Source organism: Pygocentrus nattereri, chromosome 3, assembly GCF_015220715.1.
Source record: "Pygocentrus nattereri isolate fPygNat1 chromosome 3, fPygNat1.pri, whole genome shotgun sequence".
Taxonomy (NCBI): Eukaryota; Metazoa; Chordata; class Actinopteri; order Characiformes; family Serrasalmidae; genus Pygocentrus; species Pygocentrus nattereri.
The window spans coordinates 18,596,771-18,740,282 of NC_051213.1; the positions used below are offsets into that span (position 1 = coordinate 18,596,771).

A 143,512-nucleotide genomic window follows, 5' to 3' on the forward strand; every position below is an offset into this window, starting at 1 on the left:
AGTCGCTTGTCTGCAAGACTGAGGCTCATAACTGCGGCTTGAATAAAGGTAACCTTTCATCTCTGGATTGGAGATGGTTCAATTTTCGTTCACAAAGCAAACCTGAGATTACATGTGCACACACAGTTCTAATGTTATCTTCCGTGTTCCACTACAGAGAGCTTCCAACCCTGCGTCTCATCTATATCTTGCTATAGCCTCCTCCCTTTTTTACTATTCCAGTAAAAAGGCCTAAATAATACCACAGAGTTACGGTAATGAATGACACACTGTCCACATCTGAAGAGAACGCATTCATATCGGTAGTCTTTGAAGTTAGCACCTCTGACGATACAGTGATTCAATATGATGCCTATAGTGCATACTACAGTGTGGTATGGCTGTTGTCCGCTCACTGGGCAGTCAGCTTCACCTTCATGTCTCAGCAGCTTTGAGAAGGATCTCAACACATCTCCAAGACTACACATACAGAAAACATGGAAAACACAAATAAAAATGTTCTGTGAAGTCAGTGTTTTATTTTATTCTCTAAACTACACTACATACATGGTTTTAGAGAAAAATTCATGGATAATACGAAAGTTTTTTTTTTCTCGAAATACTGTACAAGTGGCCTTCCCAACCTTAGATAGGTTCCTAATGTGTGGTGCACACTAACTGGAGGGTAGAATTACCCTTTCATCCACCAATTCTCAGGTCAGGTCCTCAAAGACAGCCAAAGCTAGAGGGCAGGGCAAAACATTGTAAGGCAAATGGTACCCAAAAAGAAAACTTTACCACTATTTTGCCACTATTAACATTAATCGGACAACATGATGGCTCACTGGTCATTTTGCTATCCAGACACCATGACCCATGGTTCCAATGACAACCACTGTAAAGAAAGTCCAGATGTGGACGTTACTCCGTAATGCACTTTCACATCAAACTACTCTGAATGACTTAAGTTATTTGGTCTCAAAGACTGACTTGTGCCGAAAAGTTGACAAATTAAGGGTCCCCTTTACGCCTCATCCTACACCACACTGTCCATAGCGAGCAATGTTTATATGCGGTATTTTGTGCGTGATTGTGACCATCAGTCCCGAGAGAAAGACGTGAGCCCGATAACCAGCGCTCCATGTGTCTCCAGCGCTCCATGTGTCTCCAGCGCGCTTCAGCCGCAGCGCTTGATATTCAACGGCCGTACGTCGCGTAATTAAACGCGTAAACTGACAATAACACCAAAACTGACATATTACATTCCAACAAATTGGCCTTTAGATCCATTACATGGTTATATCCTCTTATCCCCGCAGAAAAATGACCATTAGAATTAAAGCCTAATGGTTTACACTAGTTTCCTGTAGAACACCTTTAGATCCCATTAGGAAACCATCAGATACATTTAGAAACAGCCATTGGTCACCTGTTAAACCATTAGGAACTTCTGTGATATATTATTATATCACCCCATCAAAAAAGGCCGAAACACATTACAAAACCATCAGGAACCAACAGGAACACTCTGGCTTGTGTGGGTTTTTTGGCAGGGTCCTTTAATTCGCTCCAGGACTGTTAGGTTTCACGCTCCTACATGAACGAACGAATGACTAAACGTCATTTCAGTTATTTTTTCTTCGACATATTTTACAGTAATATTTTTCCGTAGGACTGTTAGACCAGCTGTATATTCACCGACCCTTCGCCTTCACACAGAGCCGGTCAGTATTTTACACCTGTCAATCAGAAACGCTTCTCATTAAGCTCAGACGAGTTGGCGCCGTTTCAGGATTTTATGTCACCTCGTTGATGAAACCTTTTCTGCACAGTTTTAAAGTATTTGCGGATTTCATCAGAAATTATTTTTAGATCCCTCTCTGTCCCAGCGGGCCCCACATCTCTCTCTATGTAGGGCAGCAGGTTGTGTGTTGGTGTCTGAGGAGTAGCCGAGCTCAGCTCTGGTCCAGGCGGCTTTAGCTGACGGCTTGTGTGGGACTAAAGCGAGTATCCGCGGTGGGGCTTTTTTTCCATACGCGGTATGAACGTTGACCCCCCCCCCCCCCCCTCTCTCTGCCCCACCCCCCTTCTTCCACAGTAAAACGTGCCGACTCGAGCATTTTATCTTTAACGACGCCTGAACTGTTTCTGTAAATAAATATATAAATCGGCCCAAACACGCGGCTGAAAAGTTGCATATTACGTAATTATTCAAATGAAATACAATGTTTTGTAGTGTCATACTGATTTTTAACAAAACAAACAAAAATAATCCCGAACTGACTGTGATTAAAAGTAGGAAAATGAAAAGTAATCCAAACACTCAAATGGAGTCTGTTAAACGCTCAGCTGCTGAATAACGTCTGAAAATGACACTCATCAATGGTCACTTTAAGCGATGAAGCGTCTCCCTCATCTTAGTACATTTAGCTGAAGGACTCGGATGTGTTACAGCTCGTTCTGTTCTTTGGTGAGGTCTCTCACATGGAGGGCAGAACAAAATATGCTATTCATGTTGTTTTATAGCAGAGCAAAACCGTTCAGATGAAGCCTCAAGATAATTCTTTCTTCTATCCTTTCATCTTTCCATTCAAGCTTGTTTACTATTATTTTCAGAGTCGGCATGAAGATCAGCTGTTGATTAAAACACATACCTACATGTTATACTGTTCAGTCTTGCTATTCTTTCTTTTCCCTCCATCCTTCTATAGATACCCATTGAGTCTAATTTGAGCTACAGACACCAAATCTTACACAAACCTTGCAGTGTTGAAAGCAAAGCTGAAAGTACTGATCTAACCACCTTCGCTCCTTCACTCCTCCAATCCAGTTGATTTTACTGCTCCTACAATTGAATACATTTGGTACTAAGATTCCTCTTTTCACTCAGCATTTCATACTGACAGCACGAAACCCCTGCTGTGCTATCCATCCTCTATTGTATCAAACCCTAAATATATTTAAAAGCCTCCATATTAGACTCTGGGCTTGGAAAAAGCTCTGACATACCAACTTTATTCACAAACTTTACATGCAGCTTTCTGTTAGAATTTGTGCCCATTAGGCTACACTTCACTAATGTTTTACATCAGATATTAACTTTATTGAAGCAGGTTGTTTATAATAACAAAAAGTATTAACATGTAGTGGCACTGTATTACATAATCACTTCAGAAACTCTGAGAAACTTATACTTCCCCTAAAAACAAGTGGATTCTTTTTTTCTGTGACATTTCTAATGGAGATTAAATAATAAATATTCCTCTTTATACTCATCTTTTACTTCAATAAAAGCTTATACTTTTTTACCACACTACATCTGCACTAAAATGAGGCTCACCTGCTCATCATTCAAGTAATATCACACAAAATTTAAAAATGGTTCTTCAAGCACTTTTAGTTCCTTTTAGAACCATAAGTTCTATATAGATCCATTTCATATTTAAATGGTTCCTTGCATGGAAATGGTTGTTCAGATTGATGAAGATTGTGTTGTATATGGTTCTACATGGAACCTTTTTGAAAAGGGTTCTGTATAGCACCAAGAAGTGTTGTTCTGTTGTTACAATGTCACGCTTGCATGTAGAACCATTTTCAGAAAGTATTGTCCTTTTCACCCACTGATCCATATTTATACATTTGTTTATTTATGTTAATCAACATACACATTAGCCTATGTTACACCTCTCCTGGGTAACCAGGTTTTCCCACAGCAAACAAACAAGCATCTCATAAGCTTTGTAAAGCAGAGATCCTATTAAAGTATTGATTAGTCAGGAGTGCCTCTGTTGTGCTACAGACCGACGGTAACACTTTTTTTCAGACAAACAAACACAGGCGCTTAGACCCATTCGTGATCCATGTTCTCAATTAGGCTGATAACTTAAGCCCAAAGATGAGGACAGTCTAATAAGAATATATTCTTATTCCCTCAGCTCTCTTCCAACTGGACAGGCTTGACCGTGGGCTCAAGTTATAGTGCGGATCGGATGAATCCTGCGCTGTGAAAGCGGAGAATCATAATAAAATGCTGATTATTTATGAGCAGAGTGTTAGGGTGTTTATTCCCTCAGTGCGCCGTAAAGCTCCTTCAGCTCCGTTGCTGTAAAGCACTCCGGGCTGATTACATAACGGCGGTGACATAACGAAGCTCCGCTAACCCTCCAGCGCGGGACTCTCTCCACAGCGGGTGATCGCCGCTCTCTAACGGCCTGCACACTTCGCTGCTTTCTACAGGAACCGAGGAGCCCAGCCTCTCATCATTAACTATCTATTTAGCAATATACGGGAATCTCGTCAGAATGGCGATGTGCTTGTTAAAACGCTTGCGGCGACCCGGGCGCTAGATAAGCCCTCACTCCTCTTCCTCGAACTTTGTTTATCGCTGTGGGTCTCTTAGTAATCGAGTTCGAAGTTAAATAGCCACCAGGAGTGGACGACCGGACGTGCTGTGAGGTGCCGGTGTTGCTACAGGGTGTTGACTGAAAAGTTATGGAAAATGAAGACCCCGAGTCTCCGGAGCAGAGCCTTAGCCACGCGGACAGTGCACGAGGTAGGAATTAATGCCGCTGTGGACAAGTTACATGCTCTTATTATAGCCTGCATGTTTGTATAATGCGTCATTTTCCTCAGCAAGCGTTACATTCACCTCTCTCTCTCTCTCTCTCTCTCTCTCTCTCTCTCTCTCTCTCTCTCTCTCTCTCCCTCTATGTGTGTCTAAGGCACTCTTAGTTGCAGCTATGAGGGCTGGCACAGTGACACACTATAAATATCCTCTGGAGCACGAGATCCCTCACACACACACACACAGTTAAATCTTCATCTCTGCATCTACTGAAGCACCACGCTTTGGAAGCTCACATGCGTTCACACGATCACAGCCCACTTTTACACTTTTCTGGTGCAGTTCTGCAGCACAGTCAACTCCAGAGTTAGATAAAGTAGCTTAAACCCATTTTCAAGCACAAGTATTGTTACCTCAGTGAAACACTGACTCAAGCTGAAGTAAAAATAGCTTAGCAAAAAAAAAAAAAAACTTCAATAAGAAAAAGAATGAACTGACAGATTAAAAAATACTCTATTGTAGTACTGAAAAGTTAGTGGATAAGTACATCCAGCATCTATCAGCAGGAATAAAGTTCCATAGATATATTCTTCTCTTTCTGGGAGAGTTTTGGTTCAAAAGAAATGTTAAAACTAGAACAAAATGAAATCTAACACAAAAGCAAAATTACTCACTTAATGTGAATAGTTAAAGTAAAACTGAGTGAAACACACATTTCTTTCCTTTCCTCACAACTGGGTACAAGTAAAAGTGTTATAATGAAAAGACTTTAATTAATGGCCTATATAATTAAAACTTAAATTGAAACCTTGTCCACACTTTTTTGAAATAAAACACTTTGATGATCATGTAAACGGTGGTAAAGTTTCGACTCGGACCGAACACTCATCAGCGTACACAATATATCACACATTGAAACTAAGCTGCAAATGATTATTTTTGTGGTGTTATGAAAACCAATGGAATTGCACATATCTGCAACTGTTTACCTTCATCCATTCATGTTTAAGTTATTAGGAGGGACTCATAACATATGAACATATTTTTGATTAATGTTCAATTGGAACAAAGATCACTTATATATGAGTTTTAAAGGCATAGCAACCGAAAAGTCTGTTTAATTCAAAAGAATACAGAGAGGTTGGAAAATTTCTTTAAAGTTTGAACAAGAGTTATGGCTGCCTTCAATACATTAAACCACACAAACAAAAATATAAACACAAGAGAAATGTGGGATATTCATCCTTTAAATACATGTAGCTAATTGCAATGCAACTAGTTACTACTCACCTCTGGTCTATAAAAGTGCTATATTTCTCTGGACTTCATACATAAGAACGCCTGCAGTTTGTGCCAAATCATGCTCCATGTCTTGGTTTAAAGTGCCTATGATGTGTGTGAGAACAGAAAACTCATCAAACCCATGGCTTACTTTTCAGTTACTTATTATAAAATTATTTGGTCACTACTGTGAATTATTTGGTACCTACTATGGTGCTTATGTGTAACTTTGGTGGTCATAACAGTGGAGAACTGAAATGTGGGCCTACATACCAGCCCTTAAAGTATAATGGGTTTATCTTTATAGGCTGAGTGAAAGTCTCACACACACACACAATTAGCAGTATTGGTCCGTCAGTCCGTCTAAGTTTTAAGATCACTAAAGCATTTTCAGGAGCACTGTAGCTGTACAGAGGGTTACCTGTCTCACATAGCTGAAGAAAAAAAGAACAGGAAATGATACTACTAGATGAGGAGGGAGAGAGGGGTAAGAGTAATACACTGATAACTGCAGGAAAAGCCAACCAGAACACCTTTAGAGGACCTTATTCTCAAAAAAGCCCCCTTCATTCTGGCATATTTATTAAATTAACAACTGAGGTTTGATTTAATAAATTACTCTGGCTTACATGCAGTTTATTAGTAATTCTTTGCTGGAGAGGGTGGCCAATGCAAGGAACCTCATTCCAGAAAAATGAAACGTTTGCTCATTAATCGCAGACCACAGTGCTCATGTCATGTGCATATAGGAACTGTGACTTCCTATGATTCGTTTATGATTTGAGTAACTGTATCTGAAATGATTAAGAACTTACCAAATTGCTTGACCCTGAAACTATAAGACACTTTCTAAAATCATTCTGCAGTATAGCAGGTGTCAAGTGATGGCAAGTTAAAATATCAATAATCATAGTGAGCAAATGAGTAAAATGAATGGCTTGATTGTGTTTGAAAAAAGGCCCACAGTCCTTAACAGTCTTTAGGCTAACCAGATTACATAAATATGGTCACGTGAGCTCATGATCTTGTGACATAAAAATTAGACTTATTTCCCTCATTAGGTTGAAGACTCTGCTGTAACTGTAAGAATATATTTCATGATCAAACAGAGTGGTCTAAACTCATATTTAAGTAGTATTGTAAAAAATAATGACTCAAGTAAAAGTTTCTGAAAAAACACCTTGTGAACTACAAAAGTAGCAGACCAAAAACCTCTTCAATACTGAAAGAGCTGCAGCTGAATTTCTTAGTACATCTAGCATCAGCATAGAAAATGAAGTTTGTTGGGAGCTGTTCTTGATCTTTTGAGATGCTTTTAGTCTGCAATGCTAACACTCCAAAGTGAGATGCTGTCACAAATGTAGCACAATGAAATAAACACAAAAAGGAATGAATAACTACATTTAAAAAAATACATTTTATCAGGTGAAAAGTAGATTCTTTTCCTCACAAATATTATTGCATAGAAATAAAATGAGTGAAAATACTTAGGCAAGAACAAATCCATCAAAACTACACTTCAGTAAATGCAACTAGCAGCCCACGTCTGTACACAGTTGGTGCATGTTATTCTTGTTCACCTTTCTGAATGGGACACAGGTGAAATGTTGACAGCACATCTTGTATGTTAGGGTATTTCCTGGGTGAAAGTTTGAATATTTTCAAATCTATATTATGTTCAAGCAGTGTCCCGTCACTTTCCCTTCCTCCCTTTTTGCCTCACTCTTTCCCCTTGAGTCTTCTATTAATCATGTACTCCTACCTTTCCTCTTTTATCTTTTGCACTGTTGCTTTCTTATGCAATCCTATCTGTTTAGTTCTCTCAGTGAACCTTAGTGCCAATAGGCACTCTAATCTCTGCATGCAGAAGTATAATGGTGTAAACATTATGACATGCAGGTCAACACCCATTCCACAGTATGACCCCCATTCACCTGACCTTATTAAAATTAAGAAAAATAACCGCACAATACCGTAAAAAAAAGTCGTTTAGAAATGCTTAACCATCTTACAGTGCAAGCATTTGAGAGATGAGGTGAACGTTTTCAGGTTGTGAATGTGGCTAAAGTAGAAGGCCAGGCTTTCTGCTTTAGTGGACTAAATGTCAGCTAATGTCAAGGCACTTGGTGCACTTAATGGCAAAGAAGAGGGGCTGAGGATCTCTAGCTGTGGTCAGGTCTGAAGGTCTGAAGACTGTTAGCTAATGTGCAGAGGTAGAAAGAGGAGCCATCCATAGGTAGAAGTGCTGTAACTTCAAAGAAACACTCCAGTCAAAATAAAAGCAGCTACCAGCTTGAGCATGAGTAAAAGTATCAGGTCCAAAAAGTCATCAAGTTGCCTAATGGAAGTGCAGTGGAATGTCTTAGTTTTAGGCTACAAGCAAAAGAGCACAAGCACCTGTTTCCCCTGCAGAGTTAATGTCCCATAAAACATTGCAGGGTGAAGAGGGTACAGAGTGCACAGTACAGCTTTTTCAGTGATCCATAGGGGTAACGATTTCTTTGCTGTCTTCCAGAGTGAAACTTATGTTGTTTCATCCAATGACGTGCTATACCCCCATATTACCCTCCCTTCACATGCTTTTACAGCTCTTTGATGCTTGTTGATTACATTTTCTTTGTTTTTTTTTCTTTTTATTTCCATGTGGTTTTGCTTCTGTATTCTTTTTGTTCTTGTTCTCTCGATTTCATAACTCCTACATAGGCTGACTACTGACTCTCTCTTTGTAAAAATACTGCCGTATGTTGTAAGAGTGGAGATAATCTGGATTAGGATTAGCAGTCAGTGAATCTGTTTGAACTCTTGATCTATTTCCAGGAGCCGATTGACTAATTTCAGATGTGCAAACTTACCTCCATTACCCTACTGCACGTATTACCTCATTACACACACATACACATATACTCGCACTGCAGTGGTAAGAATGGCAGTTTATTCTAAACTAATTGGTGTGAATGAAATGGAATGTTTGTTGTTGTTGTTGTTTTTTATTAAATTCTTTCTGGCATCCTTTAAAAACACCAGTTGTCCTTTACACTGTATTTTGTGATGAATGGGCCAACAGAAAGGTTTCAAAATGAGCGGGAATTAAATCTCATTACATTGACATACATTAACAATTAAGAACATTTTTACATCTCATGAAAAAGTACTTTTGGGTGAAAGGAATCTTTACAACATCCACATAGACATTCTAAGCTTTTATAATGCATTTAAGCAGAAATGTTTAGCACATGCCTCCTTATGATCGCCACAGTTAGTCAGAATACTAAACCTGATGTTTGTCAGACAAGCTACTGTACATCAAAACATTAAAACCATAAGGGAATTTTCAAACGTTAGCCAGAAAGGTCAGTTTTACACTAGACAGGCAGTCTGTGTGGACACCTCCTATGGCTACATGGGTCCTTGCAGGCTGGTTATGTAACAGCAGAGGACAACCGCCCCTCTCAGACTTTGTGTATGTCTGTGTACATCTGGGAGTATATGGGCATTTTTTCCTGCAGTTAAAAAATTATTTCTGAAGTAATATTCATAATGAATTAATACCATACTGTGTATACCAACATTCAGTGTCCTATTAAAATATCAAAATTCACTAGTACATGTGATGCGTTTACCATACGGTAGATATCAGTGATATCCATCCATTTATTAAAACCAGACATTAAATTGCATTTAAATTTATATACACATAAAACAAATTTGTTTGTATGTATTTAAGTATTATTTAAGCATTTGACTTTAAGAAACATATACAAACACTATATGTTAATAGTGTGGAGCACTCCTTACACTTTCTGTCTGTGCAGTGACAATCTGCTTACTGTTCTTTGTTTTCCTTGGTCCCTGTACTGCCCTGTGCAGTGTTCTCTCTCTCTCTCTCTCTCTCTCTCTCTCTCTCTCTCTCTCTCTCTCTCTCTCACCCCCCCTCCCCCAAGTACATACTAAGGGTTATGTAATCCAGGCAGCATTTAGATCTGTTTCCACTGGACCTTGTCACCTTGGCAATCCAGGTATAGGGAAGCCCTTAATCAATGGCCAAAAGATGAACCTGCTTGTTCCCACACAGACAGACACACAGACAGACAGACAGACAGGCAGACACACACACACACACACACACACACACACACACACACACACACACACACACACAAGCAAACACTATGTCCATTGTTTAAAACTGAAAGCCTTTCCTCTTGCAAAGGCAAATGCAGGCCTGCCAGATACAACCACTTGAGATTTAATCTTTAACAAAGAGAATGTAAAGAATAAATGATTGAGGAACAGTCTGTTTTCTGGGTCTGTTTCCGAATGCATCTGCAAGCTGTCATAAACCTATTTGTGCGTATTCCGCTACATAGGCAAAATGATTTCTTTCTTTCTTCTTTAAAAAAGCCACACAGTCCTTCAAAGACACTGCGTGAGACGGTGTGAACGAGAAAGAAAGACAGAGAGAGAGACAGACTGTGTTATGCAGCCCACTGCCCAGTGATTGTTATCTTACCTGCGCTGTATGTTCAGACACGCAAACACACATCTAAAAATACACTTAGGAAACAGCCAACCCAGCACCAAATCTCAACTTACTCAAAGTGTGGTCAAACGTCAGACAGTGGAGATCAGAGCTGCTGTGTGTGTGTTTGTGTGTGTGTGTGTGTGTGTGTGTGTGTGTGTGTGTGGGAGGGAGGGGGGTGCTTTTTACCATCACTGCTTAGCTGAGAATATGTGTGTATGTGTGTGAAAAAGACAAAGTATTGGTCTTTGTTTCCAACATGAGTCTATTTTCCCAGGGACAGAAAGCATTTTTTAAACTTAATATATGCATTACAAAATTTTACTGGATTGCAATAAAATGGTATGCTGAGGAATTTGTAACATCACACTTTATTTACTCATTTATTTCATTATTATACCTAATTATTTATTTACTTAAAAAGTAATTTAAAAAATACTGGGAAAAACATGCAGCTCACATCCTGCTCCACTGATGTGACCACCACTAACATTTTTGTCTGTTTATTTGCCTTGGGCACTGTTGACTGTGTGTATGTCTACAGATATTTAAGATGTATCTAATTCTTATTTTATTTATTTCACCCTGTTTAGGAAACCCACTACCCAAAAAGACACATCTGAGTGAGTACCATTACTAAGGTGTACTTAAAAGTGTGCCTCTTTGTCGTACTGGACCTGAAATAGAAGCACATGAATGTGCTTGAATTTGCTTTCTGTCTTTTCTGAATGTAAGAGCCACACCCAATCAAATCCATGGTATCATACTGACCTGGTTTCACACCGGCCTTGCTATTGGTGCCAATAGATTGAGGCATTTGTGCTTCACCCAGTCGTGATGCTGGCACACACCTGTCTCTTCTGGTCGATTACCAGACAGAATAGTTTTGACATATTTCCCTGTACTCAGCAAAAGAACAGTTAACCGCTTGACTTAAAACATACTTAGAATTTGTTACTTCAACATAAGCCCAGTCACATCTAGCATAATTTTGTTTCCAGCAGGTTTTCTATTTTTTTTGTTTGTTTGTTTGTTTTGTTTTCTATCAAGTACAGAAAAACATTTTGAAATGACTGTCCATAGTAACTGAATGTATGCTACAGATGCAGCAGATGGAGATTAGGTCACAAAACACTGGAGTATTCCTTATTGTTATTTAGTAACTACTATGAATTATTTGGTAACGTCTATGAAACTAATATGTAAGTTTTGTAGTTATGACAGTGTAGAATTACAGTCCAGGCCCACATAATAGACTAATGGAACAGATTAATGGATCAAGCATTTCTAAGGGACTGACTAAGGCACTGTGATGTTTGTTCTAGGTTTTATGTCTTTGTAAGGGAATGACAAAGTATGTTCTGATATGGAAATTTTGAGCTGATAGTGATATCCAATATTTTTCATATACATCGATATATTAACTTTTATAAATGGTAGAAACTGGGACAAAATCCTCCTGGGTTAGCATTCAAGACAAATGTAGCATTTGCTTCTGCAGAGTTATTTGTGAAGGGGGTTCGCTGTTTTAAAGTATTCAATGGGCTCTTTTAAATACAACTAGCTGTGGTATTGAGCAGTGGTGTAGGGATACAGTTGGTCCATGATTAGGCATGATTCATGTTACTGAGATTACAATTAGATATTCTTATGACGTTTTGACCAAAGTTTAAATGAAGAAAATTGATGATCCGTGTTACACAACTGCTAAAGAGACTAGAACCGCAACGTAGAAGTGCTGTGGTCCATCACATGAATAAGTGGATCATGGACTGATGTTTTTTTTTTTTTATTTAGTGTTCAAACAATGCAATTGCATTGTAGTTCGCTTAATCTCTTATTCTCCACATTGGTCATTGTCACATTTTTATTTTGCAATATCATGATGTCACAATTTACTATTATGCACTAAAGAGAGTGTGTGAAACATAGATGTGCAAATATGCCCATGAATTGCATGAATATGCCCAGTGATATGTGCATGTTGGGCAGCTGTGCTACCGTGGTTACAGAGGTGGTCTTGTAGCAATGTAGCAGTGCATAACTACATCTGCCAAACATCCACTGCAATCTGCACCTGTCTCCATATATATTTTTACTTCTGGGACTGGAGCTATGTGTTTTAAGTGTTTGTAGAGATGGTTCTGTTTACCACACACACTGTGTTTCTCTCTGTCTAGGGGTGTGTGTGTGCACCACCTGAGTCTAGATAACATCTGAGTGTATTTTTGTGAGGCTGCCGTTCAGAACTTGCACGGGTCTTTATTACACCTGTGCACTGTGAAAGCCACACACACACACACACACACACACACATACAGTTGTGTCTCTCTTTTCACTTTCTCTGTCTCTATTTTACAAACATGGCATATGTTAAATACACCTATTCAGCTATTACTTGTTGACACCATGAAATAGGGAATGAACATACATCTACTGCTTGACCATGTCACAATTAACAATCTACGGCAGTAACCATTAACATGTAGAAATATTTTAAGAAGGCGCTAATATCTTCCATCTCAGTTTTCAGTGGCTTGTGGTTCTTTCCACTGTATTGTGATAATGCATTGTAATTATTTGATAATCATCAGTGCTTGCACTAAAGGTCGTGAGGGCGGAATTGAGAAAAAATTAGAGGTTTGTAAAAGATAGAGGAATAAGTGAAGAGCAGAAGTGGATAGAATAGCTCACACTCAAGAAAAAAAAAAAATCACTCAAGTAAAACATTTAAATTCAGAACGAATGGCTCAAGCCAAAGTACAGTAAAAGTAACCCAGAAAAAAAAAAAAACATTTTTAATTATTAATTATGGAGTTACTAACAGAACCATACTGCAACTTGTTAGTATCTATCAGCACAGCGTGGGAACTATTCTTCTCTTTGTAGGATCTTTTTGATCTACAATGGAATACTAAAACTAAAAACATGCGAGGTGTAAATAACTGCAAAGCAGCACAGATGCTTTTATCAACCTAACAGGAAGAAATTAAACACAATTAATAATGTACTCTAAATGACTAAAGTGGAAAAAGTTAAACGATTTCTTTTCTCACAAATATGTTTGAGTAGAGGTAAAAGTATTAATATTTACATACTCAGAGAAGTACAAATCCATCCAAATTTACTTAGCAAATTGAGGAGAGGTAACCGGGTACTACCCACCTCTGGTGTAGAGTATAACACATGCAGCCTGTTATATGATGTGAAAGTGAGGAATGATGAAGAAAGTGATACGCCATGGTAGAAGAGATATAATGTCTGATGAATGCAACTTGCCAGCCACATTTCTAAACAATTTTGATTGAATTGCACTGTGATGTTTGAGTAGTGCTTGTAGTGTCTTTGTTATATTGAGAGAGGAGATATGGGAGAAAGACAGAAAAGGAAAACTGACTACTGAAGTTGTGCTGTAAAGCAAAGTGAGTAAAAATGAGAGACAGAGAGAGAGAGAGAGAGAGAGAGAGAGAGAGAGACAGAGAGAGCAAGAGACAGAGAGAGAGAGAGAGAGACAGAGAGAGAGAGAGAGAGACAGAGAGAGCAAGAGACAGAGAGAGAGAGAGAGAGACAGAGAGAGAGAGAGAGAGAGAGAGAGAGAGAGACAGACAGACTCAGTACAGTTGGTTTGTGTGAAAGGGACAGGCCCTCTCCCGCTGTGTCACTCTCAAATGCACACCCGCACTCACACACATACGCACACACACTGACAGTAAACCACCTAATCTCTGTCTGATCTCCCACACTTAAACGGTATCATCAAGGAGACAGATAGTGAAACAGACAGTGAGAGATATTCTGAATTTTAGTAAAAAGCTTCGCCAGGGAGAGACTTCACTACTGTGAAGATGATGCGAGGTAGGAACTGCTGTGTTTTGTATATATGAAAAGTGATATACATCTATGTATGAATGATACAGTATGTTTGTGAAAGTGTGTGAGTGATGCTTGTTTACATCACCATACATTTTCTATATGCCTCACCGTGGGCACTGCCTGACCATCGCTATTAGTTTTGTAGCCAGAACAAGAAAGCTGATGTAGCATAGACAGTTGTGAACAGGGCAACTTTTTGTGCACCATAATTTAAGAGCAATCATGGAAAAGATAAATGTCATCTCTAGCTGTTTCCGCACATTAGCAACCTCTGACCCTCCGGCTAACGAAAATCTTTCACTTTTGGATGTGTGCCACCAACGCCGCCATATTATCTGTGATCGAGTGAAACTTGAAAATTAAAAGTCAGACCGCTGTAGTCCAAATCTTTGTCAATGTGCTGCTCTGCATGGGCTGTGTGGCAACGCAGAATGCAACACTTTCTTAAAAATCTACTATTGCTTTGATTTTAAGCTTGAGATTTTGAATAACGTGTGCTTCCGGTCATCGTGTATTTGAACTAAATCAGCACATCTGGGCATACCCGGGGCTCGTGGGAAGCCAACATGACAAAGAAAATTAAATATGTAGTGTTCTTTTGCAGAGACATTTGGGGGCCTTAATGTACGTAAGCAGAAAGTGAGTGTGTGGGGGATGAAACGATTGAAAATCTCGTGTGAACAGTACAAGACGTTGTCACACAGAACACTTTAATGTTTGGAATTCACCAGAATTTATCATCGTGAAAGGCTTCTTTTTTTCCCTTAGCGTGTTCATTGTGTATACTTTTTTATACTGAGGTTCATACAACACTAAGCCTTTAGTGTTTTGAGTCTTTCTGTGGGTGTGGGATAGGAGCATCTGTTAGCAAAGTGAATGAGAGGGGGTTTTCATATCTGTTCTGACACATACCTGAACCTTAAATATGCCACAACATAGTTTGTGTCTGCCTTCATCCTCACTTTAGAAACTAAGGAGTCAGTCTGCACACTCTCTTTGAAATAAATGCAAAAATCTCAGTGGTGACAGTGATGGAAAGTACCCTTGACATGGTAAATAGAGGCTACTGTGATAGCCTATAATATGCAGGGGATGCAGTAATTGTAGTGGTGGACGAAGTACACAAATCATGTACTTGAGTTAAAGTAGAGATACCCAAGGCAAAATATTACTCCAGTAAAAGTAGAAGTTCCTCCCTTTAGCCCACCACTTGAATAAAAGTACAAAAGGATTTGCTTTCAAATGTACTTAAGTATTGAAAGTAAAAGTATTAATTATGGCTCTAATGCCCTATTATCATTTTATAACAAGATATTTGCTTCATTAATTCATGTTAGGTGACTTTAGTGTCACTCTTGGTAAACCAGTCTTTTAAAAGAACGTCATTAATTAGTGATGCTGATATCTAGTAAAATTATCATAAGCACAAAACACTGAAGGTAAACAATTTCCATTAGGTAGAACCGAGTGGCTCTGAAATAAACTTTTACAAACATGCAAAGTTTCAGTTTAAGATTTATTTAAGCTTAGTTATAAGTTTAATAAAAAACTTGCTTTAAACACACAAATTAGTTTTCCTTCATTATACTGCATCGGTAGGTCTCTGTTCATAAACACAAACTAGCAGAAACTAATTTATTATAAAATGAAAGTGTTTGTATAAATAAAAAAAAACAAACATGCTAGACACAACTGCATATGTGTACATATTTCAATATTATGGTCTATTTACACAAAGTTAGGTTAGAGTCAGGAGTTTCTTCCATCATTTATGTTGGATAGACTCTACCAAAATTTTGCGCTGCTGCACTGATGTTGAATCACATGCTTGCACTGGGTCGGTATGTCCAACAGGTCAAAACAAGCTCAAACCAAAGTGCTCGCTGTGCCCTGATTGCTGTTCTTGCTTCGCGCTTCTTTCGATTTGACATGTTACTTTTTATACACACATAAGCCAAAAGGAACAACAGATTTCGCAAAAGGTAGTGGAGTAAAAAGTAAGATATTTGACTTTGAAATGTAGTGGCGTGAAAGTAAAAAGTCACGCAAAATATAAATATTTCAGTAAAGAATAGATACACACACACACACACACACACACACAGAAAAATACAGTAATGAATTACATTTACTTAGTTACTGTCCACCACTGAGTAATTGTGAACAAAAAATATTAAATTTACCAGTGAACAGCGAAAAACTAGGATTCAGTAGTCATACAGTGCAAAAGAAGTTAAACATTTTTCAGACTGGAACTAACCAAACAAACAAATACAAACAAACAGAAACTTTGGTGGTTAATGTGCCACATCTCTGTTTGATTGTTGGAAGACTCTAGAATGTTTGCTTTCTATTCATTCTTCTTTAATTGCCTCATTGGCTCTTTTTCTGGACATCCTACAGACAACTGCAAACATCGGAATTTTTGTTAGTGTTCACTGCAGAGCGCTTTGTCTGAGTGCTCTGGCCTTTATTTGACAGGCTTACTGAGCATAGGCCTCTATCTAAGTACACGCTCTTCAATCACTAGACAAGACCTGGTTTCTCAAACCAGGTTGTAACGCTCAGGACATAAAATGGTAGGATATTACAGGGGAATTCCACCATTTTTTAAAAATTACAGACTTAAAAATTGGAAATGTAAACAAAGTTATGCAGCGCTAATGTGAAATGTGTTGTGAGAAACTGAGCGAGTCAGAATTACTCACAGTGGTGGTGACAGGTACTAGACGTCTGATGCGTTTAAGTCTCTAAAACCTACCTTACAGAAATCTACTTTTTCAGATTTACTACTATTTTACCCTTATGAACATTACACATTAAATCTTAGAAGACGTGCAGGTTCACTGGTCATTTTGGATATATTTGTAGATATTCCAACTCCAGTTCCTGTTACCACCTCTGAAGTCTCTCTATGATGAACCATTTCATATCAAACACTCCGAATGACACTATGAATCATCTCAATAACTGAATTACACAGAAATTTAGAAAAATCAGTGGAATTCCCTTTAAGGTAGTATCACCACTTTGAATCCTTGCTTAAATGGTTAACATTAACCCTGTGACGCTTTTATAATGCATTTCCCAAATATTGTTTTGTGTGTGAATTGTTGTTTCTAAAAATCCTATTTCTTTTTTTTCTGTATTATTTTCTAAAACGCCAGCTAAACATACTATTATTATCCCACATTTAGTCTACAATAATATTAATATGCAGAGAAAGTATTTATCAGACAGTTACAGGATTATCAGAGGAACAACACTGTATCATCAGTGCCTGACATAAATATGCCAAAGCTACATTTTTTTAGGCTTAACTGGCCTCTGGAAAAGCAGCTTGTAAGTTTTTAAGGTTGAAATGAACTTTGTCGTGACTGTGGACATGGTTCAGAGATGACTCCTGTCATTTGGTTCCTTTTGCCAAAAAAACACCTATATTTCCATTCCTGCCCACACCCTTCCCATAGTCAATATCCTTCTGGCAAAATAATGATACATTGAAAGGTCTGAATTACTGAAGAGCTGTGGCAGTTTAAGTGTTAGCATGTTCTATGAGCAGTTTCAGGTTTACAGTTACCTAACAGCAGTTAATCTGCCGTGCAGACCTCCATACTCACTACTTTTACTATCTGCTTTGATTAGTTTATCATCACAAGGCATAACAAGATTAAGCCCAGTCAGGAAATATTTATAAACATGGTTTGTATGAAAATTAAACTCACAATTCTTTTTATACAGCTCAGCTGAAGCTGGTTCTGAGTCCATCCTTTACTTCCACAGATCTATGCTGAAACTTAAAGGCTAACACTGCTAACACAAAAGGTGAAAATTACTTAAGTATTAAATCAAAGCCTATCTTGGTTGACCAGCGCCATTTTAGACAGGTGAAAAAACATTAGCTTTGTGTTTTGCCGGTCTACTGTTTCAGAATTGATAAAACTGACATTGTATGAGAACACAATTAAAATTCGTAATCAAAGTTCTATCAATAATCAAAGATCAATCTGTAATCAGAGATTCTAAGGCTTATTATTATTTAAATATATGGAAGACTGTGTGATCTGGTTGAGTTATTCTTAAGCTATTTCTTAGCCATTTGAGATGTAATAAGCAGTTAAATAATTTTCCAATCAGTTGTCTTCTGAATTCTATAAGCATTTTTGATTGTGTATCTCTCGAGTATGCAACCTTTGCAATTTGTTTGTGTGAGAGAGAAAGCAAGAGGCACAATGAGGAACTATTCAGTAGGATGAAATCTGGAGGAAAAAAGTAGCGCTATGCCTGTGCCTGTGACAGATTAAAAGGGCCACTTCTGGACGGGTCTTTTCCAGCAGCGAGAAGGGAATAAGAAAGGGGGATAGTCAGAAAGACACTGTAGATAAAGCAGTATCCAGTATGTATCCCGTATTTGCAGGATAATACATCCGCACTGCTGCACTAGATTCTCACTTCATAATTACAAGCTGCACAACTGCTTTGTTGCCGGAGCCACTCTTTCAATGCCAAATAAGAGTTTGTGTGAGTGAGTGTGTGTGTGTGTGTGTGTATTTAGCCATAGTTATGTGCACAGGTATGCATACACAGTTTTATGTGATGCTATTTTTCACCACCAACGCAAGTACAAATATTTATTTATGTTTAATGTTTAGATTAAGAATAAAGTGTAATGAGTGATATTGTCAGCGCACACTGCTGCATGCATTCCGTTTTGTCTTTCTGTGTATGTGGGAACGGTAGCATTTATGTGTGTTTACTTATTACTTTATTTTCTGTTCAACTGGTCTTCATATCTTCAAACCAGCTAAACAGACATTAGGCACTACATCCTCTGATTCCTAAAAACAAAAAACACTGTCTCTTCGGAACACTCAAATGTACATTCAATTTTTTTGTGTGTTTTCTATCCTTTACATTTTACTAGTATGTGCTCTGTGGTATGTTCACACATTGGTTATGAAACCTTCACCTTTCTGAAACCTTTACGACCTTCCACCCCTCTGTCACTGTCTCATTTTCATTTGTAACAACAGAAATTCTCGCTATCAAATACCCAGAATATTGTGTTTGCTTGTGTGAGTTTCAGATATGTGTGTATATATATATATATATATATATACACACACACACACAAACACACACACACCACAGCTGTCACAAAAGTCTGATTCCATTGACTTACATTAGAAGTAAAGTATGTTTTTTCCTTCTCCTGTAAAGTTACCATAAAAGGTTTTGTCCCAACAACGTATATATACAAATACAAATTCAGGCAAACTAAATCATCGGCATTTTTTAATCATTAAGGCTGAATATTAGAGCACAGTTGTGGCTTTTACAGTATCACTGATTTGGAATAGATAGTTACTTTATTTTTACTTTATTGTGAGTTAGGAAAGATTAGTCAATTACAAGAGATATTTCCAACATATTTTGTGTATGATGCCAACAGTGTATGCAATCCTTTTAGTTCCTTGGTTGTTTGTTTGCAGTAGTCTGTGTTAAATGCATTTTAACCCCATAAACTCCCAGACTTAGTACATACTAAGGCTTTTTATTTAGCAACTACAGGGACTTTAATGCAAGGTGGCTGAGGTATTCTAATAATAAAACTTGGGCTGGTGGGCCCTGGCTATTAAAGGGGTTAATTCACTTTCTCCCACCAATAGTCTGGTTTTCTCTCTTTGTGTTTTGTCTTGATGAGGCGGTCTTATGCTCATCTTGAGGATTTCCGTTAGTGGAACTTTGAGGTTTTAAAGTGTTTACCATGCAAAATGCTGACGGTGGTTTCAGGGAAAAAAAGGATGAAGGTTACAGTGAGAAGCGTCTACCCATTATTTTCACTCCCCTATCTAGAAGCAACTGGTGAGTGATTTTCCATTTCTGCTTCCAACCACATCATTAAAGATTATCGAATAACACACTGTACAGTCGAAGTGTAATAATTTATCAAAGTGACTCTCAATCATTTCTTCAAACTTGCAACTACTAAAAAGATATATTTGATTAGTAATTTTATAGGAAACAATAAGTTCTTCTCTCTTAACCCTTTCAAGTATACCCATCCCCCTTCAGCTGTCTCCAATGTCAAGGTAAAACATGTCGTCTTGCCAAAAACAAGAGTAAAATCATGAAAATATGTCTAACTAGCCAAAGGTATTTGCTTATGCGTATAATGTCACAGGAGTATGAGGATTATTGAGAATTATTAATATGAGTTATCAGAGTGTATTGTGCATTGACTCAGTCACATCTTAGAGCTCTTAAAAACCCAAATCAGGACCTGGATTTGGCACTGCTGGATTTACTATTGTGACAATGAAGACCTTTCAACAACTGAGGTGGAAAAAAAACAAAAAACTCTGCAAACCTCTTGCAAGCTGAAATGCGAGATCTCAGTCCAAGACGGCTGACGATACCAGGAATGCAACAACTGTTTCTGACATACAGGTGCAAAATTTACACTTAAAAATAAGGCATATATGAAGAAAAAGATTTATACATATATAGTGTTGTGCAAAAGTCAGAGACCACTTTTATTTAAGTTCCAGTCAAAAACACTCTTCCACTGTGAGAAGACAACACAGAATATGTAGCTGTCATGAAGCTGTTGCACAAAAAAGAAGAAAATTGGCAGGAAATCATTGGAATTCTCAGTACATAGGAACAACCACCCTAGAGTTTAGACCTCAACATCACTTAATGAGTTTGGGTTTACTCAAATCAAGAGAATCAGAAAATGCAGCCAAAATCTAAGACTGAACTTTGATGGTGTGATTGTTATGCTTTTCTGAGTAAAGAAAAGTATCTTAAAATGTGATATGTATATCGCTGTTTGGACAAAACCTTATCTCCCGTTTTGTCAAAACTACCTCTGTTTTTGTCGTTTTTCATGTTTTCCTTTTTATTTAGCTTTTTCAGCACACAAAGCAACTATAGCTCTTTGTGGAAATAACTGATATACAAGAGGTTTGTAGCTGTGTTTTTTCCTATGAATTGAACTTCACTGTGGGGTATTTTGTTGTATCATTACTAGATAACATCTCCACTTCAATCTGACTTACGGTTACAGGGTGATCATATCTTTGTTTCTGTAAGTGAGCATAACTTCACAGATATAATCGAATCAAATCGAGGTAAAAGATTTGCATGGTAGAGATAACATTTACTTTATTTAGGTCTGTTAACATCCTTTTTTGGCAGTTGGGTTAGATTCACCAACTTCATGAAAGATAAGCGAGTGATAGTACTGATTAAGCTTGTACATAGAGTCTTTACTTTTTAAAGCATCACTCAATATACATGAGTGAATGAACCCCTAAAAATGGCCAAACCTGTGAATATTCTACTGGGTAAAATGTTTTAGTGCTAGAGCTGTCACAATTATGAAATTTTAACCAACGATTGTCATAACTTAATTGTAATTATCGATTTGTAAATCTTTTCTTGTTCATTTTTTGCAACTTTTGAAGTACAAGCCTAAAGTGTCTGAACTGCCCAATTAGCCCTCTTTTTTCTATCTACATTTACTCAGTAGATAACTTAGAATTTAAAGCAATTTTTTGTTTTTTAATGAGCGCTGTGAAGTTTCATGAATGGGTTTACTTTTATTTGCCTCAACCAATGCACCCAATCTACCATTGCTTGTTCTAAGGACTGTGGAAAATGACTGCCATCAGCTTAAATAACTGTTAATGATGTGGGCCATTAGTAAAACGGATATCAACTTGATTTAATAACCACAAAGTGTTAATATTCATGATAAATTACATGTTTGATTTTGTACAGAGCTCCAATGTGTTGCAATTTTATCTGCTGCTTTTTTATTTTGTTCACCACTCTTGTACGCTGCGGCATTATTTAATCCTATCTGATGAAGCTTGGCCGGCATTAGTTTCATTTGTGTGTTCTTCAGCTGCAACGTCTACATACCTTTACCTTTATGAGTGGTTAGAATGGACAGATAGCATGATAGACATAGAAAAGAGGCGAGATAAGGAATGAGGGCAGAAAAAGAGAAACGTGACAGCTTTTTCTATGTATCAGCATGTGGTTGAGGTGGAGAGAGAGATGGAGGAGAGATGGAAAGCCGAGAGAGAGTATTTACTCTTTATCAGCATGTGGTTTCAGTGGGGTGTTGAGGCAGAATTAGAATGCTAGGTTAACGCTTTGTTTCAAAATGTGGAAGTTGCTGTGTCTGCATTTGTGTGTGTGCATTGATGTGTGTGTGCATTTGTTTGTTTGCTTGTTTACCATTAATTTAGTTATGCCACACAATTTCATTCAATCAAATTAAGTCATACATGAATCATTATACATGGACTTTGTTACTTCAGCATAAAATGCATTTTTGAAGTTTCAGTGTTTAATCTGCAGCTGACCTATCTATGCTTCGCCAATGAATACATTCTAGTTTGGATAAGCTTGAATAAAGGCTGCTAAAAACCTATTCAACCCAGTGAATTTAGACTGGAGTTTATGGGTCACTATTTACTGAATGCTTGCGTGGCGCAAATGTATTACTCACAGCTGATTTATCAATGTGTGTGCAAAACTCTTTTGCACATGCACACAAGGTCTCTGCTAAGCTACACGTTTTTGCGCACCTGACTTCATGAATATGCATGCACTACTGAGGTGACAAACAGCAGAGTACACTACGCATATTAACTTAATAAAGACATGAAATAATTGAATATTATGTAATTGCAAGGAGAAGGATGCATAGTTACTTTGAAAATGCCCTTTTTTTTCGGACTGAAAAGGCCAGTTTATTAAATGCAGGCTTCTCTTTTTGCTTTCTTCATTTTATAAACTTATTTATTTCTTAGCTTTTCTTTTTTACTTGTCCCTCACTTTGCATTCATTGGATCCTTGGAGCAAGGCTACACATTTTAAACAGCACGTCGTTTCAATTATATGTTTTATTCTAAAAAGTGTAAAATAAATAAATAAATAAACATGATTCCATGATCTTTGAAACACTCACTGAAATACTGTTTCTGTTTATGTGGGATATGAGACAAACAGATTTAAGTTTTAACTGTTTTCATTTTACTTGCAGTGATTTCCCGAACTGCTTGTCTTTTAGCAGCTGAGAATTGCTGGAACGTGAAGCCATTTAAATGATAGGCCATAGGAAAATCAGTTTCAAGATAGGGCCAGCTGCATGTGCTAAATTTCAGAATTTTAACACACCCAGCTTAATAAATCTAGCTCTATATTCACTACATAATGCTGACAATCCCATTTCCAAATGCTATGCTACTGAGCTGCTTTATGTTGTTGTTGCTAAACTGATTTAGAATTCTCCATTGTTAACATGAGCTCAATCACGTAACAAAAAGCTACACCTGATATCTCCTACCAGTGTGAACTTTCACACACACACACACACACACACACACACAAAATAAACAAAATCGCTTGAACTTGACTTATGAGCTCATTAAGTTGAATGGATTTTTGTAAACATTTTGTAAACCTTGCAACTATGAAATAACATTAATGGGCAGAGCATGGATATGTTAGTTGTAACCTCTTTGGTTCGTAATTTTGAGCTAGGTGATGGCGTATTCTTCAACGCATGAACAGAAAACACGAGAGTGAGCCTGCGGATTTCGAGGATCAAATGCCGATTCATATTACTCATGAGCCAAAAGAAACAGAGAAAGGAATTTCCACGATGTAAAACCCATATTAAGGTGTTTACATCCTCTCAAAGAAAAAAGACGACAGTCTAACAAATGTGGAGGTGTGAAGGAGAAATGTGGGGGTGTTGGTACAAACATGAGGTATTTCCTTTTAACTAGCCAGCCAGAAGACAGCATGGACAGTCCCAACCAGAAGAGCGAGAGAAAAAAAAACTAGACGAGAAAGAGCAGATCAGCTCTTCGTGGTTCACTTAGTTGTTATTGTCAGCATCAAACAACAGGAAATTCACCTGGCCCGCAACTGTGCTCTCGGTGCCCCCAACATACACACAGGCATTTTGTAATGCCTTATGGTCTACAACACTCTACAACCAATGGCATTTAACTTGTTCACATTCTTAAGAATGTACCTATAACATTATACCACAAACAATGATCTATGTGACGTTTTTACACATTCTTTAATAAACACACACCCCCCGCTCGTTCTATGCATACTGTACATTCTGCGGATATGAAGAGCTTTCTGGAGTTCCTTTCGGTGCCCAAAATCAGGGCACACACAAAAGCTGACACACTGACATAAACACACTGACACAGAAACATACACACTATGTGACACAATAGCAATGCTCTCATGAAAAGGAGCAAATTTAGTTGGCTGTTTGTCCCCAAATGGAATAGTTTTGATCCCCCACCTATGGAAATGCCATAATGAATATGTACGATTCTATGAGTATCTTCACTGGAGAGGAGAATGGGAGCAAGAAAAAAAAGCAAAGGGACAGAAAGAAAGGGGGTAAGAAGTCGTGTTGGAGGAGAGATAGCTGTGGGGTAGAAAAGGAGAGGGGGATGGACATTCCTGGCAGCGAAAAACACAGATAAAAGAGTTTCTTACTGGCAGGCACATCCTTTGTGAGAGAGACAGAGAAAGGGAAGGAAAAAGCAAGAGAACGCATGAAAGAGGGATAGTCAGAGTGAAAGAAAAGCCAGTAAACCACTTAAAAAGCCTCTGAGGTTGACACCTTCAAGTCCACCTCCTCTCTCTGTCAAATATTCCCCCACTCTCTCTCTCTTTCTCTCTCTTCGTCTTTCTTTGTATCTCTCTATTTTTCGTGAGATGTTTTGTAGTTTTTGATGTTTTCACCTTTGAATGAGATGCGCCCCTGTCATACTGAATCCCCTCAGCATAGTAGAGCCTTTGATGGCCCTGGTGGGAAAATGGACGAGAGGAAACTTTAATTCTCTGTTGTAAAAGGTTACGTTAATATGATTTTTTCAGATTCCACTGACTATTTCACTGTTTCCACACAGCAAAAACTCTCTAAGATCAGGCTCAGGGACAGAAGATTTCATTTACTCACATGAGTGTTTGTAGATTTTCAGGGACAGAAAGTAAGGAGTGTTGTTGTTACATAACAAAGAGATAGCTAACATTAGAAAAGTAAAAAGAAAAAAAAAATGAATACACAGTTTTGGGGGGCTCCTGTCAGTATAGTCACAGTGCTCTCCCCCCCTAGTGGACAAAAGCTATAAATCTCTGTATTCTGTTTTCTGTTAAGATTTTAATCAAATGCATTTCCACATGCTCTGTCCTGTCTTTGTATCAAAAGCAACACATTTGTTTTTATTTTTAATTGAATTGAGGAACAGCTTGCAGGTTGATTTGTTCTTGGCTTAGCCACAGTTCCAAACTTAATATCTTTAGATATTATTATTATTTTTAGATTTTAGTTGCTTTTAGTTTGCACCTCAAATAAACACAAATCAAGTAAAAAAAAACATTTTAGGAAAATCTACAGACATTTCGAAGACAATGTTGATTTTAACCCTCTAAACCCCTAATGAACAAGTTTTCACAAATATTTCAGACACTGACAAATGTGTGGAATGAATGTAAACAACAAATAAAAGCTGTGAATGGAGCAACTTTTATTGCATTTCCTTAAATTTTTGTTTCACCCAAATGTGATTAAACCTCACTGGACACATTTATAAAGACCTGCTTTAAAGCAAAGATGGTGTCTAAATCCACATCACTGAAATGTTTGTTTTAATCAAACCATTGTCAGTATAGAAAATTTGATGGATGCTCACTGATTGCAAACAACTGTCAAGGTATCTCTGCTGTTATACCTAAACTAAAAATCTCGTCCACAATTAGAAATCTCTTCCTGAGAGCTTTGATAAAGGTAAGCTGCATAAAAAGCCAGAAAAATAGCTATCATCATTTACCACTTTTCTTTAGACTCAAACTTGGTGTTTTCCTTGATATTTTCTTAATGAATGTTTTTGTTTTCATAAGACAAATGATAAAGGTCTGAGCATGTACACAACCGTGCAAAAGTGTTATAAAAATGATATGTAACCCTCCTATTACCTTTTATTACATTCAAAGTTTCATGTCGCTAAATGAATGACTGATATTATTTTTTGTAAAGAAACAAAGTAAAATTTTAATTATCCTCATTTTCTGGACATTTAAATTGCTTGCGTCCAACTGACCCAAGGATAAATATTTCAGGTACCAAACCTGTGTTCTTCTAACTGTATTCTTCTAACTAAGATATTAATGACTTTTCAAAATCTAAATACATTTCTTACTGTATTCATATTCATTGATTTTTTCCCCTTGTTTTCACTCTAATGTTCTAAAATGTGTTTGTAAGAAAACATACACTTACTGCAAAGATAAATATTTTAAAACAGTTGGTTTAACAGCCTAATACTGTATTTCTTAATCTTAAACTCTGGCCTTTGTAGTTAAAAACCCAACCAGTACCTCATTGAGAGTTTGCTTTTATATGACAATTTGCAGGAATACTTTATTTCCATATTCGCCTTTTTTTTTTTTTTTTTGATAAGAGAGAAAAAACTCATTCCACAATTATTTGAAAAATAAATGATGGTGCATATACAGTTATTTACAACAATATTTTATTGTTTCATTATTTTTACAGATTTAGAAGTTATTTAGTTTTCTTTATTTTAAAATGTAAAAAATGTCACTTCATATCATTATCGGTTCACTGCACTCTTCAAAAAGGTGTATTCAAAAACAATGCATTCCATCTCTAAATAGACACATCAGTGTGTTCAGTTGAAAATTACACATTTTGTGTTGTTTTTTAACAAAAATATGTTGAAATATTTTCATACCCAGTTATGGATAATACATTTTGGATAAGTTTTAACACAGAATGTGTTAAATCAGAAAACAGTATGACACAAATAATGTTAAAATGGGCAACACAAGATAGTGGTGTGTCACTTTTTAGAGTGTGTTGCATACTCCCTATGATCTGTGGACTGTAGTTTCAAAAGCAGTTTGGGTTTCAAAAAATTGATCTTCAAAAAATATGGGAGTCAGTTTCCAGGAGTCAGTTTCAGACTAAACATTTTACAGCTAGTCAAGCGATAAACCATTTTTTTGTGTCCTAGAAAGAAGTAGTTTCATTACTCTCGAAGAATGAACATGAGAAGAGCACATCACTGCATGATAATCTACCCATTTTAGCTGATTACAGGAAAGCAGGGATGTAACTATGCATCACATCTGTGACCGTGTGCATTGTGACAATGCCTTTTTTGAATTCAAGCCAGCAACACATTTAAAAAAAGTTGGGATGAGGCAACAAAAGACCGGTAAAATATAATGCTGAAAAACACCCGGTGGTTAATTGGCAACTGCTCAGTAACATGATTGGGTATAAAAAGAGCATCCCAGACAGGGTAAAGATTAAGTGGGGTTCACCACTCTGCGAAAGACTGCACAGCCAAATTGTGCAATAAATAATAATATTATAATAATAACTAGAAATAATATTTCTCAACATAAATATAATAATATTGTTTCCTGAGAAATATCTGTATGCAAGGGACAATGCTAAAAAACACTTTTGGCTGGCCATGATTTTGAGCCCCTCAGGCAGCACCACACTAAGAACAGACACGATTCTGTAGTGGAAATCACTGCATGGGCTCAGAAACACTTCTGAAAACCACTGTCTGTGAACTCCATTTGCCACTACATCCACAAATGCAAGTCAACACTCTACCATGCAAAGAGGAAACCATATAAACAGGATACAGAAATGCTGCTGCCTTCTCTGGGTCTGAGCTCATTTAAGATTGAGGTAAATTCTTTTTTGACATTTTTAGAAATGATGGACACTGCATCCTCTGTGCTAAAGATCACCCAGCCTCTTATCAGCAAACAGTTCAAAAGTCAGCATCTTTAATGGTGTGGGGGTGCATTCATGCATATGGCATGGGTGACATGCACATTTGTGAAGGCATCATTAATACTTTATGATATACATGTTTTGGGGCAACATATGCTGCCATCCAGACAACATCTTTCTTAGGGAACACTTTGGCAAGGAACTATTTTAGCAAGACAATGCCAAACCACATTCTGCATAAATGACAACAGCATGGCTCTATAGTAAAAGAGTCTGGGTGCTAAACTGGCCTGTCTGCAGTCCAGACCTGTCATCACTGAAAGCATTCGGCGCATTATGAAAAGAAAAATACAACAAAGTGTTGAACAGCTGAAATCCTATATCAAGCAAGAATGGGAAAACATTTCACTTTCAAAACTATAGCAGTTGGTCTCTTCAGTTCCCAAATGCTTAGTGTGTTTGTTACAAGAAGAGGTGAAGTAACACAGTGGTAATCATGCCCCATCCCAACTTTTCTAAAACATGTTGCATCAAATTAAAAATAGTCACATATTTTTCAAAAAACAAATTTTTTCAACATTTGCTATGTTGTCTTTGTATTATTTTCAGGTGAATATAGGGTTTAAATGATTTGCATACCACTGCGTTCTGATTTTATTTACATAAATTTGTCACAACTTATTTTGGAAATGGGGTTGGACAGAATTTAAGTAAAGTTTTCTCTTTGGATGGGGGGTGGGGGATGGGGTGGTGGTGAGTGAGGATGTGAGTGAGAAAGGTAGGTTTTGGTTCTTTGGTTACAGGATAGTGTGTGCACACCAGATAGCCACATAAACACATTTGAGTTCCAAGAAGTCAGCAGGTTACATTTACTGAAATATCGACCACAAATACACACATGCACACCCGCACCCCCTAACACCACAACTCACATGCACACACATCCTTAATTTGTTGCCCTGTTTTGGGTTTTGGGCTGATATCTGATAGTTCTATGATTTTTATGTAAAGCAACAGTGTTGCTTTATTCACACATAAAATTGGGATTAGCTGGGCTTTCAGTGATCACACATCACTGTTTATAAAATAAGACATGAGAGCTCACAACAGTTCACAATGTTATCTCAGGACTTTCAGGGAAGTTGGTCAGATGTGATACTAGATATGATAAAATGACAGATATGCATTAGGAAAAGTTTGGATTTCTATACTGATTTGGGACCAGTTTTGCAGTTTCTCTTATTGCTGGTTAATATCAGGGTTTATCCATTCAAACTGAAGTTCGAAGATCAAACTGGATTTAAATGAATAAAGCTCCTGTAAATACTTCATGCTCTAAAGTAGTAATATTTTCTACGTTGTATGAACAAATTTTACACTTCATGAGAATAATTTCTCCATATAAGTTTTTACCTTGTTTTAGTGGCAGGTAGTGAGGTTTTGGAATTGCTGTCAATCTCATTTAATGTTGAACGTCACTACCAAGTCTACATATTGATATGCCCAACCATGGGTGTTATATTGGTCATGGGAGTAGCTGCCATATACAATAGCTGTCACTGAATTTGTGTGTGTATTTGTGGGTGTGTACAGCTCAGATTGAGGTGATCCCCTGTAAGATCTGTGGAGACAAATCATCAGGCGTTCACTATGGGGTCATCACCTGTGAGGGCTGCAAGGTGAGAACAGGACCTATTAATCATGCTCAGGCATGTAATTTAGCACATAGTGCTGAAGTTAAAATGAACATACTTGATTTATGGTGTTGTGCTCTATTTTTCTCACTCTCTCTCTGACTCATGCCTGCCTTCTTCTTCTCTTTAGGGGTTTTTCCGGAGAAGTCAGTCTTCCAGTGTGCAGTATTCTTGCTCTAGACAGAGTAACTGCCCCATTGACCGTGCCAGCAGGAACCGCTGCCAGAGCTGCCGCCTCAAGAAATGTGTTGCCCAAGGAATGAGTCGGGACGGTGAGTAAGAGAGAGTGAGAAAGAGAATGAGACAGGGATAGACATGTATTAATAGTTTTAGATGAATTCTTGCAACTTATAAACTAGATAAACGTGTTTAAATTCCACTTGCTTTTTTAAAATGCAAATGTTTGACAGATCAGAGACATGAAATATGAATGGTTTTCATAAATAAAATCACAGAATCTGAGGGGGATCTTAGGGAAAAAAATAAAACACAAGAAAAATGGAGGATATGGTGGGATATTTAAAGTCTTTATATAGTCACTGTAGTAAAACCAAAAGTACGAAGAGGTAAAAGTGAAGCAGAATACATTATCCTGCAACATCCATTAGTCTATCAGATTTAAACAGATTGCTTCTACCAGAACACTTATATTAAAGCAGAACACCACAGAACAGAATAGTCTGGGTATACACGTCCTTATCTCAACCACAACATCCTTTACAAGGAACAATTATCCCCCAAGCTCCACAGTGTTCAGAAACAAGACAAAACACACTGTACAGAGTGCATTCACTGTCACTCCCAGCACTACAAAAATTTAGATCTGAGCCCCATGATGAGTAGGCCTAAAGCATTAAATGAGTTGGGATAGAGGGCAAAACCTCTCAGTAATGGGAAAAGGGAAGAAACCTAAAGAAGCAAGCCTGAAAATGGGACATCATGCTCCTTGAGGCAACCCCTACCTAAAAAAATGTAATTCCATAAAAACTCCCCTTATTATTTCAATGAAAAATTATTGATTATACTGTAAGTAAAAAGCAGCTATGACCCAAAAGTCTTAAGACTGATAATGCGTGTTAGATATGGCTATAATAATATAACATAATAATAGTATTTATCAATTTGAAAAATGCATCTGTCAGTATATAATCTACACTTATGTTGAGGAGATGGGCAGCAGGCAATGTGCCTTAACTGCAGTACATTTGATTACTGCATTTTAATTCGCTTTAGAGACAGACACTTTTTTTATGTGGGATTAAATTGGTCTCAACCTAAAGCCTTACTAACTAGTTAACTAGCTTAATGTTGACACCACTAACATATCCGACACCCATATTTTGCCAGATATTTAATGTCCTGCATGGCCTTTCTCCATTACAGACTCAATGCTTGAAACTTCAGTTCCCATCATTATAACTTAAATTAGTATTTTAAAAGCTTTAATGTCCAAACATTTTCCACGCCAGTGGCAGCGCTCTGCGTACCACAGCAGTGAACGGAACTCCATCAAGAGTTCAATTTTACCAACTTGGTGGAACAAACCGGATGTTCATTTTTTGGGAGCAATGGACGCCGTACCAGAGAACTTGCCATACGTCTCCTGGTTGAACTCTTGACAAGCACAGAATTACACATTGTAAAAGAAACAGTACTGTCGATTTAGCACCTTAAATAAACAGTCTACACTGATAAAGCTCTCCTCTGATATACATCCATTTTCGTCTGCAACCCAGTCACCATGCTAACCTCTGCATGGCGCCTGGCGCTTTCAGCTGTTTCTTTTTCTCACCGAGCTGTAGGTAGATAGGTCAGCCGTTAGTACCATGGAGGTGTAACACGTGGTGATGTCACTGCCGCTGTCGGCCGTGTAGCGCAATGAGGTCGGAAAGATATTTTTCCGACGTAACTATGTGAATGGAGCATAATTTCACCTTACTTTACGTTTATTATACAGACTTAGCTTAATAACAGCTTTGTAACTTAAAGCTGTTTAAAATAGCTTTGACAAAATATTTTAGCCTATTAAAACACTTTACATAGCTAGCTAACCTAGCTAAGTTAACTAACTAACTATAGTTTTAATGCTGTCAGCGTTTTCTGAGAAGGTGAATGAGGCATTATCAGAATGTCCTACCTGTAACGTTAGCTTTATATAGATTTAGCTAGCTACTAACTAGCTACTATAAATATACACTAATGTCGCTAACTAAGCTAGGTTAGTTAAGTTAGGATATTTAGACAACACCATTGTTCTAACAGTTTTTCCTACGCATCGAGTGAGATGATGGTTTAGGCTATTAAACAATCCTAACGTTAACTTACCTGTTGTTGTAATGTTGGTAACTAGCATCTTCTGATTCAGTTACTGAAGCTATCAATACATCCGTCTGTGTTTTAAGTAAAGAGTTAGCTAACTAGCTGTAAATTTGCACTATGGTCAGACAGGTTTTGACAAGGTAGCACAATTCGTCAGAACAGATTCATGAATCTTTAACATAAGCACAGCATAGTGCAGCAATAAAGGCTAGATGGTGGTAATGTTATGTAACCTAGCTAGCTAATTTATCTGACCTTCAAGCTCACCTTCTCTCACCTGCAGCGCTTCAAATGGCCTTAAATTTCTGTTAAATTTTGAATTTGAAACAAGCAGCCAGCGCCCTGATTCCACCACCCTGTCCAGCAGCATAAGGATAAAGCCTTACAGGCTCTACTGAAGAAATAAAGACTTAATGTTAATATGATGGAAAACATTTGACACAAATTTAGCAGGAGATTTCTGCCATTTTCCAGATTTTTATTAACCAGTTATACATTTTTGAAATGACCCATTTTGTCCCCATCACTTTTTGAAATGGCCCCTATTGTAAAAGCATGTTGCTTTGTGACTTCCCAAGTAATTTTGATTGTGTTAGAAATGTATAAGACCAATCATGCTAGCTATAAGCTTATTTGTATTAATTCTAATATTACATAATGGTTTTACAAGGAAAAACACACATACTCCACATGTAATTAGTTTTAAACAATTTTCTTTGCTGGCCTGAAACAGTACTGTAGATAGCTTATTACTAGTACTTAGGAAGCATTGGTGTTTGATTGCACTCTCTCTTGCTCAGCTGTGAAGTTTGGCCGCATGTCCAAGCGTCAGAGAGACACTCTGTTTGCGGAGGTGGAGAGGCACCGGCAGCAGCAGCGTCTCCAGGCCAGCCAAGTGGAGCCCCAGCCTCTGCCAGCGTACCGGCCCAGCAAAGAGCCCAGGGGCCGCTCACCCCATCTAATTCAACCACTAGCCCCAACTTACTCTTACACCCTAGACCAGGAGCTCCCCAACTGCCCACCAGAAGCACATCCCTACTTAGGCTGTGCCACAGGTGAGGCCCAGGCTACAGCTCTGGCCTACAGGAATTCTCAGAGAGGTGGAGACAGCAGCAGCTTTTCACCGTCAGGAAGAGGTGACGTGAAAGAGGCTCATTGTTTTCTATCTTATCAAGGTCATAATTGTGTTTCTTTCATGTCTGTGGGTTGTATTTTACAATAGCCAAAACAAAACATATATTTAAGATCATTAAAGTGGAGGACAGTAACAGCTCATCAATTTTATTATTAATCAGTTTTTCTCCTTTTTTCATTTGCTTCTTTCTCAATCATTGTCTCTCTTCCTTATTCCTAGGCTTTGAGTCCAGAAGATCCACTCCCGAGACCATCCTGAGTATGCCTGGGTGTGAAATAGGATTACGACCTTTTGACCTCGAAGGCTCATTCTGCCCCTACCCTACCTCAATGCACATAGGTGAGTCAGAGAGAAAAAGACAGAGAGTGTCTGTTAAATTTTTAATTCAGGTGACTTTATCAGAAGCATCTGGTGTGGCTAGATGTTGCTCACAACAGAGTTTTCTGGTGTGGCTAGATGTTGCTCACAACAAAGCAGTTTTTATATGTACTGTTGATAATGGCAAAATAGTGTTGGGTTAGTTTTGTGGACTATTTTGCCTTGCAGTACACTGCATGTACCTCCCCACAAACAATGGAATTTGAAAATCTTAACCTTATCTCAGACCTTTTGTACAACAATGTCATAGGCATTAGGCAATGTATTTATAAACATTTCATATAATAGCTTTCTTTGAAGTAGCTTTAACAGGCATTAAACTTCAGACATGTAGTTGCCATCACCTCTACTGTGAACGATCCTGACTCTGTAAGTTTCTCTAGAACAGAGCATTTCACATCAAACCACTACGAATGACTGCATTCACACCTCAGTGATTGAATTGTGCAAATATTTTGAAAATTTGAAGAATTTCCTTCTTTGGATTCTCACCAAAGCTCTATATATATGTGTGTGTGTGTGTGTGTGTGTGTGTGTGTGTGTGTGTGTTTATAGAGGAGCTGTGTGCAAGTATAGTACGCTCCTACAGGGAGACAAGTCAGTATCGAGTGGAGGAGATACATGCTCTCAGATGGAAGATTTTCAGCAGGGAGGAGATCCATGCTTACCAGAGCAAGGTACTACACTTTTACTGTGACATTACAATCACCACTGTTTAAATTAGAGGTACCCAAACGATTGTTCTTGGTGGCTACATGCGTGTTTGTGTTGGGCTAAGGCTGCTATACCTATCTCTAGTTACCTTAAACCTATTAGTACCAAGAACTTTGTAAACTACAGCAACCATGTGAATATTTGCCTATGCTGTCTCTTTCTCTGCAGTCTGTAGATGAGATGTGGCAGCACTGTGCAGTGAGACTAACAGATGCTGTGCAGTACGTGGTGGAGTTTGCAAAGCGCATCCCAGGGTTCCGTCAGCTTGGTCAGAATGATCAAATTGCTCTGCTCAAGAGTGGTGAGACACATCTGTTAATCAGACATTTTGCAGTTGTGCTTTGTAGGGTGTTGCAGGGTCAGTACTCATTCCTCCATATGTCCTTGTGTTTTTTTCACTCTTTCTCTTATTGTCTGGGTTTCCTTTATGTCTTCATTTGCTCTTTGCCTGCCTTTATTTTCATTCTGTGTGTTTTTGTTTCTTTTCTTATGTGCTTGTCTGTGTGTCTCTCTTGCTCAGGTTCAATGGAAGTGGTTCTGGTCCGCATGAGTCGAATGTTCAACACTGAAAACAGCACAGTCTTCTTTGATGGAAAGTTTGCTGGAACTGAGCTTTTCAAGTCTCTTGGTAAGCTGAACATATAACAACTTAAATTCAGTTCAATTCAGTTCTATTCACTTAAATTTGTCGCTGCCCTTTTTGGATTTACATTGCAACGTCATACAAAATGCATAGTTTAATCCTTAATAATTACTTTTGCTAATATATTTTCATTTTTCTCCCTTTTAAACTGTTTGTAAGAAAACCATAACATCATATATTTTTACAGATATTAGCTCGAAAAAAAAAACATTGATGCCAAAAGTTGTCATACATGTTTGAATTTGGCATGGTGTGAAATTCACAATAATATATATTGTTTTTGCTACAGATTATGTGGTGCTTCAGTTTAGAGTGTGCACTATGAGGATATGTAATTTTAGAGAAATTTAGTCAGAATTAAGTATAATTAAACTGCTTTAAAGTACTTCATATTTGCAGCAGAGGGTTTCTGAGGGTTAGAACCAGAAAAAAAGTTTCTTCCTTTTCATCTAGGACAAGCAATGTAGACTTTGTGTTTTCTAAATGATATTTTATTCTTTTTATGTACAACTGTGTTGCAGCATGTGGTGATTTTATCGCAGCCGTGTTTGACTTTGCTCACAGTCTCTGTGCTCTGAGGCTTACTGAGCAGCAGGTGGCGCTGTTCAGTGCGCTGGTGCTCATAAATGCAGGTATGTGCCCTTTCCGTTTCTAACACATTGGAATTCATAACTCAGACACTGTTAGTCTCTGTGTGCATCTACCCTACCATTCAAAATTTTGGAATCATATTAATATCCATATAAATGAATAAAATAATATTATTCACTAACTTATGTAGCGTAGACAGAAATGTTATAAACTACAAACTCAAGCATATGGTGATGGTTTATTCACAATTTGAAGATTTTTTTGTGGAACAAGAAAAAATTATGTCAAGGTAAAAATATAGTGATATTTCAATTATTTTAAATGTAAAGTGTAATGTAAATTGACGTCTTGTTGCAAAACTGATATGCAAAGCTATTTGTTTAGCAAGATTTGTTCACCACCTTTCCAGGATGAAGGTTCCAGTTACCATACAGCTTTCTGAATTATTTTAGAATCATGTACAGCTCCATTTATGAGTACACAATTTTCTATTATCTTATTTGAATCATTTTATAAAGTTATCTGCAACAAAATAGATTTATATTACTGAACACTGTTATTCCAAACCTTTGACCATATATGGGTATAAATTTCTGTTTGCATGTGTGCAGATCGTCCATGTCTGGAGGAAAGAGACAGAGTGTTGAGAGTGAGAAAAGACGTGGAACTGGCCCTCAGTCACATCCTACACAGAGACAACCTGGACAGTCTACTGAACAAGGTAAGGAAAATGGGGTTAAGGTATTTCGAAAGCATTTAAAGAATTAAGCAAGCAAGAGTGGTAAAGATAAAGAGGAAGGAAAAGGCAAGGAGAACTGAGAAGACAGAAAATGTTTTGCAAGTTTGGCATGTTTATTTCAGTAGTTTGATATTCTGTTTGTTTGTTTTTTGCAGTTATATCAGAAGGTGTCCATGCTGAAGAGCCTGTGTGCACTGCATATTGAAAAGCTGCGCTGGTTCCGGCAGCTCTACCCTCTCACAGTGCACTCCCTATTCCCTCCTCTCTACAAGGAGCTGTTCGGCTCAGACACCGATATACAAGCAATGGCTACTCTCTAACATAAATAGACACACACACACACACACACAATACATTTACTAATAGATTATGTAATCAGTATGTCTTAAATTTACTATTTACCTTATGAATGAGATGAATATATTTTTGTAATTCTGACAGGAACAGAAGATAATGTCAATAGAAATATAAGTATATCTTAGTCTGTATTTTTTGCAGATGCTATTTTGTAGTGCAAAGCAGAAATATTGCTACAAATATTAAGCTACTCAGCTGTGATAGTAGTTTTGATAGGGTACACCTTTGAGCTGAATTTAAGTTGTGTTTCATAGGTTGTTCACAACTGATAATATTTCTGTATGTAAATGTGATCAGAAGTTTTTTATCGTGCTAACATTCTTAAACAAAGGCTCTGTAAGCCTTAAGCAGTAAGCCGCTTTTAGTATCAGTGAATCTTTCCAGAGAGTGGACAGTTGCATTGAAAATGAATTACTTGAATTCAACACCACAGCAGGTTACAGACTGGGGGGTGGAAAATACTTTGTTACTATACCTAAGTATTATTTTAGAAGATTTGTATTTATTTGTAATTGAGCAATATCAAAATTGAATTCTTGCACTTTTACTCAATTAAATTTTCAACAGAAAAAACATACTTTTTCCTCCTTACATTTTCATTTTGACTTTCAGCATACAAAGCTATTAGATCAGCTGAGTTTCTGTATGTTTAAATTTACAGCTTTCACTAAAACATCCAGGTAAAGTCCTGTCAGTGTACTATAAAACAGCCCACAAATATGTCCCACCAAAGATGTTTAAATATTTGTTTAAACATATACTTGAGTATGTTTAAATGGTGACGCTTGAGTAAGTGCTCTTACCTTCACTTGAGTATAATTTCTCTGTACATTTTCCACCCCTGGTTGCTGAGTTTTTGCACAATTATAATAGTATCAGATCTCCTCTGACACATTGTTGCTTCTGTTAATCCTACGTAGGTAGAATGTGAAGTGAGGGCAATCTATCCTTATTAAATAACCATAGCACTGAAGATTATCCACTGATTACATTGGCACCAAACATATTTTCTGTGCAAGTGGAACCAATGTTCTATATTAGTACATTATACGTTTATTTCAGTTTGATCTTCTTTTTCTCATGCTATGTAAAATTGTGGAGCTACTATTGGAGGCCATTATGTTTTAAGTCATTTAAATGTGAATTTCAATTATGGATACCTGCACAATCTGCATTAATTAAAATATGTTTGACCACAAACAGTTTGACATAGTTCACAATTTCATATTTCATTTCTAAGGCTGGGTCCGGTATCTGTAATCCTTCCCCTAATTTGAATACAACCTGTGCTCCAAGGGACAACTGTTTTTTTCTCCACTAATGTCTTTTGACACAAAACTGTATCCAAAAGGTTCCAGACACCCCTTCTAATTAGTCAATTCTGCTAAGGGTGGGCAATATGACAATACTTTGAGCATGACACATTATTCATGATAAGAATTATTATTATTATTATTATAGTATTTATATAATATAGTATTATATAAATGAGGCTCTACAGGTTCTGCTTTGTCTGTTTCAACTAGTTACATTTTAGAAAAACTAAATATAGTGATGTGATTTAATATTTTTGCCATATTGCCCACATGTAAATTCAGCTTCTTTAAGGTGCACCCATTGCTGTTAAATTGTGTACACAGAGCTTGTATAACCTCCATAGAAAATAATTGCCAGTAGAATGGGACACTCCGGAGCAGCTGTGTCTAATGTCATCATGCCCAATTCCAAGTGTTGGCTAGAGCGGGCATAAAGCCTGGGCTGTGGAGCACTGGAACAATGTTCTCTGAAGTGATGGAGCACATCTTTTGGGATGAGTTGGATTGATGTTTGTGATTCAGAACTAGTCATCCAGCATCATTACCTGGACCTCACTCATGCTCTTGTGGCTGAATGCAATCAAATCTTCATAGCAATATTCCATCTAGCCTTTCCAGAAAAGTAGAGACTGTTACTTCAGCAAAGGTGGGACGAACTCCCTTCTAATACCCTTGATTTCAGGAGAAACAGTGGAAAAGCAGGAGTCTACAAACTTTTGAATGTAAACGTCAACAGTTTCCCCACACTTATTGTTTTGGCTTCAGTTTTGTTGCAGCGCAGTTTAATCATTAGGGTACTGAATAATTTCATACCTGGCTATGTTAACAATCAGTTTCACAGTTCTGAATAAAGTCATTGGGCGTATGTTATGATCTTACTGGTCACATGTCCTGTGTTTAAACACAGGTTTAAAAAGACTGTGTAGTTAAATGCTAGCACTGATCAGTATGATGTATTATGAGATAATACAACCTGTGGTAGCTTTGCCAACATTAGCATTTATGAATGTTTATGTATCGTTTGTAAGAGTCTGATATTTATCTTATGAGTCTTTCATGAAGTTCTGCGCTTTTGCCATTTAACTTAAGTATTGCTGTGGATTCTTTTGCTGTGATTTCCTGGCTGTTGTTTGATGACATTTTTGTTTGTAACTTTGATGCTGGAACATTTATGCATTTTTTTAAACTTTTAATTCCCCCTCAATAATAGCAATGTGCTATAATGAGGAAAAGGCATCAAATAAATATGTGAAAAAGTAAAGATATTTTTTACTTTTTTCTCTGGACCTCAAGACATAAAAAAAAGTATCTTTTTTTAATTGCACTCTTCCGCTTTTCATTTTAATGTTTAGTATGCACTGGTTCCACACTGTATACACTGTCTGTAAGGTTTTCAAGTATAACTACTTATTCAAGCCCTAAATAACCAGCTAACCTGCTAACACTATTACATATAACATGATCTGATGGTACTTACCTTGCAAGTGTTTGAATAATTTGTTCATATTTGGTACATATTTGTTTTGGAGAACAGTCATATACAACAGTTACCCAGCAGCTTGCCAGCGATTTGTCATCACCTCAGTCAGCTAATTTTCAGCAACAGCACATAAGTTTCTTTGATGTGGATTTGGATATGATGGAAGTGACTAAATGTCTGAGCATTACCTTTTCATGCAACTTCACCATTGAGAGGAAAACACTGACATCAGCCCTTAAACTATTCCCCAGTTTTCATTAGGCCTCAAGGACTTGTACTCCATAACTGTTTGTAGAATTGCATCGGATTTCAGGGAATTTTTATTTGTTCACTTAGCTCACATCTGGAATACTTTGGAGAAAAACCTCAAATGGTTTAATTGAAGCATCATGACTAACACTGCGACCTTTTGATTATCATAATTGTGTAAAATAATATGATGCTGCCAAGACTTTTACTGGATATAATAGTTTTGTTTTTTTCAAGGAAGTTTGGGACTTTTTTGATTTGTGAGATTCACTATTAGTGAATGATGTGGGTTTGTATATTTATTCAGAGAGAGAGAGAGAGAGAAGCATTAAAACATCAGTGTAGCTACCTACATGCTGTTAGTGATAACTTGTTAAATTGAACTGCTATTCAGACTTGTACTGCAGTGGTTCCCAACCCTAGTCCTTTTGCATCACTAACTGACAAAAACTTGGCAAATTTAGAAACATTTATTCCTTACATGTTTCTTAAAACAGTGTAATATTTTAGCTCACTGATTAAGAAAATACTAAAGCAAATGCCTTAAAATATTCACCCCACAGAAGCACCCTAAGTAATGTGTTTGACCAAAACTGACCCAAACTTTTGGGTGAAAAATGCATTGATCTGTGAATCACAAGCCACGTAATATACAATGAGTGACCTGAGCTGAAGTGGGTAACACAGTCAAACATTGTCTACTTTAACAGTGACTCAAGTAAGAAGAAAATGGTTCCAAGAAACAATATCCTTTACTTTTATTAGAAGTAGCCTGATGTCTGGTGACCTCACTTCTGATGTCTGAAGTTAGTACCAAAAATAGCTTATTTGCACTCATTACTGAACAGAAAAAGCACATACAAAGCATCTTCTAATATACAATAAAATTTTTTATTTCATACTGAAATGTAATGAATTTGGAATATGTTACAGACTCCAGCCCTCACGGGCCACAGCTCAACAGACTTCAGCAGTCTGCCTCATTAAACATTCATGATTCAACTCACCAGCTAATGAGCAAGGCCTTCATGAACTAGACAAGGGAAAATGTTAATCTCTGCAGAGCTTAGGCTCAGTAGAAACCCCGTTTGACATTCCAGTTTTAGAACATAATACACTTCATGAGCTCAGGCTCACCAAAATTCATATTCTGAACTATTATAGGAAATCAGTGGCTCCTTTATTGTTATCCTACCTTTCACTAACTAAAATTTTACTCCTATAGATGTTGCCCTTTTTACCACTCTGATTTTTTTAAGTAAACAATTTATCTTATATACACAAAATGTGTTGTTGCTAAGTTATTACTGAAGAATTGCCCAAAACAATACATATCAACACCACTGTCAAAATTAAGAAGTAAAAACACGCTGTCAGCAGCTCATTCAACAACAACAGTAATGTCCTTGACAAACGAAAAATCTCTCAGCATTCTTCCATAACAACTAGAAGGCCAACTGGTTCTCGTCTAAAACTGACGACACTGGCAGCAGAATCTGTGTCTTGGAGCTGCTGGATATAGCAATGACGTCCATAGTGCATTCTGACTTCTCTTTTCTTTAATATAGTATGTACAGTAGCTGTACATTTATATGTAAATATTTAGCAAGTCCTGTTACTTGTGTATGTGTGGACATGCAAGGCCTTAGTTAAAGGATATTCTTTTCCACACATATACATTCACCAAGCAAATTATTAGAAGCATCTGTAAACATACTTATTCATACAATCATCTAATCAGCCAATCATGCTGCAGAAGTGCAATAGGCAGATACAGGCCAGCAGATTCCTATAATGTTTATGTCAACCATGATTTAAATGGTTTTATAACTGCTCCAGGATCTTCATGCATAACCGTCTCTAGAGTTTACTCAGAATGGTGCAATAAAGAAAAACATCCATTGAGCAGCAGTTCTGTGGATGAAAATGCCTTGTTGTTGAAAGAGGTCAATGCAGAATGACCACAATGGTTCGAGTTGACAAAAAGGCTACAGTATCTCAGATAAGATCTTTGTATTGTAGTGGGCAGACAAGCATCTCAGAATACACAACATATCACACCTTGAGGTGGATGGACTAAAACAGAAGACCACACTGGGCTCCTGTTCTGTCAGCCAAGAACAGAAAGCAGAGGCTGCAGCGGACACAGGCTCGCCAAAATCGGACAGTTGAAGACTGGAAAAACGTAGCCTGCTCTGATGTATCTGGATATCTGTTCTAGGCACACAAATGGTACTTTCAGCCAACAGAATTGGATTTGGCACCAACAGAAAGAATCTACCCAACTTGTCTTGTGCTAATAATCCAGGCTGGTGGAGGTGGTGTAATGGTGTGGGTTTTCTTGGCACACTTTGTGCCTATTAATATCTATCAATTATCTCTTTAATGTCACAGTCTATTTCAGTATTTCTGACCATGTGCATCCCTAGTGGACACAATTTACACATTCTAATCACTAGTATGATAATGCACCATGTCACAAAGCAAAAGCCATCTCAAACTGGTCTCATGAACATGACAATGAGTTCATTCATTGTTTCTCAGTGGTTTTCCAAGTCACCAGTTCTGAATCCTCCTTTAGGATGTTGTAGAACAGGACATTCACAGCATTAAAGTGCATCTAAAAATCTGTAGGAATTGCATGATGCAATCATGTCAACATGGACTAGAATCTCAAAGGAATGTTTCCAATATGTTGAGGAATCCATGCCACAAAGAATTTTTCTGTTTTGAAGCATTACTTTATAATTACTAATAAAGTGTTTGGTGAAAGTATATTTAAATGTACATAGTAGTATTATTGAGCAAAAGCACTCACAGCTTTTAAAATGATTTTTAATTTAGGTATATGCAGCATAGTAAGTGCAGTTACTTAGTGTCAAGTTCTGGTTGTGATGGAATGAATAATCACGATTACATAGCACACTCTCATCCTCTCGGGCTAGGCTTAAATAGTGTTTGTCATGTCTGTTTGTGAGGGCTTTCGGGTACATAAGTATGGGTTCAAGACAAACACTGACTGGTTCACCTGTACATGAGAAAAACAACAGTTTGAATACTACTTTAATGAGAAGGTTTCAAACAGCCAGATTATGTCCATGTGCGTATATGTGTGTTCATTTACATACATTTTCAGGAGAAAAATGCCTTAACTTTATCCAAAAACGAAAGGAGCAACTAACATATAGCATCAAGGCCAACAAAGTTTGAGTTTGTAAAGTGTTTTTTATTTTTTTTAAATGGGACAATGCAAACCATTTCTTTTTGGTTACTAAGGTTAAAGGTAGGAAAACATTTTGGGGTAGACTTCTTATTACAGATAAGCAGTTACACATATGTAATGCATATGTGACCTGCAGCACTGTGAAAAAGTCAGAGACCACCCTTAATTTATTTCATTCCTAGTCAACAGCCAAGTTATTCATTTTTCAGCATCCAGACAAAAAGCAGAAAACATATATTCAACAGACAATTACAAAGTAGACTCAACAAGTAAAAATATATATTTTCTTCAGTATTTACTATTCAGCCTGAATTCTACTCAGAAGCTTGCTTTCAGGTTTTTTTGAAGAAATCTACAGTAACATTTTTCCACGCCTCCAAAGTTGGTGAGTAACCAGTTCACTGTGCTGAGAACACTAGGACCTTTGTTTGATTTGCAAATGTTCTTTTTTCATCTATTTTCTTTTCTCAGTAACAGCATCTCAGCTTTTAGACTCATAGTGTTGAGTTGCCTTCTCACAGTGAAAGGACGGACAAATCCTTGATTTTCTCCTCTCTCTCAAAGATAGAAGCTTTAACTTTTTATCTGGTGACAGTTTTGTTTGTTAAGAGACCCATTTTCTAATCTCCTCAGACAAATAAACTCAGTGGCTATTCTGACTTTGTTTGCATGACCCTGTGACCTGACCTTATACAAATGTTTGTGTGTGTGTGTGTGTGTGTGTGTGTGTGTGTGTGTGTGTGTGTGTGTTTGTGTTGTGGGGGTCTGATAGAAGTCATGCACAGCTAAGCACTGCAGTTGACCCTCATATTTCATGCGGCCTCATAACATTTTGCAATCACTGAAACACACTACTAGAGTTTAAGTTATATATGTTTTTTATCATTTGGCTGGTGCCTGAAAAACATTCTGTCCAGATATAACTTTTAACAAAGTTTTCTGGATAGCTAGCTCTAAGTGACAGTTCCTAATCGTGTAAAGTTTCTGATGTTGTTGTGTTGATGAACAAAAGCCCTGTACTAAGAGTTCGGCCAGTCAAGGTTTTATGAACACTGATAACACAATGTGGTAATGACACACTTACTGCAGGGTGAATATGCTTTAGACAAAGAAAATATGCTAATAATATGCCACACTGTTAGTGCTGAGAGGCAGTAGTGTTTACTCCTTTCCACCGAGTGATTCATCTCGTAAAATTGACCTTCCTCACACTCTTAATCTCTCCCACGCAAAAGGTTTGTCTAAGGAAGACAGCACTGCTTTTGTAAGCTTGATCTGAGTTGACATGGACACAACCTTTTCCTACCTGTATTCCAATCCCACCTCCTGCTTTTGGACTGGTCAGACATTTTCCACTGCTGTGATAGGACTGGTAAGACACTCCAAGGTCGAGTTATTATATTAAAGGACCCCCAATTCAGCATTATGGAGAAAAAGCAGTGATACCTGAATACGGATTACACTGTCCTAAATGTTTTCATTAACATATTCAATGGCAATACATAAAAAGGTATAGTGTATGTATTCTGAATAAATTTAAAACACAAGAATGTGTAATTAAAATGGTTCCTTTAAAAATCGTTTGAATGAACAAAATTCTCAATATTATTTTGGTTCTCATCTCCTACTTCAGTCCACTGCTGCTTCCATAATCCCACTGCTGTCTCATGAACTAACGAAACAATTTGCCAAATCCCAATAGCAAAGCCAAGCAACTTTGACTGTAAAGTGGGTTGCTGTGTGATTTTAGGTTAATTGCATGTAAATGAAACACATGCATGAGCCCAGTACAACAACAATTCTAAGCTTATCACTCATGAACATGTAAACATGTTCTCTATTGAGGAGACTGTTCAGTTCAATTGTCTCTCAAAAGAATTTACTAATCCTGTGCTTAATAACTGGCTCATTACAGTGATATATCAGTCTACCAAGGCTCCAGCAATGCTTAGTGATGCTGAGATTAATAATTAGCTTATCACAGTGATTTTTCAGTCTACTCAGGCTTTGGCAGAGCTCACTAACACTGAGATTAATAATTAGCTTATCACAGTAATTTTTCAGTCTACACAGGCTTTAGCAGAGCTCAGTAACACTGAGATTAATAACTAGCTTACCACAGTGATTTTTCAGTCTACACAGGCTTTAGCAGAGCTCAGTAACACTGAGATTAATAACTAGCGTACCACAGTGATCATTCTACTCAGGCTTTAATGGAGCTTCATGCTATGATTAATAACTGGCTCATCACAGTGTTTTATCAGTCTATGTAGGCTTTAGCACCAACATCAGTGTTTGCAAAGGAGGTATTTATTGATGTCTTCTTTAGAGTAGGTCTTTTCTGCCATATGTGATTTTAAAATAATGAATTAACAGGTATTGATAGTGTTTCTTTTAAAATGGTGCACATTTTTACATTTAGTATATAGGTATTCTACAAGCATTCTCCAAAAACTGATAAAGGTAACTGTATCCTGAATACTGCCTTTACAAAGTTTAACTTGGACTAAATACAGATACCTCATTTCGGTATTCTGAATACATATTCCAAATACTTGTATTACCCAACTCTGCCCACGTGCTACATTTTTCTTGCATTTTCTTTGCTCCTTTATGGGTAGCACTTACGTCATTTGTGTGATATACATATATACATACATAAAAAAGTTATAATTATTTTTATAGTATATTGTTTGACTATATTCTACAATCTCTTTATTCCTTAAAAATGGACAGGCTGTTTTGTTACTGTGCATTTAAAAGTAAAGTAAACTAAAATTTAAGAGCTGTTCTACTATACCTTTAAGATTGTTTGCATGATATGTAAATGATATTTGCTCTGTTATCTGCCCTCTATTTAAAAAGTAGTCCAGGCTGAAATACTCCATATAAGGTTTCTCCTAACTCCTCATAAACTGTTTTTTGTGATATCAGCCCTTTTTGAAGTACTCTAGCATTATGTGAATTAAAACCAACTTTAAAATCAACCAGACAAATATTGTCATGTTGATTCTCTGATATTTATTGTTGATTTTGAGTTTACTTGCTCTTCAGTATCGACGTTTGCATATACTGCGTAGAAGCATACAATTCTTATTACCAGAATACAAATTAACCACTAATTAACCACTCACTAATCCAAAATGTCATGTTCTTGTTATTACCATAAGTGTGCACACAGACTAAACTCATTAAGGGCCAGTAAATAGGAGACATTTTCATTGACTATATAACACACTCCTCCATATTACGATACAACACACTGTCAGTCTTTTCTATTTCTTTTTCACAGTATACAAACATGCCAGAAATTAGTCTTAATAATCATAACTTGCTGTATCATACGTAACTCCAGCCACGAATCACAAAGGAAAAGTTTGCTATATCCTCAAAAATGCTAACAGCAGTATTACAATAACTGGTGATCCACACATTCATAATGGTGCACTTTTCAGCTTTCATGGTGAGTATATTCATCAGAAGTACTATGTCATTGATACAAAGAATTGTACTGGTCAGTTCCTTTTGAAAGTACCTGGAATATATAAATCTAGAATAAAACTGAAGTTTAAGCATTTTAAATGCTAGCTTCCCTTTTCTTCTATGTGAAGAGCCTCGGATGACTTATAACAGGAAATATAATCACTGGTCAGTGATTGGTCAATCACTGCTGATGGCCAAAGCCCAGCACACTATTACACAAGGGATTATTTGAAGATGCAGCATAAGGTCAGAAATAATACTTAATACTGTTACTACAGAGTTGTGTTCATAAATGTTTAAAGCAAACATGATATTTTGATTATCTTATATTTATTTAGCCAATTTGTTTTTGATTTCATGTAAGCCTTATTTTTAACAACACTCTGTAAGCATCTGGGACCAGAAGAGACCAACTGCTGTTTTGAAAGTATAACTTCAGCTCCCAGTTCCCCAGTTCAGGGTCTAATTTATCATATTTTTTGTTTCATAATGCAGGGTTTTTAGTGGTGACAGGTCTGGATTGCAAGTAGGCCAGTCTTTTAGAAGACTGACCTGCTTGCAATCCAGACATATCACCACTGAAAGCCCTGCATGTTGTAATACATGCAGAATGTGGGCTGACATTGTTTGCTCAAATAATGAGGCCTTCCCTGAAAAAGATATTATGTGAATGGCAACATATGTTGCTCCAAAAGCTGTAAATTTTGTTCTGCATTAATGGGCACTAATGCACCATCATCACTAATGGCACCCCTACCATCATGGATGCTGGCTTTTGAACTGTGAACTGATAACAAACTGGGTGGTCCCTTCCCTTCTTAGCCCGGAGGGTGCAATGTCCTTTTGAAACATGTTGTCTTTGTAGTATTTGTACTATTTTCAATTAAATATAGGACTTAAATGATTTGCATGCCATTGCATTCTGTTTTTATTATGTATGTACAGCCTAAGTGAAATGGGGTTGTAGATTTAATTTCTGATTATTAATCCCCTACACATCATTAGTGGTGAAATGTACATTTTTTAAGCTACACTTCAACTTGAGTTTGATCCAGCATTACAATGCTAAATGACTTTCAGCATTCAATATGAATTTAATGTTGTTTTTCCAACCTTAACAAAGCTTAACAAAGGTCACCATTAACTAACATTTTAATATATGTCTGCTAACTCATATTGTGATCTAGGATTAATGGACTGCTTGTAAATATGAAAATATGAACCCAAAATAGGAAAGTAGTAACTGGAAGGTTTTGTTCTAAATGGTTTATATGGTTTATATTTTAAAAAATCAATAGTTTTTTTTTCCATTTTAGTCTTTCACATTTAGCTTCTTTGCTGTTGCTGATCCCTCACACATCCAAACCCAAACTAGGATTTTATTTTTGATTGAAAAAATCCCAAAAAGAGAAGAACTCCATTCCCTGTACAGGGAACTCCATTCCCTGTATTGATAAGTGAATTTAAGTCTAGTAAGAAGTCCGTTCTTCTAGAACCTTTGTGAACATTTTAGTATTTTCAGATTTTCTATATAACCCTCACCTACACTCAGATCTTCATCTAAGTCATAACAACAGAAAAACAGAACCTCATAAATCACATAACACAAGCAATTGTTCAAGTTTTCATGAGTTTATTGAGCAGACTGATGCAAAATTAAATGTCTTTGGTGGCAAAAAGTATGTGAATCTCTAGAACAGCGGTCACCAACCCTCGTCCTGGAGATCTACCTTTCTGTGGAGTCTAGAGCTGCCACAAGTGCTCCAGCCAATTAACTTCATCAGAAGTTTCTGATTGGCTGTATCACATCGTTAATGAGTTGAAACAAGTGTGCTAGATGTGAATTGGGAACCCCTGCTTTAGATGAAGACCTGGTCACATTTAAGTTCAGGTATACGAAGGGGTTCACAAACTTCCTAGCACCACCGTATAGAGGCCTCAGCGTGTAAATCCAGATGTTTCGGTTTTATACGCTTGTAACCGTTTTAAACACATCACACTGTTTAGTCGAGCTGATCCCCTACTTAAGGAGAAGAGGGAGGCAGTGCTACTACAAAACGTTTATATGTTACCCAAAGGTTGAGAAACAACTGGACATTCGGGAATTACTAAGCTACTTCTGCGTCAGTTATTATCATGGAGACAAAAACCCAAACAAACTGAAACGTGGGTTTGGTTAGAAGAGCCGCGCATGCGCAGAACCGAACGTGACTGTCCGCGCAATCCACAAAAAGACAGATGAGCTGCTGAGCTTCCGATCACTCGACCTTACAGGAGTGGACGACGGGCTAAGACGCAGCAATGGGCTCTGTACAGCGATACGTGCTGCTGCTGGTGGTGTTTGTGGTGAGGGCAGAGGACGGTAAGCGATGCGTCCGAGTTTCATATGTCCGAGGTTTCATGTTGTCTTTTTGACAGAACTGGTCGGATTTAGAGGATTAAATCCAAGACCCCTGAACTCCTGTTCCGCTCTGTGTTTGGGTGGGCTACACGTCTGCTTGCGTAATCTCGTTTGGTTGAAATCTGCGCTGTTAGCCTTCTGTTTTCCTGCAGGGCATTTAAACAACTTTGTCAAAGACGTGACTAAAAGCATTGGAATGCCTCAGCCTCGCTTATTGAGAGCACTTCTCAGAATCATGAACTTGGCAGCTGTTGTGCAGTCAAATCTGCGTGTGCGTTTCTGATAACACGCGTCTGTTCCGCTTTTCCAGAGCTGTTTCTGGGACAAAGAGAAGTTATTTTGGAATTAGACGACCTGGAAAATGGAGGTCTGTTTGACTGCACTTGAACATAAGTCATTTTGTGATTGCTCTTACTTTATTTACTCTGCTTTAAGGCAGCATAAGGTGGATTCATGTATTCTGGGACATCAGGTGAAAACGGGACACTGTTTATTCCAGTTTGAGCTGGTTGTCAGTAGCATTTTCCTTCTAAATGCTGTAAATAGGCCATATTAGAAACATAATTTTAATATGAAATTGAATAAAAATGGCAAATAACATTATCTAGTTTAACCTGGTGTCCCAAAACACTTACAGTGAGCTGGAGCTATAAGAGACTTAAGTTTTAATGTATCTTAAGCTCATTAACCTAATTTGGAGGACATAAATGATCACAAACTGAGCCACATTCTGTGTAATGATTATGACAAAATCTCTCAGATGTTATGTCATTCATTTAGCAATTGGCAGTTTATGTGATGCCACTGTCTGTGTACATGATTGGTCTTCTGTTTTTCTGTACTGTCTTATTTCAGATTTCACTGAACTCGATGAATACAAGCTGATGCAGAAAGAAGTGCTCCCTGACATCTCTCTGATTGAAAGAGATGCGCTGCGACCAGGTGACACAATAAGAGAAACTATGGCACCTGACTCTTTCCTTGGAACCCCCAAATCTCTTTTTACTTTAAAAGCATTTTACTGTTCATGGTATAACGGTCAGTTAATGCACTGCTGCATGCTCAGAGAGTTTCAGAGTGCAGAGTAAACTGTCTGTTGTGTTTTTTCCCTCATCCCACTCCTTTCCATATGTTCCTCTGCCATCATACTTTTTAATAGTTCATTTCTCCCTCTCTGTCTCTCTTTGTGTGCCTCCTGTCCACAGGTCATTCTCTGTTTAGCCCCCGCTCCATGGGGCCCCCACAGATTCCATTTCCTCTTGCCCGACCACAGCCCAACAATGTCCAAGCCATCTGTCGCTATGGTAACCAGCGTCCTCGATATCCTAAGGAGACCCTGCCTCAGAATGGCTATGGTTACCTAGTTCGTCAGGCTAAGGCTGTCAACCAGCTGGAGTCCTGGTTCCCTGTGTGTTGCAGTCATGGGACTGAGAATGAGGAGCTGCTTCTGTGCTGCACAGAGCAAGCGGTGAGAATGTACACTGTCTACTTGTACTAGCTGCATTATCATGAATCACAGTGTTTGGTAATAGCCCATGAGCTATCACACCCTCAGATTAAAAGGGTTGAGTCAGGCATGATTTGTTACCCATGGTTTGAGTCACCTGAGTTTTGAACACTCTCAGAGAATTCAGAAACAATGTTCGGTATTCTAGTCCACAACGTTCATGAATATAGTTAAGTAGCAGGTGAAAGCAATAGGCAGTTGCTGACTTTGCACTTGGCTAATTGTAAAAGGTAATTACATTTGTAAATAATGCAGATGTTACAGGGATACGGACTGGTCAGTGCTTCAATCTGCGTGGTTGCCACAGCATTTTTGTTGAAGGTGCACTAGTGATGCTTTGAGAAAGTGAGTTTAAAAAGCCAGATGCACCGTAGGCCCAGCCTGGGCCTTTTCTGCCTCATATGGCCTATAAGCAATATGAGAGACCTCATGAGAGACTTACAATGCTCAAAATCAGTCATGGGACACTCTCTAAATACAATTTAAGTCTTTCTTTTTTATTACTTTCCAAGATAAAGTTATATTTTATTCATTTGTATCCATACAAAAAAGATAACAGCCTGCAATAATGACCAGGTTTACTAACTGAAAGGCAAAATGATATTGGTAATTAATTGAAAACCTGTGGTGAGGTAGTTAAAATCCTCAGTCATTAACAGGACAAATGTTAATGTCTATTTCATTTATGTAGATCAGTATTTAGTGCATGAGTTTGCATGACTGATTCCCAGCCAGGATTGTTGTATTTTTGGCTTTTGGATGGCATGGGTAGGGCAGGTGCTGAACACTTCCAGTCTCTTTCCACAATTTCAGCGCTGATTTTATAATTTTTTAATTTTTCAACAAAACAGTTTACAACAATAACAAGAATGAAGAAGGAAAGATGAAGTCAGCTTCTCTACCATCTTGATTAGGAACTTTCACAAACATTTAAACTACAAGATAATATTTTTGACAGATTAAATCAACAATGTATTACTACCTATTATATACATTTTCTTTAGAAGTGTTTTAGAAGGCTAGTGACATTTTAAGTCAGGTGTGTTGGATGGTTGCTTTAAGGGATTAGTATTGGAGATCTGTTTTGAACTCATTTTTAGTAAATGAGGGTTAGATGAAAGTTTCTAGTTTACTGATCAACCAGTTTACTGTTCAAGTTCAACCAAACATATTGATTTGTAAGTTATAAATTAGATGAAATTCTGTTTTTCTGAATATGGTAAAGCCAAGTATCCATAATACATTAACAAATAAAATGATTTTTAAAACCCAGATGATGATAGGACTCTCCCAGTGCTTCTTTTGAACACTGTAACATTCACTGGTTACCTGGTATCACCTATATAGTGCATTGATAGGCCACTTTAGCCACATTACTTGTTTTTAGACAAGTTCTGTATTGATTTGACTATTTGCAGTTGTTTATCTCCACCATATCATCAGACTAAATGTGCTATCATCGTACAAACAAAACAAACTTTACCTCATGTAAATCACAATAAACAAGCATTAAGGTTCTGTGGGACAAAACCCTCCATAATTTTGTTTGCCTCTTATTGTTTTGGTTTGGCGCACAGATAGACATAACAGTGTGCAGACTTGAATGATATCAGCTGTACTCAGAATCCACAGGATAAAAGTCTGCTGAAACAGAAGTGTTTGTTCTCTCGCTCTCTCTTTTTTCTTTGTAGGCTATTCTTTCTCCCTATCTCTTTTCTAGCCACCTGCCATCTTTGATTTGCCTCCAAAATCTTATATTTTGTTTTTGTTGCAACATTTCCTTTTATTGTATTGCAGTGGAAAATGTCACTTTCTGCCTTCTGTGATGAGGAGTTCACTATTAAGACCAGCCACTTTCACTGTTGCAAGAAGAAAGGATCACACAGATGGAAATGCTTTGAGAACGACGCTCCAAACAAATCATATGAGCCTTCTGGACAGGGGTTGTATGCTGACATCCCATCCATGACTATGGACTTTAAGTTTAACCCTGATAACTGCCAAAAAACAAGGTAAATTTGACTATTTAAATTCAAAGTGCACACTTAGAACTATGTTGACAAGGAGCAATGAAGTCCACCAGAAGGTAGTGAATAGTAAAAAGCAGTAAAGCAAATCCCACTTCACAGGAAGCTAACTAATACTTCCGTGACAAATGAATGAGTCTGCTTTGTTGGAGAATGAGAGTTAATCAGATTTATGTATTTAGTGGATTCCCTTTTCCAGAGTGACTTAAAAGTAATTAAATGTTTTTATTATTAACTCTGCTCATCCGGTGTTCCAGATTTGTTCCTTCTAAATGCTTTTGATGACGTTGGAGGAAACTGTTTTTTCTGTACTTGCTCATAACAGATCACAGATGGTTCCCAGAGCTGTGAGAGAAAGAATGACTAGTGTCCTGAACAGCTACTTCCCCCCTGGCTGCCCTAAGTCTGGCAATATTGGATCAATTTGTGCTTATCGCAAGCAACGGCGCCAGTACTTCTCCACTTGTCTTCCTCGTAATGGCTACCTCTCGCCGGCCAATGAAGTAAAAGCCATCTATGAGCTGGAAAAAGGCTTTAATCAGTGCTGTAAGCAGAAGAAAGGAAGACAGGCCTGTGCTGAGAGGAAGGTGTGTTTGTCAGTGTGTGTTGCAGTAGTGACGCAAATAGAGCATGTTTAAACAAGACATGAGAACGCTGTGTATTTAATAGATAACCTTACAAAGGCTCAGGTCTAATTAACATTTGCACTGTATCTTTCTCTTTATCTCTCCCGGCCTCTTTCTCTCTGTCTGCTGCAGTGGAAGACGATGGTGGATGACTTCTGTATGAATAAGAATGTTGATGGGAGCCAGCTTGCTTGTTGTGAAAAGGATGAAAGAAAAGAGAAATATGATTGTTTCGCCTATGCTGCCCCAAATCCAGACTACATCCTCAACAATGACAGTCTGTCTGTCTTACAAGCACGTCCCACTCTGGACATGTTCTGTGATATGTACTTAAGTTATCACAGAACACAGAGAATGTAAGATTGTCCTGTTTCACAATACGACTCTTTCTTAATTTTAGCATGTTTTTATGTTCTTCTTTTGAACTTATTTTTTCTTGTTGGTAGATTTTTGGGAGGGTGCAATTGTTTTAAAATCATAGTGAGATATGGAGCAGAAATTATATTATGAGACTTCCACAGGGCAGTGAGCAAGACCCCAAACTTGCCTTAATAAACACCAACATGCTGTTAATGAGGTGACATGTAGTCCACCTGCTCTGCCTGTTTTTGAAAAGACAGACTGCAATTTTTCTTTAACTGTCAGGATATACTAGGTTTATACTGAAATGCTTGGATATACCTTTGCACACTGTAATATATAGTATGTGAATCTCAGTGTAATATGTAATAATATAAATGCAGTATATTTCCATAATGTAATGTGTAATATAAAATCAGTGTAGCCAAATATGTGAATCTCAATATTTTTCCTCTAGGCTAGATCATGGTTTGGAGATGTTTGCAGGCAAATTGGCTCAGCAGTGCTGCCACCTAGTGGAAGAGAGGAATACTGCTTGTTTACACACACAGGTATGTATTGGTGCACATTTCTGCTGGATCCTAATCTGTGCTCCCTCATCTGTGATTTGATAAGATAAACCATGTATTTGTGGACAGCCATGCTCTAAACTTGGTTTCTTAATCAGTAACACTGAAACAGTAAAGTGAATACTGAATCCAAGTTAGGTTATTGATGCTTCAAGCATCTCGCCTGTCAGTTATTGATCAGATACGGCCATGTTGTTTTGTTTCAGCTTGACAATATTGTGGATGATGTATGCGATGATCAATTCATGAGGTCTATGATCTGTTGCATGGGGAATCCGATGAACCGCTCCAAGTGTGTCACCAAGTACATCTTGCGCAGGCTTGCCAATGAGTTGAACTACAAAAGTCAGAAGAAATGCCCAATCCTTTCCTAAGATCCTCTGTCTGGTTGTTGATTCGTTTTGTTGAGCCAGTGATTCACAGGCTGGTATTCCAGATATGAATGTAGTGGAATTAATTGAGTGAACACACTCAGATGGGTTACAATTTGAGTTGAGCCAAAATTGCATTTTATATCAACACCACTTACTATTTTCTGTCTTGTTTACCTTTTTCCTGAAAGATTATATTAGTTATTTTAAATGCTTATTTTTAATACATTTTCAGAGCCACATGGATGGTTCTTGTTAACTGTGTAGACACTTTCCACAAACAAAATGCAAATCACTGTTTTCAAGTAAATGTGGTAAATAAACAAATAGTTTTCTTGTTTATTATCTTCCGTGTGTGTGTGTGTGTGTGTTTTAGATGATTAGACAGGGCATTTTTTACAGCCAGTTCTTCTTATGTTTGTAGCAACTATATGACATGGTAAGTAAATATTGTGAAATAATCCAGTAACTGTTCTGTGGGTTCTGAAGAGATATTCAATGTCAGTGTATAACAATACAGAAATAAGCTCCACTGCTCGATAGATTAAGAGACCTTATTAGTCCCACAATGGGGAAATTTCACCTACGCAATCTAACCCATCCGTGTAGTGAAACACTACGTACACGCTAGTGAAGACACACATTAGGGGGCAGTGAGCACACTTTCCCAGGGCGGTGGGCAGCCCTATCCGCAGTGCTGGGGGAGCAGTTGGGGGGTTGGTGTCTTGCTCGCGGGCATCTCAGTCTCAGCTCAAGGGATCTTGACCAGCGACTTTCCGGTACAAGGCTGGTTCCCTAACCTCCAAGCCTGTTAAAAGTGCAATGAAAAACAGAAAAAGAAAACAGCCATCAAAATCAAGCCCTGAAATGGACAAATCATACATGCTTTCATTACTAGAAACACAAAAGCATCGAATAGAAAACAAAAAACATTTGTTCACAGACAAAATACACTAGCAAGTCCAGACTTTACAGGATACTAAATATTGATACAATGTGTTTTTCCCTTTTTTCAGTCTAAAGCTGAAGTTATTTACTTCCTGCATTAACAGTATTATACATTCCTTAGGGCTACACTAAATTTTGGCCTAGCATCCTTTTGTTGATTTTTTATAAGGGAAGGGCTTCCTTATGCTGATTAAAAGCATGTTGTTTGCCTGATGCATCGACTGATCTCAGGGTAAATTTATCCGTTGCCTAAGAGCGTGTTGTTATTTTTATCTCCTCGATACAAAAAGGCTTGGCGTCAGTGGAGGCTCTGTCTTCTTAAACTTGTCTGAGACATTGGAAAGGCATGCAGACGGTTAGGCCTTATGTGACCACAGTTTCCCCAGTAACAGCTGGTATTAACATCCCTTTTCTATGATGATAACATTGCCTATACAAACAGAACTACATCTATGAGATGAACCATCCCACGTGGTGAAGACTAATACAACTCACCATTTTCTTCAACCAAGTAAAATAACCACAGAAATATTGGCAGAATTTTCCTGGCTTTCTATGCATACAGAGAACAGAACCAACCAAACCTGTTGCAGTTTCATTATGTCATTGCTGAACCTGTGCCCAACTGTGACTTGTTGACATGGGATAGGACTGTCAGTATGGATTTGCTGAACCACAACTTTTAAGTGTCAATCAAGGATTTCAGAACTACAGACAGTCCTGCTATTAAATCACTAAGCACATTGGCTTGCAAGAGACATCCAAGAACATTTTAAAGTGCATTCATTTTTAGGTTGTCAATCATATATTTGATGTCAATAATAAACATACCTAGAAATCCATTGTGTCTATAAAGGTCTCATATTACAGAAAGAGTTTCCTCACTTTGAGTAAAAGCAAACATTGTTAACGTTTCAAAACAAGCCATTCACTCCCCAACCCACCCTACTGAAAGACAACTAGAACCATGAATATTAAAGCCTGATGGTTTTGCTTTGTAATGGGAATTGGCTAAATGGTTGCCATTACAGACCTCTAGGTTCCTGTCGTACACCTTTAGATCCCATTAGGAAACCATGAAATGCATCTGAAATCAGTCCCAGAGACCGTTAGAGTACACTGTAATATCATTGTAATATCCCATTAGGAAAAACCACTTCAATTTCACTACTGGACACAAAGAGAAACTTGCAAATGAATTAATTTGTTTTGTGATCTAACGCAGTTAGATGTATCCAGTTATACAGCCCAGAACAAATTAGCTCTGCTCATTCACATTCGAGTTACGGAGTGTTTTAATGTGGACTGCTTTTTGAATAAACCACAATACAGGACAGTCAGTCAGAACATCTAAGTACATGCGTCATTTCTAAATGATAGAGACATTCTGGAAATTATTAATGAATTTTCGCTACATAAAACGACACAAACATCCGGGTAAGACACAAGAAATATGTGTGATATGGGCCGTTTACACAGACCTGTAGTTTGTCTTATTAAGTTTATGTTGATCCAAACTATTATTGTGCAGTCAAGTTGATCCCGACTCCTGGCGACCATACAGGCAGTGTTTCTCAGAATAAGCAGGCTGCATCCAAAACCTCTCCATACTTCTCTCCTGAACGCACTCCTGGTGGTGCATTTCTTTGCCGTACTGTTTTGAACGTGTTAGCTACGCGGTTTTTGGACAATAACCCTGTTTGGGTCTGTAGACATCTTAATGACAGTAAAGGGTTAATTTTCAGCAGCAAGGCCTTTTCCATAGAAATGTGGGCCTGAGTGAGTGGCGGACGCCCAGAGAGAGACACAGGAGCGTCAGCAGCAGAAACTCCAGCTCAGCCTCGGGCTGCTGGATGAAGTCTGGGCAAAATGGCGACCGCCGGTCCCGCGGACTCGGGCTCGACTGCCCCGCCAGGTAACCAGCGACAGACTATTTAGCCGGTCTTCCGTTATAGTTACGCAGAAAAGCAGTTCTTCGGAGTCGCTTGGTGTTTGTCTATGTCTTGTCAGTTTGCCTCGCTGTCTAACGTTAGTCCGCCTGCTGGGGCGGCAGTTAATTATAGAAGCAGTGCTGATGTTCGGAAGCACGGAGCTGGAGCTTCACCCCGGGCATTCCCGACCCGCTCCGCTAGCTAACTTAGCCTGCGAGCTAATTTCACCACTTTAACACCCGGGGTGTAGGGATTGTTTTCGCCTTTCGGTACCGGCTATATCATCAGTGCTTTGGTAACACTGGGCCTGTGTAATCAGCTATATCGCGGGTTAAAACAGAAGCTTGCAACATTTAACGAACTAGCTGTTAGCCAGTACACTAGGTTAGCTGGCTAATCCACCGTTAGCGGAGCTGCTTTATTGTAAGTTGGCTGGATCATTGCTGGAGTCAGACTGGCTGTAAACGTTGGGATACAGTGTTTCTTAATCCGATTATCACCTCTAACGCTTCTCTGAACGCTTTGGGAGAGAGTGATGCTGGTTGTAGAGTACAACTAGCGACAGGATCAAATATAACAGGCTTAATTACTGTTGTACCCGCTAATTTAGCAAAATAAGTAACGTTAACCTTAGTTATTACGGAGCTAGCTCAGCCATCATGTGTTTCTTTCATGATCTCCAGTTTAGGCTCATGTTTTCTTGCGTTTTACGGATCTGATTAGTTTCTCTCAAGCTTTAGTATGCACTCCTAAATAAAGCGTAGCTATTCATGTGCATGTTATTATAGGACTGGCAGTGTTGTGTGGGGCTGTCTAATTTCAGCCACAACTGAAGGGACAGACATAGCAGAACACACTGACCAGTGCTGGGAAACTGAACCGAGTCAGGTTGCCGTTTAGTCGTATACACGTCTAGTATGTTAAATTGTTTGTCAGCTACGTGATTTTGTGCCATGTTTGTAAAGCAGCTCATATGTAGATAATTACTTCGTTCAGTGTGTAAATTGTCACAGGCTTCTCTTTTTCACGCACGTTTGCTTGTATCCTATGAATCATACGGCTGGCCATTCCTTGGTAATCTGGACTTCATTTGAACTGGAATAGCTGTCTTCCTTCTGTTCCAGTGTGAGGTTTCCACTCATTATTTGTGATTACTTGTTTTGCTCAGATTCTGCGGTGTGAAGCCCTTTAACCTTTAGAGAACCAGAGTAGAAATCTTTGGTTCCACAGTTCCACTTTACGAGAGCAGCGAGTTGGGGCTGGGGAACAAGGCTTAATCTGTATGATCAATGTCAAATAATCTGATCAAGAACTATATAGCCCCTCTTTTCAGTACCACAAGGACACAGGAACTTGGTACAGAAAACTGTTCTTAGCCTGTTTTACCCCAAGTGTGTAGTTAGGGCCGTAGTTCTGACAGCTTTATTGAACATTGCATTTTATGGCAGTATCATATAGCCCTACTTCACATGGTTACGAGCAAGATTTGGGAGGTCTTTCAGATTTATGAAACTGCTAATGAATTGTAGTTTTCTTTTTAGCAACCATGTCAGTCATATAAGCTTTTTTCTGCTATTTCTGCACTAATTAAGTGAAGGAGTTCATGTGGGCTGTGCTGCTACATTTCTCTCGTGGACATTGGAATTTTTCCCTTTCTAAAATATGTGCAACTAAATAAATATATAAACAAACATATATTCAAGAAAATCAGTAAACTGTGTTTATTGACACTAGGTTTGTATTTAATTCATGATCGATTACATTTGTCTTATTTGCTTTAATTTGACCACAGAGCTTTTTTTAAAAAATTTATTTAAAAGCAGTGTGTTTTGCTGTATCTATATTAGTGCTCAAAATTACGTCTTTATTTATTTATCAGAATGTCTTGATAACCTTTATTAATTCAACTTGAACCTAAACATAAAATCACATGAACTCAAGGTGAACATGAAACCTGGTAACTGTTTACTCTGTTTTCATCACCACCATCCAGAGTCTTGCTCTCATACCATTATGTTATGTTATGTGTTGTTTTGAGGGGAAACTGTATCCACTTTGCTGTTGCTTTTGTTGCTTAGCTGGTTGTTGATTTATCTCTAATTTTCCTTGAGCACAGTCCAGTGTAGTCTGCTGAAGGCATACTCTAGTGCTAAAGTTACTGATATTACTCATATTGCTGGCGTAAGTGGTGTATTTTGATTGTAAATTATACTTTAGGCTCTTTGTACTTTGGTGCTAAACAAATTCACAGCATTGCAGAAGCTTCAAATAACCTTAATCAGGAGAGCCTTTAACGGAACATGCTGTGTAAAAGCTGTATTTGAACACGAGGGCTACAGTTGCAGAGTCATAGCAACAGCAAACAAGCAGCTGGGTTTCAGGCTGGAACTACAGATGAGTCGAAGGGCCAAGCTAGAAATATGCATTAATTGTATTAACAGCTTATTGTGTTAGCACTTTTAAATAACATTGAAACCACAAAAAAACACTGTTCTAAACCAAGTCCAATCAACATTTCACATGATCTATTGCACTAAATCCAGTTAAATGGCTTAATTATGCTAAAACATGCAGTTGGTTACTTATTTAAGTACAGGTGAGATCCACGGTCAGAAAAGAATGAAACCGGCCTATGATTTGTTACGTGTTAAGAGAACCATTTTACCCCCGCAGACCTGAGGACTCCTTTCTGGAGGATGCTGGCTATTCAGAGAAGTACATGCATGGTTTTGCTGTGGTGACAGTTGTTCTTGTGTGTGTGGTGAAATTGATAAAGATCCAAATGTCCTCCTTTATCGTCATGAACCTACAAAAAAGTAAACAAAGCATATCTAACTTTATAACCTAATATGTTGTGCAGTGGTTAGTGATTGATAAATGAGGGGTATGTGCTTGGTTTTCTGTTAGACTTGAACATGAAGAAAGTATTTCCGTTTTAGTGGTATGTTGCTGTTTACCACCTGCTTATTTTAATACAGGAGCTGAGTTTTAGAAGTTTTAGATGTTTAGAAGTTTTAGCATGCTTACTGAAGATTTAGTTCTTAGTTTTACTAAGCTTTGTATGTTAATAAAAATGTTGGGTTCCATCTTGAGACTTAAGCAGGAGATGCATGTTGCATTTTTTGGCTTTATCTGTGATTTCAGCCTTCAAAATGTGTTAATGGATGATGATGATGATGATGATGATGATGATAACTGAAGGGGAAAAGATGTCTAGTTGTTTACCTGCTGTGTCTGGAGTGAAAAATAGAATCTGCATGATACTGAGAAAAAAATATTGTTGGTTAAATGATCAAGTTTGTGGTCTAGCTTACCTGTCACCTACACCAACAGCCTGCTCTAGAATTAATTATTACTAATTATAACAATAAAAAATTGCATACATATCTGACTGAGGCAGGTGATTGATGTGCTTCAGCAAATGTTGGTTCACATAACTGATATATTTTGAAATTCATAGCATTTCAAGTGTTTTAATAGTCAGCCAACAAGTTACAGTAATTGGGCGTCAGTTGGGACAGATATTTATGTGCCACGGTTTGGATGTGTAGTGTGAAAGTGTAATTGGCCCCCTGGCAGCCTATAATGAAAGGGTTTTTCCTGCTTGCACTTAGGTGTTGGTATCAGTATCGTGGTATAAGATGAAGCTAAATAGGTCCAACATAAACTGTAATGACCTTTTGCTTGCTAATATGTCCATGTCTCTTTGGCAGTAGGCCTGCATGGTATCTGAAATAATTCTCATAATATGTTCTTGCTAACAAAAATCGGGATTGTTGACTATATCAGGGCCCAGGACCTAACTTTATTTCGGGTGGTTTTCTTAGCCTTAACTGAGTAAATGAAAATCTGAGGTAGCTCCTACATGTTAAGAAACACATGCAAGTGGATGAGTGATTCCCAAAGCTACATGCACATGCTTTACATAATAAAATATTGTGTTTTTTGTCTGTGTTCACTTGTGGATGATTGGGGAAAACCATGAAGTATTAGATTTTCAAATTTTACAACTCCTCTGAGCCATGAGGACAATTAGGCTGAATAGAAATGCTTAGAGTAGAAAATCCAGTCAAAACATACAGAATGAAACAGTTTGAACCACTTTGATGATGAAATTAATTGTAATTTAGACTGCAATTTCTGTGACGTAAGAGACAGTGCTTTTAAGTATTAAACAGAGAAACAAATACCAGTGTGACAGATGAATGTTTGAATATACAGATTGTTCGGGCCAGCCCCAGAAATCTCAATCAGTTTGAAAGTTAAGTTTAAGTACAGCATAGAGTCCCAGGACATATGAATGTTCATAAACAAATTTGTCACGAACCCCAAACCAGCCAGCAAAACAGAACAGGGACACCTTGCACATATAATAAATGTAGGATATGGCTTCTTTTAAGTCTAAAGTATGGAGTCATGCCAGGGAACTTTGTGTAACATATTTAATGAAATTAAGCTTATTTAATGTAGCTTTATATGTAGTAACAAGTTGGAAAATCATAGTCATAGTTTTTGTACTGCTTTCATTATATTAAAAACCACATGTAAAAGATGGGTTTTTAGTCCTGTGGAATTTAAAATGTCCCCTCTTTCTTTTATCTTAACACATTTTCTTTCCTTTCTGAAGGGTCTAGTGGAAGTCGAAAAATGGCCTCACCAGAGGTGAGTGTTGAACACTGTTGTTTTTGTTTGCATATTTGTTGTAATGAACTGCCAGCCAAGTTTATAGCATGTACCAGACATTCAAATGTAGACTTTTTTAAACTCTCTTCTTCCAGTTAATACACGAATATTGTTTTTCATACTACTAAGCTGGGGTGTTGTAAACCTATTTGTGCAACTTATTGTTAAAGTTAAGTAAGTTAAGTGATACTTTTTTTAATCCCACAAATGGGGAAATTCCACCTCTGCGTTTATCCTTTCCGTGAAGTGAAACATCACATACACACTAGTGAATACACACTAGTGAATACACACACACAAGGGGGCAGTGAGCAAACTTGCCTGGAGCGGTGGGCAGCCCTGTCCACGGCACCCGGGGAGCAATTGGGGGTTAGGTGTCTTGCTCAAGGACACCTCAGTCATGGACTGTCGGCACTGGGGATCAAACCGGTAACATTCTGGTCACAGGGCCAGTTCCCTAACCTCCAGCCCATGACTGCCCCTTAAAAACTTATTTGTATGTACTTTTTTCTATAAATCTATAAAACACATATATTTGTCTTTCACAATACTTTTGTAATCCAGTATACTGGGGTATTTTCCTCAAGTCTTTGTGGGAATATGAGGATTTTTATGTCTCAGCAAGGGGTGGGCAATATGATGATGATATTTTATTATTATCATTAATATTTTTTTATATGTGGCACTACATGTTCTGTTTTCTTTGTTTCTTTGTTATTAAATCTCAGGAAAAACTAAATATCATTATGCATATCATGTATATTGAAAATGTGTTTTCACTGTGTCATGCTATTTTTGCCATATTGCCCATTCCTACTTTTAGCCCTTTATATTGTTACCCAAAACTGTATTAGAGGTTTGATTTGGGTTCTCCTCTTATCTGAGCTTTTTGCTCTATTAATCTTGAAGTTGTGCTCCCATTTACTTTTAGACTGTAATAATGCTTCAGATTTTGCAGCCTCAGGATATCTGTATTTGAGCAGTGATTTTTGAAATGGCTTCAGCACATTTTGTGCAATTTAAAACCCATATTAAAAAAAAAAAACTATAGTGGAAGGAAAACAAAGTATGAATAACAAAAGAATAGAAAAGGTATTTGAGGCCAGCTTTTTAAGCTGACTTGGAACAGTGAAATTTACTCTGAAAACCGTACCAATCCTCCATAACCATTCTGATGTGTGAGCTTCAGAATGAGAGCTGTGATTGCTGGCAGAGAAGATTAACAAAAGATCAGACACTTGGAATAAATTCAGAATGAAGATGCTCTGTGGAGCCCTGTTCAGTTCCTTTTTTTAACAAAATTTCTTTGTGCAGCTTTGGTTTGCATTTATGCCTACTGTGAAGCAATCTCTCTGAGCTATTTGGAAAGTTATATTTCATAACTTTAACCCAGAACCATAAGTCAGAAAATTTCTGACCTTTATGGATTCAAGGCTGTACTACTTTACTACTAATACTTTGGCTGAACTTTAATGTGAGAAGTGTTCAGTGTCTTTATTGTCCTACTATCAGTGTATTGAGTGAAGTTAAAGTTTTCATTCTCAGCAGATGTAAAATGCTTTGGATAGGTGGGAGTGCAGAGGGTTTTACTTTATGGGAATCAGTTAAAGCTGGTGGGTGATGAAATTGTTTGTTCCACTAGGTGAAGAAATGGGGCACCACATGCCTGTTTCTGTTCCCTATTAATATTTTTCCTCTTTCACTCTGTCATAATCACTCTCTCTGTCTAGGGTCCGGGGTCATCTCAGAGTATGAAGAAGACTATTGGCCACCGGGGTGTTGACCCTACAGGAGAGACCACCTACAAAAAGGTCAGCATGCAGTTACAGGTCTAAGGTCAGACTAAGGCCCATTCCTCTTTTTTTTTTTTCCTCACCCTTACCCCTTGTTTTCAAGTGTCACCTTTCTCCTTGGAACTGAGGTGCCAAAATGTAACTGCTGCACCATTTAAGATGGAACAAAACATTTAGCTAGCTAGTTACAGAGACATCGGCATACTATTTACATAGCCACATTTGTGCTTGTTGTGAAGAAAAGGTCTAATTTAGGGGTTTCCAATCTTATCTGCAGTGAGCTGGTGTGGCTGTAAGTTTTCATACCAAACAAGCAGAAGCACGCCTGATTCTACTTGTTTAGTCTGTCTTCAAACAACTGATTATGTGAACTCCTGCTTGGTTGGCATGAAAACCTGCAGCCCCGCCGGCCCTTTGTGGATAAGATTGGGCACCCATGGGCTAAGAAGTAGGGGCAAGTGGTGAAATTGGTTTGGGCCTCATCCTGCTGGAAAGTGGTGGGGGTTTAGAGGAAGGAAGGCGCCTGAATGTAAAGGGATATTCTTTAAATATGGCATTATTCTGAAAGCATTACATCTCATAGTCATCTAAATTAAGGGATAAGTGAGTAGCAATTTTGCTCCTGTATGTCATAAGGTCAGTTATTCAAAGCATTTAAAGAACTCTTCTGATCCCTCTTCTTTGTTGAAAATGTCACATTTACACCCTCTTTAGAAAAATGTCATGAACTTCTGCTTCCTCCAGAAGCTATGTCTACCATGTCTGTTGTGAAGTGAACTGTTGGATGTTTTTCCTTGGTGTCGTTTTGAGAAAAGCTAAAAATAAAATGTTGGCACAACAAACCGTCTCAGTGTTGGCTATATAGCTCCATAGCTACCAGCCCGGGAAACTGCTGGCTACTACTTCGTCTGTGACTGCCACTGAAGGGATTCAAATTTGGTTCTATGTGATTGAAAATAGCAGCTGTTGAAGCTACTTGTAAACCATTGCTTATGTCTGTTGAAAGCATCTCATGACAGTTTATCCTTACTGAAGCAGAAGAGAAGATTGTCTTCTTGTCTTAGAATTCACTTTGCATAGTCAATTTTGTCAGTATCCCACACCAAGTGTGGACCACTGACAAAAGCAAAGCATGAGAGAGAGAGAGAGAGAGAGAGATCTATTGATCTATATACAAAATCACAGAGTTCTACATTATGGTGTTCCTTTTAAGTTAAGTAAGATATATTTACAATTCCAGAAGTCTCATCTTTTTTAGGCTTTCAGACAGTAAGCTATGCACATAACTGCATTTAATTTCCTGGTTTATGCACTTTTTCTCCCATCAGACAACCTCATCTGCACTGAAAGGTGCGATCCAATTGGGTATCACTCATACGGTGGGGAGCCTGAGTCAGAAGGCTGAGAGAGATGTCCTAATGCAGGACTTCTATGTGGTGGAGAGCATCTTCTTCCCCAGGTGTGAGCGTGTTCTTTGTTTCTTTCTGTAATTTGTAGTGGGAGTTGAATTGTAGTACCTCCTCTAGTTGTGCACCACAGCTAAGTTTGCTCAGCTTGTGGTTTCCACACTTTGCCACACACTAGAAATTACTCTACTATTTATCCTTCCATCCATCCATTATCGTCCGCTTTTCGGGGGTTCCGGTTGTGGGGGCAGCATCCTAAGCAATGAGGCCCAGACCTCCCTTTCCCCAGCCACTTCCACTAGCTCTCCGGGGGGGATTCCGAGGCACTGGGCAATATAATCACGCCAGCGTGTCCTGGGTTTCCCCCGGGGTCTCCTCCAAAGTGGACTTGCCTGTGACACCTCCCAAGGGAGGCGTCCAGGAGGCATCCTAACCAGATGCCCGAACCACCACAGCTGACTCCTCTCGACGTAGAGAAGCAGCGGCTCTAATCAGAGTCCCTCCCGGATGACCAAACTTCTCACCCTATCTCTAAGGGAGAGTCCAGACACCCTGCGGAGGAAACTTGTTTCGGCCGCTTGTATTCGCAATCTCATTCTTTCGGTCATTACCCAAAGCTCATTACCATAGGTGAGGGTGGGAACATGGACCCGCACTGCTCCTCCTGAATCCAAGGTTGGACTATAAGCCGGACTCTCTTCTCCAGTACCCCTGCATAGACCTTACCAGGGAGGCTGAGGAGTGTGATTCCCCTGTAGTTGGAACACACCCTCCGGTCCCCCTTTTTAAAAAGAGGCACCACCACCCCAGTCTGCCAATCCAGTGGCACCGCCCCTCGCAATGTTGAAAAGGCGTGTCAGCCAAGACAGCCCCACAAGATCCAGAGCCTTGAGGAACTCAGGACGGATCTCATCCACCCCTGTAGCCTTGCCACCAAGCTTTTTAACTACCTTAGCGACTTCGGACTCAGTAATGGACAAGCTTATTCCCGTGTCCCCAGACTCTGCCTCCTCACTGGAGAACGTGTCGGTGGGATTGAGAAGGCACTGCTTCCCCCTTTTGAGTCGTCTGACGGTTTGCCAGAATCTTTTTGGAGCCAGCTTAGTCACTTTCCAAGGCCTCACCAAACTCCTCCCACACCCAGGTTTTTGCCTTGGCAACGACTGAAGCCGCAGATCGCTTGGCCTGTCGATACCTGCCAGCTGCCTCTGGTGTCCCACAGGCCAACCATGCCCGATAGGACTCCTTCTTCAGCTTGACGGCGTCTCTCACCTGGGGTGTTCACCACCAGGTTTGAGGATTACTGCCCCAACAGGCATCAACTACCTTGCGGCCACAACTACTGTCAGCCGCTTCAACAATGGAGAAACGGAACATGGCCCATTCTGAGTCAAGGTCCCTCACCTCCCCTGATATCTGGTCAAAGTTCTGATGGAGGTGTGAGTTGAAGATCAATCTGACAGGTTCTTCTGCCAGACGTTCCCAGCAAACCCTCACTATATGTTTGGATTTGCCTGATCTGACCGGCATCTTCCCTCACCACCAGGTGGTGATCAGTTGACAGCTCAGCTCCTCTCTTTACCCGAGTGTCCAAAACACATGGCCGCAAGTGTGATGACACGACTACAAAGTCAATCATTTAACTGCGGCCTAGGGTGTCCTGGCACCATGTGCACTTATAGACATCCTTGTGTTCAAACATGGTGTTCGTGATGGACAAACTGTGGTTTGCACAGAAGTCCAAAAACTGAACACCACTCGGGTTCAGATCAGAGAGGCCATTCCTCCCAATCACACCCCTTCAGGTCTCACTGTCATTGCCCACGTGAGCGTTGAAGTCCCCCAGTAGGACAATAGAGTCTCCAGGAGGAGCACTTTCAAGCACCCTTCCCAAGGACTCTAAAAAGGCTGGGTACTCTGAACTGCTGTTTGGTGCATAAGACAACAGTCAGGACCCGTTCCCCTATCCGAAGACGTAGGGAAGCTACCCTCTCATCCACCGGAGAAAACCCCAACATACAGGCACCGAGTTGAGGGGCTATGAGAAAGCCCACATCTGCCCGCCGCCTCTCACCATGGGCAACTCCAGAAAAGAATAAAGTCCAGCCCCTCTCAAGGAGATTGGACCCAGAGCCCAAGCTGTGTGTTGAGGTGAGCCCGACTATATCTAGCCGGTATCTCTCAACCTCGCGCACCAACTCGGGCTCCTTCCCCGCCAGTGAAGTAACATTCCAAGTTCCAAAAGCCAGATTCAACAACTGAGGATCAGAACGCCAAGGCCTACGCCTTCGGACATTGCCCGATCCACATAGCACCGAACCCCTACTACTGCCCCTCCCATCTGTGGTGGGTCGATGGGAGGGGGGACTCACGTAATTCCTTCGGGCTGGGCCCGGCCAGGCACCATGAGTAAATGCCTGGCCACCAGACGCTCGCCCCAGTAACCCTGATCGTGCAGGGTACACAAGTCCTGTTGTTTTTTTTGTTTTTTTTTTTTGTGTATTTTCATAGGGGTAATTATTGGTCACACTTTGTCTGACCTGTCACCTAGGACCAGTTTGCCCTGGGAGACCCTACCAGGAGCTTTTGCTCCAGACAACATAGCTCCTAGGATCATTCAAGCATGCAAACCCCTCCACCATGATAAGGTGGTGATCCATGGAGGGGTACTATTTATTCAATTCATAAATTCAGCTTTTATCACTCACTAGCTGTATGAGCTAGTTGTCACTCACTACCTTCTGTTATCTCACATTTCTTGCTTATTCTAAAATGAATATGGGCCCAGCTTGAAAAGACGTGCTGTAGCATGTAGCTGTAGCATGCACTTGGACTTATCTCTGCACTTTGACTTTGTAATTGAAGATACTATCTTGTTGTTTTTTGTCACCAATGAATGTATCTTTTTGTCTTTTTTTTTGTCTCTTTCTCTGTTTGTCACTTTCAGTGAAGGCAGTAATTTGACTCCTGCCCATCACCATGGTGACTTCAGGTTTAAGACTTACGCCCCCATCGCCTTCCGCTACTTCAGAGAACTCTTTGGCATTCGACCTGATGACTATCTGGTCAGCTAAAAACCCTACACAGCTTTGCTCACAAAAGCATTCATAGATTCTTGTCATTACCTGCATGTTTTCATACTTTGTCAATCCTGTATGGGAAGTTAGAACTTTATTGTTAAGCAGTTGGTTCCAAACTGTCTACATAAGTGGTATTTTTCTAATAACAATCATTGTCAGAGGTTCTTGCAGGAAAACAAAAAAAGTTAATCTCCTCCAAAAATATTTTTTGTAAACATTTCTGTGTGTGTGTGTGTCTGCAGTACTCCCTGTGTAATGATCCCCTGATAGAACTGTCTAATCCCGGAGCGAGTGGCTCTATCTTCTACGTTTCCAGTGATGATGAGTTCATCATCAAAACAGTCCAGCACAAAGAGGCTGAGTTCTTACAGAAACTACTGCCAGGATACTTCATGGTACATTTTCATTGTGATTGTGTGAGCATGTGTGTGCATATTCAGGTTCCTGTAGAAATGTAATTTGTTATAGAGAGATTACTGCAGTTATAATATTGTGCAGTACACAGAAGCCAAACTGAGGTGTGCCTTATTAGCTCTTGGTGTCTCACAGTGTTTTCCTGCATCCTCTTTCATGCTAGAATCTGAACCAGAACAAACGAACACTGCTGCCCAAGTTCTATGGGCTGTACTGCGTGCAGGCTGGGGGAAAGAACATCCGCATTGTGGTGATGAACAACCTGCTGCCGCGCTCTGTCCCTATGCATCTCAAATATGACCTGAAAGGCTCCACATATAAACGCCGGGCCTCACCTAAAGAGAGGGAGAAAGATGTACCCACACATAAAGATCTGGACTTTATGCAGGACATGCCTGAGGGCATCCAGCTAGAGCCAGACAACTACAACGCTCTCAGCAAGACAATCCAGCGAGACTGCCTGGTGAGTGTAGTCTGCCTTATGCTAATTATTAGTGAGCAAAGAAAGTTTAAAATCGGAACTTTTGTGACGTGATGATAGGGCTTCACAGTAAAGTACAACATATGTTGTACTTTAGATTCACTTTAGATTATCATCTAAAAGTAGGCTATGAACTCAATGCAGGACACCACACAGTGTGAGTGTGTGCTTTTCCAGGCTTACAGGATCAGATTAGATTCATTCACTTTTCAGCTCTTCAACATTCAGCATTTTTCCCTCTGATGTCTAGTACAGCATTTTCTGCTGATATTGGTCTGAGGCTTGTTTGTGTTGGAATAGACACAATGCACCAGCAGTGCCACATTTTGAAAACTATCCCAAAGTAAAATCTAATTAAACATGAGGGGTGAAGCTCTGTGTACTGAATCATGCAGTCAGGCAGTGTTCTGTTCATATTGATGATCACAATATTCCCAGAGATGTGGATTGTGAGTTTATCACAATAAAATATCATGTTGTCCATGCTTATGATTAACCTGTAATTGAATGTCGGGCTTAATACCATGCAGATTATGAACTCTTTAATTTCTCTGTAGATTGCATGTATCAGTATACTGTCAACAGTATTAATATCTTTAATAATATATTGACATGCCAAAAGTCATGGGATAGCAGTATATAAATTGATTATAAATTGGTGGGTGACTGCTTGGGTACGCCTACATCTGTATACGTTGTGAGGTATTATCTTGTGAATGAGGTTGAATGCGTGCTATCGTGCTCATGGCAAGGGTGACGTGAATTATCAGAGTTTGAATGAGGCATGATGGTGGCTGCCAGACTGATAGGATGTTCCATTTCCGAAGTTGTGTGGGCATTTAACGTTCCTCGATCCACAGTGTCGTGTGTACCGGGAATGTCATAAAAGGCATTAACACCCACAGTGGACAGCTGCTTAGTAATCGAGACTGGTGGCTAGAATTGTCCATGCAAACAGACAAATCACATCCACATTCGATGCAGCAGGCCCCACATGCATATCTCGCAGGTCAGTGCAGCGTTTTTAAGCTTCCATGGGATATGGGCGCAGAAGACCCACCAGAGTGCCTATGTTAACAACTGACACAGTGCCTCACCTGGGCTTGTGAGGTTGCTAACTGGACCCTAGAAAACTGGCAACATGTGGCGTGATCCGATGAGTCATGATACCAGTTGTTTCTGGCTGATGGTAGGGCTTCTTTATGGCACAGACCCCAAGAAGCCATGGACCCTAGTTGTCAACAAAACTGATGGTAATTCCATACTAATGTGGGGTATATTCTCATGGTATGGGTTGGAAACACTGGTCCGCTTAAACATGTCCTTGACCAGTGATGCCTATGTTTCCTTGTTTGGTGACCATTTGCAGTCCTTTGTGGACTTCATGTACCCCCACAGTGATTAGATATTCCAGCAGGATAATGCACTATGCCATTGGATCCAAGCAGTCCAGAATTGTTTCAAGTGCAGGATCTTGAGTATGCATCCAGTATGAGTATGCTCAATTGAGCTTATGTTGGGCGAACGTGCAGTCCATACCATTCGTCAGAATTCTCCAAAATGCTCCTTACAAATACCATGATGTCATGTTGAGTTGCTGCACTTCGCCAGGCTAGAAGGGGCCTCATGACTTTTGGCATATCAGTGTATGTATAAACAATTTTATGTATATGCACTGATCAGGCATACCTTTATGACTACCTCCTTGTTTCTAGACTCATTTTCCATTTTATCTGCTCCACTTATTATATGGGTGCACTTTGTAGTTCTGGTTAGTGTGTGTTGCACTGGTCTGAGTGGATCAGATACAGCAGTGTTCTTGGAGTTTTTAAACACCTCAATGTCACTGTTAGACTGAATAGACCACCAACCAAACATATCCAGCTAACAGCGTCCTGTGGGACGATTGAGCGTTGATCAAACAAGGAGGTGGTCATAATGTTATGCCTATGTATTTATACACAACTTGTCGGGCTGTAGTCATGAACCGTGTTCTGTAGTATCGGTATAGTGTTGATTGTTTGTGTGTATCAGCTGTTGCAGAGCTTTAAGATCATGGACTACAGTTTACTGGTTGGAATCCATAATGTGGATCAGGCATACCGTGTGCGTGTGGGGGCAGGGGACAGCAGAGGGGCAGAGGGCACAGTGACACCTGACCAGCGGAGGCCACAGGCCCAAAAAGCACTCTACAGCACTGCCATGGAGTCCATCCAGGGAGAAGCACGTGGGAGGGGCACATTGGACAGCGAGGACCAGTCAGTCACCTAGTGTTTCTCTATAACTGTCCTGCCCTTTCCTATCCTTTTATGCCCCCCTCATCAAAATTGTCTCCTTACAATGAGTTTATGACATATGTCACTGAGTTGTTTTTTTTTTTTTTTTTTTTTTTTTTTTCTTCTTTAGATGGGGAGGCATCCCAGCCCGGAACAGTAAAGGCGAGAGACTGTTGCTTTACATTGGCATTATCGATATTCTACAGTCATACAGGTAATTCAGCATGTCTGGTTCACTGTGGTTGTTTAGTCAGTTGACCTCTTTTACATTACAGAACAGAACTTTGAGACTTGTCAGTAGCTTTAAACTGTTAGATGATAGCATTTTGATAGTCTTTTGTGATTTTTAGTCAAGCTGGATGATTTAAATATCAGAAAACAAGCCATATATATTTTCTTTTTCATAATACTTGTCTTGATCTGTTTTCTTTGTGTTTAGTCATAAATCAGTCCTGGTTGTCTGTTTCAGAACATTCTGTGGTGGCACTTGTTTTTTATTTATTTATTTATTTATTTATTTTTTAGTAAACGTGGCCATTATAGTTCAACTAGAAGCTGTGTGATCCCCCACCTTTCAATGATAGTATCGTCAGTCAGTCAGAGGCATGATTGTACAATAGTATATTGCGCTTGATCTCACAAGCCTGTTCGTCAGTCAGGTGACTGTAGACTAGTTAAGTTGATTCCCTTGACAAACGTTTCCAACATGAGATTTGTTCTTTCTGTGACCAATTTCCCCAAAGTGTGTTCGAAGTTTGAGTGAGCCTGTCATGAAATTTTAGCTGGTGATTTAATTGCCATGAATAATTGCAATTAGCAGTTTGACTTTTTTTCCATTCATTGTATGCAGTTATTAAAGTATAGACTGAGTAAGGCTGATTAGCTTTCCAGTGCAAACAACTGTTACTCACTGCTGCCCAAATGTTATAGCACAAAATTAGACATATTGTTCTTTTTGTGTAACCTGTTAACATGTCTCAATGATTTCTGCTTTCTGTTACTTGTGTTTGCCTCAACCCAGCTGATGAAAACACATCCAATTCACATTCTCTTTGTTGTGATATGATTGTGAAAGCTAGTAATAGCTAAGGTCTGCTTTTTTTTTTTTTTTTTTCTTTTGCAATTCTTTTATACATATGCTTCAGAAATTTTATATATATATATATATATATATATATATATATATATATATAATGTGTGTGAATGTGTGTGTGTATATGTATTTTGTAAATATATAATGATGTGGTAAGTTTTCATTACCATGGCGACTGCCATGTTGCTGCTTTGCCAGGAAAATGCAAGTCTTTCTTTTAAGCAAATGATTGAAGTCTTTGAGATAGTGATGCTTTAACATTCTGTTGTGGTCCACATGTATCTTGATCACTCACTGTTTTCTTTAAAAATGTGCCTTTGTAGGTTCATCAAGAAGTTAGAGCATTCCTGGAAGGCACTTGTTCACGATGGGGTAAGATATTAATCAGTCTGTTCCTATATTAGTTGAATTCAGCATATTTTAGTAGCATATTCTCTAGAATGGTAGCAGGCTACTGGCTGTTCTTTTCAGGAACTAATATAATAATTTAATTAATGGTTATTTGATTGAGCTTCTCTTTGGTGAATGGTATTTGCTGGTTATTTGATGTTATTTGTCTGTGGCTGTTTCTGCTCTGCAGGATACAGTGTCTGTCCACAGACCAGGCTTCTATGCTGAGAGATTCCAACGCTTCATGTGCAGCACCGTGTTTAGGAAAGCATGTAAGGCTTTTTACTTTCAAATTCCTGCGATCATGTTTTTCTTCCATGTAACTTTCCCGTCAGCCATGTACCTCTTCATTTATTTATTTATTAATCTGTTGGAAATGTGAAGTGTTTTTTTCTTCTTGATCTTAGTTTGTGCTGCTTTTGTCACTAGTGAAGTCGTCCCCATCAAAAAAGAGTCGGGGAGGCTGTGGTCAGAGTGTCGTCAGGAGGCTTGCCATGGGCAACGCTCCTCCAGCAGCCCAATCGAGCAGTCACACGCTGCCGGACTCTCGCCTCGTCTACCGACCGCACCTTATCCAGTCTGATGTAGACACAGAGAGTGGTAAGGAATAAAAAGGAAAATGGGACAGGAGAAATCAAGAGGTGTTAAATCATAGTTGAATGACAAATTTTATTTATTATTATTATTATTATTATTTTTTTTTTTTTAGGCATGCAGTCAGGCAGACCTGATTTGCTTCCTATGACCCCTCCCTTGGCTGGAACCTCCAGTGAATTTGCAACCACTAATTCTTCACTGCCCCCACTCAGGTACCCTCACACCAGGCTCACTCAGTTCAGTACAAGGGCATTTATTATTTAGCCTTTTTAGAGTATATTTATTTATTTGTTTGTTACTGGTAGTGACGCTGCATTAATTTTTTTTGCAGGTCAGTAGGGGTGGAAGTGCACAAATCTGCAAGCACAGAACCTGACAATGGCACCCCCCACTGGTAAAATGAAACACATGCATTTACAAATTTGAATTTCTTTAGTGTTTTGCTGGATGCCTTAAGTCTGCTCTCCCTCTTACAGTTTGGGAGCTGAAGCTGTGGATGAACAGTTCGGTAATGAAGATGCTATTTCTCTCAAAGACATCATTCCAGAGACCAACATTTGTTTTGTAAGTCCCATCCCGGTGTGTGCTTTACTGGCCATTCCCATTGACTACATCAAAACAGAAAAAGAAAGAAAAAAAGCTTATTCTTCTTCTTTTTTTTTTTACAGTAAAAGAAAAGTAAGCCCGAAGACATTATGCATGGAAAGGAGGGTAAAGAAAATGGGGAAGAAGAGCCTCAGATCAGTTGAATGATATGCCCTATCTTCCTGTGGGAGAGTACTGGAAGGAAGCCCAAACCTTTGAAGTGACTCCACAGTGGTTAAGAAGAGAAGTAGAGAAGATACAGTGTGTGAGAGAGGCTCTCTTCTCTCCAACACAGGGTATGCTGCTATAACTCCAGCTGTTAACTACAAACTTCCTTCTTGGAGCTTCAGTCACCTTTCTCAGTCAGATGCTTCACCTAAATCTTAAATGCTCATATTTCATGCCAATCCTGTCTACATAATTTGACATTTCTATAATACTAAAATATGAAATGTTCTGTTTTCTGATATTGTGATTTAAGTTTTTGTTGTACATTTTTATTAATCTTTGACAGTGGTGATGCTAGGTGTTACAAATTCATTCAAATCAGAGACTTTGTTAATTTAGTCCTCTGATGGATTTGTTACTTGATACCTATAACCTAGCAGATGATATGAAAAGCCAGTATCTGTAGGTTGGAGAAGTGTGTTCAGGTGTGCTAGATGAGGAGTACACAATACATAATTTGGTCCTTCTCTAAACTACACTGTTGTGGCTGGGACTGTTGACACTTCATACTGCAGTGTTATGTAATTATCAATAGAACAGCCTAAGAGTGCAGAATTGCTTTATACATCTGCATGTGCAGATGCTACATGGCACTAACAGGATTTCAGTTTTAGACACCCTATCATGTTTAAGACCCATTAAACTTGGTGATGGTATTTCCTCATTTTTATATTTGAGTGAGTTCAAATTTGGATTTGCTTTTCTGGCCTCCCCTCTGTTGAGATCTGTGCCCTGTGAAAATGTTGGTGTGTGATGAGATGAGAAAAATGAACACGCACCCAATCTTCCACTTACCAGTTAATGGTAATTTGACATACTCAATATCTGAATGTTCACAATTTCAGAAGCCTTTGTAATAAGTACCTTTTTCTCCTCTGAAAGAAGCTTTTTTTTGTGTGTGTGAAAGCAGATTTTTTTTTTTTGTCTTTGTTATTCTGTATTCTGCTTGTTTTAATGTGTTTCTGTGCCAGTTGTTTGAGTTCTTTTTGTGTGAAATGTTAAGTGTTATTCTAATCACTGATTTCCTTAACCTGTGTGCATTTGAATGTTGTGTGTGTTACCAACAACCCCCCCCCCCCCAACCCAGTTATTGGCAAACAAATGTTTTAAAAGGGCCAACCAGTAGTCTAGCTTCATACTTGGGTGAGCATGCTCTTCTTTACATCCACTTGTCTGCTTAATGCCAATGTAATGCCAATGGCCTTCAATTAATTGATGTACTGTATCTTTGTAAATAGTTTTGTACATAATTATTAATGTTTTTTATATTTGTGTACTTGTAGGCTAAATGACTAATGTGCTCTTATGAGGCAGTAGGTATTGTCTAAGTTAGGAAATTAACGAATTGCTTGTTTGCTGTTGCATCTACTCAGCATGCCTTGAATACAGCTATATTTACAGTATATCTTTCTGATTTCTGTTGGATACAGAAAATATTTAGACTCTATGGACCAACCGGCATTAATTATGCAATTAGTTACTTCAGCTTCATGCTGATGTGTCGTTGGTGTATTTGCAATCATTTACCTCATCTAAAAGTGTTGAACTCTACATCCAGTGCTTTATTATATTTTGCTTTAGTAAAAAAAGCCTTTTACTAGCACATTTTATTTCCCCTGTTATCTGTGTTCGCTTCTTAATTTAGTATTCTTTTGCACAAAAAGTGTGAAAGGGGTGTGGTGTTTTGTTTTTTGCTTGTTTGTTGTTTTTTTTTTTTTCTTTTTCGAATCATGGACAAAAATCCGTGGTGTGTACTAACTCTGTTGATGTACAGTTTCCATTTTTCATTAGGGGCAGTGTGAAGCTGTTTTATAAACTGCACTATGGAAGTATTTTAATTTGCCCTAATTTTGTGTTTGGTCCTTTGAATAATCGGTGCAATGTGGGACCAAACATTCATGTACTTTCTAGTAGGCTGCTGAGCTTAACCTGCGAATAACTGTTTTTGCAGTGGAGAACTGAGCTCTTTCACTAGGATCCAGGTGTTTGAAGGTGTATGAGAGTACAGCTGTGTGTATGGCAGTACAATGGGAATGGCATGATTTACTGTCTTCACTGGACAGAATGCCAATATGCCGGGTCATTTAGGCAATTAGTGTTCTTTTCTAAGCCAGCAGTGCAGAAAGATGCCTGACATCAGGCTTCATTATATATCTACATGTAACTAAACAGTAAATGGAACAGGACTTTGTCCATGGCCTTTTTGTTAGTTTGAGTTTATACTTTGGTAGAAAACTGACTATTTATGCCATTTATGTATACTTTTTGTAAACATAAACAGTATAAATATTCTGGATTACTGAAACACTTTAGAGGCCTAGATCATAGTCTGCCTAACACTGTAGTGAAATGATCGCTACATTAAGAATGGCTAAACTGTTTACCTTGATGAGTGAAGGAGATAAGGGCACTGAAGTCAACAGAGGAGTAGCTGGAAGAATGAGGTCTACAAGATATGTAGTTAAAATGCAGAGAGAATGTTGTTACAGGTTTTTTCTTTTTTTTAATTATTATTTATTTTTATTAAGAGATTTTCCAACCCTGAACATAAGTGGCATTTGAGACAGTAAGTTATTTTCAAGGTCTTAAATAAGCACTGATTGTATGAAGTGATCATTATTTTTGCACTCTCTACTAAAGAGTATTCCTGGACTTTGTCTACTCAGCCATGGTTTGAAATGTGGCTTAGGTCTGGTCACCATATATTTGGGCATGTAAAATGACTTCAATACAGGAATGGCATTCATTCATACAAAAATGGCAGAGTAACACTACTGCACCAACTGTAGACCTTAAAATGATCCTTGAAAGACAAAAAACTGCAGTGGATGCAAAGGCATGGACTAAACTGCAAGCTAAATAGGAAGTTGAGAAGATTTTAAATGCCGTGGGGGAGAAACTACTGCAGAAGTTGCAAGATTTTGCAGGGATTGATGAAGTGGACCTTGAGGCTTGTGTGATATGGTCCAGAGACTAAGGCCCAATCCCGTTTCACCTCTTGCTCCAAGCACTTAGCCCTACCCCTCCGTTTCGCGCGTTCACGTCTAGGGGTAGGGTTGTCCCGACTGTTGTTGAGATGGAGGGGTAGGGTGAAGTGTTAGGGCTACATGGATCTTCAAACAGAGATTTTTCAGAGGTGCACTGCAAACAGAGGGTTATGAGAAAATTCCCAGAATGCTATACGAATCATCAGCAAGATGGATGCACAAGTGGCCAAAGAGACACATAAATTTAAGTATTTCTCTGTTAAAAAGCCGTTGTATTGTAAGAGAATCATTGTAATAGCGTTTTATGGTCATTTCCTTCATAACACGCATAAAAGTCGCTAGTAATATGCTGATGTCTCTGTCGCTACCTGGCAAAATTTACCTTAAAATTCTACCTTAAATGGTGCAGCAGTTACGTTCTGATACGTGAGGTTGCCTCACCATTTAAGGTGGAATGGGAAAATTCAATCACGAAGCTGGCGATTAATTTTTTTGGGGGGGGGGGGCGGAGAGGGTGGTTCTGGGAAGAGGGTGGTTCTGGGCAAATGGCTTGCACAATTTCTTTCTGTCACATCCTGGTTCATGTCTGGGCCACAAGTAGTCATAATTTGGCACATTGCAACATGACAGCTTCCAGGGGCTACAGACTTGTGCAAAGATTGTTGCGTCCTGGTCAGACTTAGAGCACAAAGTAAAATGTACATTTTAGCTCACTAAACAAACATTTGTGATTGTCTGTGGACTGGTCTCGAATGTTATCGGTTTCAATTTGAGAGATCCAATGTTTTACAAGTGCATTTTAGCTATGAAAAAGAAGTTTTCTGGATTCAGTTGTTTCACATCTCAATATTCTCTCCATGTTTACAGTCTACTTCTCAGTATTCATTTTCTTTTTTAGCTTAGAAATAACATTTAAAATATGTGTATATTTAACATTTTTCATGAACTGCCAGAAATTGTAATTACATGTATTGCCATCATGTCCAGATTATTAACAAATGACACATTTACAAGAGACCATAGTCCTTTCTATTGACAGGCCAGGGGCAAAATATACTGCAGCACTGATTGGTTATTTACGCTACTCTGTGACTTTTGTGCAGCAGATGACCTTTTTTAACCATATGGTGCATTCCTGGTGTCTTTAGACTTGTTGCTTATTTTCATTGAAAGCTTCTGGAGTGACTGAAAAAAATCAGGCCTTTTTGTGTGACCTCACTAATTCAAACTGCAAAACATGACATCTTTGTCTAAAGCCTAGCCTGTGTATAAAGCCTTACTTCTGAGTCTGCATTCAAAATATCATCATAAACTATCTAGCCTCTTTTTTTTAGTGGAATTTATTTGAAGACATCTTATTTGGTTTGCATTTCTCAACAACATACAACATGCTCTGATCAAACTAACACACAGCCTCATGGAAGTGGCTATAGCCTTTGTGTCAGTATGGGTCAATCATTTGAATTTTAATTTGCATAAATGGTGAATGCGCAGTTCTTTGATACAGTACTTTAGAATACTTTACTGTATGTCATGTGGGTCTTTTCAGTGGTTTTGTTTTGTTGAACAAATTCCAGCAAGTAATGAATGAAAACTGACTAATGCACAACAGACACATCAGTCTTGCACAGTTCACCGGGAATTGTATGCTGGCAACAAAGACACTACATTAAGCATATAAACTATTGCAATATGAACATTTCTGCCAACTTGAGTTTTGGTAATCATATTTATTAAGGACTTTTTTGTACCTTTTAGGATTACATGCATTTTCAATATTCTATGTACTCTAGATGATTGTACTTATCGTGAACAGACAGAAAATCATTTCTGAAACTGCATCTCTGACAAAGGGTGGAGTTTGACACACTGTACACTGTGTTTCAGATGTTTTTAGTTGTGTTTAATGTATTCTACATTACAGTTCTGTAAAAGCTCTTCCTATTGTTTTTTAAACATATGAATGTCTGGCAGTTTCAGGATGACTGACTGCCATAAATGCTTTGATGGCTATATTTTTACTTGGCCTGTGTAAAATGTGGATATGTATATAAGCAGTCACAGAAATGCCTTGTTCCCTCTTTGTGTCTGCCGCCTGTCTTTCCATACATCTTTTGTGAAGTGGTGGTGGTGTTTTTTCACATTATCTCTCTGATTGTAAATTGGCTAAAATGCTTTGAAGTAATAAAAAAAAATATTTTCTAAGTCCTGGCTACTTGGTTGTTTTCTGGACTGACTCAAACAAAAATCTATATACAGTAGAAGTCATTTAGGTGAGAATGTGATTAAAATTTGGGTGGCATGGTGGTGCGGTGGGTAGCACTGGCGCTTCACAGCAAGGAGGGCCTGGATTTGATTCCCCAGTAGGGCGACCGGGGTCCTCTCTGTGTGGAGTTTACTTGGTCTCCCTGTCTCTCTCCCACAGTCTAAAGACATGCAGTCAAGCCAATTGGACATGCTACATTACCCCTGGTGTGTGTGATTGTGTGTGTGTGTCTGCCCTGCGATGGACAGGCGACCTGTCCAGGGTGCATCCTGCCTTCCGCCCGATGACGGCTGGGATAGGCTCCAGCACCCCCCGCGACCCTAAATACTAATTTTTCAGCAATACTATTGTAAGTAGTTCTCCTGGGGACTGTATGAATCCAAAATGACTCAAAATGGAGTTATAACTGAAGTCTGGGGGAAGGAGCATGGCTGAAACCCTTCTTTCAGTCTAATGCCCTATAAATAAATATAAATGCCCTATAAGTGTTCGCATCAGTGTTCCTCAGTCCTGCATCAGTTCTACTACAGCTATGAAGGGGATCTGGCTTTCTAGCTACAGGCAGAAGCTGTCCAGAATTCCAGCCCAAGTTCTCAGAGTTCTCCCCTCTCCATCAGTCTTCCCTCATACTGCCATCCCATGTTGAAGGCATGGTCTGAACTCACAAACATTGTATTAAAAGCTTACACCATGTGTGCAGCATGAACAGTTGACGCTATCAGCCTTTGATATGGTACCTCAATATGTACAAGGGGTCCTCTTTGACATTTTAGATTTCAGTAGAACTTGACTAGAAGTTGAACAAACAATAGAGAGGTTTAAATTTCACAGGCTTGTTCAATGTGGTTCACATCTCTGGTCCAGTAGTATCAGTGTCCAACACAGGTTTGTAGCTTTCCTAAGCACACACCCACTAAACCAGGCAATTAACAGATGTCTTGAATCAGGTGCATTTAAGCATATAATCAAATTGCTGGACACTGGCCTGCCAGGATCTAGGAATGGGTAGATTGTTATTTCTGATCTTGACATTTCTTCTTGAGAATCATTTCTCACATGGCAATATTGAATCTAGGTGTTTTCTTTGTGTTTTTCTTTTATATGTGGCAGTGTTTGTAATATCAATACAACAGCTTTCGTATATTTATGTTTTAATTTACACTTTTTTTCTGGTTTTCAGTGTAGAAATCACAAATAATTCCCTTTTAAAAGTATAGAAATCAGTATTGTGCATTTGATATTCAAGATCAGTCATTATAATTGACACAATTTAATGAACTGACAAAGCAAGAAATGTTATGTGTCAAAGCCCAAGTGAGCTAAACATGGATCACTGCTGATTCTCAGCAAGACAGGAAAAAAAAACCCCAAAAAAACAGAAGCCCCAGCCAGCTGTTCTGCAAATAACTGTTTTTTCTGAGTTGTTGCGGTGGAGGTCCAGAGCTTGAAGAGGCCCAGGATGGTAACCTCTTCAGCAGAAACACTTAGAATGGAAAGGTGAAGACAGTGAAAGAGAGAAAAGGGCGAATCCTAGAAATGTTTTTAAGATGGTAAGGCTGTCCTACATGTGTTGTTAATGTGTGATTCAAACGATAATGTAGAATCAAAAATTACTCTAAGATTTCTCACTTGTGTAGAGGTAGAGACAACAAAACCAGGGATACAGACATTTGTGTAACTAAGCCTCCTGACTGTTTCAGGAGAAGCAATTATGAATCACGCTTCAGATTTTTTATTATTCAGGCTCAGGAAGTTCTCCACCAGCAAAGCCCTCACGTCAGTTAAGCAATTAGCAAGGCACTAGGTGGCAAGCTGTGAGAAGGCTTTGTACAAATGTATATCTGGACATCATTGGCAAAACAGTGAAACTGCAGCCCATGATGTCTAATGATGTTACCAAGAGGAAGGATGTACAAAATAAAAAGCAGGGGCCCAAAAACAGAGCCCTGGGGGACACCCTGTGACAAAGAGCATGTGTCAGATTGAAAACTTCCCATTGAAACAAACTGCAGCCTACCAGAAAGATATGATTAAACCAAGCTAATGCAGTACCAGTTATGCCAAATATATTTTTGAGATGAGTTAGTAAAAGGCTATGACACACTGTATCAAATGCTGCAATAAGGTCCAATAGGACAAGCAGACTCAGCAGTCCTTGGTCGGCTGACATCAGCAAATCATGGACAACCCTAACAAGAGCAGTTTCTGTGCTGTGATTCCTCCTAAATCCTGATTGAAAGACCTCAAACAGATCACATGATACAATATATTCTGTTAACTGAGCAGCTACTGTACGCTCCAACAGTTTAGCAAGGAATGGGAGATTAGAGATGGGCCTATAATTTGCAAGATTCTCAGGATCTAAGGCAGGCTTCTTGAGAACTGGAGTAATAGCTGCCAGTTTCAGAGAAGCTGGGCTCATTCCTGAGCTAAGTGAAACATTGATAACCCTGGTAATAAAAGGACAGATAAATGGCGAACAGGCTTTCACCTGCTGGGTTGGCAAGGGGTCTAATTGACATGTAGTTGCCCTTGAGGAATTAATAATCTGTGAAACATACTGCTGGTATACAGTATTGAACATAGAAAAATAACTGCTGCTGAACTGAGAAAATAGTTGTGGAATGTTTGGGGTAGCTGCCGTAGGCTGAAACTGAGAGTAAATTGTGTGTATTTTATGATTGAAAAAGATCATGAACCGAGAGCAGAGTTCAGATGAGGGAACCATGGGGAAACTTTTCACAGGGCTCAATAACTTATTAACCGTTGAAAAGGGAGCTCTAGGGTTACCGTGGGCACCATGAATAACATTAGAATAATATAGTGTTTTAGCTTCCTGTAGTTTTTCCTTATAAAACAAAACATGATCACTGTAAGCAAGGGCATGCACAGTCAGGCCAGTTCTGTTAGCAAGACGTTCAAGCTGACGACCAAGAGCTTTCAGCTTGCGCAGCTCAGCAGTATACCAGGGAGCAGGCTGAGAAAATGTAAAAAGGGTGTTAGAGGTGGCAGATGATTTAAAATATGTGACAGTGTTTCGTCATAATGGGTCACTAGCAGATCAGGATCTAAACAATCAGGTACCGGACTCTGACTGAGCATCTCTATAACAGCAAGAGGACTGATTTTTTATGGCTCCGGAATGTAAACTGGCATAATTGATGCTGCCCTCGCTGTTGACATGATAGCGAAAAATCAAAGAACACTGCTTTATGGTCAGATACGCACAGATCAATGCCTTTCACATTAAAAGGGGTTTTTCCCAGAGAGCAAACTATGTCCAAAGTGTGGCCCTTGTTATGAGTAGGAAAATGAACATGCTGAGATATACCAAAATGTTAATAAAAAAGTAATGTTACATGGACAAGAATTTAATGTAGTGTCAGCACTTTAGCTGATCACTTAATGCTACCTTTAAAAAAGAACTGTTGCCCTGCGATGGACTGGCGACCTGTCCAGGGTGTATCCTGCCTTCCGCCCGAAGACTGCTGGGATAGGCTCCAGCTTCCCCCCGCGACCCTGACGGAGAAGCGGCTTAGAAAATGGATGGATGGATGGATGGATGGATGGATACATGAAATGTACTGTTCCATTACACAACTGTTTAATCAGACTCACATTGGCATCAGATGTATGTGTAAAAGGAGTCAGACATGTGTGTTTGGTCCTAGACCTTAGCATGCAAACATTTAATCCACACCTTGAATAATCTTGACTTTTCAGTTTCACAAATCTGTAAGTTCTGAAATGTCTAAACATTTCTGACAACAGATCTGATTGAGTTTCCATATTTGACACCAACTGCAACCTTTTTCAGGCACACTGTGCAAAAAAATAAAAAAATTAACACAATATCTCTGTACAACAGTTAGTAAAGTAATGCTTGACAGAGATTGCACAGTGAGTATCAGGTATTCAGTAGCAAGCTTCTGTCTTTGGTATTCTTACTGGAGACTAGTCTGCCTCAGGGCGTTTGGTCCTTCCTGGTCTAGCAACCGTAACAATGCCCTCTGAAAAAAATTAAAATATGCTGTTGCATATTTGTAAATCTGAAAATTTGCCCAATTCCCCAAGAGAATTGTTACTCATTTCTCAAACCAAAGACAAAAAAGCAGATGTGTAAGATCTCAGCTGATGTGTGGAAGAGTGCATTACCAAACTAGAGCATTTACAGAACAATGATTAAACCACACATTTTGCTGCCATTGAAGCTACCATCAGCACTGCTATGGCGAGTGATATAGCTGCCCACTAATGCTGGAGTAGCCAGCCAACATGAGACCCCCCCTGAAATACCAGGGGGTATTTTGCACAATGTATAGGCCAATATTCAAGTGTTCAGTATTGTTATTGGAACTGAAAATGAAAAAAGCATTATCTTGTCTTGCTGTGAAATGCTCATTAGAACTTAGCTTGAATATGTTCTGCAGTGCCTGAAAACCGACTATTTACTTTAATAAAAGTATAAGTTCAAATTCGAGATTAACAGCGTTAATCAAAATAGAAAACAGATCCAAAAAGAGAGTTCCCAACCTCCTAACATCGTCTTACGTGTACAGTCAGCATTTCTGCTCTGAGTCCAGTGAGTGGGTGGCTAGTGGCGATCATGTGATCACACAGCTGCTCCCTGATTGGTGGAACTGGTACCGTTGCAGCTAACCTAATGTTAGAACCATCTCCCATCTTCTGTCCCAGTTAGCTCTGTTTCACAGCAACTGTCAGCAAACAGATTAAAGCAAAAGACGGTTTCATCAGAGTCGTCTGTGTGTCTGTACCGTAAAGGAGAGGAGCTGAAGTCAGCAGTGTGGGACAGGACTATTCTTTATGTGCAGCAAACGAGGAATTGTGTCAGGAGTTCAAGGAGCTGCTTGCTGTCTCTCGTCTGGAACCTAAACGTGAAAGATTCAGTGTGAAAGAGTGCACAGTGTGTGTGTGAGTGAGAGAGAGAGAGAGAGAGAGAGAGAGAGAGGCTGAGGAAAACAGCAAAGTCAACATTCTGTGGGTCCTGCTTAGCCGGGTACCGCAGAGAGGGAGAGAGGGAGGGAGAGAGAGAGGAGAGGGAGATGGGGAGAGAGAGAGTGAGTGCAGGGGGGTGGGGGCTTCCAGCAGCACCGCACCATCATTTCAAGTCCAAATGTAGCTGCGACGCATTATTGCAGTATAGGAGAACAGACGTACAGAAACTACTGCGCTACTCCAGAAGCCCCCCCGCCCCCCTCACACTGACACACACATGCGCGCTCACACGTACTGAGCAGCAGCAGGAGAGGACAGTGCTGGACGGTGCTGGCTCTAACGGCGCTGGGACCCGGGCAAACACCGTCAGACGGGACACCTTCAGATTACAGAGAGGACGTCTGGGCTGAACGCGGAGCAGCTGTGTTGTTTTTTTTTCCTTCTGAAAGAAACCGCGGAGAGGGGACCGGTCAGAGCTGTGGCCGGACACCGTGTGTGTACGTGTTTAAGTGAGGGGACATTCTCGCCTTCCTGATGCGCCACTGCTGCTGAACTGCCGCTCACAGCTCCACTGCAGCTGCTGCAGCCTCCGCGCAAAGACGTCTGTCCTGCCAACACGGGCTGCCCTGCCCTGCCCTGCTCCCAACTCTGAGGAGTCTTTTTTCCTCCCTCTTCTTCTCCTCCACTTTTAACTGTATCTTCTTGACTTGAAACCCTTCCCCCTTTCCTCTGTCCCCGTCCTCTCTCTCTCTCTCTGACCCCCCTCATCTTCACTGAGGCAGCCCATCGGAAATTGCTGCGCACACGATGTGAGTACCAATGCGGATTTTCCCCCTAACGCGTTTCCTTCGTGCGTCCCTTAAAAAGATGCTGATAAACGGTTCCTCGTCATCAAACTTCAATTGTCCTCACGCTCTTGTGTGTTGGCTGTAACTTTTGTGGATGTTTTTTCTCGAGAGCTGACTTCATTTTGCGCGCAGTGTGTGTGTTAAGCATTTATTGACTTGCGGGACAGACTTTGGTCCACTGACAATATCGCATTGCTGCGAGGCCTTTTAATGTCAATACCACGAACCATTAATTATTCTAATGTTTTAACAGCTCTGGTAACGCATACCTTAGACCCAGAGAGAGCACAACCACTCCGGATTGATATTTAAAAATGCTATCATTTATCATGTCTGTACTTTCAGTACATTCAGCCAGTGTGATGCTCTGCACTAGATGGAAATAAAGCATGTTCTTTCTGCACTGCATCAGAGCCTGAGCACTACCGCCTGAGTTCAATGCAGTAACACACTTTTGTGTGTGACTAGTGGCAGTTTTGGTGTCCTCTTCAGTCGTAGTCAGCCTGAATGGGTCAGTCCCTTATCACTTTAAAAGAAACTGCAACAAGAAAGCAACACCTCTAGACTGCAGTACATGCCTCTCCTCTCCTTGTTCCCTGTTCAGGTCAGCTCCAGCTCCAGATGCTGCGGCTCCTGCAGGGGCTCCTGGGGCCCCTGGCGCACCTGGAGGAGAGGGGGGCCCAGCTGGCGGCCCCCCTGCCCTACCCCCAAACACCAGCAGCAACCGCCGACTACAGCAGACTCAGGCACAAGTGGAAGAGGTGAGCACGTATAAGCAAAAATGGGGAAATATGACGGGAGAGGCTCAGCGACAGCATAAGTCACGAATCAGAGGCTGCTGTGTCATCGAACGTAAGCCAGGAACTACAGAATTGGTCATAGAAATAAAACTTTTATGGGAAATTTGTGTCTTTCGTGGACAAAAATGTTTTGATTATTTATTTTATTTTATGACGTGCTATAATAAGCACGTTATATATGATATTAGTACTTGCAGATGACATTTCTTTGTTGTTTTGGCTTTGGTAGAACACAGCAGGTTAAAAATGAGAACAGCTATTGGGTTAAAATGTGAACAGTTCACATTTCTTTGAGGACTTTACAGGATGAATCATAAATCAATCATAGTTCTTTTTACTCAAAGTGCCCAGATTTTAGGAGAACAGAATTGGACAAATAAATGTAGTCTTAAATAAAATTGGCATTGGCAGATTAGTCAGTCAGTGACTAGATGAAGTGTGCAATCATTAGACATCACCACATGCTGGCTATATGGGTATGGTCTGCCAGGTCGAATGCAGTGAATTTCAGTTTCTGCTTGTTTGGGAGACTTTTTGCTACAGTAAACAGTCTACAGTAAGTGAAATACATGCATAATGGTCTTTAGTCAGATGACTGACATGGCAAATTGAGAGTATTCATGAGTTTTTGCGCCTGAGAAAGTGCACAGTTGCTTTAGCAGAATGTTTGGGGTCACTGTCCTGCTGCAAATTGAAGTGTGATTTGCTGCATCTTGAGTTAAATGGTTGGATCTGAGCAGTTCAGATGGTTCTGTACTTCATCCTGCTGCTACTGTCTGCAGTCACAGCATCAACAAAGAGGGAGACATACACACCCATACCACTATGTTTCAAATTCACAGCTCTGTACATTTTGGGTCACATGAGCAGTTCCTTTTTCTTTCTCTACATATTCCTCAGTCCATTACTTTGGTACAGAGTGATGGAACAAAAACTTCTGAATTTATAATAGAGCTCTACAATGTGCTATTTAGCAAACCAAACACTGCCTTTCTATTCTTGAGTCATATCATTTTTTTATCTTGTGGTAAACCCTCATTGTAGTCTATGACATACCTATGTCTATATTTTAGGAAGTGTTTTTGATCAACAGTTTCAAAAACAAAATGAACTAATTGATTGTCATTAACTGCAGTAGTCTTACATTGACTGTGTGTTGTTTCACTGCACATTGCACCAATTAATTAATGTTGTAGGTAGTTTTGTTATTTTTTTTTTTAACATAATGGCCTGCTTTACTAGGATTGACACTTCTCTGGTCCTCATATTGAGGGAAAAAAGATTGTAGATCTATCAACTCTAGTCCTTCTGTTCATTCTTTTTTTGCATTAGCTGATAATGCAGTGACAAACAGGCCGAGAAACAACCTAGAAGCCAGCAGTCCAAATACGTATGATCCACTGAGATGGAGGGAGTTTGTGTAAAAAGGGCTGTAAGGCCTATGATTGTTATGTTTCAAACAATATAGATGGAACTTCCTTTGAATTAAAGCTGAGAAACAACACTTTATCTTTTTTTTTTCATTTCAAATCCAAATGTGCTAGAGTACAGAACTATAACTACAAAAATGTGTTACTTACAGGGACTGAACCATATAATAACATGATACGCAAAAGAACTCAAGGCTGCCCAGCTGAGTCACAGCACCTTTTATCATTTTTCCTCTATATAATACACCAAAATAGCAAGTGCTACATTCATCAAGAAAAGTGACTAAGCATCACTTTGGCCTCATCTGCTCTCCTGTGCAGGTTGTGGATATTATGCGTGTGAATGTGGATAAAGTCTTGGAGAGGGACCAGAAACTGTCGGAGCTGGACGACAGGGCCGATGCACTGCAGGCCGGAGCCTCACAATTTGAGAGTTGTGCTGCCAAGCTGAAGAACAAGTACTGGTGGAAAAACTGCAAGGTGAGGGGTTAAAAAGCAGCTTACAAATGACTTAAAGTGAAGCATATTGATTACACTCACAGAAATGTCATAGATAAGTTGAAATAAATGGAGAGGAAAAGAAAGTACGAAAGAAAGCAAGCAAGCAAAGAACAGAAGAGCAGACAGAGAAGGCTGGAGTATGGGAGTGGTTAAGGGAGAATTATATGTATGTAATGGATTGAGAAATAAAAAGAAAAACTGCTGTTGTGTAAGGAAGGGGTTGCAAAAGAAAGAAAAAAGGGATGGAACCTCTCAGGTTTATAGGCCTGCTGCTTATTCAAAACTCACGAGCGCAGTGCTGCATACTGTATGCAGCAGCTTACTGCAAGTCTGTAGCAGGGTGGGGGAGGTTGGGCATGACACAGGAAAGAACTGCTCTTTGGGCACTGGTCCATTTGTCTAGTAGCCTACATTTAGCCATTAGCCTACTGTGAGATCACCAAGAAGCTTAATTGAAATGTAAGTATCAATTAGTGAATGTTTGACAGTGATTCAGCTCAGATGGGGAAGCATATTGATGCCCCATTCAGCGAATCTACAAGACCTTGGAAATAGAAATAGACATAGAACTTGACAGTGGAGTGTTAATTCGTTACTTTGTACATTTAAGCCTTTGGGATTGATTAATGATAGACTATTTGATCCCTGGGATTAAAACACATATCTAGTTATACACCCAGAACAGACAGTATCTAGAAGTATTTAAATAACTACTTTGCTAAAGACTATATTTTGTTTGAAGTTAATTGTATTGGCCCACTGTTCTAAGGTAAGGCCTGATTTTGTACTTTTTGAAAAGAGAGTCTCAACACCCCATCTGTCAAAGTCATGTACAAACAAGGGTTTTATTGTTCCAAAACACTATATTATCATAAACACTTTCAAGAATTTTTGACCTGATATACATTGCAGTGAGTTTACACATGCTTGAAATATCAGTGCTATATTATAATTACACCTTTATTAGAGAAAGAAACATGTTTTCAGTTTATATTTGTATCTAAAATGGGTACAAATGGATATACAGTGTTTTATAATGAAACTTCAAATATTTCACAATTTTTATTGTATATGAAATGTATTTGTCTTCTAAAGTGGTTCAACTGATTACAAGTCTAACAGTGTACAGATTTTCGTTTGTGCTTTAATCCTTTCCCTCTGCCTCTTTGAAAGTGTGACTTAGTCAGCATGAATCAGGGCCATTCTTTTTTGCCATTTCACATCTCTCTATTAATCAGTTCACCTCTTCCGCTAGCTGTGCAGTTCCAGGACATTTCTCTTGATTGAGCAGTTTTGAGTGGGGAGTTTTTTGGCTCAGGCCTTGCTTCGTGATGGATATATGGAATGTCTTGTCTGGATTAAATGCTAAACTGGGTTATATTCCACTGTTGAGACAAGACAAGCGATCCCGCATCAGAAAATCCAGCTCCATGTTTAATAAGCTGCTGACTCTGCAGTGAGTTTGCTTAATGTAGCCTGTCTCTCTCTGCTGCTTTTAGTGCCTCACAGACAAGTAAGACAGTGTGTTACATAGTTTTAAGAGAGAAACACACACACACACACACACACACACACACACACACACACACACACACACACACATACACACACACACACAGAGCAGCTGTGTGAGGTGCTGTCCTTGGCTGTTTTTTGTGTCCTCTGTTTAAAGGTGCTGTGAAACCTAAAGCTGATATTCTCACGATGGAGAAGCTCAGTGTGATGTGTATGTATGACTGCTGACATCGTCATCTTGCTTGTTTGTTTTCTTTATCTTTAGATGATGATCATGATGGGCATTATTGGAGTCATCGTGGTTGGAATAATCTTCTGTGAGTTTCACTGTAACTTTCATAACGTAAAAGTTATGAAAAGTTTCATAACACTGACTTGACTTGTGTGGTTAGGGTTGCATGACAGTGCTTGTTTAAGTATTTAATCAATATTTAAGAGTGATATGATACCTCATTAATAGAACATGAGCGAAGGACATATAAAGTATGTATTTGTACTGTTATCTAGTTGATAAGTAACATAATATTGATGCTGTCATATCAAAACCATGTATCTCCATTTTTTTAATTTGTATATTTCTACGTCATTTGAGCACCGCAGCTGGCCTTTACATTGTGTCCAAATTTCAGAAAATGCACAGACCTACAGAAATGCTGTAGCATTACTTAGAAGAAAATATTGTTACATTAACTTACATGAAAGTTAAGAATATTTTGTCTTCTACTCCATTTTGGAGATACATGTTTTTGCTTATATAAAAACAGTTATAAGTATTTGTAAGAATATTAATCTATGACTCAAAAATACTTAACCACTGCACCTTATTTTATAAGCCATAACTTCATCAAATTTCCTTAATTTCTCTCATTTTTGGAGCATAGAATTACTATTGCCATTTATTCAAAATAAATGAATAACAAAAGACTTTGTATTTTCTAAAAATTATTCAATAACTACTACAAAATATGTCACTTTTGTAGTGAGAAACTGAAGTGTAGGCCCATATACAGGCCCTTTAGAGGCTAAGAGTTGAAACCTTCAAGATAGCAAAGGCTTTTTCACAGATAAAGGAAAACAAACCACAATGGATTATATTCTCATTTGACATTTATCTCTTATCTACTGCTGTGTTTGCTATTAAATGTCGTGATACACCATTTGGTTTTTATCTGTAATTTTAAATATTTAAACATTTACTGCAGTTATTTCACTGGCATGCACTGGTAACTATTCTGAAACGTGTTTGTTTTCATCAGTTTTTAATACAGCAGTTGTTATTAAACTTAAATCTACTACTATAAAACTACAGTTGACTAACAAAAGAATAGTTAGGAGTAACTACACAGTTATTAGGGATAATAAAATGCTTCTCTCTGTGAACTGATATGTTGTTTTTGAGTAGTCTCCTTATTGTGGCTTCAGGCTGGGCATGTTTAAGGCCCAGACTGGACAACCTCAAAACAAGCTAAATAATTCATCACTTTGATTACTGTGAATTATTCATTTAGTGCAGCTATGCCCAGCCTATGGCCACACAGAACGGAACCCACACTGTAACAGAGCATGCTATTAGACTTTGTGAAATTATCTGTGTGGCTAGAACCTCCATTTCTTTTCTGACCATTTTTCTAAATCTTTTTTTCTCTCTCTTTAATTCTGCCCTGCTCTCTCTCTCTCTCTCTCTCTCTCTCTCTCTCTCTCTCTCTCTCTCTCTCTCTCTCTCTCTCTCTCTCTCTCTCTCTCTCTCTCTCTCTCTCTCTCTCTCTCTCTCTCTCTCTCTCTCTCTCTCTCTCTCTCTCTCTCTCTCTCTCTCTCTCGTGCAGTGTATTTCTTCTCATGAGCTGACCCAGCTTACAGGGAGGAGAAAATCAATTAAAGGAGGCGGAAGAAAATGAAACAAATAAGACCACTCATATAAAGTCCATGCCTTTTCCTGTCCCCCTCTTCTCTCTTCACTCTCGAGCCATCTGGTACTCCAGTGTGTCAGCAGATCAGCAGATTCATAAGAAGCTAACCATTCTGCCTAGATGGCAATGCTTTTCACCTGCTCTTTCACTATGACTTTCTCTAACTTCCTCCTGCGGCATTACACGCACACACACACACACGCACACACACACACACACACACACACACACACACACATATACACATACACACACATACACAAACCCCACAGAGGGGAAAGCATACATGGAATATGAGGACAGTGAGTGAGAGGGGAGGACAAAAAAATGTGTGAGTGAGGCTGCATAAATAATAAGTGACATTAGAAAACTGAAAGCAGGGAGCCCTCAATCCTTTGTGTTCCTGCAATGCCAAAACATGTTCATGTAACCTTCCAAAGCCTTCAGGAATCAGTCTGTAAACTGATACCAGCATGTCTAACAACACATCAGAATCTGCTCTTTCCTACTGTCATAATTCTATGAACATCAGCTTCTATTTACTACTGTTTACTGTAAACAAGATAAATGAGAAGAACATTAATCTGCTTTTCTTGTCCATGGGTAATTGTGGTCCATCATTATAGAAAGAAGCTTCTATTCATATGTAGCTAAACATCTTTTACTGCTATCCCTGTTCACTTCTTGCGCTTCAGAATATAGAAATGTCTTTTAAAATAAACAAGAGGGTGATAGTAAAAGACACTGGAATGGAAAACAGAAAGAGAAGCACAGTGATGTGAGAGAGAAAAAAAGGCAGGGGTGATTTTTAACTATTGGTTCAGAAAATAGGGAAAAAAGATAAACACATTTTCATGCATAGACTTGCAAGTACAGTTACATGCATACAGCCACATGCACACAGACATACTCATACAGAGGCTGCTGATACTGTAAGTCACTTTAAGAGTGTAAGATTGTACAATTTCATCTTTAAAAATAATATAAAGTTGGAAGGTAGAAAAAGATGTGGTGTGAAAACATGTATAGACAGGCCACACACACACACACACACACACACACACACACACACACACACACACACACTCATACACACAGACTTATTAGCTGTTAGGAATTAATTTGTGTCTAATGACTTGCATGGAAGACACACTGTTAGAGTCGTATTCTGTAATGTTTTCCTGAACTACTGCCTAATGTACAGCTCTGACAGAGAACCTTCACAGCCTCCATAAAATCTCATCAGTGTACAAAACATGAAACCTGTGAACTTTCCAAAATAAATACCTGCTAAATCACTAATAAAGATGTGATAAGGAAAGGAAAAAGTAATTCTTTGAAATGCCATGTAATATGCTATTTTAAACTAGATTTCTTCACAGATTCAAACTTTATTATTTTTCTATTCAGTACAGCTGTTGGATATTGCAAAGATTTACCATTTTTCATTGCTTTAACTGATTTTAAGAGATTGTATGACACATTGCTAAATGTAAATGCCATTTATGAATGATGTAGCAGTGACAAACTGGTAAACAAATCACTTTAGTGAATCCACAACCATTTAGTGAATCCAGAGAAGAATTCAGAAGCATGCTTATTTGCCCTAACACTTTTGCTGATGCCAATAAAGAAATCTACAAACTATACATGCTATTTTTCTTATGTGAAAAAGAAAAAAAAAACAACAACAGTGGAACAGTAGAAAAGCAACAGTGTAAAAAACAATATACTGTTGCTGTTGGGACAAAACCTGATACATCCATGTTTGCCATTTTGTAAATTTACATAAAAACACAAGTTGCTTTTTACAATGTGTTAACATTTCAGGATGTGTGTAACAATAGAAATGGTCTAGTATCAGTTGGGAAACTGTAGAGCTGGAGAGATGAGTGTTTGTCTGACAGCAATTATTTATATTTACAACAGTCAGATTTCTGCTTAATGTAAGTGCGCTCAAGCGCTTTATGTAAATGTACACCCATTTAGACAAAAAGAAACAAACCTCTGATAAATAAGTACAGCTCTTATCTTTTCATTTCCTCACAGATGTGGTCTTCAGCACCTATTGATACACCAGATACAAATTTACTTGGTAATCTGGCAAACAGTGCATTCACAATGGTGATAGTACAATCTCATTTATATAGCTGGGTCTTATTACACACTTTTAATGATGTTGACAATGTTTCAGTTGAAAAGCATCATTTTAAGGGATTGTATAGCATTACTTTTTAAATATAATATAAAGAAATATAAAGAAATAGTCCATAGAAACATAAAGTACTTACCTATCTTGATGCCTGATACAAAAACAGTACTGACAGAACCAGTGTTGCCAGGACCATCCAGTAGTATTTTCCTGCTGAATTCATTAAGAGAAAACCTTAATCAGACTTAATTCTAACATAAACACATGTATATCACATCATATCATCAGAATTGTTCGTTAAAATAATAAGAATTGAATATTATTTTTGGACAATATTTTATATTGTGTGTAGTTTTAGGTTTAAGTACATTTGTCTGTAATATTTTCCATTTAAAACTGTGTCCAAGGGAGGACTAATTTGTATGTTATATTAATTAATTTTTATGTTATATAATTTGGACAGAAATATCTCTCTCACACAATATTACTCTATAGAAGTCCTCAGGCTTATATGGCACTTTACAGTCTTTTTGCAAAGTCAGTTATTCAGCTGATGAACTGTAAAATTCACTTCATTCATCCTATTTAAGATTTCTCTAACCTTCAGGTTCAGGTGTTTCTACTGTCAAGGTGACATCACTGGGTGTTTGCAGGGCAAAGTGGGAGACCCTGCAGGTAAAAGTGGTTCCAGGTGGGTGTTCAGAGGGGCGGACGAAGAGGAAGGATGAGAGAGAGAAGGTTCCGTCATTGTGCTGGCGATGGCTGGAGAGAGAGGCTTTCTCTGTCAGAGAAATGCTCTCTGTCTCTGAGGGGGGCTGAGATAACCATTCCACCTGCAGCAACACATACACAAAAAACAGTCAGCTGATTCAGAAATGATCGAAACCTGAAACGTAGTGTCCTTTCATAATTTTCTGAGGACTGCTTGACAGTTTATTCAGAAGTGCTCTACTGAAAATTAAACATTAGCTTTATGGCACACTGTGGCATGTTGGCATGTTGAAAACAGTGCTGAATTGGGCAAAAATGAATGAACAATCCTAATCCAACAGGTCAGCTTTATTTTTCCCTTGCTTCCGCACATTCTTGAAGGGTTTGATATTTAGCTGGTGAGTTGGATCACATTTATATAAGCAGTAAAAAGGGCTTAACTGTCTTTTACTGTTTCCCATCACCTCCTTAGAGCACTGACAACTACAGGTACATGTGTATTTATTCCAACCATGTACAAACACCAGATTAATGTGGCTATATGGCTTTATTACAGAGGAGAATTCATTAGCATCATGCAGATTTGAAATTACCTGTAGACAGTGCAGCACCAATGCCCTACACTTAAGAACATAATGCAGTCTTTCTATATATAGATCAGCATGATCTATATATCTATCTATTATATATATATCAGCATAGACTTCAGACCTGAAAAGCCACAGAACTGTAAAGTTTAGTGTGGTCAGTCATGCAAAACATCATATCAGGTGATTATATCTTAATATGATGAATTACAACAAAGAAAAAGACTTTTTCAGACTGCCTTTTAATGAACGGCTATGTATAATGGGTCAGTTATCCTCATACTGAAGGCAGCTCATGCTGAAGAGCAGAATTGAGTGTGCACTGATGCACTGTGACTTGCTTCAGATGTGTATATTATTTTCGTATTAAAATAATTTACAACTCAACACAATTTCTGCTAAAATTACGTAAATTGAATTGTTCTGATTTCATTTATTGTATTCATGTGGATTCAGTCTCAGTCGCTTTTTTCTGTGTGTGTGTGTGTTTGTGTGTATGTGTGTGAGCTGAACTGATCATCGGATTTGAGTGTAAGTTGATGTAAATGACATACATGAACATCCAGGGGGTAGTAGCGCTCACAGTGACAGCTCAGCTTCTGAGGCGACTCGTCCTGAAATACAACTTTCTTTTCTGAGAGAAAAACTCTGGGTGGCTCTAAGAGAGAGAGAGAGAATGAGAGAGAGAGATGAGGGGATGACCGATTAACAGATAATCACCACTGTACAGGTATGAAAGTGCTAGCAGGATAGGGGTACTGTCACAAAACTCAATCTCAAGTTCAGAGACACATTCTCGATTAGATGGCGTGACAGATGTAGAATGATAAGAGACTCACGTGTGATTTGCAGCTGAACGATCTGCTGCGTCTGAAATGCTCCAGAGCTGATAGTGCAGATGTATGTGCCCTCGTCTGAAACCTTTAACGTCTTCATGGTCAGAGATGCGTTTCCATCCCTAATCAGCAGGGTTGAATCTGCACTCACCCCTTCTCGCTCCACTTGCACTGGCAGCAGAAATATTAATGAAATGTTTAAGAAAATAATATACATAGTTTTAAATGATGGTAACTAACAATGTTATATTGTACATAACTGCAAGAATAAGTCATACTCTGACATGATTTATGACATTTTCTGTAAACAAGCTTGGTTAGTACTTGGCATAAATTATGTGATTAAAGGTAGCAATGTTAGTACTTACTGAGCAGAGCTGTTTGAAAAGCATTTCCCATTTAACAAATGCTATGAAAAGCACACTTACTTAACCCTCACATTGTGCAGAAATTAAAAAACGACATTGGAGAATATCTTGTACAAAATGATAAAGGGGATGTTTCACCATCCATCATATGGGATGCTATAAAGGCCGTCATGAGGGGGATAAGTAATAGAAATAACCTCTTTTAATAAAAAACTAAGGTCTCAGAAACTAGAACAGTTGCAGGCACAATTAAAAAGATTACAGACTACAACTTATACAACATTTCAGACAAAACTGAAGCAAGAAATGAATAAATTAAAACACGAAATTAATGAGCTGTATACTTTGGAAACACAACAGAAACTTCTGTATTTGAAACAAAGATATTATGAAGTGGGAGGGAGATCAGCAAAACTTCTAGCTTACAGGCTTCGAAAACAGCAAGCAGATAACACTATATACAGAATTAGAAACCCAAAAACTAAAGTGATGGAATCTAAACTTGAGAAAATACAAGAAAGCTTTAACACTTATTATAAAGACCTATACTCTCAACCACCTATGTCAAATGACCTACAGATTGTTAAGTTTCTATCCACATTGAATTTACCCGTAGTAACAGATTCACAAAACGAAATACGTATTCGGCAGATAACAGCTGAGGAGCTAAATTTAGCCATTTCTAAATTAAAACCAGGAAAATCCCCAGGAACAGACGGCTATACATCCGAATGGTATAAATGTCTCAAAGAACAACTTACTCCAGTGTTGCTGTCAGCTATGAATTGGGTAATAGAAGCCGGTGAAATTCCACCATCGTGGAGGGAAGCAATTATCTCAGTTATACCCAAAGAAGGAAAAGACAAATCAGAACGTGGGAACTACAGGCCAATTAGTGTCCTTAACTTGGATTACAAATTATTTACTTCGATCCTAGCTAGACGAATAGAGCAGTTATTACCTAATCTTATCCATTTGGACCAGACTGGATTCATAAAGCAAAGACAAACACAGGATAACATAAGGAGAACTTTACAAATAATGAGATACATTAATCAAAATAAACTTGAAGTAATGTTGTTAAGTTTGGATGTGGAAAAAGCCTTTGACACCGTTAGATGGGCTTTTCTATATAAAGTTTTTAAAAAATTTGGTTTCCATCACATGTTTATCAAAACAATTCAAACAATATATGATAAACCCAGTGCAAAAATTAAAATAAACGGGGACCTTTCAAGCTCATTTGTGCTGGAACGAGGAACTAGACAAGGGTGTCCGATGTCCCCATTGTTATTTTCTTTATTTATTGAACCTTTAAGCCAAGCAATTAGACAAAAACAAGATATTAAGGGAATTGAGGTCTATGGTGTTGAACAAAAAATTGCACTATTTGCAGATGATGTTTTAATGTACTTAGGGCAACCCACTCACTCATTCATGGCACTGATGAACACACTGGAAGAATTTGGGTTTCTTTCGGGATATAAACTTAATATTCAAAAGACCCAGGTGATTACAATAAATTATAACCCACCAAAAACACTCACAGATGCATATCCATTTAATTGGCAGGCAAAAAATATAAAATACTTAGGAGTGGTTTTACCAAAAGATCTGTCTGAGCTATTTCAAGTAAATTATGGTCCCTTAAATGGTAAAATAAAAGCAGATTTGCAAAGATGGAATCTTATCCCATGCCTCACACTAATTAAGAGAGTAGAGACAATTAAAATGAATGTATTACTACGATTACTATATCTTTTTCAGACCTCACCAATAGAAATATCAGATCAACAATTTGGGGAGTGGGACAAATGGCTTTCGCGATTTATATGGCAGGGAAGGAAACCTAGAATAAGATATACCACATTACAACAGGAAAGGGAGAATGGAGGAATTGCCCTCCCTTGCCTTCGTGTTTATTTTTATGCCTCCCAAATAAGACCTTTAATATGTTGGTGCAATAAAGATTATACAGCAAGATGGAAGGAAATTGATAATGCAATGACAGCAAATGTTCCCTTGGAAGCAATGATAGCTGATAGAACATTAATGAAACACCTTTTGGACATAGAGAATCCATGGATTAACCTAACTATGAAGATTTGGGAAAAGATAATTACATTGAGTGGGATACATGATTCTGTAAAATTGTTGAGATGGTGTGCCTATGATAGTGACTTCTCCCCTAACAAAGAAGATAATACTTTTAAAAGGTGGGCTAAGAGGGGTCTAACAACATATTTGACCTTTTTACAAAAGGGGGTATTTCAATCATTTGAATCTCTAAAAGAAATATACGGATTGGAACAGAAGGATCTTTATAGATATTTTCAAGTACGATCCTATTTTAACGAACTGTCTAGACATGTAAACCCACAAGCCCATGAGACAGGAATTCTTAAATTTATTTGGGCCACTACTAAAACAGGCTCATGTCCTAAACTCATTTCGAGGCTTTCTAAAGAGATTAACATTTTCAAAGACAATAAAACATTATATATTAAAGAAAAATGGGAAAAAGAGGGGAATGTGTCACTATCTGAGGATGATTGGGGGGAAATATGTAAATATCAGTGGGCAACAACAAGTTCTCTACTATGGAAAGAATTTTGTTGGAAAAATATTCTTAGATTTTTTATTACCCCTGTGCAGAAACGGCATCAGGGCTCAGGGTCTAGCTGCTGGAGAATGTGTGGCTCGGATGGCGCAAACCATTTCCATATTTTTTGGGAATGTACTGCGCTGACTGGATATTGGAGGGATATCCATCAGGCTGTCTGTAAGATATTCCAACTAAACATACCTTTTGACTTTACTTTTCTCTATTTGGGAAATCTTTCTTTGGATATGTGTCAAAGTGATAAAAAACTACTGAGTGCCTTGTTAGCCGCAAGTAAAAAGGCAATCACTCGAAAAATGGTTGTCCTCTGAACCTCCCCAAATTCAAGAGTGGTACGATGTCGTTTATGAAATTTTTATTATGGAGAAACTCACCTATTCTCTAAGAATTCAAGCAGACAAATTTTATCGGATCTGGTCTAGATGGCTAGCATATATAAGACCCCAGCGACCAGACTTTTTGTAGAACTCATGACCTCCCGTCCTTCTCTCCTCTTTTTACTAAAGAGTAAGCCTCCCTATCTTTATGTAAATAGTTTTTACCTCAAAATAAATAAATAACAAAGAAATTGTTAAATAAATAATAATAATAAATTATTAAAAGGGGAACTAAATTTAGGGACAAATCAGTGACTTTAATGTTACTTTGTGGAAAAAATGTGATCTCATGGAAGTCTAATTCTTGATAAGATTTGTATTTGTTTTAGTTGTTTATCTATTTTGTTTTGTGTGATCATTATTTAAGATATATGAATGTTTGAATGTCACTGTATTTCCTTTGTCTTGAACAGAATTTCCCAATAAAAAGTAATTTACAAAAAAAAAAAGAAAAGCACACTTACTGTCATTTGTGAATGAACTAAAGTATTACTGATCATATGATTAAGTCAAAGTTGCATTGATCTGAATGATGACATCATGATACCTGTGTAACTTTGAAGAGGGAATCACTTTATGAGTGATGATGTAAGCAGCTGTCACAGAAACAACTATTTCTGCACTGGCCAATGAGGTACATGAACCATCTGATATATACTGTACACTGAGATGGCTGCAGCTATTCAAATTTTGTCAGCGACACTGTGATTGGCTGTTCACAATGCTGTCTGTACATAGTTCCATGCACAATTTTCTAGCCAGTACTTTGGATTAAGCTATAGCTACATTGAAAAAAAAATCCATGCAGCTGTTAAAAGTTAAAAGTTACACAAGAGTTTAGTTTGAAGTCAGTAAGCATGAAAGCATGATATCTTGCATGTTTGCAGATGGGCATAACACATTGTTTCATGTGAGCCTGTTATAGTAGCATTGTTTTTTACAATATGTCATGCAATAACAGGTCTGTATGGTTGTTATCATTTCAGAAAAATTGGCTTTTTTCTGAAATGATAACGACCATACAGACCTGTTATTAAAGGCCAACTTACCTTTAAAACATACCAGACTCATTGGCAATAGTCAGAGGTCTGGCTTGAGAGGCTAACTGTACAGAATGGTTGGATGGGCATTATAGTGCTAGCATTCCAATTCCACTCTGCCCAAGAGATTGCACTGTTTTCAGGCAGTAGCTCAGAACTAACAATGGTCAAAATTAAGTCTACTTCTACAATGTTATAATAACTAATGTACAGTCATTCACCTTCTGTCCCACCATCTGTCTCAACCCCCTGAGTTCTCATATCCAGAATTCTCCGCCCGTTTCCTTTGTGCTGCCACCGCCATTCAAGCCCCACGCTCTGTTCTGGCGACGCGTCCTTCTGCCTGTAACCACAGTCTAAACGCGCATCAACTCCTATAGGAGCCGCAAGGGATGGCGAACGAGAGAACACCACAAACACAGCTATGGAAGAAAGAAAAGAATACAAAAAAGAGAGAAAAAGAAAGTTAGTGGAGAAATCAGCGATGACGTTGAATAACAAACTGTCAGCATGAAGAAAACATATGCAAGATGACAGAAAACTGGGAAGAGGGCTAGGTGACCTAATATTAGGCTTTTCCAATGCATATATATATATATATATATATATATATATATATATATATATATATATATGTGTGTGTGTGTGTGTGTGTGTGTGTGTGTGTGTGTGTGTGTGTGTGTGTGCGCATTGGAAATATATAATGTATATATATTACTGAATGATGCAGTGAGCAATGCACAGCTGTGCAAATGAATGGATGGATAGATAAATAATACTAGGATTAGGTTTACATGAACAGTACCATCTGTGAGCAGAGTTCCCCACTGGCTGAGAGGAAGCTGAAGTTTGCTCTGCATTAGGGGTGGAGTGCTTGATTCTGCTTTTTCATTGGAGATGGTCTGCAGCACTAAAGTGAGTCCAACTCCGCCCCCTTCGATCTGAATAGAGCCGATGAAATGAGCAGGTAAGGCGTCAGGCTCTGTACCTCGGGGTACGTAGCGGCTCAGTTCACAAACCACCTCCTGTTCATTACAGTCAGCATGGAGAAGAGACTCTGCTTCTGGAATCTCTACTGATGATACTGACCAGAGAAAGAGAGAGAGAGGGAGAGAGAGAGAGTGACAGTGTGACAGTGAGAGATAAAGGATGGAAAGCAATAGTAGAAAAGTAGAAACAACAAGTCCTAAAATAGACCACTGCTAACACATGAATACACAGTATTACTATGTAATATACTAAATACTCTATACTATATAGCACTTTTCATACAGTACAATATATATAGTATATAAGCATATAGAAGAACACATAGAACATATATAGTAATAATAACAACAGAATATTGACTGAAAGTGTGTTTAAGATGCTTTTTAACATTGCTAACTGAAAATGCTTGAGGTTTGTTTTAAACAAAAACAACAAAAGCAGCTTCATCTCATTTACCGAATGGACGAATTTTTCGACTTACCTACGACTTCAAAAATGAGGTCATCAGCCTTGGGTTCGTCAGGGGGGTTATAAGGGGTTATGGTTTCTGGTGAGAGGTCAGAGGACATGGGAAGGTCTCTTAGGACCAGAGTGGCCGGAGTGCGAGCGAAGAGAGATCCGCCCATCATGCCCCCTCCCTCCTCAATGAAGGAGCAGGACAGCACAACATCAGCGCCCTGCAGGCCTGACAGTCGGAGAGAAACCGAGACAGAGACCGTCACTCTACTCGTTCTTTCGTGACAGAACAGAAGTATCTGTAATGTCACTATTCTCCAGTAATAACGAGGAGAAAGCAGTCTAGCGAACATCCCCTCTACCATATCCTCCTGAGACCCAGGGAAAAATAAGTTTTAATTTATTTATTTTTTTAATATAAATTAAGTGTCGTGGTGATAAAAAATACATTGCAAAGAAAAAAATATTAAAACTTATTTTTATTAAAATTTTACAACATGTCCACTGTAGTGGACAATGGGATTTCATGGTTCTCAAGTGTTAAACTTTTAAGAGCCGAGTATGTATATGGAAATATCCACTGAAATCATCTAGGAAAATAGAATACCATGTACAAAAACAATAGCAAATGTAATTAACCCAGAATAATGGAACATCTACAACATTTCACCTAAAATTCTTTATAATTTCATTAGATATTTGACTCTAGATGGTATTTCATGAAACAATCTGACTGTTTGGAGACACAGAGGAACATGCTGCATTTTATGCATCTCACAAAGGTTTTTCCAGGTTTTTTTTTGCATCCAGGCATTCTGCATCTGGAAGCATTTGGAATGTTGAGCATTTGGGGCAAATTAATTGCACCATATTTCCTTATTCTTGTATCTGGATGGGGCTTCCTTTTCTTAATTTCCAGAAAGAATTCTTGATCACTTGAGTCAGTGTCATCTCGTTGACCTACTTGGGCCTGGGATATCAGTTCTTCAGCCAAGAGAAGTTTGAACTCCAGGTACTGGGAGGTTTTCTTTGCAGGTCGTTGCAAGGTCTGACTGTCTTGTCTGTATTGAATCCAGGAGTTGGTGATGGCCAAATCAGTGAAGTGCCCAGTACATTTTCATTCTTGGATATCCGAGGCATGCCACGTACACTGAGATCCCTAAAAAGGTCTTGATCTCTTCTGGTGTTGTGTTCAAGCTACAGCCTGAATCCTGTACCATGCGCTGGTTGGTGAAGAAAGACAGATTCCGAATTAACTGATCATCAATGTACTGCTGGAAGTACTGCAGTGGGCTCCAGTCTCTTCGTTATAGGGAATCATCAGCTGATGTAATTCCACATTCCTCCAACATGGGCATGAACCTTAGAAGAAAGACAAAACATGCTTGATAATTTAGCATAATTAACATGCCGTAAAAATGTTAAAGGGATAGTTCACTTGAACACTTTTGTGTTTTCAACACATTCATTCATCCTTCTAATAAATGTCTTAAAATTTTTCATTAGATTCAAATATAAAATATTGGGATATATATCATGACATAACCCTAACCCTGCAGATTATCCTCTCATTTTTGCATTGATTAAAAACCTCAGATCCCTATGTGCTGGTTTTTGCCCATAGAGGACGATGGGACGCTTCATCCAGCTCTGCATCTTGGTCCACCTGATCTGGGTCCTCCTCATCTGTGTCATCTGAGCTTTCACTCTCTCCTGTCTCATGCTCTCTCAATGGACTGTCATGCTCAGAAAGATCTATTTCTGAATCCCCCTCAATGATTCTGTTAAGAATCCTCTCTGCCTCTGTCATTGAGCTGTCTACTAAAAATTGTGAAACAAATATAAGCACGAGGTCCTGGCGTCCACTACAGAGTACATTTATAAATTAGCTGTTTTTCCTATGAAAATACTTAAGCTCAGCTCTGAAAACTCACTCAAATATTCCTGAGATGTTTACATCCTTGAAACAATCAACTTAGTAGAGTAAAAAAACTCGTTAATTATGAAAATCATGCTTACCTTTCTTTTTTCCATAAAATGTGCTTTTTGTGATGGCAGCCATTTTGAAAAGACAGCAACAAGAACCTGGCAAAGTCACACCCCTGAAATGTGATGTCATTTTAAAGCCACAGTGGTCCTCTTTAAGGAACAACAGGACTAAGTAGAGTGAAAAGTATAGTATGGAAGATATGAGAAAAAACATAATGTCCACTACAGTGGACAAAATTGAATTGCTGGGTCTCAGGAGGATATGTTTAATATAGAAGTCTGTTTGAAAGAAGTGAAGTGTAATACTCACTGTGGGCCACCGCGAGCAGACAAGCCAAAACGAGCAATTCAAGCATCGCCGCTCACAACTGTAATTCTAAACCATACAGCATCGGGTCTCCTCGGATTGAACGCGTAAACCGGTGCGATTTTGCAGTTTATTCGAACAAAAAATGACAAAATGGAGAGCTCGTCTCTAAATGGCAGGTGAACTTTGGACATCCCCCAGCCAGTTTACTTTCACTTTTGATTTGGATTTTAAAAATCCTGCTGACGAAGCGCAGCCTGTAAAATATGAATTTCTGGGAGCGCTATGCAGATTCAGTCTTATATGAGCACCAGCGATATATCTGTTACTCTCAGGCTGTCAAGCTCCGCGTTATTTATTCATTTTAGCCATTTAAATAGGTCTGTCACAAAGTGAAAGTTAGCCATGAAGGGGGGTTGGCGGAAGGACGTCACGCACACTGTAATAACAATTATAATAATAACAATAACAATACTACTACTACTAATAATAATAATAACATAGCGTGTTCAAGAGACCTTCAGCACGTTAATGTTGTGTTAAATGTGCTTTAGCACTTATTTTTTGGGTCATATTACAGGACTTTTTTTTTTTAAGCCGTGAGCCTGTTTCTAGCTTCTCGGGGAGAGAGTAGAGTCAGTCTGTTTCCGACAGCCGTTGAGCAGAACATAGTGAAGCCTACAGTGAATTGTTAGTGAAACGGTTCTATGTGTCAGGCAAGGCTGTGGCCAAATACAGCCTTTAATAAAGCCCAACAGGCGATGAAGAAAGCAGGCATACCCGGAGCTTGAAGAGGAGACGTTGTGCCAAGCAGTCCCTGAGCAAGTGGTGGAGGAGCAACAGGTAAGCTGGTGGTACAGGTAGAGGGGATGCTGTACCAATCAATGACTGCGAAGAGAACGACGCTCAGCGTTGATGCCACAGAAAGGGAGATTGGCTACTGCTGTGGACTTTTGGTCAAACGCAGAACAGACAGGAAACAGCTCACTGTCTTTACTGACACCAGCTTTTTGGTGTCACTGCTACATCCAGGTGTGCTCCACCACCCCGAGAGTGGACACCTCACAACTTGGACAATCGTCCAACTGAAATCCAGTCCTAGTTGTGGTGAAGGGCCTGAGCCAAGTGCACGAGATCTGGTTTGTGGCTATAGGCCATTCTTGACCTCAGGAAGGAAGCACTGAGCTTGGAGATGAGACAAGTAAAGTTGTTTGTGGCAGCAAGCAGTGGATCCCAGAGGTCTGTATAAGCGTGTATGAGCAGCGTCCCTTAAAAGAAACAATGACGCAATGGATGACAGGGAAAACAGAAAGCAGCTGAGAGGAGTGTCACTGCTGCCATCGTCACCCCCAGTAGCACTGGACATGATGCTGTGAGCAGGAGTTTTGCCGCACCCATGAAGAGGATGCATTGCCTGTGAAGTGTGTGTGGCAGCTACTAGGCTCATGCTACCTGAGGAAGATGGTGCTGGGTGTGGTGCATGCGACAACTGGCATGGGCCTCATTGCTCAGGACTTTGTCTGTGTTGTGTGGGTTGCTGGGATGGCTGACCATTGAGGAGGAGGCAGTGTGGTGTCCAACATGGTTAGTGCAGCCATGAGGAGCTTCAGGCCTGTGGCCATGCAATGTCTCTAAGGATGCTCCACACTGACTTTTGAGAACCGACTGAATGTTCAGGGTGGAGATCATGTAGAAACTGGTCAGTTGTCAGCCAATTAAATACCTTCCAGAAGTGTCCATAATGTAGATTTACTTCAGATGGAATGACAAGACACTGCTCCTAGTGTCAACTGCTGGGTGAACTGCTATATTCCAAACTATTAGGGAATAGGCAGTGCAAATTAAGTGAGTAGTAGACAGAAGTAGCCGTTCAATGAGAATGTTTAAAAATCTGAATCAGCAGTGTGATGACTTTACTTCATAAGTCTGGAGGACTTTGTAGCTCTGTAGCCTTCTTCTAGATGGGAGTAGAGTAAACAGTCAGTGTGATAGACAAGAGGGATCCTTGCTGATGCTGCACGCTTTCCTTTTACAGTGTCCTGTGTAGGTGTCTTTAATGGCAGGTATGCTTGACCCAGCTGAAGACTGGGTATTTTTACTGCTCATTGCAGTGCATTTCTGTTTGAGGCAGAGCAGTTTCCATATCAGACAGTGATGCTGCAGGTCACAATGCTCTCTATGATGCTTCTGTAGAGGTAGTTAAAGATAGGATTGCGCAGGCCAGCCCACTTCAGTTCCCTTAGAAAGTATAGGAGCTGTTGAGCCTTCTTCACTAAGGAGATGTTCAGAGACAAGAAGAAATTTTCAGTGACGTGGACTCCCAAGAACCTGAAGCTGTCTCCACATCTCTTTTGTCTTCATTACATTCAGAGAGAGATTGTTGTCTGTGCACCAGAACCCCAGCTGCCTCAGTTCCTCTCTGTAGGCTGTCTCATGATTTACTCAGAGATGTCTTGTGAATTGGATTAGATTATTCTAAAAACTATTAGAATTTGATAATTACTGATTTTGAAATTAAAAAGAAGCAGTAGAAATTGCGGTTAAAATTAAGATTAAAATTAAGTGTGCCTCTGAAAATAAAAGAACAAATGGTTTAAGCATTTCTTTATTTGTTTTCAAGCAATAAGAATAGACAGGCCAACATTACGGTTTAAAATAACATTTGTCAGATTTCAAATTTGTTTGATTGTAAAGAAACACTGGCAGTGAATGACAGAAAAGTTTATGTTCCTACATGTATATATTATTAAATGAAATCAAACAAATTAGATCATCTGTTGGAGTCCAGACGCTTTACATTGCATACGTTATGCATACTGTGAGTAAAAAAAAAAAAAAAAAACTATTAGATATATACTGTCTTTAGTTTTCACTCATTGTCTTGTTTATCCAGTCTACATACTGTGCTACCCGGGTATATACCCCATATCTGCCTGGTTTACCACACTCATACCCCCAACTAACAATCCCTGCAGCATAGAATACGCCATTCTGTTTCAAAACAAATGCCCCTCCAGCATCACCACCACATGCATCTTTTCCGCCTTTTGGGACACCAGCACAAAACATGTTGTCTGTTAGGGGCACTGGAATCCTCAAATTATCAATGAATTTTTGGCACATCTCCTTATTCACAAGAGGGAGGGAAGTATACCTGAGATACCTGGATATTTTTGATCTTGCAGTCTGTCCAAAGCCAGAGACCCACCTGAGAATGGAGAAGTAATAAAATAAGTATCTTTTAATGCAGAATATTACACTATATTTCCAAAAGTATTCAGTCATCTGTCTTCACATGCATGTGATCTTGAGTGACATCCCATTTTTAATCCATAGGGTTTAATATGAGGTTAGCCCACCCTTTGCAGCTATAAAAGCTTCAACTCTTCTGGGAAGACTTTCCACAAGGTTTAGGAATGTGTTTATGGGAATTTATGACCATTCTTCCAGAAGTGCATTGTGAGGTCAGACACTGGTGTTGGATGAGAAGGCCTGGTTTGCAGTCTCCGCTCTAATTGTTTTGAGTTGAGGTCAGGACTCTGTGCAGGCCAGTCAAGTTCTTCCACACCAAACTCGCTCATCCATGTCTTTATGGACCTTACTTTATGAACTGGTGCACAGTCTTGTTGGAACAGGACTGTTCCCACAAAGGTGGGAGCATGAAATTGTCCAAAATCTCTTGGTCTGCTGAAACATCGAGTTCCTTTCACTGGAAATAAGGGGCCGAGCCCCCTAATCTGAAGGCCACATGAAGTTTGGAGGTCTGTAGCAATTGACTCTGCAGGAAGTTGGTGACCTCTGTGCACTATGCACCTCAGCATCTGCTGACCCCACTCAGTCATTTTACGTGGCCTACTACTTGGTGGCGGAGTTGCTGTCATCTTTCACTTTGTTACAATATCACTGATAGTTCACTGTGGAATATTTAGTAGCAAGGACATTTCACAATTGGATTTGTTCCTCAGGTGGCATCCTATCACGTTACCATGTTGGAATTCACTGAGCTCCTGAGAGTGACCCATTCTTCCACAAATGTTTGTAGATGCAGCCTGGATGCCTGGGTGCTTGGTTTTATATACCTGTGGCCATGGAAGTGATTGAAACACCTGGATTCAACGATTTGGATGAGAGACTGAATACTTTTGAAAATATAGTGTATGGTATCATGAAAATAAGCCTTCAAGTATAAATGATTTACATAAGCCTTCTTCAATAGGCACACAGGGGCAGTACACTGGTGTGTGGTGACCCTTACCCAGTGAGGCTGGGAGTATATTCAGCTTCCAATGAAGGCAGACAGAGTGGCATAACATCAGCATTATATTGAATGGTATTCTTCAGTTTTATCAGTGCAAGATCATGGTCGAAATTTGTGAAATCTGGATTATTGTACAGGGGATGAATGTGTAAAGACTCGATCTGTAGAGGTGGCATGGAAGATAGTTGTAGGGCATCATTGCCTCCAATGTGTATCTAAAGAAAAATGGATATAAAAGCAGAGGTCAGCAAACATGAATTGCCATTTCTATCACTATTATGCCACTGACGAACAGAGCTCTGCTTGGCGATATTAGACACAAAGAAAAAAAAAAACTTTGTATTTGTCTTTTAATTTTTTCACACCTCAGTAAAGGGCTGTACAAAAATGTATGAGTCATCCATTACAATTCTGCTTATCCAAAAAATGCAAATGAGCAAAGCTGGAGGGGTTCATATTTGAAATCTCTGAATGCTGTATCTGGCAGGAGTGTTTGCTTAATAAAGCTTCAGTTTTACTTCTGCAGAGATGTGGGAAACCTCAGTTGTGCTCTCATCTCCTCAAGCTGGCAGAAGTATTAAAGGTGGTAAAAATGAAGAGCAGAATATTGTCTGCATAGGAAGAATCTTGTATTTGAGGCTAAGTGTTACATGGGGAAAATTCTTTAACCACCATGGACATCTTGCACTTTGGACTGAACTTTGCAAATCCTGTTACTGTGGCCATAACTTTATATTTTCACACTATGTAACACAGTGTGTCATTGGGATACTGCCATTCCTATGCAGTGTAAGTCTTTTTTTTTTAAAAGCGTTAGTCCCAGGTGGACACATCAATTACATGAGATCCTCTGGTCTTCTGTTTTTCAACTTTCAACTTTTATGTAGCACAGCCATGTGATTTTCTGTCAATGAACTGTTTCTCCCTTGGTGTCTTTGGTTTTGATTCAGATCATGTGTTGTGAAAAGGACTTGAAATCCAGAAAGTCACTGAGGCTAAGCTCAGTCATTATGTGTGGCATGCTATGCTTACACCCTTTTGGATCCAACTGGTTCAGTGTGTACAGTGTTTTGATTAATAACTAAATTGATTAAGATATCAATATGTGTCCATTTAGCAGTAGACAGTGCTCATCAGGAGCTTTCATTTGAGATATATGTCACAATTTCACCCAAAATGTCACTTTTGCTCCTTTGTTCTAAGCCCAAGATTTTATAATCATTTATTGTCTTTCTTTATAATAAAATAGCAAATTTGCAAAGACTGCAACCGAGAAACTGAACATTCTTTATTTGTCATGCATGTTTGGTTATATAATGTACCTTTACTTTGTCTGGAGAAACAGGTTGGTTATTGGACATCAAATTGTTCGCTGCTGTCAAGATCCACTGTTCTGATATTATAGCCCCACCTCCTCTAACTGGCTGGTGCATAAAGACATGCCAGGGAAAGGCCCTCTGTGAAGCAAGCTGACCTCCTAACACCCTCTTGTGGCGTGTCAGAGCAGCAGATGGACGTCCACACACTAAGATTGACACCATGCAAAGGATCAGAGAAAGCTAGAATTATAACAGATATAAATACCTTTGTACATATACACATACACTGTTTTTGATTCATGGTTTACCTGGGAGACACTTGTGAAGCACAGGCATCACTCTGTTGTGATCATCTTTCCATTTCTTATCTGCGTAACAGGTGAAGGTTGCTGGGGAATTATATGTTTAAAAAAATACAAATGGAGAAATGGTGATGGGCTGTCCAAATCTTTCTTTGGTTACAAAATAGATAAAATAAAATAAAATCCTATAAAAATAAAGTCTTCCAAATGAAAAAAAGAAAATTAGCAGAAAAAATGTGCAACTGAAAATATTTTCCCAGCTTTAACAAATTTGTACATTCATGTCAACAGCTCTCCAGTCTTGCTGCCATGCATCCAAGGGTGTAGAACTGGGTAGGGATGGTAGGGGCATGTGTACTGAATTGTCCTTAGCAATAATTTTGATCAAAAACTATAAATATTATGGTCTGTCAGTGTCTAGTCAATGTATACACAAGTGAAATAATTGCCAAAAAATAGTTATAGATATTCATGCCTGGACATCGGGTTTGTCCAAATTCCTATAGCTATCACGATGCCAGGAAGTTAGTTTCACTTGAATTTGATTTAACCAGCTAGCTAGCTAGCAAGGTTACATTGGATGGATTGAATTAATGTTAGCTAGCAGTCTCACTTTTTAGATAGGCTATTTGGATAGCCCACCGTAGTCCCCTATAGATTATCTACAGATGTTCAAATTGTTAGAACTAGGACCAGGGTTTAGGTTTTGGGTTAAGGTCAAAGTTAAGATTAGAGCCAGTTTGAGAGTTTTTAAATTTAGTATTTATTTGAATGTAACTTGGAAATAAATTAAGTATTTACAAAGCGTCTAAAGGGGATTATACAAATAAAGTGTAGTTAACAAACATTTATTCCATCCGTCCAGAGACACACAGATGAAACTTCAACAAAAATGTAACTTTGTTTTTTTAATGCAGTGTTTATATAAAGTGCTGAAATGCATGTTAGGTACCCCAGTGTATTCTTATTTTCTTCAGTGTTATCACATCAAAGGCCAGTAACATATTTATATAAATATCAAATAACCCTGTGTTTCCCTTCTTCACTAGCTCAGCTTTTGGAAGGAAAGAGATACGGGACAAAGCGAGATACTGAGACTGAGAGAAAAAGAAAGTGGGAAGGTGGTGGAGATGAGAGAAGAAGAGTAGGTCTTCCAGTAGGTGTGCCCAGTAAAACTAATTGACCTGATCAAATACAAGTAATGTAGGCCTAATTAACACAGAGATAACACAGTGGATTCATTTTTGGTGTTTCATGATCATTTTAGCCTCTTCTGTGTTTCCAGATTGTAGTGTGAATCATTCATCGCAACATGTAACCTGATTCTCATGAGTTACCATTTGAAAGATTGAATGCTACTGTCCACTGACACTGGGGAGCAGGGGGAGGGGGGCAGGGTTGAGGGCATGCCCCCAAATTCTGCCAGAGAAAGCTCAGTTCTTGGACCTGGGTATTTCTAAAATCCTGGGTACTGCCACACCCCCTGCGGAGCACTTTTATGTATGCATCCATGTTTATTTAATTATAAAATGTCTATAGTTGAGTCCTCTAAGTATCAAAACTCAAACTCACCATTTTGTGTGGCAGGCAAAGCATATGGCTCATTACAGTGCAGCTTAATAACAGAGCGATACTGATTATGAGCACCAGAGATGTGTAACACTTTCCCATTCAGTAAAGCTGGCACGGCTCCACAATATGTAACTATCATTAGAAAAGTGAAGAGAAGCAAAGAAGATTTAGAAATAATGTCTACTGAAACTGTGCATGCATACATGACACACCTCTTAAGATTGTTCATATATACAATGTGGACAAAACAGGAGTATTTAATAAACAGAAGGACTTACTGTGGCACCGAAGAAGAGGCATACTCCACTGGCCATTACTCTGACAGGTGAATTGATGCATGCTGACCTCTCCTCCTTCCTGAAAGAAAATAAAAACACTTTAAAATGTGTTATTTGTTATTATCTTTTTAATTTACAAAGGACCAAGTCACATTCATTAGACCTTACTGTATTGATTCTGTAGCCCTCATCACAGTGAACAGTGGTCACATTGTTGTAGTAGTACGTAGAAAGTGTTGGGGTTATTCTGCCATTTATGTTGTTTGGAGACTCACATTGAACCTCTGGAGTACACAGCCCACAACACAACAACAAACAAAACACTGTTACAGTGCTTGAACACACTCTTGACAAAGATAAATAATAGCACTGAATAAACACAGAAAACAACACAGAAAGCTATATGTGACACTCAGATAAGGGAGAAATAATTCAAAGAACAAAGGGGTTTTTCTTTTAAACAGAGACTGTATGACTCCTATGTTCTTTTTCCTTACGTATTTCATATATCACTTCATCATAACCTGATCTCCCTCTCTATTCAGAAAATAGCTTTGCTTAAAACTTACCAACACAGGTGTGCTGGTTAGACTTCAGTCTGAAGCCATGAGGACAGGCACAAAGGTAAGAGCCCATGGTATTGAGACAGATATGAGAGCAGGGAAGGTCTGTTCTGTTCCCTAAGCATTCATCTACATCTGTGTGAGAATGTCATTATTCTCATCCACATCATTAAAGTAAGACAAAAAGGTAAAACAAATACAGAAAAACACAGTTCAAAAAGAGTTTAGGTATGTGAGCCAAAGAAGCATAATTACAAATAACATATACAGAGTAATATAAAGATAGGAGCTTAAACACATTATGATTTAAAAGCAAATAAATACTTGTAAAGCAACTGAAAGAAGCTTTCCTTATACAGAAATGGAAATACCAAATGCTAGCAATAAGACACACATGTACATATATACATAACAACATCTAACATATTTGAGTCACACATCCTGTACAGAGAGCATATTTAAATGTGGCATTTCTTCAGATTTTAGTGCACAATTTCGGGCTTATTTTTTTCTAATACTGGGCATTAAAATGTGGAGCCGTGTACACGATGTGTTCACTTATTTTCATTTAGAACATCAACATGCTATTTGACCAGGGGCGCCCAAACTTTAGCACACCACTGTTTAACTTCCTTTAAAGGTTACTAGGATGTTAGCTTGCTTGCTACAAACTAGCAAGCTTTCAGCTACTGTTGGTTACTAATGTAGTTGTTCAAACTCAGTTGTGGAAAATGCTGGATTAAATGGTTTTTCAGCCATAGAAGGTCATTTAATAAAAAACAGCCAGTCATATTATCACTACATGTGGATAAATACTGACCAAAGGAAATTCCATTTACATTGCTTTTCACAATTTCAGTCATGACTGCTAATGGAACAATAGCATTTTGCTAACATAAACCAATTAACTATGAATTAAAAGCACAAAAAAAAAAAACAATATTTATAGCATGATACACGCTCATTATTACACTGATCTAAAGCACACTCAGGCATGGAAACCCAATTATTAAAAACCAAGCTATTCATCAAAAATGTACATTATTCTAATCCAAATCTGTAAATGTGTGTTCACGTTACAATTCACATGTAAAGATTTTTTTTATTATTTAATTGGTCACCTTCAGCGTGGTAGAATGCAGAGAAGCCCACTGGTGGGTAAGGCCCTTTGTCAACTTCACTGGTCTGAAGGGACAGTCGAACATTGCTGGTAGGTATGGAAATGGATCTGTTCCCTTCACCACAGAATTTCTCCACCGTTCCATTGTGCACTATCTACAGTGTTTCAGAAAAATGTTATATAGGACCAAAGCAAATTGAGAAATAAAGCTATTAGATTCTTTACTCTGTTAAATGTTCATTCATGGTTCTTTCCTCAGACACAACACATGCAACATACACTATGACTGTTTACAGCATATTGTTTTTATCGCTCAGTCCCAGTAGCCTTTGGGACATCAAGCATTTTGTTTAGGACGTGAAAAAGCTTAAGCAGAGTCAACTGTGATCCCATAATTCACTTATTTTGACTGCACAATTACGTTACTCTAAGTTTTTATATAATAACATTTTAGAAGAGTAATAGGAATTACAGACTGAATTACACATCTACCTTGAAAAAGTCATTCCTGCAGCCTGTTGACAGCTTGATATTGAGGTAGCTGAAGTTGAGCTGAATCTGGTAGCCCTTGGGCACCTCCAGGTCCCAGTGCTCATGAAGAGGAGATGGAGAATGTTCAGGATAGTGAGGAGACTGAACTTCACCATACATCACTGGCTGGAATGCAAAACTCTGTATGTTCATATATATTACAAGAAGCCTGTGAGGGAAGAGAGTAGGAGTGTGTACATCTATGTGCTCTTGATTAATGCTTGCTGTTTACACACGCTGGCTGTAGAAAGCTGGTAGTTTAGACAAACCTACAAATGACTTTGTGCTCATGAATACTCAAATAGAATCAAACCAGACCTCTCTATTGACTAAAGGACAATACAATGCACATGTAATGTCATTTAAAGCACATCTTCTAGTCTATGTCTAGTGCTGTGTGCCATTCTTATGTGTGAAAACAAAGCAAACCAAAACAATGATTTATGCAGACACTAAAAGGTTTTCCTTGTAATACATAAATCAAAGATTAATACACAATGATGTTCTAATAAGAGGAGTGAGACTCACCATATGAGATTCAAACTCCAGTCCATTAGTGCAGTATTGAAAAGCAAAGTAAAGCAGGTAAAGGAGAGTTTGAGAGCAGTTTGAGCATGAGGCAACAGAAAGAGTATTAGATAAATAAACAGCAGACTGACTAAGGACCAAATTCCAGTCACCTAAATAAATATGTCATTGAAAAAAACCAACCAACCAAACTAAATCATTAGAAACACTAGGAAACGGCTTAAAAGAAGTGCTAATTGTGAAAATGTCTGCAGCTTTATCATGAAATGACAAAGAAATAATAGAAAAGAAGAATGTGATGTTTCACAGTCCAGTGTCAGAACTACACTTTTGTATTCCGCACTCCCGTCTCAGTGAAGCTAGGCAAGCCTAGTTTTGCCAGATCGCCAGGCCACACGCTCCCTCCCCTGCAACTTTTGGTAAGTAATGCCAAGAGCATTGCGTCCATGTTAAAAGTGAGGGGGTACAGTTGTCAGCACATGAGACCCCTCAAACCCCACACCCTGCACTTGTAGGTTCAGTATTACTATTGCAACCCTGTTTCCAAAAAAGTTGGGATGCTGTGCATAATGTGAATAAAAATGAATTGCAATGATGTGTAATCATTTAAACTCTATATTTAATTACAAATAGTACAAATACTACACATCAGATGTTGAAACTAATACATTTTATGTATTATATTTTATATATTATTTTTATAATTTTTTAAAAAAACATGGTGGAACTGCTAATTAGGTTAACTGGCAACAGGTCAATAACATGATTGGGTATAAACAGAGCATCTCAGAGAGGCCGAGTCTTTCAGAAGTAAATACAGGGAGAGGTTCACTACTCTGTGAAAGACTGTACTGGCAAATGGTGAAACAATTCCAGAATAATGTTTCTTAATGTAAAATAACAAGGAACTTTGAGATTTCGTCATCTCCTGTACATAATGCCATTAAAATATCAACAGAATTTATTAAAAACAGACACAATTTTGTAGTGGACAGTATGGCAGTTTTCATGTTGGTTCATTTTGTGAGCAGCATTTAAAAGCTGAATAATGGAGTGAATAAAAACAACCTGTTACAGAAATAATGTCACTGAATGTAATACTACATGTTAGCTGCAGACCTAATTCTCACTGTTCCACTACTGGCCAGGAGGGAGAGCTTAAATAGCAAAAGTACAGCAGTGTTTATCTTTCACTAGTGTAATTTGGGACTAGTCTATTGCTGCAATAATCCTCACTTTATTTTTTTTAATTCTCCATCTGCAGAATCTGCTGTAAGACTGAATGTGTAGACCCCTACATGCTACAATTTCAGAGGAGGTCCATTAAGTTAGACTCCAAGCCCGGAACTTTGATTTATATTTCCTTGACTGGAAGTGTGCTGAGAAAACTGTGACTGGATTTAAGAGAATCCAGGTATAACAATGTATATGAATGTGCTGATAAAGTCCTCAGAACAGTCATTATATCTCAGTGAGTGTGACCTGGAAGCCTTCTGCCTGAGCGTCAATGTTTAGTATGAAGGCGTCCTCATTGGAGTAGTGCTCAATGATGTTATCCATGTTGACATGAATCCTGATGGCCAAATGAGAGAGAAACTAAGGCTACCCTCTTTAAAAGAGTGATCACAGTCAAAAGTACGTCTTAACCAATAATTTTAATCAATTAACTGACTGATGTCCCTCAACAATAATAAAAGCCCCTATACCAAATGCAATTGGCTACTTAAATATTAAGATACAACTGAAATACTAGATATATCAAGCCATGCCAGTAACATCTACATAAGATTCCATTTTTAATTAAATATGAGGTTGAAATGATTTGCACATCACTGCATTTTGATTTTATTTATGTTCAGGATCGTGAGGAGACTGAACTTCACCGTACATCACTGGCTGGAATGCAAAATTCTGTATGTTCATATATATTACAAGAAGCCTGTGAGGGAAGAGAGTAGGAGTGTGCTCTATGTGCTCTTGTTTTTCATGCTAGCACTTTGTCTTCAAAATTATGACCAAATTCAGATTCAGATTTGTTTTATTTCCATTTTAAATTAAATGTGTCAGTTTTAGCTGACTGAGTATTATGTTGAATTTCAAGAATTTGAAACAGTTTGAAACAGTTAAAATTGGTAAGTTTGCATCTGTTGCATATAATTCCAGATGTTAACTCAAAAAGTAATTATCATTATTAAAACAATACTGAATTATTAAAGCACCAAAGTAATGCACTCTAAATTATTATTGATTTTCTCTTACATACAAAGGCTAGAAGGACCAGAAGGAGGCCTGGAACTGGAAATTGTCAGTATTTTGTTGGTGTGCATACACAAGCCTTGGAACAGCAGACTATCTATAAAAGGCAGTTGATGTTTGTTTCAAATATTTTTTTTTTTTTTTTTGGTTCGATGTGTTGATTTTTTAAAGTAAAGAATAACTATTTGATTATAAATAATAAAATAATGTGAAAAACATGAATTAGACTGTTTAGACTTGTTATATTATACAGTATTTATTTGTATTTTTTTTATTATTATTAATATTTGTGGTAGTCGTAGATCAACTGGGAACAATAACAACAACATTTATGGTAAAATTAATCCAGCATTGTGTAAAAAAAAAAAACCTCCAAAATTAGTTCATTGTAACAACACTACACCATTTTAAAATTATTTAAGCCAAAAAGCATGTGCTCTGTCCAATATTCACCCAGCCCTGGGTTGCCAAATAACCCAGGTTGAGCTGTTTTCACTGTGTCAGATTCCAGTTCATTAGTGCAGTATTGAAAAGTAATGTAAAGCAAGTGAATAAGAGTTTGACAGCAGTTTGAGCACAAGGTTACACATTAGGCAATAGATGAATAAACAGCAGGCTGAGTAACGAGCAAATTCCAGGCACCTAAATAAACATGTCATTGAAAAATTCTAGATCGACTTAACAAACTTGCTAATTATGAAAATATTTGCAGTTTCATGAAGAAATTACAAAGAATATGACTGTGAGATCACATTCTTGTATCATAAATATACTTTTCCATTCTGCTCTCTTTTTTCAAAAACAGCTGTAAGCTCATGGAGTTTCCTAGGGATCAGATCTGGCTTGGAACCATATCATGAAGAAGTTTGTCTACAAGTCATTTTCCAAACTTGCAAACTGAAAATTGTAACCAAAATGTGTTAAACCCGGAACCGTTCTCTGTCAATGTATTTGAAGAATGTTATTGGTTTTAACAGTCGGCTACACTCTTCTCATCACCAAGTCCTCTAAGGAACAGGCAGTGTGTTGTAATTGGCAGGTTTAATGATGAAAAGTGTGAAATTACAAGAGCAATATAGGATTTGAATAAACAGTGAAACTGTAATGTACTGTTTACATTCACATAAAGTAGTCTTAACTAACAAATAACAAAGGACTAAACTAGAAAGTTGTACAGAGATCAATATTTAATAGAATTGATCTAGAAGACATTCTTCTAGTTAAATTCTTATTCTGACAAGACTAGAAGAAGTTACAGAGTGATTATTTGACAATCTTCAACATTTGCTTGAATAATTAGATTAAATAATAGACAACATTTATATATAAAGCATACTGATAATGTCACATTTAAGGAGAAAAACCAGGATAGCAGATGTGAAAGACAAGAGTATCAGTAACTGTATGATTAAATCTAAACAGTGAAGGAATGTTCAGAACTTAGAATCCAATGGATAGACCTGGGGTATCTTAAGAGTTCCATAACATACCCTATTATTAAGAAAAAAGACTTGGTCTGGAAGTAAGTTTTAATGAATGTTTACAAAAGAAAAAACAAAGAAACAGAACCGAGCAAAACTAAATTAAATCTAGTATTATATAAATATATAATATCTAAATACTGCGATGGACTGGCGACCTGTCCAGGGTGTATCCTGCCTTCCGCCCGAAGACTGCTGGGATAGGCTCCAGCATCCCCCCGCGACCCTGATGGAGAAGCGGCTTAGAAAATGGATGGATGGATGGATAATATCTAAATATTATGTATTATATGTTGCAAAAAATATTATACCTCATCTCCTACAAACAATGATAATATGTTTTGATACATTTCGAGCCTAAAACTAGATTAAATAAGCATAACATTAAAGGTGCTTAATTCACTCATTTTCACTCATGACCTTGTTTATCCAGTCAAGATATCTTGATACCCGAGTGTACACTCCATATACACCTGCCCTGCCACAATCTAGACCCCAACTAACGATACCCATTGCCCAGTGTACATCACCCTTTTTTACAACAAAGGCAGATCCACTATCTCCTTTGCAGGAGTCATTACCACCCTCCTTAAAACCAGCACAGAACATGTTGTCTGTAAGATGGGGAATCCAGCTCTCTTTTTCCCTCTTCTTTGCAAAGGAATTTCTACATGTCCCATCAGCCACAATGGGAAGCTGAACGTAGAGTAGCACATCTGATTCCACGTGAAATTCTGTCAGACCAAAACCAGACACCCACCTAGAGGGTACACATAATCAATTTTTACTGCTTTTTATCCACAGTTATGCACAGTTGTTGCATTTTTATCTTTTAACCAAAGACTCTTAAATAAGAGTCTTATTTCATGGCTACAGTGTCAGCATTGGCCTATTTTTTAATTATTATATTCTAATAATTTTGAGTCACAGGATTGCTATACATCATTGAAATGCAAAACTGCTGTCAATTACATATTGAAAATCAACAGTTATGAATAGTAAACTGTAAACTGTATAGTTATCTATAGTAAACTGAGACTCTGGTGCTCTCATCAGGATAGAAATGTTTCATCATAGGACCTCCTCCATCACCTAAACAAAATTTGCTCCTCTCTTGTCCTTAAATATCGAACTGATACATGAGCATCAAGCTCAGTGAATATATGCTTTCATCCACAATTTCCAACCATATTTATGAACATCTTTCTCACAGCTCTACAAATCTCAGTTCCTCAGTTGAGACGGTATGTAAAAAATGAAATAAAGACAAAAAGCAGTGATTCATAAATCAACTTTGATTTGTGTTAAAAAAATTTAAAAAAAAAAACAGTACAAAAGACATTTAATGTTTTACCTTTGGTTCATTCTAAAACTGATGCCTGCAATGAGCTCTAAACAATTGCTGCATGTATTGCCCTCCAATGGACTGGCAACCCGTCCAGGGTGTATCCTACCTTCCACCTGATGACAGCTGGGATAGGCTCCAGTAACCCCCTCAACCCTGAGGGAGAAGCAGCTTAGAAGATGTGTGTGTGTTCCATCAGCATGGCTGTGTAATCAAAGAGTTCAGTCCAGGGCTGTCTCCTTTTGAAAACATGTGCTGCATTGTGAAGCACAAACTATGACAACAATGGTCCCAATAATGACCTTTATCCAGATTCAAAACTAAATGAAGCGTTTCATAACATGTTCACACTTCAGAATGTGTTACAACCATCAAATTTGGAATGAGCATAATTTAGAAACAAAATTCTAATAAAGTTTATAAGGTAAAACATCAAATATTGTTTTTGTACTGTTTTCAAATTAATACACATCAAAAAGAATTTACTGATCACCATTCTCAGTAATGTTCCGGTACAGTTACACTTGATGGGTCATTCACTGGCATAATTAAATGCATAATAACTTTTATCAATGTTTAGTATATGAATAAAACATGCTCACCCAGACCTGACCTCCATTTCAACTCCTTCTGGAGGCAGACAGACTGGACTCACATTGGCATGGAATGTTATTGGTGTGCTGAGCTTTATCAGAGCAATGTCATTGTCAAAATTTGAACCATCAATGTTCTTGTAATGTGGATGAATATGAATTGATGATAAGTTGAGGGCAACAAACTTTTCCTTTTCTTTTACTTTATTATGTCCGACATATGCCTGCAAAGAAAAATAAAGGTGCTTAGTTACCTCAGAGTGTGTTTACATGCGCATTGCTACAATAATTATTGTCTGATTTTAGCAATTATTCATTATGTATACAGCATACTCTGATTTCTTAGACCAGATTAAAGCTATTATCAGATTTCAAGAAATCCAGTGAAGAGATCTGTATTTTAAAGAAAGGAAGAAATAAAGAAGTACTGCACACAATGTGTATCTATAGTATCTACAGCGTGTGTGTGAAATCTGTAAAATGTACAAAAAAAATTGCAACTCTTTTCGATCAAAGAGGTCTTAAATGATCCTCTAGCTGAGGTCTGACTATGAAGTGACCTGTAACAAATTTGATATGAACTGGAGTATCAAACAGCAAACAGGTTAGTAAAAAATGTTCAATAAACACATACAGTGTTTATATTACCTATAGTATGTAAACATTTTTCCAGAAAATTTATAAAACTTTTTTTAATGTGCCCATTAAATAATTTCAATTCTGTTACACATTGTTGTTAAAGCAGATTTCTGAGGCTTTTAAAAATATTCTTGCAGCAATATTAGAGTAGACTTATTATTCTAGAAAGAATCATGTTAAAAAGAGATCAGATAGTGGTAAAGTACTTTGTAAAAGGTACATAGTGTAAAGTTCAATTCTAATTTTAGGGTTCCTCTTTGAATATTTACATCATGCGGAGTTGCTTCTAATTTTAAAAAGGTTCTTCACTCTCCCAAATTTCACTTACAAAAAGGATTTTCTAAAGAATCTTCCACAGAGAAATACAGCATCATGTAAACAAAGATTACTAAGCTAGGAAGAAACATATTTTAGAGGCATGTAGAAGTCTTTTACATAGTAAAAGGGGTCTTGACACAGAGCAAATGGCATCTTAGAGTACCTTAACATTTTCTGGAGAAAGAGGGGAGTCAAATATCAGATTGTGAGCTGCAGTCATTATCCATTTTTCCCCAATGATGAACGCTCCTGCTTTATGTCCTGAGGGAAGGAGAAGGACCTGCCAGGGGAAAGAACCAAGACGTGCAATCTTCCCTCCATATATTCTACCAAAAGGTAGTCTGTGGTGACCACACACTGAAACACATAAACACACAAACACAGTCATAGAAATTCCATAAATTATCTACAAAGTTCAAGTAAAACCTTTGTTTTTACTTTCACTCTACCAGGAAGGCATGACGGAATGAGGCTGGTGTCATTTTCCCTCCATTGTTGGTCAGCGCCACATGTGTAACTGCCTAAAACTGGGATGACTGAAGACAAAACAGATAACTGTGTGCTCTGACACAAGTTGACTGAGACAACAAGTTGAACCCATTGACTAACATTACATAACTAGTGTTCCTTACCTTTCTGAATTTCACTGGAAGTGTAGAACGGTTCATTGCAGCGGTACTTAAAAACTGATAAGTATTCATTATTAGAGCCCTTAATAAATTGCACATGTCCATTCCGCAAAGGCTTAGGTTCCTCACAGACAATAGCTAGAATGAAAAGGAAGAAAATAAGCTGCAATATTTGGCCCTTCATAAAATACTTCATAAAATATTTGAATATGTGTTAATTAAAACTGGTTAAAATCATCTGTGTAGATCTGAAACACTGTTAATTCATTTTACAGAATCAAAATCTATCGGTTTAGTCACTCATCATATGAATATATTCATTATTATTTAACACTGAAAGCTCAGTGACAGTGTTCTTTACCATCACAAGTGTGGTTGTTGGGGTTAAGGAGATATCCATGCGGACAGCTGCAGCGGAACCCTCCAATAAAGTTATAGCAGAAATGACTGCATGGATGATTCAGACTTGCACATTCATCAACATCTAGCAGGAGTAATGGAAATGTGTTCAGAACAGCAGAGGCAGACAAAACACACTAAAACACATCCATTTAATGACTACTGTCACATATGGAGTCACAACAGTTTCTAGTCCAGTGTTTCCAGTGTCCAGTGTCTTTGACTTCCCCTTATATTTTTACAGAATAAAATCTTTCAGTTTGAAAACCAATTAGAAGAAAGCCATAATAAAACCAGATTAACTCTACCAGAAGGGATTGTGTGATGCATTGCTTTGATAAACGGTTGATTGGGAACAGTGATCGCCTTAAGTTTTCATTGGGTTTAACATTAAATTACTCGGGATAAACTGTAAACTTACTCAGCACAATTTCTTAACATAACTGTCTAATCTAGTGTACCAAATTACACTGCTCTGGCTTAAGATAGGAGAAAGTTAAAACTCAAGCACATCTCAAACCACAGAGAAACTTGAGAAAAACAGGGCTTTTACCCCTGCGTGCTGTTTCTTCTCATCAGCTTCTAAAGTCCACTGCACATCAGACACTGCAATGTGTAGGAGACAGGGCAAAGCGCAGGTCTACTACTGAGTGCTTTGCAGTGAGAGTGCTAATGAAACTCATGAAATTCAAGCTCATTTTACAGTGTTTTTGTGTAAATTTAGTAGAATAATAGAAGTTACATATTTTATGAATTAATTTTATTCAGTCTTTGAGATAAAAGATGAGGTGAAAAGACTAGACTGTGAGGTTAGCAGTGGTAAAAGATAATTAGTCAGAGTGGTTTGATATGAAATGGTTCATTGTAGGGAAATGTACTGACTCAGATTTCTTTATAGTGGTATTGATAGGAATCAGGGTTCACCACGTCCGCCGCACAAAGCCATTTTATTTACTACCCAAAACCACCTGTGAACCTATATGTGTGTTTTGTGTCATTTGTGCTTACTGACAACATTTACACACCTAACCAAAACTTGTTAAGCCTGTTTGCATATGACAATACGTCTCTGCGTTGCTGTGGCAATTCATAGGAGGAACTGCCTCAAGTCTGCCACATGTCTATGGTTTACATTGTGGTTACTTAAATAGTTCTACCTGAGAGACTACAAAGAGCTTTTCTGAACTACCAAAGCTGTACGGGGGGGGGGGTAAAATTGACCAAAAGCGCTGGCAAAAATATATGTGGGTGTGCACAGGTGATAGATTTAAAAAGGAACATGCGACACCGCTTACACTTAAATCAGAGTTACCCATTTTTAAACACCATGTCCATTCACTGTCCACTACAGACACTCCTACCTTGCTAGTCCTTGTAGATGTAAAATCAGAGACATAAACTTATCGGTTGATGCAGTTTGTTAGTCATCCTCTAGTCCTTCATCAGTAGTCACAGGATGCTTTTTATTGGATGTTTTGTTTGGTGGACTACTCTCAGTCCAACATCAACATTAAGGTGTTTAAAACTCCAGCAGCACTGCTGGGTCTGATCCACTCAGACCAGCACAACACACAGTAACACACCACCACATCAGTGTCACTGCAGTGGTGAGGATGATCCACCACCCAAATAACACCCTGACTCCTGAAGAAGAGGGTAAAACGGGGCTAACAAAGTATGTAGAGAAACTACAGATGGACTAGAGTCTGTAATTGTAGATCTACAAAATGCTCCTACAAGTCGACTTGCTCTGTATTAACTCTGCAACACTGCAAATGAGAGGCACCCTCAATGTTCTCTGAGATGAATTAATGGTTGATTGATTGATTGATTAAATGGAAAATGAACAAATACAAGGCAGCTGTAAATAATAAAGTTGCCAACAAGTGTGTGTATATGTGTAGAACAAAGTACAGTGGTGTACTGAACATTTCAATTTTGTTTGTATTTGTATTAACACCTGTTTATTGGCATATGGTGTTTATTTGCCTATGTACTGACTATTCCACCATGTAGTCTGTGCTTTAGGCAAGGGCCACATATTTGTGTAAGACAAATAAAGCAATTATTTCCAAATGATTTTTACTGTTGTCATTGAAATTCATGTATGCATACAGGTGAAAACCGGTGAGCCTGAAGAATTGCTGACTTTACAAGGCATGATAAAACAAAATATGAAAACATGAAAACGCACATTAAAACTGTGGCAGACTATTGATTGACCAGCTGTGTTCAACTATGCTGTACTTCATTGGGGTTTGGGTTTTCTTTTTATGGTTGTTTGCTTTCTGTTATGCTGTTTCTAAATAAAGGTGAATGTTAAGCTACATCTGAGCAAATGCTAAATGTACGCAGGAAGTATCTGGAAGTGAATAGTGAGTATTCTGCTGGCTGGGCTGGGGAGTGTTATTATCATGGCATACCATATTTAAGCCGAGCAATTGGGCTAGAATTGGGCCTGGATTCAAACTGAAGACAAGATGTTGAAATAATATCGCAATATCAACATGGCTTCATTTTTAAAAATCAAAACAAAATCCAACGCTCATTCAACCTTCATCCACAATGTTGATTCAACTGTGAATAAATGTTGAAATGCCAGGTAAGTTAGTTTAATGTGTGTTTAGTATTGGTAAAAGCTTATTAATGACTTCTTCGGGTACTTTACAGTCTTTGGCTTTTTCAGTCACTTGACTAACTTTTAAATGTAAATATATATAAAATATAGGAATTGTCATGATGGTCAGTTTAATTGCAAGTATTTGACTGGACTCCGCTACAGGTAATGTCTACTCTGTGGTGAACTAACATCACAGAACCTGGACATAAATTAGGGCCCAGTGAGACTCAGAGAGGCCTTGCGATGCCAACCATAACTTGTGGGATACACTCTACAGCCACTCTAACATATAGCACCAGCACCAATCTACTGAAGTCTTGACCATTTACTAACATACATTGCCACATATTTGGCAATTGTGCATTCAAACATTTATTACCTTTGATATTTCATGATTAACATGTCATATGAAGACATTTAAAGTATACTCACACATGAAATATTTTTTTTTTTACATTTTACTCATTAGTCAACAAATAGTTAATAACCATTTTAAAAAAGACCTTAATAACAGATCATAGAAATACATTAACACATTTTTAAGCTTGCTTACAACATGTTTCCCTTTACTAAGTCATTGTTAATTGCTTGCTAGTAGTTTCATTAACCATTAAGAAGCAGACCTTACAATAAAGTGTTGCCCATTTTCTTTAATAAAGAACCCTTGAAGAACCATATTTAAGTTTGTACACCAGTTTGCTTTATTAAATACCCAAGTGCTCATTGATTCCTTCTTTGTATTACCTCGTTTTTGGTAGAGGGCATTGAAGCCAGTGTGGACCAGTGAGAGAGAACCATCTGAACGGAAATGAATGGACAAACAGCCTCCAGATGTGGAGTGTAAATGGGGATTGACAGAAGATTGCAGCTCCTCAAATGACATACTGCCACAAAGAGACATGTTTAGATGCTGGTCAATGAAGATCTGAGGAAAGATGACAAGTGCTATAAGTCAACAGGCAAGTAAAACTAATATTAACATGTGCTTAACATGATAGAGTAAGTAGCACAAGGAGAAATGTCAATCCAACCCCCGCCCCCTAAACACACACACAAACACTAAGTAACTGACCATGAGAACGTCATGTTCACAGAGTGTGCTGTTCTCCAGGTCCAGATGAATGAAGGTCAGAGACACCGAGAGCCCCGCTGGAGCACACTCTGACCAGTTCATGCTATGGTGGTTTGGGTATGCTAGGGGATAATCAGGGGAGTGTACCCAGCCCATCAGCTCAGAACATACCAGAGGCAGCAACAGCAGCAGACACAGGCCATGGTAACTCATGGGTTAAGAAAAATAAGCAATTAATATTGTCTCATTTATAGACATAAATGAAAAATACAACATCGAGTTAAAAGCTAAAGTACATTATAAAACACTTCAGAGAAGGATAAATAAAACCACACTGCAATGTAACAAATTTACCGCAAAGATATCTGCCCACTCTGAACCCATAATTTGAACGTGTATCCACGCACAGACTGAGCCAACAGCCCAGGATATAAAAACGTCTTCCAACACAAAATGACTATTAATGTTGAAAGTATTCCAGGACTTTGTTTAATCTGTGTTCCTGAAGCCAATGCAAGCTATGTGTGTTAACGATATTGGTATAAATAACTGATACATGAAGTCAAACCAAAACATTTTCTCTGCAAATAAAATACAAACAAAAGATTCTACCTACCGGAGAGCGAACATTATGACATTTGCAGAAATGAAAAAACTGAACCAAACTTTCTTCTTTAGCGCAGATAGAAAGTTTCACTTCGCTAGGAGACTGCACGTCACTAAAATTGATCAGTGCATGTTTACATTACGGCTGTGTGCTCACAAGGCCCAAAAAAAAAAAAATCCATTAAATAACCCATTGATGGAACATTTGAGTATTTGACTGGGATAAAACCAAATATAGTAAAAATACATTCATGGGAAAAATTAATTTGTTGGTCATTATCATGTAAAACATGCCTCAAAGAAGGTATGAGTGTATACTGTATATCTGTTGGTGTATGTGTGACAGAGGAAAATACATTAGAATATGCATAATTGTTTATTAAATTCATAAAAAAGACACATATATACAAACACAAAAAAATCATTAAATATGTACATGAAACAAAAGCTATACACTAATAATGTATAACCTCTAATGTAATATACTGGAAAGGAAAAAAAAATGGAACAGAAAACAGTTTATGTCTTCTCATTTCATATTCTACCACAGTGCATACCTTTCAAAAAAGCTGGACAGTTTTTCCTTTTGGTTCTTTCTGTGACCAGCATTTAAAAGCTGAAGATTGGAGTGAATAAAAACTACTTTTAACATCACTGAATGTAATACCACAGGTTAGCTGCAAACCTTGTTCTCACTGTTCCACTATTGGCCAGGAGGGGGAGCCAAAATACCAAAAGTAGAGCAGTGTTTATCCCACGCTAGTGTACTTAGGGGCTAGCCTTGTTACTGCAATACTTTGTCTGGAGAATCCGCTCCAAGACTGAATGTGTAGATCCCTAGACCCTACAATTTCAAAGGAGGTTCATTTCAATAAAGATGATTGCAAAACCTGAACTCTGAGCTATTCTTCCCTGACTGAAAGTGTGCAAGTGTGCACTGAAACTGGGACTGGATTTAAGAGAATCCAGGTATAACAATGTCTATGAACGTGCTGATGAAGTCCTCAGAAAACAGTCACTATATCTCAGTGAGTGTGACCTGGAAGCCTTCTGCCTGAGCGTCAATGTTTAGTATGAAGGCGTCCTCATTGGAGTAGTGCTCAATGATGTTATCATCCATGTTGACAAGAATCCTGATGGCCAAATGAGAGCAAGAGCCAGTGAGTGAGTGAGTGAGTGAGTGAGTGAGTGAGTGAGTGAGTGAGTGAGTGAGTGAGTGAGTGAGTGAGTGAGAGACAAACAAGACCATCTTTAAATAAAAACAGTTTAAAAATTATCTGTCAAAATTATGCCTTAATGTCTTTTAACAGATTAACTGACTGATGTCCCCTATATAATAAAAACCCCTATACCACATGCAGTATGGCAGCAATAACTATGCACTACTTTATTTGAAAAAACATTTTACTACAATGGCAGTAGACAATCATTTGTATGATTGCCAACTGCCACATGAATCAGTTGGATTGAAAAAAAATAGCTGCATAACATCCAATCACCTCTTCTTATGATGAATAGTTACTCACCCTTTTTTACTTTTCTTGTAGATTTTAGTTATCTTCTCAGCTTGAAGCAAGTATTTGCCTGATATCTAGAAAGAAACAGTGTCACACCAAACACTTCACACCAAATTGTAATGTTTACATGCTGTAAGAAGCACAAGTTTGTACTTACAGCCTCAATCAAGCTTTTCACTTTTGGAGACTTCAGCATTAATGCATCAAAAACCTCATCCGCTTCTTTCCTTACATACAGCAGAACTGTTAAGAAATGGTCGTGGTCACAGGTTTAGAAATTGTAGAGCTCCCTTTCAGGGAATGAAATGCAATGAGAGCAACATTCCAAATCTCTCAAGCACACAATTTCTCGCTGCAGAAAAATTCTATCATCGCAAGTGAAAACATCTTGCATATAAATGACAATCTTGTATAATGACAAATCATTTCCAGTGCAGTCAAAGTTTGCAAAAAGCACCCAATCTCTCTTCCTCCATCCAACACATGCACAGACACACCTCTCCTTGGCATATCTCCTTTGCTCTGCTTGGCTGGTGAAGGGCAGGGGTCGTCTTCTGTCTGTCTAAAGGGCCTCTTCATCATCACGCTGCTGTGACAGTCAAAGCACTGCAGTCAATTTTGATGATCTTAAAATAAAACCCATTTAGCACTTAACTATGAATTTTAATACTAAAACACAATTTTTCAAAAATAAAATGATCTAACATTTAAAATTGAAAAGATCATGTAAACAGCTTATAAATGTTTGAAAATATTACATCAGAACAGCACCATAATTACTGCATAAACCAATGAGAAACTCACTAAACAACACACAGCACACCTTTAAAAGTAATACAACACCACTTACACATCGTTGTCCATTTCTTCAGTACCAAAGCCAAACATCTGTGGGCAGACAGTCAAAGGCAGTAAAGCATACTCTTATTATACTATGGCAGGTCCTGTGTTATGGCTATAGCTCAGTATATACACACAGTGTAACTGCCTAATGATTATGAACATGTACAGCAATGATGTATAGCAACCAGACTACATTTCTCTCTCCCCAGTGAAAGGAACCAACAACAGAGAAACCAACAATAGCAGAGACATTAAGCAGCACTTACCTGTGCAGCTCTCTGCAGGTTACTAAAATGGACATCGGGGATGAAAAGCACAGGCTGAGACTCCAGATCCATCATGGATTTGAAAAACGTGATATCTGGCTTTTTCTGCATTAATGCTCCATGCCCTCCTGCTTTACCTGCCAAGTCTGAGAAAACATGAGCAGCTTTAAGACCAGGACACCTTTGTGATTCACCACGACCATCAAAACGCCATACCTATACTATGTTTTATTGACTGTGATATTTAAATGCCAATAGTAGGCAAATTGTCATATTCTATTCTATTTCACATGCCACATGGCAATATTTGCTTCATCTATATTTAACCATTCCCTTTGTACAAATAATCTAAATTTAAGCATTTATACAATAGAAAAGATTGCACTTAATTGTAACCCATAGAAACAAAATACTGTCAAGTAAGTAACTACATACATATATACTTTGAATGCCATCTAGATAATCTCTCTGGCAAATAACACTAAGGTACAAGCAAATGAAAAAAAGTAACCTTTGGAACATATGATCTACTTTCTGGTAGGACGAGTTGGCCAGAATGTCAACAAGCCAGTTTGGGAATATTTTGGTTTCCAAAACAAACATGGAGAACTGTTGAATGTTAACAGCCACTGACTGTGTAGATGGTAGTTATCATTAGAAATAATTAAGTAACATTAGAAACTATGTTAGAAGATAGGGGAATTAAATTACCACCAGGGTAAAGTATAGGCAAAGGAACTGTAATGCTCACTTGTGGTACTTCATAAGGGAATCTGAATTGTGATAATATTGTTTATTGTGATATTTCTGCAGACAACAATGTACATTTTGACAAACCCTTATCACCCAAGCCTAGAAGACATTAAAATTGAACTTGGGAACAGGTGACGTTTCCATGTGATGTGGAAAAGATGAAGCTGGCTTTTTCTGACAAATGTGCACATTTGTGAACATGCTTGAATGCTTAAAGTATATTTCACCTGCGTACTCACTCACACAGCAGCGAGTTCGCTAACACTTTACTGTAGGGTGCTGTTCCCTAAGTGTGTTCCCTAAGTGTGTAACTTATGTGTTCCCTAAACACATATGTGTTTATAAATGCTTATTACAACAGGTGTCCTCTGTCATAAATGTTACTTTAGCTGACTTTGATCAAAATAGGCAAATGTAACCTTTACAGTGAATGACACTTATTAGTTAATGAGTGAGCAAGGGGATGGGACACATGCTGCTTATTACAATACACTAGGTAAAACATTCAAACTGGACCCACATAGCATACATGGATACCCCTGACTCACCACCATGAACCTGTCCTCCAGGTGTATGACCTTTCGTTTTCTTCCGAATTTGCTTTCTCTCCTCATCCCGGATCTTCCGCTCAGCTCCCTGTGATGCAACAGGTGAATGATGGAATAACATCACAAAATAAATAAATCAAAGTGATGACTATTATGCACAGATGTATGACTAGCTGGTAAGAAGCATCACCCTAGCCGTTGGTGAACAAACCACAGATTAGATATATTGTATGGTGTCAGTTGTTACTGTGAGATACTGTACACTGTTAGAGCATCGTTTGTGCCAACCTTGTCACAGAAGACCTTAATTTGGCAGTAGGCTCTGTGAATGGGCCTGTTGCTTCTGTTACTGTAGCTGTAAGTGTCAATCTGAATCATCAGCGGAAGCCCTTTCACTCCTTTCTGAGAGGAGAAATCTGTGCTCAGACAGTTCACTGTGATAAACACCTACAAGAAGAAGGGAAAAAGAACAAACAAGTCAAAATCCAAACACAAATAGAATGGAATTATCCAGTGAGAATTACACTGGAACCAATATCGTAAAAAAGTCTTAGGATTATTTAATAGAGAAGTATATTACTCATTCTCAATTTTCATTCTAAATCAGGGTCAAAGGAGTTGTGACATTACTAAATTGGCCTTAACATTAGTGTTCTACCATTACTGTGTGCTTTTGAAGATTTATGAAGAAGAACATACCAATGTACTATAGCACCTCAGTAAATTCCTGACAAACCAGTAGTATAATATAGTTTTGTCACAAATGACCAGTTGAGAAATGAATTAAGTGTAATCTGACTTCTTCAGTCATTTGTCCAGCTGTCTAATGTATTGAACAACAGGAACCAGGAAGACAATGAGTCCTTTCAAGATGTTATTTAGCTATTATCACTCTCAAGTAATCACAGTACCAGAGTTTAGAAACTGACCTTCAGCCTAGAACCTAGATCAGGTCTGAATGGCTGAATTGAGAGCAGATGCCTTCTGCTGAATGATGTACATTTCTGCTGGATCTAGCAGTTTATTCAAATAAGCTATAACGGCATTTGTTTGAAATGCTCCGACTGCAAATTACCGTATGCCAATCTTTCAGGAGACACTGGAAAAACTGCTTTTGAAAGATGAAATATGGGAAATCTTTTTGCCTGAAGGAAAAATACTTTCCCACTGACATGCTTCTCTGCCATCATGTCTGTGCCTGTAGCTTTTGTTTAACAAGAAGGCTTGTGCAATGGTGAAGGATGGTGCAATATTGTGAGAACCACTTCTTTTCTCATGGTCACATGATCACTTCCAACAGCATCAGTTAATAAACGGCAAACATGTTCAAAACAACATTTTCTGTGACACTTATTGCATGTCTGAATGAGATTTCACAAAACCCATACACTACGATTCCATATTACACTGCTTCAGTGCTGATAACTGGATACCAGAATAATTCACTATATGGCAGTCTTTTAATTAAGATGTACTAAGGGGTTAGTTGCTTGTTACTAGGGGCTGTTTAAAAAAAAAAAAAAAAAAAAAAAAAAAAAAAAAATCACATGGAATCACAACCTCCTAATTAATTCTCTATGCATCATGTCTGTGTTTTGATGGATACTACATACGTGGCAACCAAAAATGTTAAAGAATTAAATGTGAACGTGCATTTGTCTGTTTAAACCCAGCCTTTAATGAACAGTTTCACTTTGAAAATGAAAACAACTCAGCACTCTTACCTTAGCCTCCTCGTGAATGTCCCAGGTGAAAGACACAGCATTGTAGGCAATTTCCTCAAGATTCCCAATGGTGTTGAAACTCTCTTTGTAATCAGCTGGATACAAAGGAGTAGATCAGAGGTGAGATCAGTAACAAACAAACCAACAAACAAATCCATTAGATTTTATCATATAGTCACTAAAATGATCCCTAGTGAACAATAAGTGAAAACCTTCACTTCTATGAACAATTCATATAATTTACAATCGCAATAAAAAAGAAAATGGCACAGTATGTGAAAGCAGTGATGAGTAAATACTGGCTGACCTGTATTAAACTGAAAATGTTACAAAAACACAATATTACATGTTTTACCTAACAAACTACTATTCATTGCTTTCACATATTACCCTGTAAAATCCCCCCATACCATGACTGACCCTGGCTTTTAAACTTTACACTGTTAACAATCTGGAAGGTCCTTCTCTTCTTTGGCCCAGAGAACACGATGTCCCTTATTTTCTCTTCAGAACACAATACACATATTCACAGTCCATTTCAGATGAGCCTGAGCCCAGAGAAGTTGGTAGTGTTTCTGGATGTTGTTGACATATGACTTCCACTGTGCATAGTACAAACTTAACTAGAATTTGTGAAGGCAGCAAAGAGTGCTTAGTATTCTCAAGCCCACGTTCTGATATCCATAATAAAATCAAAATATTCAGTGAATCCAGAGAAATCTCTGTGCGTAAAGGCTGAAAACCACAAATGAATGCCTGTGACCTTGAACCCCCAAACAGCACGACATTAAAAGCTGTCTTACATCTGAGATCCTTTAATTGGATTTGATTTATACATCACCGTTTTCTGCTTTCATCTGCAGTTTGCCTGCTGTCTCAACTTTTTTAGAACTGGGTTTGCATCATATATCATGACCACTAAAAAATGCTATATTCATTTTGAGTCTTATTGACTCAATCACTGCAATATGAAAAATGTCAACAAAAGCAACTGAGATAAAAATGTCTGATTAGAAGTGAAAACATTACATAACAAATATATGGTGGATGTTTACCCTGAAGGCTATTCACAAGAACTTCATTCCCTGAGACTATTTCTGTTTATGAGCACTTCAGCCTGCAACCGTTAACATATCTATTCAAATCCTGATCTGTAGCCTAGGGCAATATGGAAAAATCCAGCAATACTGTTATTCAAATCAAACATTTAAGGCATATCAGGTTCCAAGTCCTCCAAAAAAGCCATTTACTACATCTTGTAGGTCTGCCACCTGCCACTGATGAGACCACTACAGTGGTCTCCAGATGTCAGCCATCCCCCTCCTCATCTCACCTTATTGCTATTGTCTACCCATTTCCCATCTGCAAGAAAAGGTGACAGATTTCACCGCCCTAAGCCTTCTACTACTGTTGCATTTAACAGGATATAATATAGAGGGGTGGCAGAGGGCCACTGAATGAAGGGCTGGAGTTTAAAAATAAAGCACACACATATATACACGCACACATTGGTTGAGGGCAAAATGGGGGGATATCCCTTGAATGATACCTCAAGTAGTTAGAAATAGAGATTTAAAAAATATTTTTAAAAAAAATATTTATTTAAATATTTTTTAAAAACCTCTATAAACTACTACCTCTATTAGATATATTATATCTGTATTATCTCTATTATCTACTATCTCTGAACAGGTAACTTCACCGGAAAATAAAAGCACATTTTAACCTTAAAATATGTCAATAAGAACAAGGTTTTATTCCAGTTCATTTTGGACCATTTCTATTGGTACAGTGATTGTAAACTGTAAATTTAAATGACTGCAAAATTAAAAAAAAAAAAAGGAAAAAAGGTGTTAGTAGGTTTTGATATTACAGTGATGACATCAAACAAACCAAACATGCATCTCAAATGTTTCAGATTTTTATTCTTCTACATCATTTGAACATATCAGATGTCCTAATATTGTTTGAAAACTTCATGATGAATAGACCAATAAAAATGTTCCAGAATTGCCTGGAATGACATCTCTTTACACTGACTTATATTAAAAGTAAAGAATGCTTTTGCTTCCTCCAGCTAAGTTACTATACATGTTTTTTGGACAGCAACCATTTCTATTTATTTGCTGAGTTTAACATATTAGAAAAAACATAACATTAAACGTGCCAAAGCTTTTATATATGCTACATTTTATGCCCCCCCCCGTTAAATTCAGCAAATAAATAGTAATTCTGCATTAAAAAGTGTCTTCTCTGTAGAGAATGTGTTCATTTATTTTCAAACAAAAAGACAACAAAATTTGATCGGGGGTGCCCAAATCTTTGCATATGACTGTATAGTCGCTTACCAATGTCCAGCACTCTCTGTTTAGCAGTGTGCTGACGGGTGTGCCAATAGTTCCAGTGCTTCAGCTGCTCATCCCGACATTTCTCGTCTCCAAAAACCACCATGACCACACTCTGCGAGACAGAAAGATGATCAGGGCTGCATAACGTACCAAAAACAATATAGTAGCACCATGAGGAACATCACATTAAATCTCATCACTTTAAACAGACTATATAATGTCTATTAGAAACTTTCATCAAACGGGAACAGCAACCCCAAACAGCAAAGCAAAATGTGCTTACTCTCTCTGCTCATCAATCTCTCCTTTATCACAGTCCACAATCAGAATGCCAGCTGTTGCATTTCCTGTCTCACTGTTCATTAAACGCCACGTACAGATTGCAGAAGCTTTAGTCGGTTGCTATGTCAACAGCAGCAGAACTCACCCGCACTTTACTGATGGGAAGGCGCGGGTCCTTGCTGGCTCCTGTCTCACTCAGAGTGATGCCGTAGAACTGCCCTCTGTTTAGATAGATCATCGGCCCTTCGCCCTGCTTATGCCGCATAGAGCGGCTGGCTTCTATACTGTACTGTAATGTGTTTCTAGATCAAGGACATGAACAGAGATTTTAGTGGTCAGTAGAGACACGTTTTCTTTCTCTTCTCTTTATGACTGTCTACATGACTCTCATTTCAAAACAACACAACAGAGTGTGATACTCACACTGCAGGCTGCACGTAGTGGGAGTCTTGGGACACTAGAGAGGTGGGCACTCTAAATTTCTGTTAAAAGCACAAATTACACACAAATGTACTATGAGTAAATTGTGTGAAATCTACCTTCTCAATGAACTGGACATGATTAGATGGAAATTGTATGATTTGGAAACTATGTTGATTCGAATATGATGCAGCTTAACAGGTTTAAAATAATTAGGACTCTAGGAAGCTGTAAATGAAATGAAGAATGTCTAGAACAATGCACTGAGCTGTACCAGACTCTAAAATGACTGAGAAGCTTAAGGAATTTTATTACATTGAAACTAGTATCCAGTATTCGTTGTATTTCAAAAGTGGAGATTCAATTTCAAGGCAGAAAATTTGTCATATACAATGTAAATAGATAATTACAACATATTATTCATTATTTATCAGAACTTCCTGTTCACAAAATTCTTGAAGTATTGACCAAAACATCTAAAATACCCTTTGCTGAACAGCTTAAAACATTAAAACCTATATTGTATTTTTTTTTACTAATTTTATAAAGTATAAAAAAAGTTAATGTGGCAAGTGATGCCGCCCAAATTTTTGAAAAGCAATATATTTTCACAGTTTATGTTCTCAATAAAGCATTTTCAAGGCTTTTATTAGGCTATTTGAGGCATAGATAATCTCTCACCACATTCTCTCCAGTGTAAGAGTCTTCAAAGGTACTGTCCGGCACGGTCTTCTGCTCATCTTTCATGTAACGGCTATGGGAAATGGCCCTTGCCTCGAGAGCGGACTGCTGAAAAGGAGAGTGCTGGTAGTGATGTGACTCTTGCTGGAGGCTAGAAGTGGATAACCCTGGAGTATACTCTGCCTTTACATTGGCCACCACCCCCCCCTCCGCTGGCAGTGTGCTGTATAAATCTCGCTTCATCTCTGTACTGTGGGAGTCTGCATTGATGGAAAGGTTGACTGGGAGAGATTTGGTAGCCTGAACACGCTCGTCCATGGACTCCACAGCCCCATGCCATATCCTGTAGAACATAAAAAGGAAAATTAGCTTTTTAAAATCAGCCACATCAGAGAAGAGTAGTAATCAAAAATGAAGAATAAAAATCTCATATAGAATTTTGAATTCCTAAATGTCCAAGAGGGTTCATGAGTGAGTAATAATACTAAGTAAATCTTAGACATTCCAGACGAGTGTTCTGTTCTGTGTGTGCTTTGGTCAGTCAGGACTTTCAAGTGATCGAAAAAAATTTAATGCAAGTCATCTTGTGACTGCAACACACAGCAATCACAATATGATATTTTGTCCATATGAGCAAGGTCTTTCCCAATCACACAACGCTGCTGAGCTAGGACACCAGCACAAGCTTTCTGAACTCAGTGCACTTGCAGGAGAGCACTAACTGATAATTCTGTTACATTATTTAACAGACACCCATGTTGTCTAGCATCATGCTGAGTGATGGGGGAGATGGAGGGCCATCATCATATTAGAAATACAAATAAGCATAAAACAAAGTTAAAAGTAACTAGAATTTTTTTTCTCAAAACAAGAAAAACAAAAAGTTTTGCAGATGTTGTACGCTGGTTAGAAAAACAAAGGTTTGGTTTTAGCCCTGACCTCAACACCCCCAGCCATCACATATATTTGTGCAAGACCCCACCAGCAATCCTGATTTAATTTAAGTAGTGATCAGTCAAACTAGGAATTAGATGATAACCATGATTAATAGCAGGCTGCCAGGAGAGATTTGAAAATGGTTAAACACATTAATATACACAAAATCTCTACACACTGCAGTATTATTTGCATTCACTCAAGTGTTATTGTTTTTCAGAGTAATTAAATGCTTACAGTCCATATAAAAAGATTCTTAAATTTTATTTTTTCATGTGCCTAAAACCTTTGCACATCACTGTGTTTCCAGTTGTTGATGTGTAATGCACAACAGACCTCTTTTCCTCCTCTGGAGCTTTAGCTACAGGCAAGAGGCGCTTCTCTTTTGGAACCTGGGAAGCAAAAGCAAGTAACATCACAGGGCTGCATACATCTAAATAAGGAGCTCACAACCTCTACCCCTAAAAGAAACACTTTGACACAGAAAGTAAGATATTAAAAAGGAATACTCCAATATTTTGCAACTTTATCTCTGTAGAAGATGGGTGATCACCATGGACAGTATTTTTAAGGCATTTAGCCCATTTTAATTCTATTCTAAACATGTTTCAAGTCTACAAATTTTCCTTTTCTTTCTTAAACTACAGGGCAATGTGTCAAAAAATTGAACACGCATGCTACAGATGCATCAGATAGAGATTAGGCTGAAAATGCTGGAATATTCTTTTAAATCTACAATAATACTGAAACCATGTGCTTATTTCTGTCTTTCTCATGCAATACAAGACCTTCACAATACAAAAGCACTGAAGTTTGCATAGCCTGAAGTAGCTTCTTAATAGAGCCTTGCTACTGACCTTGTAGTAGTCATAGAGGAGGCCGAGGGCTGCCACACTGTCCTCGTCTCCATTGATGCTCATCATGGCTTTGGTGACTGCAGTCAGAGGGTTCTCAAGGTAGGCCCTCCAGGCTTCATCTTCATTGGTGAAGACACGGCGTGATTGAAATGACGTCTCATTGGGGACCACCACCACCAGTCGCTTGCTGCACCACAGAGCCAACACTGTTAGTATATAGGCTACTACTCTCTTGATAATGTCATGTTTTGATAAGCCTTTTGCTGCCTTGTACTTGAGAGATAGGTGCGTATAGGTTAGGGCTGCACAATAATTAAATAAATTGCTAATTATTATTGTGATATCATCCTTAGAGGTAGTAATGTCACAGAGAGCTGCAATGCAGCAATATGCAATAAAGCTCTCTGACATATCACCAGATACTTCAATGTGTGCATCTTGACCAATCACAGATGCTCTTCTGGTGTTTGGATGAATAAAGGATTTGAATCAACAAACATAAACCATCTCAGTCAAAATAATGCAGGCCAATCTTTAAGCCTGACACATAAACAGTTCAGGTTTTCAGTATATTACACAACACATTGCAATTATAATATGTATCAATGTAACTGGAATATGGTATCTTGTCCATATAACACAGCCCTAGTGTGTGTGTGTGTGTGTGTGTGTGTGTGTGTGTGTGTGTGTGTGAGAAACTGGCAATTTCAGACCATTTGATTCAGATCATTACAGGAAATATAGATACAAAAAGCAAACAGAGGTTTGATGGTTTAAGGGTTTTAATGACTGTTCCTCATACTGAATCTCTGCAATTCTGAAATAGATGCAGCACTAGTTGAGTAACCATGCTAGTATGAAATGTAACAAGCTCAAAACTTGTGGAGAAACAGGTGAAAGGCAAATTTAAAGTATATTCAGTAAACTTAAAATCCAGTCTATCGTAGACAGTCATTTATAGTCAAACAGGATGTTTTTCCAGATTAATGGCATATGCCTGTTTGATATGGACCCACCTCCTCTGTACCAATAATGATTTGAAAAGACAAACACTATCACCTGTTAAACTGTCAAACAAGTGCAAAGAGGGAAACAAGACCCAGAGTTTTCAAAAGAAAAGTAATGCAATGCTTATAATCTTAAATACCCATCTTAAAAAGCTCTGCTTCAAACTCTGATCCGACACTTGATTAGCCATACTGTTTCTACAGGGGTGACCCTATTCTCCAAACTAGACATTTACTCTAAATAAAACTGACACCTCTTGGTGCCTGAGGGCTTTTGGAGCCAACAAAGGGCTGCACCAAGTACCTGCTATTCCCATAGCTCTCCCTTTACATTACCACCCAATGTCCCGTTCCCTCACACAATGTATTATCCCAATGGATATGGATACTATCGTGTGGAAGTCAAAAGGATGTTCGTGAATCTAGGTTAGACTAATTCATCTGGACAAAATACTTGGGAAGCAAAAATGTATCAGGATGTATGTTTTTGAGGTTACAACTGCATACATTTTAGAGTGTTAGAAAAAAATGATAGCTGATAAGAAGCTTTAATAACCTTTAACAATGTATACCCTTATTTTACAGCCAAAACAAAATTCTCACCCAAATAAATAAATGTGAATATTGCATTATGCATTAAATGGTTTCCTAAGGAATTAGTGTAAGGTCAGAGCCTTACACCTCACACTCCTAGTAAACACAGATCATGGGGGTACTTAACAAAGCAGGATTTCCCTTATTCACAAGATAACTAATAAAAGTCAAGCCTGTTCAATAGGAAAAGAGTTGAGGGACATTTTTATTGGACAATTCTCAAATTTGGGCTTAGGTTATCTGACCAGCTCAGAAATCCTGCTCTGTAAAATGCTCCCCATATTCACCAGCAGTCATCAATAAGCACAATTGGTATATTTCAGGTAGGTTAAAAAGGGAGTAACATCCGGAGTCATGTTAATATTGTCATGTTACCTCGGTCATCATCATTTTAAGCGTTAGGACAGAATACAGAAGGAGGTTTTAGGAGGTTTAAGGACTGTAAACTATAACAACAAGGTAAAAAGCTGGATGTCCGGAACCGAGAGCACCAGAGCAAAGGACTGAATCATAAAGCAGCTGAGGTCTGTTTCACAGCCCGCAGGTGGACTGGCTTCAACTCTTCAACTCACCTTTCCTCTTGAGCCATGAGTACCGCCGCCGTGTGTGTCCGTGCTTTACTCCACAGGAGCACCGCACTGAAAGGAAGGCCTTCAGGTAGATTTTGGCTAAACGCTAGCTCACTTTTACATCCGCGTGACGTCAGCACACGTTGCAGACATAAACAAAACAAAAACAGCTGAACTTACAGCGCAGTGTGTGAGGAACAGTTAAGGAATAAACGGAGAACTTCCAACGATTCGTTGTTCAACAGGACAGCACTGTCGGATGACTGGCGTGTGTGAAGGTAAATGTGAATGAGCAGGTTGGAGTTCAGGAGTAACAGTAAAATCTTTGTCACGCTGTGATTCAGCGGTGTGGGATGGGCCTTCACAATTAGACCCGCCTCCTCACTTACAGCTCAGACAGCTCACAATCACAGCCAACCCTTAACGTCTTTATGCTGCAGGTTTTATATTATGTCAGAAACTCTATTATAACTGAAACTCTGAAGATCTGCGCTGAGTAAACTGAGCAGAAAGTTTATGACCTGAGAAGGTTGCCTTTTTTTGCTGTGTAGATGAGTAAACCTTCTGGTCTCTGTGACTGGTTATTTCTGTGTGATTACTTGAGCATATTTCACATTAATGAGCATATTTGAGCATATATCATTTGTATGGAGCCCTGCTGCTGACATCCAATATAATGAAATGGCCATACCATATTAATACATGGAAACAAGATCCTAATGCATGGCCATGACTTAGTAAGGAATGGGAACGAGATCATGCCTTATTAAGCTGTGGTCGAGGCTTAATTATCTTATTCCCATGCTTCACTAAGTCGTGGCCATGCTTTATGATCTCGTTCCCATGCCTTACTGAGTTGTGGCCATGCTTAATTATCTCATACCCATACCTTAGTAAGTCATGGCCATGCAGTTTATTTATATGGGCTCTGTACCTTTTAATCAAAATGATTGATCAAAAACAGCAGAAAAGCATGATGTGTGTGACTAAAGAGATGACTTCAGTCATTGAAATTGGCCCAAACTTAATGCGACCTGTGTGATTTCTCCATCTGTTTATTCAGGTAGTATTATTTATTATTAAAACTTTTTCAGTAACAGACCAGAGTTTGCCTGATAGGATTCCTGTTGTCACATAACTGCAGCTAAACCTAGGTGGCTACACAGTTACATTAGAACTTCAGCTTAACTGTGCATTTTGTTGACTGGACCAGGTCGTTTTAGTAGATTTACTTAATTTAGTAGCTTTAACTGCTCTAGGGTTGCCTCTGCATTTCAATCCTTTGTCAGTGTCAACTTTGATGGGAATCCAGAGCGCCACAGCGGGCACTTTAACCCATCAGAGGGAAGTCATGGTGCATAAGAGCTTAGTCATGAGTTTGTCAGGCCTCAACAAGCACGGTGTGATGAAATGAAACTCAGCAGTGTTCAGCAGTTGTGGGAATAGGCAGTGAAACAGATTAAAAAGATAAAAATAATCTCTATTGTCCAGAATCATTCAGATGCAACATTTAAAACTGTTCACATATGGTTGTAAGTGCATTACCAGCATCTGAAGTGTTTGAAGTGATCAGTTTATTAGATTTTTTTCATGCTGGGCTTCCTTGAATTTGTATTGATCTATGCTTGTCCATGTTCCAAACATTTGGACGTTTGCTCACACCCAGACACGCAGCAGATAATCTTTTAGAGATAGTCATAAGATTAGGAATTTATTCCTGCATTATCCTTTTACTACTTGAATTATAAAACACAAACGGTTTTATGATTTTTCTTACTGGAGATGCCATGATTCAAAGAAATGGATTATTGGACACTGGATTATTTTCACTGCTTTTATTTTCTTGCAAGAACAGGATTGATGAAGTATGCAATGTTGAGTAGAAAGCTTTCTGTTTCTCACAGGAAAAGAAATATTTATATCAATCACATAAAAAAATACTTACTGTTGCCATATGGCCATGCAATAAAGAAGTGGTCACCAACACTCCTCCTGGAGACCGTCCTGCAGGTTTCACCTCCAACCCAAATCTAACACACCTCATTCAGCTAAACAAAGGCTTCTTAAGACAATCATTAGATGGATCAGGTGTGGTAAATTAGGGTTGAAGCTAAAATCTACAGGAAGGTCGGTCTCCAGGTGCAGGGAAAGTGACCACTGCAATAAAGGGTTAGTGGTAGAACAAATTAACTGAATGTAATAGTACTTTCACTATAATTATTGTCTTTGCAGTCATAAGTGTTTTCTGAGAAAAAAGTATAGTTAGATGTGTGTCTTTTCCAGACAGACAGTGGTGGTATGTTGTTTTCTTGAGACAAATTTTTATTTTTTTTTTACCAGAACTTCTTACTTCATTGAACTGGAATCAGTGCTCTTGTTCTGGGGAAAGAAAAGCATCTTTCAAATACAAAGCCATTTTCTTCTTGGGAATCAAATATCAACAGACAAGCTGGGACACACCGCATCCAGAAGTGCTTTGCGGGATTGGACATGGCTAGAAATGAGAGTATTGGCTCTGTGCCTTGAGGTCAAGGCTGTTCACCAACTGTCAACTGCAAATGTCACTTTTTCCCTCTCAGTTCTCTATCGTTCATGGAACAGTTAAAAAGAGGTGTGGCTGTTTAGAGGCTGCCGAAGGAACTTGCTTGTGCTTGGAGCTGGAGAACCACTTCTGCCTCTACCTGTCAGACAGGTAACGGCTGCAGCGCAGCGAACTTGAGAGTGGTATGTGTGTGTGTGTGAATGTGCTTGTGAACGCACATTAACGCACATGTGGGTAGCACAGGCACTTCACCTGCTTTCTAATCACTTTACCTGTCAGTTGAAGGCTCACTCTCACAGTAAGGCTTAAGAGGAGATGTGTTTGTTCTGCTCATCTTACCTCAGGGCAGTCGAACATCCTTGCACACAAATAAATGGTCTATTAGATATGTAAAAACAACATTTCAAATGCAACTGTTTTATTTCATGCAAATCTTTCATTTCCACTGAACAGGTTAAGCTGCTTACACTCAGTTTGGTGACTACTCACTGGTTATTTTGGTGGGAAAAAATGCAGCCTGTGGATTAAGCCCACTGAACCATGATGAATCACATGACATCATGATTTTTCACAGCATGAGAACCAGCCTGGCTTGATTATTTCCTTTTAACTTCAGACACTCTCCAGGTGTGTAGTGTTTGTAGGTGTGTATGATGAGGGAGCTACTAATGCAGTAATCAGAGCAGGGCTGATAGATTTGTGTCAGAGCATGTTAAGCAATAGACACTCATTTGCAAAAGCTTGAGGGTTCCTGGTCAAATTACATGTTTTGTTAATTTTCTAATTGAAAGTAAATGATCACATCCTCTACAGAGAGCACACCTCTGCGCAATTGCAGCATGTTTGCTGAATTTTACAGATTGTGTGCAAAAGGTATGGCACATTATATGTGTGTTTATTTACAATTGTTAAGCAAATAAATAGAAAAGGTGATCTAAATTTGCAGAAAAACGCCATGTTTAAGTGTGTTCCCTGTAGAGAATGTATTAACGTATTTTAACAACCAAACCAGTGTGCTCAAACTAATGCCTAAAACTGTAAGAAATCTACTGCTGATTCCCATTGACTTGTCTTCACTCTGTCTTTTGAGTGAAACCTAAAATTTTATTAGGAATATATGTGAAAGGAAATTACAGGCTATATCTGGCTCTGCATTAACATAGTTTGAACATGGTATTTACAGTTGGTTCCAATAAAATTTCCAGATCACACTTGTGACCCTATAGTCCCAGACCTAAATGTTTCTGGAGATCTTGAAGCACAATCCAGTTTCAACCTGCAATCTAACACAGTGATTCTCAGCTCTGGGTACTCGTAGGTCAGTGAGTGTGGAAAGAATGTCAGGAGAGTCCAAATATATTTATATTATATATTATACAGAATCTAATTTGAAATTAATATCTAATTCAT

General features: G+C 38.4%; 8 protein-coding genes and 2 long non-coding RNA genes across 22 annotated transcripts; 5 read left to right on the forward strand and 5 right to left on the reverse strand.

The window, feature by feature from the left end:
* Positions 1-4,112: 4,112 nt before the first annotated feature.
* rorc (RAR-related orphan receptor C) lies at positions 4,113-39,200 on the forward strand. 3 transcript variants are annotated; one of them, XM_017700459.2, is made up of 12 exons: positions 4,113-4,531; positions 10,937-10,966; positions 29,647-29,732; positions 29,878-30,019; positions 32,867-33,202; positions 33,421-33,540; positions 34,135-34,256; positions 34,462-34,594; positions 34,814-34,921; positions 35,458-35,568; positions 36,139-36,248; positions 36,422-39,200. In XM_017700459.2, the coding sequence occupies exons 1-12, from the start codon at positions 4,471-4,473 to the stop codon at positions 36,584-36,586; spliced, it is 1,524 nt and encodes a 507-aa protein (XP_017555948.1). In that variant the 5' UTR covers positions 4,113-4,470; the 3' UTR covers positions 36,587-39,200. The 3 variants fall into 3 exon arrangements, with proteins under 3 accessions (XP_017555948.1, XP_017555949.1, XP_017555950.1); XM_017700460.2 differs by lacking the exon at positions 10,937-10,966; XM_017700461.2 differs by lacking the exons at positions 4,113-4,531; positions 10,937-10,966 and adding an exon at positions 14,027-14,198.
* Positions 39,201-48,575: 9,375 nt separating this feature from the next.
* Positions 48,576-54,580, forward strand: ecm1b (extracellular matrix protein 1b). Of its 2 annotated transcripts, XM_017700456.2 has the most exons (9): positions 48,576-48,736; positions 49,086-49,142; positions 49,631-49,717; positions 49,981-50,243; positions 52,080-52,294; positions 52,635-52,896; positions 53,068-53,291; positions 53,753-53,846; positions 54,071-54,580. In XM_017700456.2, the coding sequence occupies exons 1-9, from the start codon at positions 48,676-48,678 to the stop codon at positions 54,236-54,238; spliced, it is 1,431 nt and encodes a 476-aa protein (XP_017555945.1). In that variant the 5' UTR covers positions 48,576-48,675; the 3' UTR covers positions 54,239-54,580. The 2 variants fall into 2 exon arrangements, with proteins under 2 accessions (XP_017555945.1, XP_017555946.1); XM_017700457.2 differs by lacking the exon at positions 49,086-49,142 and having other exon boundaries at positions 48,583-48,736.
* LOC108429014 lies at positions 54,428-56,800 on the reverse strand. The gene is made up of 2 exons (XR_001857973.2): positions 56,665-56,800; positions 54,428-55,043 (listed from the first exon to the last, which is right to left on the reverse strand). It is a non-coding gene; the product is annotated as an uncharacterized LOC108429014 (long non-coding RNA).
* Positions 56,801-56,963: 163 nt separating this feature from the next.
* On the forward strand, positions 56,964-79,332 carry pip5k1ab (phosphatidylinositol-4-phosphate 5-kinase, type I, alpha, b). 3 transcript variants are annotated; one of them, XM_017700453.2, is made up of 16 exons: positions 56,964-57,098; positions 61,742-61,776; positions 63,528-63,608; positions 64,919-65,049; positions 67,944-68,061; positions 68,319-68,471; positions 68,654-68,953; positions 71,006-71,229; positions 71,378-71,461; positions 72,664-72,712; positions 72,921-73,002; positions 73,160-73,330; positions 73,440-73,539; positions 73,659-73,721; positions 73,804-73,891; positions 73,996-79,332. In XM_017700453.2, exons 1-16 carry the CDS (start codon positions 57,053-57,055, stop codon positions 73,996-73,998), a joined length of 1,728 nt encoding a protein of 575 aa, XP_017555942.1. In that variant the 5' UTR covers positions 56,964-57,052; the 3' UTR covers positions 73,999-79,332. The 3 variants fall into 3 exon arrangements, with proteins under 3 accessions (XP_017555942.1, XP_037392681.1, XP_017555943.1); XM_037536784.1 differs by lacking the exon at positions 56,964-57,098 and adding an exon at positions 57,445-57,537; XM_017700454.2 differs by lacking the exon at positions 56,964-57,098 and adding an exon at positions 58,988-59,829.
* A 5,152-nt stretch (positions 79,333-84,484) lies between these two features.
* Positions 84,485-92,999, forward strand: zgc:92912 (uncharacterized protein LOC436805 homolog). The gene is made up of 5 exons (XM_017700452.2): positions 84,485-85,158; positions 85,802-85,958; positions 87,749-87,907; positions 89,709-89,760; positions 91,267-92,999. Coding segments are annotated over exons 1-5 (387 nt in total). The 5' UTR covers positions 84,485-85,156; the 3' UTR covers positions 91,284-92,999.
* Positions 92,803-104,130, reverse strand: tapbpl (TAP binding protein like). 4 transcript variants are annotated; one of them, XM_037537077.1, is made up of 11 exons: positions 103,790-104,110; positions 103,510-103,592; positions 102,455-102,852; positions 101,516-101,719; positions 100,850-101,128; positions 100,266-100,466; positions 95,640-95,807; positions 95,355-95,458; positions 94,104-94,335; positions 93,642-93,715; positions 92,803-93,415 (listed from the first exon to the last, which is right to left on the reverse strand). In XM_037537077.1, the coding sequence occupies exons 4-10, from the start codon at positions 101,661-101,663 to the stop codon at positions 93,642-93,644; spliced, it is 1,206 nt and encodes a 401-aa protein (XP_037392974.1). In that variant the 5' UTR covers positions 101,664-101,719; positions 102,455-102,852; positions 103,510-103,592; positions 103,790-104,110; the 3' UTR covers positions 92,803-93,415. The 4 variants fall into 4 exon arrangements, with proteins under 4 accessions (XP_037392974.1, XP_037392973.1, XP_017555939.2 ...); XM_037537076.1 differs by lacking the exon at positions 103,790-104,110 and having other exon boundaries at positions 103,510-103,758; XM_017700450.2 differs by lacking the exons at positions 102,455-102,852; positions 103,510-103,592 and having other exon boundaries at positions 93,642-93,712; positions 103,790-104,130.
* Positions 104,131-106,648: 2,518 nt separating this feature from the next.
* LOC108429008 (complement C1s subcomponent-like) lies at positions 106,649-114,397 on the reverse strand. 3 transcript variants are annotated; one of them, XM_017700448.2, is made up of 11 exons: positions 114,258-114,397; positions 113,691-113,855; positions 113,200-113,353; positions 112,085-112,213; positions 111,684-111,799; positions 111,516-111,594; positions 111,238-111,369; positions 109,672-109,752; positions 109,367-109,569; positions 108,042-108,259; positions 106,649-106,994 (listed from the first exon to the last, which is right to left on the reverse strand). In XM_017700448.2, exons 1-11 carry the CDS (start codon positions 114,258-114,260, stop codon positions 106,649-106,651), a joined length of 1,626 nt encoding a protein of 541 aa, XP_017555937.1. In that variant the 5' UTR covers positions 114,261-114,397. The 3 variants fall into 3 exon arrangements, with proteins under 3 accessions (XP_017555937.1, XP_017555936.1, XP_017555935.1); XM_017700447.2 differs by having other exon boundaries at positions 113,691-113,870; XM_017700446.2 differs by having other exon boundaries at positions 113,691-113,898.
* A 3,819-nt stretch (positions 114,398-118,216) lies between these two features.
* On the reverse strand, positions 118,217-126,318 carry LOC108429007 (mannan-binding lectin serine protease 2-like). Its single transcript, XM_017700445.1, has 9 exons — positions 126,226-126,318; positions 125,610-125,817; positions 125,282-125,462; positions 121,880-122,002; positions 121,522-121,656; positions 121,339-121,425; positions 121,053-121,246; positions 119,942-120,156; positions 118,217-118,754 (listed from the first exon to the last, which is right to left on the reverse strand). The coding sequence occupies exons 1-9, from the start codon at positions 126,237-126,239 to the stop codon at positions 118,394-118,396; spliced, it is 1,518 nt and encodes a 505-aa protein (XP_017555934.1). The 5' UTR covers positions 126,240-126,318; the 3' UTR covers positions 118,217-118,393.
* Positions 126,319-126,459: 141 nt separating this feature from the next.
* Positions 126,460-141,578, reverse strand: grhl2a (grainyhead-like transcription factor 2a). Of its 3 annotated transcripts, none has more exons than XM_017700441.2 (16): positions 139,564-139,844; positions 137,391-137,577; positions 136,870-136,925; positions 135,598-135,940; positions 134,920-134,978; positions 134,642-134,798; positions 134,215-134,326; positions 131,867-131,961; positions 130,431-130,589; positions 130,143-130,230; positions 128,842-128,987; positions 128,583-128,620; positions 128,230-128,321; positions 127,890-127,975; positions 127,742-127,806; positions 126,460-127,348 (listed from the first exon to the last, which is right to left on the reverse strand). In XM_017700441.2, exons 1-16 carry the CDS (start codon positions 139,578-139,580, stop codon positions 127,234-127,236), a joined length of 1,815 nt encoding a protein of 604 aa, XP_017555930.1. In that variant the 5' UTR covers positions 139,581-139,844; the 3' UTR covers positions 126,460-127,233. The 3 variants fall into 3 exon arrangements, with proteins under 3 accessions (XP_017555930.1, XP_017555931.1, XP_017555932.1); XM_017700442.2 differs by lacking the exon at positions 139,564-139,844 and adding an exon at positions 141,506-141,578 and having other exon boundaries at positions 127,234-127,348; XM_017700443.2 differs by having other exon boundaries at positions 127,234-127,348; positions 128,230-128,318.
* Positions 141,579-141,674: 96 nt separating this feature from the next.
* On the forward strand, positions 141,675-142,501 carry LOC108429006. Its single transcript, XR_001857972.1, has 2 exons — positions 141,675-141,729; positions 141,901-142,501. It is a non-coding gene; the product is annotated as an uncharacterized LOC108429006 (long non-coding RNA).
* The last annotated feature ends 1,011 nt before the right edge of the window (positions 142,502-143,512 follow it).

Excerpts from the sequence above, each read along its gene's own strand:
- tapbpl (XM_017700451.2), bottom strand. The coding sequence starts at position 103,835 with ATGCTTGAATTGCTCGTTTTGGCTTGTCTGCTCGCGGTGGCCCACA. Across the intron at positions 101,720-103,789 it reads TCTGCTCGCGGTGGCCCACA|GCCTGCAGGGCGCTGATGTT; the intron begins GTGAGTATTACA and ends TCCGACTGTCAG. Across the intron at positions 100,467-100,849 it reads GGGAACTCTGCTCACAGATG|CTGTGTTTGTGGTGTTCTCT; the intron begins GTACTGTTCATG and ends TTTCTTCCATAG.
- grhl2a (XM_017700441.2), bottom strand. Across the intron at positions 134,799-134,919 it reads CACTACGTGCAGCCTGCAGT|AAACACATTACAGTACAGTA; the intron begins GTGAGTATCACA and ends TCCTTGATCTAG. Across the intron at positions 128,322-128,582 it reads GAAGAAATGGACAACGATGT|CAGCGTGATGATGAAGAGGC; the intron begins GTAAGTGGTGTT and ends TGACTGTCACAG.
- LOC108429008 (XM_017700446.2), bottom strand. The coding sequence starts at position 114,283 with ATGGACTGGAGTTTGAATCTCATATG. Across the intron at positions 112,214-113,199 it reads TGCATTCTACCACGCTGAAG|ATGTAGATGAATGCTTAGGG; the intron begins GTGACCAATTAA and ends ATTCTCACACAG. Across the intron at positions 106,995-108,041 it reads TATACTCCCAGCCTCACTGG|GTGGGTCTCTGGCTTTGGAC; the intron begins GTAAGGGTCACC and ends CTCCATTCTCAG.
- rorc (XM_017700459.2), top strand. The coding sequence starts at position 4,471 with ATGGAAAATGAAGACCCCGAGTCTCCGGAGCAGAGCCTTAGCCACGCG. Across the intron at positions 33,541-34,134 it reads CCCTACCTCAATGCACATAG|AGGAGCTGTGTGCAAGTATA; the intron begins GTGAGTCAGAGA and ends GTGTGTTTATAG. Across the intron at positions 34,257-34,461 it reads TCCATGCTTACCAGAGCAAG|TCTGTAGATGAGATGTGGCA; the intron begins GTACTACACTTT and ends CTTTCTCTGCAG.
- zgc:92912 (XM_017700452.2), top strand. Across the intron at positions 85,959-87,748 it reads CTCAGGCACAAGTGGAAGAG|GTTGTGGATATTATGCGTGT; the intron begins GTGAGCACGTAT and ends TCTCCTGTGCAG. Across the intron at positions 87,908-89,708 it reads ACTGGTGGAAAAACTGCAAG|ATGATGATCATGATGGGCAT; the intron begins GTGAGGGGTTAA and ends CTTTATCTTTAG.
- pip5k1ab (XM_017700453.2), top strand. The coding sequence starts at position 57,053 with ATGGCGACCGCCGGTCCCGCGGACTCGGGCTCGACTGCCCCGCCAG. Across the intron at positions 72,713-72,920 it reads AGGCACTTGTTCACGATGGG|GATACAGTGTCTGTCCACAG; the intron begins GTAAGATATTAA and ends TCTGCTCTGCAG. Across the intron at positions 73,722-73,803 it reads GACAATGGCACCCCCCACTG|TTTGGGAGCTGAAGCTGTGG; the intron begins GTAAAATGAAAC and ends TCCCTCTTACAG.
- ecm1b (XM_017700456.2), top strand. The coding sequence starts at position 48,676 with ATGGGCTCTGTACAGCGATACGTGCTGCTGCTGGTGGTGTTTGTGGTG. Across the intron at positions 50,244-52,079 it reads TGTGCTGCACAGAGCAAGCG|TGGAAAATGTCACTTTCTGC; the intron begins GTGAGAATGTAC and ends ATTGTATTGCAG. Across the intron at positions 53,292-53,752 it reads TATCACAGAACACAGAGAAT|GCTAGATCATGGTTTGGAGA; the intron begins GTAAGATTGTCC and ends TTTTTCCTCTAG.
- LOC108429007 (XM_017700445.1), bottom strand. Across the intron at positions 125,463-125,609 it reads GTGAACATGACGTTCTCATG|ATCTTCATTGACCAGCATCT; the intron begins GTCAGTTACTTA and ends ATCTTTCCTCAG. Across the intron at positions 118,755-119,941 it reads GAAATGGAGGTCAGGTCTGG|GTGGGTGTCTGGTTTTGGTC; the intron begins GTGAGCATGTTT and ends TGTACCCTCTAG.